General features: G+C 40.7%; 2 protein-coding genes and 1 long non-coding RNA gene across 6 annotated transcripts; 1 reads left to right on the top strand and 2 right to left on the bottom strand.

Moving 5' to 3' along the window:
* Nucleotides 1-14,090: 14,090 nt before the first annotated feature.
* On the bottom strand, nt 14,091-24,707 carry SLC30A10 (solute carrier family 30 member 10). The gene is made up of 4 exons (XM_045008401.1): nt 24,171-24,707; nt 23,327-23,410; nt 20,104-20,343; nt 14,091-19,255 (listed from the first exon to the last, which is right to left on the bottom strand). The coding sequence occupies exons 1-4, from the start codon at nt 24,700-24,702 to the stop codon at nt 18,783-18,785; spliced, it is 1,329 nt and encodes a 442-aa protein (XP_044864336.1). The 5' UTR covers nt 24,703-24,707; the 3' UTR covers nt 14,091-18,782.
* On the top strand, nt 24,209-32,685 carry LOC123365640. 2 transcript variants are annotated; one of them, XR_006577675.1, is made up of 3 exons: nt 24,209-24,612; nt 31,179-31,308; nt 32,495-32,685. It is a non-coding gene; the product is annotated as an uncharacterized LOC123365640 (long non-coding RNA). The 2 variants fall into 2 exon arrangements; XR_006577674.1 differs by lacking the exon at nt 24,209-24,612 and adding an exon at nt 24,947-25,080 and having other exon boundaries at nt 32,498-32,685.
* An 18,113-nt stretch (nt 32,686-50,798) lies between these two features.
* EPRS1 (glutamyl-prolyl-tRNA synthetase 1) lies at nt 50,799-111,094 on the bottom strand. Of its 3 annotated transcripts, XM_045010691.1 has the most exons (34): nt 110,949-111,094; nt 106,764-106,848; nt 98,208-98,307; nt 94,456-94,612; nt 93,318-93,457; nt 92,561-92,655; nt 91,231-91,357; nt 89,376-89,568; nt 88,785-88,956; nt 87,443-87,676; nt 84,980-85,064; nt 84,504-84,563; nt 81,963-82,073; nt 79,738-79,874; nt 77,773-77,980; nt 76,314-76,426; nt 75,146-75,263; nt 74,670-75,050; nt 73,385-73,594; nt 72,180-72,434; nt 71,118-71,351; nt 69,875-70,140; nt 68,819-68,870; nt 67,529-67,738; nt 67,006-67,078; nt 66,015-66,094; nt 65,463-65,564; nt 62,757-62,912; nt 62,421-62,618; nt 61,747-61,920; nt 57,548-57,708; nt 56,107-56,185; nt 51,931-51,995; nt 50,799-51,169 (listed from the first exon to the last, which is right to left on the bottom strand). In XM_045010691.1, the coding sequence occupies exons 1-34, from the start codon at nt 110,989-110,991 to the stop codon at nt 51,019-51,021; spliced, it is 5,025 nt and encodes a 1,674-aa protein (XP_044866626.1). In that variant the 5' UTR covers nt 110,992-111,094; the 3' UTR covers nt 50,799-51,018. The 3 variants fall into 3 exon arrangements, with proteins under 3 accessions (XP_044866626.1, XP_044866627.1, XP_044866628.1); XM_045010692.1 differs by lacking the exon at nt 72,180-72,434 and having other exon boundaries at nt 110,949-111,093; XM_045010693.1 differs by lacking the exons at nt 72,180-72,434; nt 73,385-73,594 and having other exon boundaries at nt 110,949-111,092.
* Between the last annotated feature and the right edge of the window lie 1,247 nt (nt 111,095-112,341).

Genomic DNA, 112,341 nt, shown 5'->3' with positions numbered 1-112,341 from the left:
AAAATTGTCTTTTTTTAGTTAACTAGAGTTGAAGGTTAAGAGTATGGAATCCCTGATATATACACTTTTTCAGAAATATAGCAGCAATTGAATTAGCCATGGTGGTTTAATCATTCATAAAAGAAAAGTTTCCTATCTCAACACAAATGCTCTTGTAATCACTTTGGTAAATAATCTTGAGACAGTTGTATTACACGTTATGGGATAATGGGTTCAAAGTTGTAAACGCTAGAAATCTTTCACCATATAAGATGCTGTTATGAGCATTAACTTGTAATGTGTGTTTGCTGTCATGAGTCCAGAAAGTTTGCAAGACAAAGCTGTGACGTGTACCTTAAAGGTGACACATACCAAAGAGTTTGTGTCAAGGACTACAGTACTTGAACCTAAAACACCTACATTCATCCCCCAACCAAAGGTAAAAGCGACACCTACACACAGTCTTAGTTTTATATTCATCACAGACTTAGTAAAATGCCTTTGAAATATTAGACAAATTAGAAGGACGTTTTACGTTTCTTACAATGTTTCTGCAGTTTTGGGGGTGGTATGGTTTGGAGAATAGAGCGGGTGTTGAGCAGACAGAACTCTAGAATTCTGTTAGTGGGTCTGTCGCTAATTTGCTGTGTAACCTTGGGGAAGTTATTTAACCTTCCTGAGACTCAATTTACTCCTCTGCAAATTAAGATACCATTGAAACTTTATACAGATGTGTTGTGAGGCTTAATTCATTAATTTTTTTTGTTCTTTAAGACCCTCAGATAAAAGAGGCTTCATACAGCAATTCCAAAGTATGAATAGCATGAAGAAGCTAATACTTGTTCATAGATTTTTTTTTTAAGGCTTATCATTAAAAAGCTCTGATGGATGCTTGGTGATCTTCAAAATCTAACAGAAGTCAATAGTCTCCTGCTCTTAGAAACTTACACCCTGGAATCATAAATATCAGGGTTGGAAGGGACCTCAGGAGGTCATCTAGTCCAACCCCCTGCTCAAATCATCCCAGCCAGGGCTTTGTCAAGCCTGACCTTAAAAACCTCTAAGGAAGGAGATCCCACCACCTCCCTAGGTAACCTATTCCAGTGCTTCACCACCCTCCTAGTGAGAGAGTTTTTCCTAATATCCAACCTAAACCTCCCCCACTGCAACTTGAGACCATTACTCCTTGTTCTGTCTCAAAAGAACAGTCTAGATCCATCCTCTTTGGAACCCCCTTTCAGGTAGTTGAAAACAGCTATCAAATCCCCCCTCATTCTTCTCTTCTGCAGACTAAACAATCCCAGTTCCCTCAGCCTCTCCTCATAAGTCACGTGCTCCAGCCCCCTAATAATTTTTGTTGCACTCCGCTGGACTCTTTCCAATTTTTCCACATCCTTCTTGTAGTGTGGGGCCCAAAACTGGACACACTACTCCAAATGAGGCCCCACCAATGTTGAATAGAGGGGAATGATCACGTCCCTTGATCTGCTGGCAATGCCCCTACTTATACAGCCCAAAATGCTGTTAGCCTCCTTGGCAACAAAGGCACACTGTTGACTCATATCCAGCTTCTCGTCCACTGTAACCCCTAGGTCCTTTTCTGCAGAACTGCTCCCTAGCCATTCGGTCCCTAGTCTGTAACAGTGAATGGGATTCTTCTGTCCTAAGTGCAGGACTCTGCACTTGTCCTTGTTGAACCTCATCAGATTTCTTTTGGCCCAGTCCTCTAATTTGTCTAGGTCCCTCTGTATCCTATCCCTATCCTCCAGCGTATCTACCACTCCTCCCAGTTTAGTGTCATCTGCAAACTTGCTGTGAGTGCAGTCCACTCCATCCTTCAGATCATTAATGAAGATATTGAACAAAACTGGCCCCAGGACCGCTTGAAACCGGCTGCCAACTAGACATGGAGCCATTGATCACTACCCGTTGAGCCTGACGATCTAGCCAGCTTTCTATCCATCTTGTAGTCCATTCATCCAGCCCATACTTCTTTAACTTGCTGGCAAAAATACTGTGGGAGACCGTACCAAAAACTTTGCTAAAGTCAAGGAATAACACATCCACTGCTTTCCCCTCATCCACAGACCCAGTTATAGAAGGCCATTAGGTTAGTCAGGCATGACTTGCCCTTGGTGAATGCATGCTGACTGTTCCTGATCACTTTCTTCTGCTCTAAGTGCTTCAGAATTGATTCCTGGAGGACCTGCTCCATGATTTTTCCAGGGACTGAGGTGAGGCTGACTGGCCTGTAGTTCCCTGGATCCTCCTTCTTCCCTTTTTTAAAGATGGGCACAACAGTAGCCTTTTTCCAGTCATCCGGGACCTCCCCCGTTCGCCATGAGTTTTCAAAGATAATGACCAATGGCTCTGCAATCATATCCACCAACTCCTTTCGCACCCTTGGATGCAGCACATCTGGCCCCATAGACTTGTGCTTGTCCAGTTTTTCTAAATAGTCCCGAACCACTTTTCTCCACAAAGGGCTGGTCACCCTCTCCCCATACTGTGCTGTCCAGTGCAGCAGTCTGGGAGCTGATCTTGTTTGTGAAGACAGAGGCAAAAAAAAATCATTGAGTACATTAGCTTTTTCCACATCTGTCACTAGGTTGCCTCCCTCATTCAGTAAGGGGCCCACACTTTCTTTGATTTTCTTCTTGTTGCTAACATACCTGAAGAAACCCTTCTTGTTACTCTTAACATCTCTTGCTAGCTGCAACTCCAAGTGTGATTTGGCTTTCCTGATTTCACTCCTGCATGCCTGGACAATATTTTTAAACTCCTCCCTGGTCATTTGTCCAATCTTCCACTTCTTGTAAGCTTCTTTCTTGCGTTTAAGATCAGCAAGGATTTCACTGTTAAGCCAAGCTGGTCGCCTGCCATATTTACTATTCTTTCTACACATCAGATGGCTTTTTCCTGCAACCTCAATAAGGATTCTTTAAAATACAGCAACCTCTCCTGGACTCCTTTCCCCCTCATGTTATTTTCCCAGTGGATCCTGCCCATCAGTTCCCTGAGGGAGTCAAAGTCTGCTTTTCTGAAGTCCAGGGTCTGTAGTCTGCTACTCTCCTTTCTTCTTTGTGTCAGGATACTGAACTCGACCATCTCACGGTCACTGCCTCCCAGATTCCCATCCACTTTTACTTCCCCTACTAACTCTTCTCTGTTTGTGAGCAGCAGGTCAAGAAGAGCTCTGTCCCTAGTTGGTTCCTCCAGCACTTGGACCAGGAAATTGTCCCCTACACTTTCCAAAAACTTCCTGGACAGAGTATGCTGTATAAATCACCCTGTAAAACACAGCTTGGTATGAAGGGAAATTAAAGATAAAGGCCAGTGTTTTATTTGCTTCTGACATGTTGATGTGGCATTCTCACTTCCCGCCCCCTAGATTAAGATGGAGGTACTATGGGCATATGTTCTGTGTCTCAGCTCCTGGAGTCACATTGCCTCAGCTTTCATGTAAAAAAAGATATTGTTTCTAGCCTTCATGATTGCAAAGAGAACCTTCAAAATATGAAATCTGCCTGAATCTGCAGACGGCATGAAACACTACATGCACAGAGCTGTTCACACACTGCTCGCATCTTACTTAGAGACCATTGCTCTGGCAGCTCACTGTCACTTCTCTAGCAAGGGACTCTATGTAGTGGTGGCCCTTGCTGCAGACAGCTCACTGTGTTGGGGTGGTATTGGGAAAGGGTGCTGACTGTTGAGAGCCTCAGGTGAGGGGATGCAAATTACTTCTCCCAAATGACAGATCGCAGCCAAGGAATGTGGTCTGAGGAGTCCCAGCTTGCCCAAAGGGGAGTGGGGGCATCTTCTCCACAAGCCCAGCAGTTGAGTCTTGTGTGGGTAGTGCCCACTCCTGCCACCTCAAGGAGCGGTAGAGCCAGGGTGGGGGTATGGCCAAAACACAGGGATGGGGCTAAGGGGTTCCCTATGGGGATTTGCCCGGCCCAGACTGCCTTAATTCAGCCCTGCCCAGATCTACTGAGTAGACCAGTTTGGCAGAGAGTCTCCAGCATGTAGCTGATACAGATTTAGGGTCAGTCTCAGCTCACCCCCTTTTCTATGTATGATACATCAAGCTTGCCTTCAAGCAGGCAGAAAGTGCAGTTAAGGAAGAAAGTTGTTTGTCAATGATCTCTTGTATCTATCTGTTTAATGGGAAAATGCTCTGAATACCCTTGAGATGACTGTAGGCTTCGCCAGTCTAACCAGTGAGAGTCAGCAGCAGGAGAGAAAATTGAGGAAACAGTGTCAAGGTGAAAAAAGCAAATGACTCTGAATGAGGCTGGGGGGAATTGTCCAGAAGAACTCCGCTAGACCCCAAAATTAACCTAATTCTCTATTAATATCTGCAGAGTCTGCAAATACCTGCTAGTCAAATGGCTTTCTGCATTTCCAGTTGGTATAATAGGCTATATCCCCTGTTGTCATGGCCTATTTTTCAGTGACCCACTTCTGAGAACTGCTTTGAAACAAACCATCCTGATTTTTTTTCTTTTCTTTAAATGTATCCAAATAATGAATAATTACCAAAAGGCCACAATGTCAATCCACACTCAAGCCTCTCTTATATTATTGTATAATAGCCATATTGTGTGATTTCATAGGCTTCCAGTAAAAAGATAAAAACCAATAATTGGCAGCCTGTATATTTTCAGCTTCCAAGATTAGACATGAAACTGGAGATCAGAGGCCAAAGCGTAACAAGTTTGTAAAGTTAGTGAGCTTTCAAATAGGTTTCTCCTAGGCTCTTAACTTGTAGCCTTTCCAGTCAACTCCTCTGCATTCCTGTGTGCTCATCTGCTGCTCTTTGGATTTTCACGCTTATACTAAACAGAGTCCTACAAAAGACACGCGATAGCTGAAGAAAGGAGATTAGGAGGCCCCCAGGGGAGAGTTCAGGTACTTGCAGAGAGTAGATTGGCAGCCTAGAGATAACTGGAGGAGGAAAAGAGGAGATTAGTGAGGCCCAAGGTAGCTAGAGACCAGCAATTGGAGGACAGTGGCTGAGTAAACTAACCAAAAGCTGCAAAGCAGCTGGATGTTCAGAGCCCTCAGGGCTGGGCACTAGCCCTAATGTGGTTGCAAAGGGGAGATAAGAGGCGTGGAGATCGTTTGCTGTGGCACTGCTGAAGAACTCAAAATACATCGCAGCAGCTATCCACTGAATTCAACAGCAGTTCATCACTTTCCCCAAAGGATCAGTAGTAATTGTGTGGGTATTTTGCCAGAAGTACAGTAACCATGTTCAATGCTCTTTTCTTTTTTCCCCAAGCATCTGTCTAGAGAGCTGTTAAAATACAGAAAACAGAGGTGCTGGTTTAGCAGTGGGTTAGTTCTGTAGTCTTGCCTGTGGAGACCTAGGTTCAGATCAAGTTTAGGAGGATGTAAGTGAAATGGGCATGGAGGTGTTAAAGCCATCAAAGAGGGCCACATTCCCTCTTCCCACACATCAAAGTGGACTTGTGCCTCCCATTCAAGTTAATGAGACTGGAGCTTAGGTATCAGTGTGAAGGCAGACCTTGGAGTTGATTGAATAATGAGCCTCTCATTCTATATGGATAGTAGGCTACCAGGCTGTTGCTAGTGCTTGTTGTATTTCATGTTCGTAGTCCTTAATTACAAGCAACACTGATTCAAAAATAATGAAAAGTGAGCATGTGCTATGGTCTTTATATAAATATATGGCTTTCACTCTGACACCCATCTGCCCAGCTTAGTCAGACAAGTAAAAATAAATGTATAGCAGGGCCTTGTGGGTCTGATGACAGTGGTACCACCTATTGTGTGTTTGCACTACAACATTAAGAGTAGGAGGAAATCACATTGACACAATTGCACTCCAAATAACTGTTTATACATCATTAATAAACATTCAATGCCTAACTACATACATCTCTACACTTCTCTGGCAGTATTCTGATGGCTTCTGCAACTGAAGATCAGGAGGCCTGCTAGTGGGCCCACAAACTATTTAAAGGGACACTACCCAACTCCTGTACACCACCCCACTTCTCAAGGGACAGGTTAGAGGGATGTATGAGATGGGGAAGATGTAGCTGGACGTGACACCACAGTGAAAAGTGACCAATATTTGTATTTTTCATTGAGATTGGAGTAACAGCTCTCAGCTGCTGAATGCAATATAAGGCATTTCTCTGTTCTGCTGCCTCTCTTTCAGTCAATGGAGTTACTGTTGGCAATAACAGTGGAAACTACTTCCACTTTGCAAAAGGAACATGCTTTCATTCTTCCCTTTTTAATGGCGTGTTATCCAGAAGCCACGTTTAGCTAGGCTATTCTTTGTCTTGTGTGTGTGTCGCATACAAAGAAGGCTCCCTCTGACCATGGAGTAATGAGCATGGAAATGTGCAAGAGAAGCTGGCTTGTAAGAAGCCACAGGAAAATGAACTACTACGTTGAAAGAGTTCTGTCAGATAGAATCCTTGTTGTTTCTCTTGGTCCCCTGCTGCTACTTGTCTCATATGATTATCTTTTGGCCAGTACAGAGTGCCTGAGAGTTCCATTATCAAAACTAAATATAACATAACTGCTACTTGTGGGTTGCAAACATAACGTGAGCACTAGAGACATTGAGCTCTGTAAGCAAGAGGTAGAACTTTGCCTTAATGCTCTACAGTCTTCTCATTGTGCCAGGACAACAAATTTTCACTTGCTAAGGGTGAGTGATGAACTACTGTATAGTTTCCATGGCAGGATTGCCAACTGTCCTAGTGGCAGCCCAATTCTGTGTCACACAGAGGAGATCAGAATTAAGAGCCAAATTCTCTGCTGGTGAAAATGGGCAAAAGTCAGTGCACAATCACACATTTCTACCAGAAGGGGATTCAGCCCTAAATTCTTGCACTCAGGACCTGAATTCCTTACTTCCTGGGCTAGTAAAGGCTGAAAGACTGAAGAGAGTCTGTTTAGTTTCTTGAGAATTATCCAAGGAACCTCCCCACATGTGACTGCTCTCTAGCTAACCCAAAATTTTCATGGACAGGCTTTGAAGGAGCTGTATCCTGCCCTTATGACAGGGAAATGGCATATCCATTCTATAGTTGTACAGGACTTCACAGTTGTCAGTAGGAAGATAAGGTAGGGCCTTCTACCCCAAAAACCCAGCCCCTGCTGCTTGTTCTAAAGGGGAACCTCTATTAGCTGTAGTGGTATTAGGGCTTACAACAGGCTCTAGAGGGGAACAAATCATATCACAACAACCTAATATTCTCCTTCTTTCATAAGGCTTTTGATACTGTCTCACATGGCCTTCTCATAAACTAGGGAAATACAGGCTCGATGAACCTACTATAAGATGTGTGCACAAGTGGTTGGAAAACTATACTCAGATAATTGTTCACACTCAAGCTGGAAGGGCATATTGAATGGGGTCCTGTGGATCTGGGTCTGGTTCTAATCAATATCTTCATAAATGATTATAAATATATTCTCTATGCCATTTCCCAAAGGTTGCAGATGATACCAATTTGGGGAGGGGGTGCAAGTGCTTTGGAGGACAGGATTAGAATTCAAAATGATCTTGACAAACTGGAGAAATGGTCTCCAATAAATAGGATGAATAAGGAATTCAGATAAGGACAAATGCAAAGTACTATAGTTTGGAAGAATAATCAATTGCTCACATGCAAAATGGGAAAGGACTGCCTAGGAAGAAGTACTGTAGAAAAGGATCTGGGGCTTATAGTGGATCATAAACTATATACAAGTCGAGTGTAATGTTGCCAAAAAAGCGATCATTCTGGGACGGATTAGCAGGAGAGTTGTAAGCCAGACACGAAGAGTAATTCTTCCTCTCTACTCAGCATAGATAAGGCCTCAAGTGGAGTATTGTGTCCAGTTCTGGGCACCACATGTTGGGAAAGATGTGGACAAATTAGAGAAAGTCCGGCAAAGAGCAACACAAATAATCAAAGGTCTAGAAAACATGACCTACAAGGAATGATTGAAACAATTGTTTGTTTAGTCTGGAGAAAAGAAGACTGGAGGGGGGAGGGTTGAGGGGCAATAACAGTCTTCAAGTATGATAGAGGAGGGTGACAAACTGTTATCCCTAACCGCTGAGGACAGGACAAGAAGTAATGAGCTTAAACTGCGGCAAGGGAGAGTTAGGTTAGACATTAGGAAAACTTCCTATCTGTCAGAGCAGTTAAGCACGAGACAGATTCCTTAAGTAGGTTGTAGAATCTCTATCACTGGAGGTTTTTAAGAACAGGTTAGACAAACACTTGTCAGGGATGATCTAGGTAATACCTGCCTCAGTGCAGGGGGCTGGACTAGATGAACTGTCAAGGTCCCTTCCACTCCTCCATTTCTATGACACAGACACTTCAGTAGATCTGATATTCCATCCAGCAGAGAGCAGAGTTCAGGTGGTACATAGACATGAGCCTGTCCAACCCAGGCTGGCCTTGTGAGGGGATGTAATAAAAAAAAATGAGGAGAAATCACAGAAAAGCTGCCAGCACCATAGCAAATCCCTGCAAAAGACTGCTGAGCATCCATGTTATTAATTTGAGTGAGAGTGCACATCACTACTAGCGTGATGAGATGTCCCAATTTTATTGGGGCAATCCTGATATTTGGGGCTTTGTCTTGTATAGGCGCCTATTACCCCACTCGATTTTTCACACTTGCTGCCAGGTCACCCTGACCACTGCACACTCCTGAATACAATCTTAACTGTTGAACTGAGAGGCACAGGGTCTATTCTGCTAAGAATCATTGTCCTTTAGCTCGAAGGAGGGGAGATGACTATGGCTAGATCTTCACTGACAAGAAGGGTGTGTTTTTACAGTGGAATAACTAACACATGCTAGCTATCTTGCTGTAAAACCATAATGGAGAGAAAGCCCTATAGTTTTAGTACAAGATAAACTAGGTGAGGTCAACCACCGGCACAGCTGGGGTGTGATAATGCTAACCTTGCCTAGCTACTTTGCAGTAAATACCACAAGTGCCTTGTCTCAACTTATGATTTTACAACAAGCTATAACTATTGCATGTTTGTTACCTTGCTGGGGGGGAGGACCACCTTTGTGTCAGTGAAGACAAAGCCCTATGTAGCTGAAGAGGTCAGCATTACAGGTTTACTCCAGCAGCTGGCTGGCTTGGTCTCCTCCAGCCATTAATCATATGGCTCCCATGTCTGCAAATTCACAGGCTGCATCCTGCCGTAAATAACACAGGACTTTAATGTCATGTCAAACATCCTGATCTGCAGAAAGAATAGCAAATATGGCAGGCAACCAGCTTGGCTTAACAGTGAAATCTTTGGTGAGCTTAAACTCAAAAAGGAAGCTTACAAGAAGTGGAAATTTGGACAGATGACTAGGGAGGAGTAGCAAAATATTGCTCAAGCATGCAGGGGTGTAATCAGGAAGGCCAAAGCACACTTGGAATTGCAGCTAGCAAGGAATGTGAAAGGTAACGAAGGGTTTCTACAGGTATGTTAGCAACAAGAAGAAAGTCAAGGAAAGTGTGGGCCCCTTACTGAAGGGGGGAGGCAACCTAGTGACACATGATGTGGAAAAAGCTGAAGTACTCAATGCTTTTTTTTTTTTTTTTTTTTACTCGATCTTCACAGACAAGGTCAGCTCCCAAACTGCTGCACTGGGCAACACAGTATGGGAAGGAGGTGAGCAGCTCTTAGTGGTGAAAGAACAGGTTAAGGACTATTTAGAAAAGCTGGACATGCATAAGTACATGGGCCCAGATCTAATGCATCTGAGGGTGTTGAGGGAGTTGGCTGAGAACTTTGAAAATTCGTGGTGATTGGGGGAGGTCCTGGACAATTGGAAAAAGGCAAATATAGTGCCCATATTTAAAAAAGGAAAGAGAGAGAACCCGGGGAACTAGAGACTAGTCAGCCTCACTTCAGTCCCCGGCAAAATCATGGAGCAGATCCCCAAGGAATCCATTTTGAAGCACATAGAGGAGAGGAAGGTGATCAGAAACACTCAACATGGATACACCAAGGGCAAGTCATGCCTGACCAACCTGATTACCTTCTATGATGAGATAACTGGCTCTGTGGATATGAGGAAAGCGGTGGATGTCCTATATCTTGACTCTAGCAAAACTTTTGATACAATCTCCCACAGTATTCTTGCCAGCAAGTTAAAGAAGTATGGATTGGATGAATGGACTATAAGGTGGATAGGAAGCTGGCTAGATTGTCGGGCTCAATGGGTAGTGATCAACGGCTCAATCTCTAGTTGGCAGCTGGTATCAAGTGGAGTGCCCCAAGGTTCAGTCCTGGGACTGGTTTTGTTCAACATCTTTATTAATGAACTGGATCAGGGATTGGCAACCTTTGGCATGCAGCACGCCAGGGAAACCCCCTGGTGGTCTGGGCCGGTTTGTTTACCTGCCACGTCTGCAGGTTCAGCCAATCGCACTCCCACTGGCCGCTGTTTGCCATCCCAGGCCAATGGGGGCTGTGGGAAGGGCAGCCAGCACATCCCTCAACCCACGCCATTTCCCGCAGCCCCCATTGGCCTGGAGTGATGAACTGCAGCCAGTGGGAGCTGCGATTGACTGAACCTGCAGACGTGGCAGGTAAACAAACTGGCCCAGCCCACCGGGGGTTTCCCTAGCAGGCTGCATGCCAAAGGTTGCTGGTCCCTGATCTGGATGATGGGATGAATTGCACCCTCAGCAAGTTCACAGATGACCCTAAACTGGGGGGAGAGGTAGATACACTGGAGGGTAGGGATAGGGTCCAGAGTAACCTAGACAAATTGGAGGATTGGGCCAAAAGAAATCTGATGAGGTTTAACAAGGACAAGTGTGGAGTCCTGCACTTCAGAAGGAAGAATCCCATGTGCCGCTACAGGCTGGGGACTGACTGGCTAAGCAGCAGTTCTGCAGAAAAGGACCTGGGGATTACAGTGGACGAGAAGCTGGATATGAGTCAGCAGTGTGCCTTTGTTGCCAAGAAGGCCAATGGCATATTGGGCTGTATTAGTAGGAGCATTGCCAGCAGATCGAAGGAAGTGATTATTCCCCTCTGTTCGGCATTGGTGAGGCCACATCTGGAGTATTGTGTCCAGTTTTGGTCCCCCCCCTACTACAGAATGGATGTGGACAAATTGGAGAGAGTCCAGCGGAGGGCAACGAAAATGATTAAGGGGGCTGGGGTACATGACTTACGAGAAGAGGCTGAAGGAACTGGGGTTATTTACTCTGCAGAAGAGAAGAGGGGGGATTTGATAGCAGCCTTCAACTACCTGAAGGGGGGTTCCAAAGAGGATGGAGCTAGGCTGTTCTCAGTGGTCGCAGCTGACAGAACAAGAAGCAGTGGTGTCAAGCTGCAGTGGGGAAGGTCTAGGCTGAATATTAGGAAACACTATTTCACTAGGAGGGTGATGAAGCACTGGAATGGGTTACCGAGGGAGGTGGTGGAATCTCCATCCTTAGAAGTTTTAAAGGCCTGGCTTGACAAAGCCCTGACTGGGATGATTTAGTTGGTGTTGGCCCTGCTTTGAGCAGGGGATTGGTCTAGATGACCTCCTGAGGTCTCTTCCAACCCTAATCTTCGATGATTCTATGTTATAGCTGAACAGTGTGTTCCATGTGATCCTTCAGAAGCTACCATTGGCTATTCTGATTTCCAGTTCCACACCCCATGCTAATCCTTGGAGCAGAACATCAACAACTCACAAATAATGTCTCATCAATACACTACTATTCTTGGGCAACATTTCATAAGAGCCTCCTGAACAGGGCCGCCCAGAGGGGGGGGCAAAAGGGGCAATTTGCCCCGGGCCCCGGGCTCCGCAGGGGCCCCCAAGAGAAGAGCGGAGGCTCCCGCCTCCGCCCCTCTCCTGGAGCCTCAGCGCATCAAGCGCCGAGTCTCCGGCCGAGCCCCTGAGCCCCGCCCCGCTCAGAGCCGCGTGGTCAGGGGGCGGGGCTGGGAGCTCCAACGGGGCCTGAGCCCCACCCCGCTCAGAGCGGCGTGGGGAGGGGGCGGGGCTGCGAGCTCCGGGCTCAGCTCCCAGCCCCGCCCCCTCCCCACGCAGCTCTGAGCGGGACGGAGCTTTGGCCCCGCCGGAGACGCGCTCGGGTAAGAGGCTGGGGCCGGGGCGGGGGGGAAGCGGGACCCGCCGCCGACGCCGAAGCGCAGCCCGGTCTTCGGCGGCGGGGGGCCCCTTCTGTTCCGGGACCCGCCACCGAAGTGCCCCCAAGGCCCGCAGCGGGGACACCCCCCCCCCGCCACCGAATTACCGCCGAAGACCGGGCTGCGCTTCGGCGGCGGGTCCCGCTTCGGCGGTAATTTGGCGGCGGGGGGCCCCCGCCGCGGGTCTTCGGGGCACTTTGGCAGCAGGTCCCGGAATGGAAGGGCCCCCCGCCGCCGAAGACCCCGGGCGGCCCTGCTCCTGAATTATACTCCCAAAATTCTCACATGTGCAAGCACAAAACACCTGTATTTGCACGTGCAAATTAGAATTTGCTAGACTAATTCATTTTGCCTATATAAATAGTGAGGTTTGCATTCACAAATCCAATTTTGTGGATGCTTTTTTTGGAAGCTGTTTTTAAAATGTGACCTTCTGCATCAGACCAAATTCTTTCCAATTGTTCTGTGGCTTCTTGGGAATAGGAAAAATACCTGGACAGTAACAACTTTTCTAGTGAGGAAATGCATTGAGGCATAAAGCTAAACAATGGCCTCTATATCTCCAAGGCTTTCAAATGGTTGATGTTAGCCTCTAAGCACGTTGCTATGTGCTGTTGGAAGAATACTATAGGCCTTTCAAATGTTGATAAGTTAAATGTGTCAGAGCTAAAGCTGGTACTAGCTCAAGGTTTCTATCCTTCCCTCGCTCCCCTTACTATAAAATATACCGATTTCCCACAAGTTTTTTATATGAACACTGGGAATGTAATTTGCATTAATGCTTTAGTTATTAGACATATTAATATTAATGTTGGCCTTCATTTATTATGGAGTGTTTCCATAATCTTTATTATATATAGTAATACTAAAGCCGTGCACAGTTAATACTGGTCTTGCTGAACATTGCTAATACAGATTTGTGCAAATCTGCCCTTGCTCTATGTAGTCACATGGGCATGAAGGGAAGCAGCGTGAATGCAGTAGGCTCCTGGTGGTGCCTGGTTCAGGTTAGCGGGATGGAGGTAGGAAAAAGAGGATGTATGGTTGGGCATACTTTACAACTTGCTCAAAAAGCGTGAGTGTGCGCGCGCACTCTTCCTACACATTGCAGCACACTGAGGGTGTCAGGGGCCTGCTTTGGAGATCTGGCCCACTAATGAGTACATTAGTGCCCAAAGGGGCACTAGCAGGGTATCCTGCCTTGCTCCTGCACCAGTTCACTAGCTGGGGTTCACAGGAAACAGGCTCTTTACCCTCTATTCCCAACTAATCCATCTGTGTTACACAGATTTGGCCCTTCGTTAGCATTTTTCCAGGTGGTAAACACCAAAAGCTTCATCCTGGGAGCTATATAGCACAGAGGATTAAAGCTCTAAGGATGACTTTCACAGGTGGAAATCTAGATTTAAATCCTGTTTAGTTCACATGCCCAAAATATATTTAGTAAGCTCTGCTTAGTCGACTCTGGTCCACACTGCAAAACCACAGCAGAAGTCACAAGCATTGCTCAGAAGCTGGCACTGGAATAGCAAACATGAATTGGCAGAGCTATGCGGTGACATTGAACACAGCATCTGCATTCTGTACACACTATGCCGGGCTGTAGCCACTACCCTTTCTTAGATCCTCAGTATCAAGAGCTCTAAATTCACTCCACCGTGTAACAAAAACTGTTTGAGTGGCTAAAGATAAACAAAGGGGGCTCATGTTTTCAACACCCAACAAGTCCCCCATTTCTTAATGAGAGCTGTGGGATGCTGCCCCATTCTCCTTTCACAGGCAAGATTCACAATGAAGTCAAGTAGTCAACAAGCTCTTGGCTCAGGATTGGTCCTTAACATTGTGGACATGTTAAATCAATTTCATATATTGACTTTAGGTCTCTGGTTTCTAATACACATCAAGCACAGGACAGCAAGTTTCCTTTAAAAATACATTTTATTTACAGCACCTCTGAACTTTCTTTACTTTGAAAATAATATAAATGTACATAACACATTAAGAAATCTCTTATTAACAGTTAATAAAATGACTGAAGTTTACAATTCAGGGATTTCAATGATCAAGGAAATTATATTGTGGCACATTATTCAAATCATATACTGTATAAAGGCAGAAAATGCAAGTTTTTAAGCAACATAACTCCAACCTTGTAACAAAACCTTACAGTGAAGTCCTCATAAGGTATCACAGTCCAAAATAAAGCATTTATCACTTGCAGGTGCATCCACCATACAGGACACATAATTCAGACTGCATAGTAAGCAGGTTCTATAGAAATCTTCATAACATTTTGATAAACACTTCTGCAACTTGTTTCTTTCACATGTGAAAAATCAGTGGTCAAACTCTTCCGTGAAGTAACCCCTGTGGAACCTTACTGATTTCATTTTATCCTCTCATGGTCACAAGACGGCCAATTTTTAAAAAATGGCTGGACTACTTGTGAAGAACTCAAATTATTCACAGCAGGGTGAAATTCATCCCTGTGCAGAAGGCCAACACAAGGCTGCCCCCAGCGTCCACATGGTGGATGATCAGATGATAGCAGCCTAAAAAAACAACAAAGACCACTGTTGCTTAGTCTTGTCATTAGAAAGGACAAAAATAAGGCTGAATTCCAGGGAAAAAATTTTTTGGAAGACACTGGAATGTTGAGAAAGGGAATGGTGTAATCAAATAGGAAAGGGCAGAAATACAAAAGATCCTGACAGCAGACAAAATTTAAAATGTTCAAAGATTAATTTGCAACGGTTTTGTATCATCTAGCAACAAACACAAAGGAGGAGATGGCAAGAAAAGGTCACTCTGAATGAGTGAGGAGTGCAAAAGTTAAATCAGGGAATGAAAGAGGCACGTGCAAGTTGTAAGACAGGTACAGAAGAAGAACTAGACAGCTACCAAAAAAAAAGGGTTGTGTGTAAGGAAATACAGACCATAAAGAATGAACTATCAAAGCCAAAGAGAATGAAAAATGGCTGCACAAGAGATCAAGTATCTTCCTAGAGAAAATAAAGAGCAAGAGATCAGTTGAAAATTCAGTAACAGGAGGGAGGCACTGCTAAGAATAAGTTAACTGAATTCCCTCTCTTACTCTTTACAAAGAAAAATGGGAGCAAGATGACAAACAAGTATAGAAAAATTATTGTGAGAAAGAAAAAAAATACAAATGTAATCAGTATGGCTGTGATCAGAAAGACAGAAGACTGAGAACTTGAATTCACTTAGACTTTTGGGCCAGATCCTCAGCTAGGAAATCTGAGCATAGTTCCATTGAAGTCAATGGAGTTATACTAATTTACTCCAGTTGAAGATCTGGCCCCAAAAGACGGATCTGCAAATCCAATGAATAAATATGGCACCAGGGTGAGCTGGGTAAGGGGATAAAGAACTAGCTTATCTATCAAATGCAAAGAGTGCTTTATAAGTTGAAAACAGTTCAGGAAGAAGGAGATGGATGACTAGTTGAATGCCATCTGTATTTTAATCAGATGTCATTCACTACAGGCAACTATGACAAACTGAAAGGAGGAATATTGAGAGGGGTTCTGAGGAGGCCAGTCTGGTGTGGGAAGGGCTGAGCATAGCACCCACAATCAGATGGGCCTGGAAGAACAGGCAGATAGGAGGTTTAGGTTACTGAATGCAGAAAAATGTAACGGAATTAAAGAAATCGGAATGGAATGTATGCCAAAACGCGCTAAGCTACAATCTATGACTCAGAACAAAGGTCTGTGGATAAGGATGAATAAAATACTGAAACAAACAATGGGGTAAGCAAATGTCAAGAGAGTTAAGAGACACCATGGGAATTCAAGGGAAATCTCTTCACGTCAAATAACTAACGGGTAGAATGAAGTATCTCAGAAAGAGGAGCAACACGAGCAACCAGTATAACTAGTTTTGTAATGGACTTAAGAAAAGTATTTTGAGGAAGAAAGTGTTGTGTAGCACAATCCTAAATAAAGGCAGAGACTTGATCCTACCAGGTTTCCTGTCCTGTTACTATCCTGAAAGTGCTCATCATCCCTACAGAGAGAAGGCAAGGCCCATCTTCATAATTCAATGCTTTTAAGTAATGTAAACAGATTTAGTACAATGAAGCAAAGTCTGAAGCTATTTGATTTCTGTACCTGAAGATTTCTATAGTCCCTGCTATTTGCTTATCTATTCATAGGTCACAGATAAAGTATATTAATATTAACAGGTAAGCATACAAGTAGAAGAGAATTACTTCACTATACATTCAGGTTACAATACTTTAAAGAACCTGAGAAGTAGGTAACCACCACTTTATCAAACATTGGAGAGGGGAAAAGAGAAAGAAGATGGTCTATATAAGCAAACATCAAGGCATTACATACATTCGTTTTTTTTAATTCCAGAGTAATAAACAATACTGACAACTAATCTTTCAAACTTAATACAAAACATGGTAACCTGATTTAAGATGTATGTACCCAAATGTGAAGGTGAGATTTTTTTTATAAAGTTTCATCATACTAATACTTATGATTTTAGGGGAAAGATTTTGCCATTTCTTCTTTCATTCTCAAAAGAAAATATAAATAAGTTAGATACAAAGGAAACTACATTTAAATAACACCATAGTTATATACCAACCCAACAGAAGCAAGGGCGGTCTTAAGCTCATACCATATTCTTTTAAAAGGCAGAGCAGTATAAAAAGATGTTGGTTTCCTGACTTGTCACTTTGGGCAACACCCTTACAGCATGACTCTGCAGTCCTTACACCCAAATCTCCAATTGATGTCAATGGGATGACTGGGTCAAAAAGACTGCAATATCGACATGCAATTTAATCTATATAATAAATAGATCTATTTACCCAAGAGATAAAACCTGCTTAAAGAGGATAAATATAGATCTTAAATGGGTAGTACTTGCTATGTTGATTTCAATGGCTCCTTCGGAAAATGGAAGTTCTCAAGCAATGAGAAACCGGGCTGTATGCTTTATTAAGTCTTGCCTTTAAGATTATTTTAAGAGGATGTAATTGGCTGTACAAAACATGGCTGTGCTACTTTCAAACCAGCCTAACCTATGGGTCCTGGAAATTTACCAGCCTAGGCACAGAATCTCTTTGCCCATCCTCACAAGGTGATGCTGAATTATGGGCCACCAGATAAACAGGGAGCGTACCCTGGGTGAGTAAGATATTGAAAGGCTGTTTTTGACAATGAACACATTCTGAAGGTTCTGATTGTGAGCACTGGTAGAGCTGAGCTGCCTAACAAGGCGAGGTCAAGTGGTTCTCAGCCAGGCTACGTAGGTTCTAGTGTTCCCTCTTGGAAAAGTAGACTCAGCCCAGGCCTAAGCCCAACCCTGGTACTAGGGTGAGGTGTCTTGTTTTTCCTCAAAGCACCTGAGAATGGATTCTAAAAACATAACTAGGAGGCTACATTTCCTAGTGGTAGTGGAATTTGTGCACATAATATAATGTTTTGAAATATAGCTCTGTGGAGGAGGGTGGGAAACTTAAAACCTTTAAAATGAACCCAAAGAAGCTACCGTGATAAAATCAAGGCAATAAACTGGCATAGTTTTTAAAAAGTTCCCTTTTAAGCATAAAAATTATATCAAATTTTAAGGAACTTTCTTAATAAACAAAAGATGAACTGTGTCTTACTGAAAAGAATGGAATTGCAGAATCAAAGCTATTCATGAATAGGTAACACTAGCTTATTTATTCATTATGAATGACAACTAAGATATGGTATGTTAAGGAAATCACAGTAATTCCCACCAAACTTGACACATTGGACCCAGTTGTAGTTATTATAATTACTTTGGTAAGCAAAACAAATTGAATTTTACAATCAAAATGGTGAACAAACACAGAATTAATTGGATGAGTGTCTACATTTCCATTTACTAGAGTAGATACAATCCTCATACAAAATTAATTATCAAATATTCCTGTGCTTTAATGTCGGCAAGTGCATTCTTTACACTAATCAGAAATAAATATATTACTATATAATATAATATACTATTATTAGAGAAGAAATCCACTTCTGCTCCATCCCCTCAAAACAAGAGGCAGTCCAGAAAATAATAAGTCAAACATTCCTGTGTGTGTTTTCCAGCTATCAGACACTTTGATTTCATTCACAAGCTCACAGTTCAGAAGCACAAGAGTTATGGGTACAACTGAACATTCCTGACTATGTAAACTGAGTTTAAGGATTAGAGAAAAACATATCTACTAAATTCCTTAATGATACAATAGTTCAATCCAGTAGAATCATCAACGCACTACAGGGCTTTCATTAAGCAGCCATTTCAGTAAAAAGACCAGAGTTTAATTCCCAGTGCTATTGGCCATAAACTGTGAGCATCAATCTACACTGCAATACACCTGCTATACTCTAAAAATAAAAATTCCCATCTAGTTAGCTCAAGAAATTAGTGTTAAATTGCATTATAACTATTTTAAGTGAATGCAAAAAATTAAGATGATGATAATCCTTATTTCAGATAACAGGTTTTTACATATGTTTTGGTTTATAGCTACAACAGAGATGGCTTTTCCAATGTGCACTTCAGCTCCAACCAATGGCCTCTGACTTTTTTGGCCATTAGGCTTTGTTCTATACAGAGACTATGAAGTGTAAAATTAACTGTTTTAAAAGTGTGTACTGTGTAGATATGATTTGTCATCTGATTTTTTACAATTGTCTGTATTTTTAATTACAGCCCCTGCCAATGTATGCTCAATAGGAATTTCAACAGCATTTTTATTTAAACTATTGTTTTTACGCAGTGTCAGGGAAAGGCCATTTTTCTCAAGATAACCATTATCATGAGTAAGTGCAACTTCCTGCTGAGGGCAACATAACTGAGACGCACAAGCTTTTGAGATACAGGGTGAGCTGCATATTAGCTCAGAGGTCTTGTGGTCAATGTACTCCGGCTGGATGGTTACAGAATGGATCCCTGCTTCGTGGAAAACCTCCCGCATTTTATAAGAGGCATCTTGGTAATCAGAAGTGGTTTGGCACTTGACATGAAGGGTAGCAATATTCTTTCCACCTGCCAGTTCCCAGACATGCACCTCATGAAGGCTGCTAACCCCTGGCACATCAGTTAGTCTTTCCGCTAGAAAACATAAGAGGAAAATAATTTAAGAGGGTTGCTCGGGGGGCCAATTTCAAGTTTCTGGTTATTATGAGGAACAGTGTTTAAAAGCCCCAGCCATGAAGAAAGACACCTATCATTGCTCATCTACCTAAGCTATAAGTATGGGACTTTTTAAAAGTAGTTGTATGTAACATAACACCTACACCCGCTGCAAACTTCACTTTCTCCTAGTCATCCAGGGTCTGAACTAAGTTGTTTAACTTGGGGATCAATCCTTTGGACATGCCTTTAACACTTATTGGCTTCAAACAAAGCTGAGGGTACTCAGCCCCTCATGTTAGGCACTCAGCACTTTGTAGGATCAATGCTAGACTGTAATCTCCTTGGGGCAGAGACCATATCTTCCCTGTTCTGCTCAGCTCAGAGCCTGATGGAATTCAAAAAAAACCAAAGTAATCTCTTAAGTAAGTGTGCATTTATAAAGTTACAAAATTAACCAAAAATGCTACTATTGATTAACATTTCTAAAGTGCTTTGAGATCCTTGGACAGAAGGCACTAGGAAGTACTATTATAATTCAGTGTTATTCCACTAATAATGTTTTGTGTGGGTTGTTTGATAACAGCTCAAGGTCTGGTATTTTTATGTATTGTTGGAGTACCACATTCTCAAAATGCATGCTTTAACTAATCCACAGAGATTTGAATCATGTTGCTAGGACACAAACATGTGACTCCATTTCTCACAGTTCTTGAGAATTTCGAGCTGCTATGAGTATATAATCCAAACATGTCATTCCAGAAATAACACTAGCACTAAAGTATGTTGCTATAGTTAATAAAAACTCAGTAACAAATTTGACTTACTCAGTCCTTGCATATTAACACCTTTGGGAACCATCTGCAGTAAAATGGTTGCGGTCTCTTTGATAAGTGGGAAGGCAGAGGACAAAATGATGACCACCATAATTAATGTCAGGCTTGGATCAATGTAACATTGCCAGTTACACGGAGTATTGGCATCCAGGGGAAGTGCATAGAATATTGCAGCAGCAACTACCACAACTACAGATCCAAGTGCATCTCCCATCACATGTAAAAGAACACCTGAAATAAATGACATAATACCATTTTGCATTAGCCTTAATGGGGGGGGGCAGGAATCCAGATGAACTATTACAGACTTTTGAATTTATTTTGTTCAGCATGAAACTACAGCATTTAGGAAATCAGTACCATGATCAGATATAAAGCTTGCAACAGCTGAGAATAAAACAACTGGGGTGGGTGGGACGAGCCTGAACAACTATATGGTTACATAAGTTTGGTGGGTTATTAAACTAAACTAAATTTAAACACAACAGATGCATAGAAGTTAGCACTGAATAGCATGCCAACATACAATGTTTTTAATCAAACTGTTGGAGCTTACTAAGAGCTGGGCACACCTATAACGGGCAGTGATCAATTCATATATCATGATTACGGATGATCAAATAACCGAGCTGCTAAAAGAGGCACATAGTCCACTTCTCTCCTAAGTAGATCAATTATTCTCCTTTGATAGCAGTTTTATGACTTTGCTGACTTCTGAAATAACAGCAGAAATATAGCTAAACACTCACTTTGGAGGGAGGGGTAAATGTCTAAGTACACGATACAGAGATGGGCCTGAACCGAAAGCACAAATCCAAACACTGGACAATTGGATCCTGATCTGAGCTTCATAACTCAACTAGCATTATATAGGCCAAATTAACACACACACACCCAATTCACTTGCCCTCAGACTTTGAGAATAACTCAGTTTGGGTCCAAAATTTTCAGCTTGGTTTCATCTCTTTTAGTGTAAGTATTTGTACTATTGCAAGTTCAGAAAACACTGTATACAGCTCTTCTTACTTCCACGGGCACAGAAGGAAAAAAGGAATGAGAAAAGTGTATGCATTTTAAGAGATGCCTCTAATACCTCTCTAGGCCAGCCCTGTGCATTACATTAAGTAAGATAATGTGCTTTCTACACATTCACAATAATCTTAGAATCTTCTGTTTCCTTCTTTCAAGATTATGTATCTTTCCCTGGCTGTGCTTTCTAACAACCTCCCCCATCCAAACTTGCATTTTAATGTAACTCATGTTAGATTGTAATGCTCTACTTTTATAAGACTAACTTGCCATTACTTTTTATTTTTGGGTGGCAAGGGGATAAGCAGAGTTGCCACCTCTGAAAACTTCCATTTACACCCACTCTTAAAAACTTCACTCCTACATAATCTCGCTCAACTAAGATGGCTGCATATAGCTCCTTCTTAAACTTATCAATGCTCAGCTGTGAGTTTTCATTTTGTGAGATGCTAAACTCCCTAAGGCTGAGAACACTGTCTTTGCTACTGCTCCTTGCCAGTTTGGGACCCAAATGCTGATCCTCCACATGGGAAGGGAAGGCAGTATATCACTAGCCTGCCTTGAATCACTCATTAAGAACCAAGTACTCATTAAGTACTAACTTCCAGCTGAAATAAGTTTCTTCCTAGTAAGGTTAAGAAAACTCTCCCTTTTGGTTTTCCAGAGCAATCTGCTGCCTAGAGGTCACAAGGATCCTGAGTGCAGTTTTAGCTGATGTAATGGTGGAAGCCTCACTGCTTTCCATTTAAAATTTAATTGGACTTGAGTACTGCAGAGTTTACTTCTGCACTGACAAGAGGGATGGACAAGATGCAACATCCCTATAATTCTAGGATGCTAACTGTGGATGTCTACGCTAGACAAATCTTAAAATGTCCCATCATTGCTAATATTGATTCAGCTCCACTGGTATTAGCAATATTGGTAGCCCTAATGAGAATGTGCTGCTCAGTGCAGCTCATGTTTTCAGCACCAAGTAAATTAGATCTACTCTGAGCAGAGTTAGAAGATACAGTGCTTAAAATGCACACCTTAGTGTGCCAAATACACTAGCATGTAGTATTTTGAGGATATCACATCCACCATGAAGGTCTGCTGATGCAGACCTCTAGGAGTTCAAGTAAGTGCCACTGTTTTAGCATATGGTGTGGTTTTGCAGAATACTTTTTTCCATTAGTATAATAAAGAAAACTTTGCAAATCTTTACCATATACTAAAAATAGACACCTCACCTGACCACCCCCTTATATGGGATTCACTTGGCACTACCTGCATAATGGATGTGGGAACATCACTCTGGTGCAAGAGATGGTGATCTGTGACCAAGAAAAAACTGAACAAAATATTTGCTTAACATTTTGAACAGTGTTTTGCTGAAATAAAACGCTAAGTATTATTGGTGGGGCTTTTTTGTTTTTAAATAAAAAGTATTTAAAATCAGTTATGCTTTGGACGCATTTGAGGCATTCAGGACATAAACAAAACTAACTAGATATGTGGATGTTTATTTTAAGGGCATGCAGGTTACCTTCAAGAATAGTTTAATTCGCATATTTCATTCTGCAGATATTCAGAGCTCTGTGGAGTCCTTTCTAGTGTTGGGCAGAAAGAAGTATTTTGAGAAACAAATGTGAGGAGTGGGCTGCTTGGAGGAGAGGTGGTCCGTAAGAGGGTCTCTGTCAGGAAACAGTCCACAGAACAACAGGGCTGCAGAACCACTATGCTGTTCTTCAGCACTCCTTACCCAACTGACTATGGGGCATCATTGATACCAGTCTTTAAGAAAACTGTGCTCCAGCAATTCAACTAAAAATACTGAAATACTATGGTAATGATGCTCAAGAAACAGACCGAAAAGAAGAGCATGGGGATTTCAATCAGTTAAAATTAGTGGAAGAGACTGAAGATAAAGCTGTTTAAAAGGGTGCACTCAAAAATAAAAATGTGAACACACACAAAGGGCCAGATCCTCAAATGCTCCATTGACTCATTGAAGTAATCATTGCCAATTCAAACCATTTGTGGACCTGGCCTAAGAATGTAAAAAAAAATGGAATTGGTCAAAAATTGTGAAAATTATCATTTTTATTTTCATTGGAATTCTGAAAACAAATCAAAATTGAAATTTGGAAAATTTTGACCAGCTCTAGTTGAAAAGTCTTTAAAAAAAAACAAAACACTGTACCTCTGATGTTCAAAGCTTCAGATTTTTTCTCTTTTTTCTGTACTGTCTGCTCTTCAGGCCTTTTCTGAGTGTTCAGGGAATCACCTGCATTCAAAGAAGAAACCCTGTGTTGTGTATAAATTCTACAAACAGAAAAAAAAACACCAATCTTCTCAACACCAACTTATTTTAAAGAGAAACAAACATCAATTCAAGAAAAAGTCAGTCTCTGGCCAACATCTCTTTAATCAACTACCCTTCTCCCCCTACCTATTTCAAACAATACAGTATAGGATACATACAAGCGTGAAATATGTAGTATGTTTGCATGGAGTTTGTTCACTCTGCGGTTACCATTAAAGCAAACTTTGGAGGAGATTCCACCACAAACAATAGACAAGAGGATGTTTCCTTTTATGTTAAGGTTGTCTTTCCCTCTGCCCCCCAAAGGAAGAGCCACAACCACTAACAAGGTCATTAGGGTATCACAATAGCAACAAAGCTATAGAAACGGGGAACATGAAATAACAGAGGCGGAAGAAGGGGATGATTGATAGATTCCAAGGCCAGAAAGGACCTCTGTGACTAGTCTGACCTGGCTAGAAAAGGCCATACAACTCCCTGGAACAATTCCTAGAGCAAGGCTTTTAGAAAAGCATCCAGTCTTGATTTAAAGATGAAAAGGGGAGAGGATGGGGGGAAGGGGAGAGGAAGGGAGGCAGGATGGAGGGCTGGAAGGGGGGCAAGAGAGAGACAGAAGGAGAAAGGAAAGGGCAGAATGGGAGAAGGGAAAGGAAAGGGAAGAAAGAAGGCAGGAAGGGGGAGGGGAGGAGCGGGAACAAGTTAGGATGCAACTGAAAGGCACCTGCTTCAACAGCCTCCTGACACTCCACCACGGCCGCCTCCTCCCGCCCGGGGCCGGGCACCGCCTGGAGCTGCTCCGGGGCTGCGGCGGCGCGGGGCTGCAGGCGGCTGCAGCAGGAGCCCCAGTCCTGGAAGATGAGCAGCCCCACCAGGTTGACGGCCAGGCCCAGCGCCCCTACGATGAGCACCAGCTCGGGGCCGTCGATGCGCTCGGGCCGGGCCAGGCGCAGCACCGCCTCCACCAGGATGGTGAAGCAGAGGGCGGTGAGGAAGACGGCGTTGCTCAGCGCCCCCACCGCCTCGGCGCGGCCGTAGCCGTAGGTGGCGCTGGGGCCCCGGCGGGCGCGGCGGGAGATGCGCCCGGTGGCGATGCCCACGCACAGCGAGATGAGGTCCGAGAGCATGTTGAACGAGTCCGACACCAGCGCGATGGAGTTGCCCAGGTAGCCGGACACCAGCTCGGCCACGAAGAAGCCGGCGGTCAGCACCAGCATGAAGATCAGGCGGCAGGTCTTGCCCGAGTAGCGCCCCATCCCGGCAGCTGGCCCCGGACCGGGAGCGAACGCGGCCGCCGCGCCACTGAGCTGCCAGCGCCGAGCCCCGCCGGCTGCAAGCCCCTCCCTGCGCCCTGCCCCTGGACCTAGCCCTGGCCGGGCCTCCGCGCCTCGCTTATATGCAGCGCCGCCGCGCAGCCCGCCCCCGCCGCGCCAAAGGGTGGCACTTGCCCGGCGGGGGGGCCGGGGCGTTACCCGCTCCCCGCCCTCCTATGCTGCGGGAGGCTCGTCCTCCTGGCGGCGCGGCGCGGCGCGGCGCTCACGGCCCCGGGGAAGGAAAGCGGCTTGGTGCCGCCTGGGAATTCTCTGGTCTGATAAAACCCTCGCCTGTTTCCAGCCCCTGGTCGGGGGGTGAGGGTGAGAGGTGCCGCTCACGGGGCGGTGTTTGTAATGGAGGAGGGTGAGAGGGTAGATGATGCAGAGATGCCGTAGATGGCACCCTCGCCTTTGGTTGCGTGAGGGCTCACAGCGCAGCGCGGTGCTAGGGGCGCGGCGTGCCTGTCCCAGCCCTGAAGAAGAGCTCGGTGTGGCTCAAACGCTTGTCTGCCTCATTCACCTTGGCCCTCCAGATCACAGCCCGCTCGAGGTTTTTTGCCACCTCAAACAAAAAAAAATTTGGCTGCCCCCCAGCCCAGCCCTGGGCTCTCTTCCCACCCCCCCCCCGCACCCCCTGCCACCACAGCCCTTGGCTCCCCTCACCAGTGCTGACTCCACCCGCTCCCCCCTCGCCTCCAGCCGGTCCGGTGGTGGCAGGGCCGGGGTAAGCAGCGGGGCTACCGGGCCACGCCTCAGCCCAGAGTCCCCTCCAGCCAGGGCTCCCGCCTCCAGGACCGGCTGTGACCCAGGAGGGCAGAACCGAGGGACCGGCCTGGCAGGGGGCTGAGGAGCCAGGGCAGGGTAGCCCCAGAGGGAACGGAGCCCTGGAGAGCAGGATGTGGACCCCCATTGGCAGTGTCCCACCCTCTATGGCCCCTCTGCTGCTGCTTCTGGCTGCCCTGCTGCAGTCCCTGGGCGGCTCAGGCCACTTCGCCCAGCCCTGGCTGCGGCGATGGGGGGCAGCCGCCCTGTGGCACCTGCAGGCGGCTCCATGTGCCCTGTGGGGCAGCCGGGCCCCCAGCCTGAGTGTGCCCTGCTAGGAGCCTGCCCGGCCCAGCCACAAGGTGCGGTGCTGCTCCCCCACAGCACGAACCGCAGCAGTCCCAGGGTGCCCCCTACGCACAACATGCTGCTGCTGCCAGGGCGGGCTCTAGGCTTTTGCCGCCAGGAGCAAAAAAAAAAAATGGACAGAATGCTGCCCTTGAAAATGTGCTGCCCCAAGAACGTGCTTGGTTTGCTGGTGCCAGAGCCGGCCCTGGCCCCAAGAAGGGCACATAAGGGGCCTTCTGAAGAGGCAGAGAGAGAGGCTTCAGCTACTGGAGATGGTACAGAACTACTGAGATGTCCCTTAGCCCCTGCCTCTACATGCCCAACTATGGTACCACACAGGAGAAATCCAGGACTGTTGGTGGAGGAGACTGCTTGGAGAGGGGTAGTTTTCCAGGCCCGTTTTGGGGAGGGACACTTTACGGAGTTAGGAGAGCTCATCCAAAGAATAAGCAAATGAATACTGGCTGGTTAGCTGAACTGTCATAGGTTTGCCCCTCACTAAACTCCAGAGGCAGGATCTCACTGCTCAGCTCAATCCAGAAATAGGAGAGTGCTTGCTCTTCCCTCAGACACACCCACCCATTTTTTTGGTTTAAAATAAGGTACGCAGGGAATGCCAGTCTATGACAGAAAAGTCTTGAATGCATAAAGCCCTCCCTCCTCACATCAGCAAAGGACTGAGTGCACTGAGGAAATACACCTTTGAGAAGGGTTATGTCGCTTATTCCCTCTGCTGGATGTTTAGGGTACTCATCTAATTAAGCAAAACAGAATTGGAAGGATTATGCTAGCCCAATTATGCTTGCTGCCAGAATCTTCTTAAAAGCCACATGATGGAATAAAAATAGGCTCTGTGAAGCAATTGTTATTAGATAGCCCCTTTCAGAAGCCCCTTTACAGAAATAAAAGTTATAGATCGTGACCTCTTGATTTCACCCCCTACAAAGCTGTTTCTAAGGTGGGGGTGCAAGAGTAATTAAAATGACACAAGTAGCCTGAACAAGATGAAGTAAAATCTGGGCCAAATCTTTTAACAGGAGCACAAAAGCACACCGCGCATTTGAAAATGCAGGCCCTCAAAGTGACAGGGGAATTTGTGCAGGTAGAATATAGCTATTTGAGGTAGAATCTGTCCAGGACACTGGGGTAAACATCCTTATTGGATTTTTAGTGCAAAATTGTCACCTATCTAAAAGATAGCACTTCCAGTAACACAGTGGTCCCTTGGTACCATACAGGGGCACCGAGTCCTCCTTGAATCAAAGGATAGAGTGCCAGCTAATGATTCTACAAATCCTAATCTGCCAACATCCTCCAATAAAGAACAGCGTATCAAGAAAGTACATACATACTTTCATCATAAACCTAGACAGAGAGAGATAACTGTGTGTATTTATGTCACATCTAGAGTGTTCTGTGTCATGTAAATACATAAACTAAATAAGTTCACTTCCATGCCAGTATTGTTCCTATTCTCTTTTTTTTCGTGATATATCCTAAGAAGAATTGTGTGCATGTGTGTAAGCAGGGAAAGGAGAGAATGTGTCTGTTAATACCACCCTTACCTGGTCACATAGTCCTCAAAATTTCAAAAAGAGATGCAGTAAATTAAGCCATTTTCAAACAACTCTCTACTAGGTTCTTAGAAGAAGTATTAATGACACTGGAATTCCAGGGGTCCAAAAAATGAACTTCCATTTTTCCTTTGCAAAATGTTTGTTCTCTGATCTCTAATAATAAACCAAAAATTCTGAGGTAGCTTCTAGAAGATCAAACTTGAATGTGATGAAATTAGAAATCTGAGACTAGATGACAGTTAAAAGAAAGAAAAAATATTTCTTTAGAATTATATCTTGTAAGATAGCCTTTAAATTGAAAGAAACATTTTAGTGTTGAGACTACTTCTTACCACACACAATTCACCCTAAAATTTCACAATAATCCCACAGCACGTATCCCTGAGCCTAGCCTCAAGAAAACCAGCAGAATGACTGAATCTCCCTATTAAAAAAGACCAAAATATACAGGCTACCGTGGGAAACAGTAGACTTGTTAGGTCTGTCAGTTTCCTAGAGCACCTAGGTTTGTTCCTAGAAGTCTTCCCATCCAATTTTTAAAGAACATCAACCCTATTGAGCTAGAGAGATCTGATGAAATCACAGTCAGTGGTATTATGGCTTAAAATATGTAATGGAGTCCAAATAACCTTTGTGAACAGAAAAACATACATGTAAGAAAAGAATATATGGCAATGTTTGTAACAAGATTTTAAAATTCTTCCACAAGCTAATGTGGAGCCGAAAGTGGCAAAAGGTTGGCAAACTCAAACCAATCAAATTCTGTTGTATTCAACACAGATTCTTCTACATAGTCCTCCTTAAAGCCTGAAAAACAAGTAGCATTGGAATGACAAATAAGTCTCCTATTGAGCTCAAAACCAACAAGATTTCCCTAGAAATCACTAAAAAGTTTTCAATCAATACAAGAGATATGTTTGCATAAAAAAGTTCCTCATCTTTTCACATCAAGTTCATCTTTAAGAGCCATATGATTTAAAGCAAGTTCTGGGAGATCTAGGATGCTAGAAAGATGTTGAGTTCCAGGTGTATATCAGGTAGACCTAGGCAAAATATTTCCGCTCTAACTTTTTTTTGTTGGTGAAAAATGCAGCTTAAGTAAATTTGTGTTGGTCTGCTCTTTTTCATGTTGAAAAAATTCTGACAGAGTCTGTTTTGTTTTGACATGTTTGAAACAAAACATTTTAATTTTTTGACTGAAAACAGCTTTTTCTTTTGAAATTTCCTTCGATTCTGTCTTTAAAAATTAAAAACCTTTAGACCAATCAAAATTTAAACAAAACATTTCATTTGGGGTCAAACAAATCATTTTGTTTGACCTTAATTTTTGTGGGGGTATGCGTGTTGTTTTGTTTTTTGTTTTTATTTGCTGAAATTTCAAAACAATTTGGTTTTGGGTCAACCCAAAAGGAATTCTTTTTCAGAATCTCCAGCAAACCAAAAAATCAATTATTCTCACAGTTCTAATTTCAACTGGTTGAGTGAAAACTAGGCAGCCATTGAGAGGATAATCTCCCACTGATTCACAGGAATTTACAAATTAAACTTCCATGTTATTTGGGTATTTTTGTATATATCCCTCACACACTCCTCATGTAATAAACCACCCTCCAACCATTAAAAATGTACAGATGCATATAAATTAATTGATATAAAATTGTATTGAAAGCACACTTTAAAAAGGAGTCTCACCATAAAGACTAGCACAACAGTGGGAGAGGATAACATCATTAAAAATAATTCACAATTCAATAATTTTAATCTACAATTGACAAATGTATGATAAAAGAAATCTTAAGTAATGGTATAAAATCAAATACGGGGCAAATTTTCTAAAAATTAATAAAAAATGGTCAGGCAATAGAATACCTTTTATAAGAATTAAATTATCAGATGCCCCAAATAGAGAGTTAGATAAAAAACTAAAAAACAAGACAATGGATCTTTAGTAAAATAATACAATGCATAATACCAATTGCTGCCATCAGTCACTGGCACTCTGTCTGCAATCCACAAATTAATTGGGGCCTGACAATTGGCAGGACTGGGCCATAGCTGTTTAAAGTTACCACGAAGGCTCAATGGATTTTGTTTTAGGAACATGTACAATATTGTATCTGGAACTCGCTAATGCTAGGTAAAATATGCATTAATTCTCTTTGGAAAAAAAATGGACATATAAATCAGTTCTGAACACACTTCAAAAATCTTATAAAAACACCACAGTAACTATTTTGAAGAAATAGCACTAAAAATATTTTCAAACACCTCAGCAGCCTGTGACTAACTCATCTTATATCTAATACAATTCAAGATGACTCACTACAAAACTCAGAAGAAATACATATTCACTTTCTCAGCTCTGAACTTTTTTCAAATTCACCCACTCAGTGCCCACTGGCTCCTACTTGCCCTACATGTCAATGTCAGACTTCTTGTTCTAACTTTCTAGACCTTAAACCTCTCTGAATTTCATGCTCCCAGCTTTGTCAGCGGCAGTAGCCTTCATGCTTCTTTTGTTTCTTTCTCCCTGTTCTGCTTCCATGCTTTTTCCCTTGCCAGCTTTCCCAATTGCTCCTCACCAAACCACATACTCTCCTCAGCTAAATCACTCCTCAAAACCCACCTCTCCCTATTCCCTACAAAAAGTGACTTAATTTACCAAACAAACAAGAATTATTAATTTAATTGAACCTTCAGGATAAGCACATGCCTAAACTTATTGTGTGACAGTTCTGTAACCCTTGTCCCATTATGTTCTCTCTCTGTATTCTTTGTTAGCTTCACTCGTTGCATCCAAAATTAGGCTCTAATCCTGCAATGGAGACTGTGTGGGCAAACCCTTCTGCTACCAGAGACTCCCACTGACTTCACTTGGTTTCTGCCCATGTGAACATACAGTTCTGCCTGCACCAATCAATTGCAGAATCAGAACCTTCGCTTGTAAGTTCTTTTGGGCAGGAACCATGTCTTTTCAATTGCTTTGTAAAGTTCTTAGCACACTGTGTATACATTTAATTAAACAATGGTGTAATAAGTTAACTGGCTAACGTTAGTTTTAGTTACTTATCCAATATCTGGACTAGTTAAACCATTTACATGAAAAGCAAGAGCCAACTAAAACCTTCACCCAAAACTTGAACCTAATCAAACTTTTTTAAGAGGTTCAGAAAAGTTCAGCTTTTTGGTTTTCTAACTTATTAGTCCTTGGTTTCAGTTAAAATACTGCTAGAAAGGCTGCTGTTGCAGGTCCTCCATCCTAGTCAGAAGCAAAAATTGTTAGATGTCTTATGAGCAAGACTATTCTCCTATTCAGTTCTGAATACCAAAAATACTTGGATAAGCATCCAAACTCTTGGGTATCTACCTTGTAAGGTTTGCCCAGCACTAATTTTAAACACTTTAAACGTAGGAACTCTGTCCCAAATTTAGCATCACTTTGTAATAGTGATGTACTTCCAACTACTCAACTGAAGAGGTATTAGAAGCTCACTTGTATATTACTGCCATCAAAGGCATAGGGCTGAGTGTGTTGATTTGAGTAGCATTGCTCAGAGAAGTTACAAAATAGCAAGAGATTCAAAGGTAATTACAGATGTGGCAATACAGAGAGCAATTTTCAATCAGTTTATAAGAAGTGCTTATCCTGGAATAATTCCTTTATCCGGTGAGAGTTGGTATGAGAGTATTGTTCATAACTTTTTGTTTCTGGTTCTGTTCTCTACTCCGTAGTTCTACCTTTAATACTACTCAAAATAACACCTGTCAAATTGATGGAGAAAGAGCTACATCCTAGGGGACTGCTGAGGGTTTGCAGGCCTTGGAGGACTGGCAATGGGATACAAAGCTTTAAGCTCATCAGGTCAGTAGTAGCTTAAAATCATCATCATCAGACAGCAACTCAGTGGCTTTGGTGAAACACGTGTACAGTATCAGCCCCCATTTTCACTGTTCAAGGACCCACTTCACAAAAACCATCAGTACTCTTGGTGCCCTTGGGGTATGTCTTCACTGCAGAGTTAGGCTGGGCTCCAGCATGGGCATTGCCCCTTCCATGCACACAGAAAAATTTGTAACCTAGGTAACATCAGATTAGGCCTGAATAAAGACTGAGAGTGTTTGGGTCATTACAAAACCTAAACCTAATTCTCCCCTACTGTTACTCACACTGTCATTACCACTGGGCCACTCTCATTACCACTTCAAAAGTTATTTTTCCTCCCTTGGTATCCTGTTAATTGAATTGTCTCGTTAGACTGACCTCACACTTGGTAAAACCACTCCCATCTTTTTATGTATTTATACCTGCTCCTGTATTTTCCACTCCATGCATCTGATGAAGTGGGTTCTAGCCCACAAAAGCTTATGCCCAAATAAATGTGTTAGTCTCTAAGGTGCCACAAAGACTCCTCGTTGTTTTTGCTGATACAGACTAACACGGCTACCACACTGAAATCTCTCAGCCTAGAAGTGCCCCCTTCAGAACTGGGCTGAGAAATGTTGGTGGGTCACCCTGAACTGACACATGGAAGGATTTGATTCATAGCCTTAAAGTGGGTTTTACCTTTAAAAGATGCTAAAGCCTTAAAGACCTTTCAGGACCTCCTCCCTTCCCACCAACTCACCCTACACCTAATATCCAACCTAAAAATGCCCTTAAATTTATCTAAATCACATAAATTATCTGCCCTTCTGACATCTGAGCAATCCTTTTCTGATCACTTCAGGTACTTAGGAAGTCATTTCTTTTTCAGGTTAAAGATGGTTAGTCATTTTTTAGTTTTTCACTGAAAATTATACTAAATCAGATTATCAGAACTTAATGTTGTCACTTAGCAGCACTTCTAGACTGAGGTTCAATAACAAACCCTGTGCATACATTGAGCTTCTGTGCAGCATTACTTGACCAGTAAAAGAATGACAATGAAAGAACTGAGATGAGTTTAAACAGCACCTCAGCCTTGAAATTCTCTAATCTACTGTATTTACAATATTAAAGTTTTTTATGATCATATCTTAAAGACTTTTTATTTCCTCACTGTTGACAGCAGATGCTGTGACGTAATTCTGAAAGTTTGCCTGTACCTTGAATATGAACCCTGTCACCCAAAATTAGATGATACAAACAGCTTTGGAATCAAAGGTCACGAGACAGTCCTTTTTAACTTTACTACTGTAAACTGCTCTATGCAGTGCTCTGAATGCTTTACTTTCTGTACTTGTAAACTTTAAGTTTTGCATAGGAACTTTTTTAAACAAAAAATAAAATGCCTTTTTAATCAAAATGAAAATTTGTGTGGAAAAAATTCATTTTGATTTTGGTGCGGGTGTGTGTGTTTGTGAAAGGCACCCACCCTTTTTAAAATAAAAGTTTCCAAAAGAAAAAAGTGTAGAAAAAGTTTTAAAAAAAAAAAAGTAAATGAGAGTGGGTTTTTCCCCCCATAAAAATTAAACTTTTTGAAATTTTGAATATTTTGAAGAACAAAAAATTCACAGAATATTGAAAATGAAACAAAAACACCCTTTGTTTTAAACATTTTCATGAAGTATACTTACCTTTTTTTGACCAGCTTTACTTATGAGTGGTTGACAGGCTCTTCAAAATCCATCTTGTCTGCCTTAAAGATTCAGGGTCAGATCTGCAGTTGGTGTAAATCAGCATGGTTGCATTGCCATCACTGGAGCTTCACCAGTTTACCTCAACTGAGGATCTGGCCTTGTTTCTGGATAACTATTTACATGAAAAACTCATCTCAACTCATGGGCTTTGGAAGAATTTGCTGAGGACTGTTTGGCATATTATTTCAGATAAAGGAACTGATTAAAGTGCCTCTGAAAGACGTAAAATTCAGCAGTGATAACTGATAAGCACCAAATGTTGCTTTCAAGACTTATCTTTTCTCTCTTTTTAAATTTTATTATTCTTGTAATTATCTTAAACCAATAAAAATCTATGACAGCAAATCTGAATATAACTGTGCATTTTAACCTAGATTGGGCTGACTCTCAGTTATATGCATGCACATTTCCCTAGGATTGCATAGGAGCAATTGAAAGCAGAATATGGCCTTTCGTTAATAATTACTTCTGTTGGCAAACGTCTAGCTAGGGACTGAACAGTATTATGCACAATCCTTAGTACAGTGCACAAGGATCCATGAGGGACGGTTGGCCAGTGAACTCAGACATTTTATTGTTGACAACCATCTGTCTACAGAGAAATTTAATCAGGGCATTTGGTATATTCATCATTTACTATCTTTGAAGTGGTTAGCACTTCTTGGAAAAAATAGTTAATAGCCATCCACGTAGTGAGCACATCTATAAAATGAGGATAAGGAAGCTGACCTCTTTTATAAAGCACTTTAAGACTTATGGAGTATATAAGAGCTAAGTATGATTGATTATTATTCTATTTCAGAGTGGGGGGTAGGGGGTTGAGAAAAATAGCTGTCATCAGCTCATGTATACAATTATGGTTAACTATATTTTAGGACCCTGCCAATGGCACATTGAGACTACATCAAATGGATGGGCCAGTCTTGCCCCATCACTCCAAAAATGGGCCCTAATTTTTGAGGGGAAAGGCAGGATTTTTGCCCCCTTCAGAAAGCATACAGAGCTTTTCAGCTCTGTTTTTCAGAATTGGAGAGCTACTTTTTGAGGAGAACAAACGAAATATTTCACTGTAAGTACTCTGGACTCTAGGTTAAGGCTGAGGAGCTTTCAAATTACTCTAGAAAAAGATTGGAAGCACTGATAGCATGAAAAATGTGATGATGAATGCAGAAAAAAGCTGATGCGAAAGAAATGGAAACTATTTTGTCCATATACAGCAATCTAGAAATATGAGAGTTTGGGGTCCCCCTTTTAAAAACAAAAACATCTAGGCCATATTTGGCCTTAATTGCATCCTCAACTACAATTATAAGGTGTGAAATGCCACAGGAAAACAATGTATTGGTTTATCAGTCCATTTTGATTAGTCTTTGTGACTATTAATAGCTCTGTGCCATTTATCTTGTATATGTTATTTATTGGTACACTGGCTGACTTGTTAAGTAATATGGATTTGGGTCAGACTTTAGGTTTTTCTTTCATCATACTCTCAAGGCAATTGAGAGAAATTGACATGGAGGCTTTCCTTGGCCTCTATAATTTCCTTCTTTCATAATACCTGATCTAAAAATTGTCTGCATGATCTGTTCTCCCCTTGATAAGCATGTGTAAACACCCTACCCAATAGTGTTAATAGAAATTACATATGTATATCAAAAGCCAGGAATAGACACTTTAATCATCAAGTCTCACACACTGTCAAATCTCAACTTTAACAAATTGAGAGTACAAACAGCACCTTGTTTTTAATTGCATCTTCTGAGAGCTACTGTGGTACAAATAATAAAAAACAAAGAATAAGAGAGAGCATGCATCCGACGAAGTGGATATTCACCCACGAAAGCTCATGCTCCAATACGTCTGTTAGTCTATAAGGTGCCACAGGACTCTTTGCTGCTTTTAGAGAGCAGCTAGTGTTTCTCCAGGCCCACATGGTTGTTCTATTTTGCTTGTAACAGTTAGAAATATCTGTAGTGATTATAGAATTGCTGCTGTAATGCACGATTGCTACAGCTGTTATAGCTGGTGGTCTTTTACACTCACTAAAAATTTCTCCAGGCCATCAAGCTGGTCCAAGTGTGTTTGTAAGCCAGTGAGTACACACAATGGACATTTTCCCCTTTTTTAAATATAGATTAATTTAGTGCTCGTGAAAATCTCTGTATTAACAATCCTACAGTCTGAAAGCCTCCCTAGTCACTGAACAGATACAAGAACAGTCAGTGGCAGTACAAGTTCTGCACACTGTCTTCTTAATATGCTTCGACTCTGACCTGGAAAGTAACAGCCTTGCTGCTGAGACCACCACAAAGGATGCAGATTAGTGCCAGTTGTGTTGTGGATACCAGGCAGGTAGGTACCAGAGAGAGATACCAAACAGCTACTACATCACTGAAAGCTCTTTGGGGAAGGTTCTGTGTTTTTATGACAAGTGTGGAATGTGACTAGTCTAATGGGGCCCGACGACTAATTTGGTTCTCTAAGGTACTACTACAATACAAATTATTAATTATTAATTTGGGCTTCATTTTTGAGCTAGAAGTGAGAGGTTCTCTACTTGCTGTGTGACTTCAGGCATGTCAATTTCCCTGGGCCAGTTTCCGCATCTGGAAAACATTGGGAAAATGAGTACCTGTTTTATGAAGTACTTTGAGCTCTATGGATGAAATGGCTTTGTAAGTGCATGGTATGATAACTTAATACCCTGATTCAGTTAGTCTCCCTCAAAGATTTTTCTTCTCAAATACCAAACCTTACAGAAAATCCTGGTTCCACTAAAGTCAGTGGGAATTTTCCAAAAATTAAACTCAGCAGCAGGTCCACTTGCTCTAGCAATTGTTTTTCTACAACTGTTAAGTTGTGTAGGTGTGATCTCAAATGGGATACCACGCAGCATTGGAATGTGTGTCAGCCATGTAGTTACTTTTTGATTTAAAAATGTCCCAGTCATGGCAGAAGCAATATGTAATAAAAAACATTAATCTGCTCTGAATTATTTGTATCAATCATAAAACCTTCCCACCTACCCAACCCGTTAGAGCTAATGACACCGCGCCTTAGCCTATTAGCATATCCCTCAGCTTAACCTCCTCTGCAAAAGCCTGGAAAAATAAGTAAGCCTTGCAGTATGCCTTAAATTCAACAAACTCAGGTTCTGTTGGCCAAGGAAAAGCACAGTATGTATTCCATTTGGCCTCTGGCTCGCATGCCATCTCCTATCTCATATGGAGGTTTCTAGTGCATTGTGAGTGTTCTCCATAATCTGAGAAGTGTACACACAGCACCAAAGCTGCTGAAGTGTATGGGCCCACCACTACATCGCTGTAACTACAGAATGTATATTTTCATATTCTAGTTAATGAATTGTTGTTCATTCTAAGGTGGTCATAACATCCATCCGCTAATTAGATTTGCCCCTTCAATCCCAGCCATTTTATAAACAAATCTATATCAGATTTTGTTTCCACCAAAACAAAAAAAAACAGCCAAAGTACATGAAGGAAGACAGGAAAAATACTTTCTCCAATTCAATAGTTATTGCTTTTCTTGAGTCATACATAGTGGGACACAGTAATTCCCTGTATCACAGTGTGTCCACCAAGTGAGCTCCAATGCATTGGTTGTCCAGGGAAAGCTACTTAGTCACATAGAAGTAAACAGTTACATATATCTTGCTAGACACACAAGAATAATCTGAAAAAATTGTGCAATAAAGCTCCTATATTATTAAATATTATAGGCTGGTCGGATAATACTGCCTATTAAGGTTCCCTGACACTTCCCACTATAAGTTACTGTTTTCAGTTGCTTATGACTTTGCCTTTTCAAAGGCTCATAACTTGGCCAAATATGGGCAGATTTTCATGGGAATGGCAAAAGACACATCACTGAAGCCCCTAGAGGTGTTTGTGAAGCATTCAGATATTGTAGTGATGAACCCCATAGGAATGCCAATGAGGACATTAATAATTCTGCCTTCCAAGCATGGTTTGAATAGTATGCAGTAAATAAAGTTTGGGACCACGCATTGAACAATGAGGATAAAAATGCACTGAGCACTGTCCATCCTGTGCGTTGAATGAGGCAGGGGTCCGTTGGATAAAATGGAATGTGGACCATGTAATTAAAGACTATCATAATACATCTCCACAAGGAGGCCAAATTAAGGTTGCCCCTGCAACCTTACTATTGGTATTCCCTAACTTTTGAGTGCTTGACTTCACAATCTTAATGTTCCTTTAACATACCGTTCAAACACATGCAGAAATATGGGCCTGCACAAAAGAGCTTACAAACCTAGACTCAACGCTTTTTTCCCCTTAAAAACACATCATACTTTACAGTATATATTATAGAAGCCATAGGTGTTTATACAATATGCCTCTTACTCCTTTAACATGGCCACAATTTCAGGTTTTTCATAGAATATGAAGCATACATACACGGGAACCATGCAAACATTTGCTTATCAGCGCATAAGAGATGTACGTGCTTGATCACTCATGTTAGATCATGTTAGATCACTTGTTAGGGTTGACAGGTGTCTGGTTTTCGACTGGTTCTGGTCAAAAAGGGACCCTGCGGGCTCCAGTCAGCATCACTGACCAAGCTATTAAAAGTCCAGTTAGCAGGACTGGCAGGCTTCCTACTCTGCTCTGCGCAGTTCCTGGAAGCGGCAACACGTCCCTGAGGCGCTGAGGCACAGGGGCGGCAAGGGTGGCTCTGCGCACTGCCTCTGCCCCATGCTCCGCTTAGCTGTCTATGACTAGGAGCCAGGGGACATGTCACCGCTTCCAGGGAACCCCCCGCCGAAGTAAGCACCATCCAGAACCCACTCCCCAACCCTCAGCCCCAGCCCTGAGCACCCTCCCACACCCAAACTCCCTGCTGGAGGCCACACCCCAACCCCATGCCCCAGTCTGGAGCCCCCTCCCACACCCTGCACCCCGCACCGCCACTTAAGCCCCATCCCCAACCCCCTGCCCCAGCCAAGAGCCCCATCCTGCACCTGAACCCCTCATTTCTGGCCCCACCCTAGAACCCACACCCCCAGCCCAGAGCCCATACCCCTTCTCACACCCCAACCCCCTGCCTCAGCCTAGAGCCCCCTCTCATACCTGAACCCCTCACCTCGAGCCCCCTTCTGCACCCAAAACCCCTCATCCCTGGCCCCACCCCAGAGCCCATGCCCTCACCCCCTCCCGCACCCCAACCCCCTGCCCCAGCCTGGTGAAAATGAGTGAGGGAGGGTGGGGGAGAAAAAACAACAGAGGGAAGGGGGGATGGAGTGAGCGGGGGAAGGGCTTCAGCCTCAGAGAAGGGACGGGGGGCGGGGAAAAGGTGTTCAGTTTTGTGCAAGTAGAAAGTTGGCAACCCTATCACTTAGACTTGGCTGAGGTACATCAAGGTAAGAAAAAAATCTCTTCCTTGAACACCAGACCCACAACTGACCAAAGTAACAGTTAATTTTGGAGGTTCAGAACCATTGCACCATTTTTACATGCTTAGGCCTCTCCTAGAACAGCAGAAAGCAGAGGCTATGCGTGAACATTCAAGACAGAAGATCAGAAGGATGTTGGCCTGTGATAAATGTCTTCTATTGTTACTGTGAGAGAATTTACCAGCAATATTATTTTGTTTTGAGTCTCAATGGACTTGATCTTGCAAGTAAGCTCTTTCATGGCATTTTTGCCAGGTACGGACTGAAGGATCAGGCTTATTATATAAAGTACATATATATATTTTGACAGCTGAATCTCTAAAATATTTGTGCATAGCTGATTTACCCACCACTGCATTTATATTTCTTACTAAAAGCAGCACGGTTACTAATTGATAAAAGCCCAACTAGTCAGTGCAATAAATGGTGAGTACCCCCTTCCTAGATAAAGAGTTTTAAATGGTTTTTAAAAATTCATTTTTTATTAAGAGATGATGGTGTAATCTAAAAATGAAAACCTAATGAACTGAAACATATTTTGTGGTTCAGCCTCATTCAGTAACACTATAGCTTATTACCACAGAAGCCATTGTGCTGTAAAAGAAGACAACCACCCTGGATTATGGTATTGCCATCCACCTTCAGAGCTACAAATATAAATATAAACTAACCTAAATCTAACATAGCAAGTTCTGGGAATCAGCCAACTATATTCAACACAACACAGAAATATAGGTCTTATTCCAATACTGACTGGTCCATGAACAAACTCCCATGTACTTTAGTGAGAGTTCAGCAAGTGGAACAATGGTAGGACTGGGTAACCAGCAATGTTACAATATAACAAATGCTGTAAAAGGATTTGAGGAAACTACCAAGTCTATTTTTGTATGTTTGAGATCAGCAGGGGCTTCTTAAAGTGCAGATCTACTCTGAAAAGTGACTATATAACAATGGCACCTTTCCATAACCGAGTTGTTCCTTAGTCTATTCAGAATCAGATTTAGTGGTGGTTTTTTCAATGTATGTTAGGCCTGCAGAGCAAAGCCAGCTAAGAGAGAAAGCTGGATACTATTCCTTTGTGCCTCAACAGGATTGTACATGACATTCCATTCAGTATTTGTCAGTACTCAGACAGGGGTGCTGGAACAATTTGTATAATGGGGTACTGAAAGCCATTGAACCAAACTGTAAACCCTGTATAAGATGAAAACCACTTCAAAGCAGGGGGTGCAGCAGCACCCCCAGCACCTATGTTCATTGACATAAATGAATTGCACAGGTGTTAGGGTATAATATGAAGACATATGGGTAGCATAAGCATAACTCAAGGGCCTTATTTGTCCAACAGAATCTCTATTACACAAGAAAGTCTATCTTCTACTTGTAAAATGACCACATTTAAAATAGAAAACTATCAAGAGAGATATGGAACTCCCATGTATTCATTATATATATATAAAATTAGATTTTATACATATACACTGGCACTTTTTAGAGTAGAACTCCATTTATAAATAGGCATATTTAATTTTTAGCTTAATCAAAATAGGATCCTATGTATTTATTCTTAGAGAAAATAAGTTTGAATTTTTCAGCGAGGCTATAAACCTGCAAAAGGCAGAAGAAAAGGGATGAAAGATAAGACTCAGTGGTTCTCACTATAAATTGTAACATTTTATCATCTTGTTTTTGAAAAAGATTTGCATCTGTGTTATCCCAAGTATTAAAGAACCACTGCCACCTTATAGAAAACAGAAAAACGAAAACAGACCATTTACAAATTTTGCCTACAGTACATGGATCAAATTCAGACCCAGCTTAAGCCACTGAAATCCCATTGAAGTCAATGGAAGTTGCACTGTATTTCCCAGAGTTGAATTTAGCCCTATGTTTTTATTTGAAGGAATGGCGAGCAGTGGATTGTCTTTTCCAATTTAAGCATTTTATAAAAACCAGTGTCTTTGACTGAGATTTCCAAAAAGTTGACCTGGGGGATTTAGCCACAGAGCTCCCTTTAATTTCAATGTGAAGCCAAATCCCCTACTTCTTTTTGAAAATATCTGCCTTTAATTTTAATCACTTATCTGATGCTCATTGTTCACCTGAAGTCATTGTGCTGTGCTTGGGATGACAGCCATTCCCGTAACAAACTGTTATGCCATCACAAATTTAGGACTAGAATTTCTGGTGCAGAACAAGCAGAGGAATCTGATGAAGCCCTAAAGTAAGAAAGCTGGTGTTAAATATCCCTGCTAATTCAAATTAAGCATGTATGGAGACTATTTGGCTAGCAGAGGCTCAAATTGTCATAATTGTGAATGCAAATGAATAATTCGGCACCAGTAAGTGTTTGCAGAATTTGAGAGATTTGGGCCAGAATTCTTTTCCAAAAGTGACTAGGAGACATTAGTGGGTCTTTAACTATGAACAGAAATGACGTACATATCAACTGGAAACACACAAAAGATTAAGAATGCAAATATAGGATAGAAAACATCATAATAATGGTGTTAGCTGAAACCTTTGAGCCAAATTCAGTCTTTAACTATCCCTTTAATGTTTAGAGCCTGCACTTTTAGACGAATGTGTCTGTTGATCATTTATATGCAGAGAGGGATGCATAATAAGTCTTTGTCTACACTAGGAAAAACTGTTAGAATCCCAATCTATAACCATGATACTATAACAGTTGTAGACAAACCATGCTAGAAACAAGAGTTATTCTTGCATTTGTAGACAGAAATAACATATGTTAGAGAAATCATGCTTTGGTTTATATTTAGACAAGTTTAAAACATCTCTCCCTTGCATGATTTTGGATCCCCCCCGCCAATCCATAGAGCCAGCTATGATTTTAGCCACAACCATGTTACAGAACTGTTTTCACAAGGTTTTTTGGGTAGGAGGGGATAAGAGGTGACAGTATAGATGGGACCTTATAATGAGATTTCAACATCATTTGTCAGTTTCTTTAGAGCCAACATCTTACCTCATGTAGAACATGGTTTATAAAACCAGTTGCTTTATCCCACTGTGTGTTTCAGCTTTCTCCCCAAGATGCATTTGATAGAAATTCTGCATCAATCAGTATGTTCCCCTTTCCCCTGCTCATTTTAATAATTTTATTTTTAAAGGGGGATCTTGCCACCTTTGGACAAATAGAATAGAATAGACTCTAAAAAATTAAGAGCAAATGAGGGGAAATTCTCTCTTTTAAACATTAAAAAAATCTCCTAAGAAAATACATGAAAATACGGTAGCGCCTCAGTACAACTTAGTCAAAAATATCTTCTGTAAGTTCTTTGCCGACTGCGGTGAATGGTTTGCGCCAGGTGTGCTGAGACTGCTATTTATCATGCTGACCAACATTGTCTCATTGTTTCTTTTCACTCTGTCTGTATTGATCTGTTTTCTCTTCTCTTATACTAAGATTGTAAGCTCTTTGGAGCAGGAACAGTTGTTTCTTTCTATGTTTGCGCAGCACCTAGGACTCCATGGTAATACTCTTGGTAATCACAATATAAACAGAATTTTCATTGGGAGGAGAGAGATTTAAATAGAAAATCCATATTTCTCTCCCAATTTGTAAATCATACATCTTACTAGCTCTTTGAGTCTCCTAAACCCACTACATCTGCTGTAACAAACAGCACCTCTGAAATAAGCTCTGGTAAAAACAAATTGCAGACTTTTAAAAAACATCTTTCTTTAAACTATTTAATAAATTGGTAGGCTTAGAATTCTCCTCTTGCCATTAATCAGTCCTTTATCTTGACATACAAACCCTAAACACTTCTCAGATGTGCCTTGGACAAAAACTAGTATAGCTTTGTTGCAGTATTTACAATTATCCCTGCTTACTCACCTGTGATAACCTCAGAGATGCTGAGCATTCAGAGTTCTCAATTAAGCCAGTGGGTGATCAGCATCTCTCAGGCTCATGCACTGACTTTCTGATAAATCTGGACAATTCATCTCTCAACAGGACAATGATAGACCCTGATTCCAATTTGGCAACACAGAAAAAACAATTTTCCCCACTCGCTCATTGCTTAATGGCTTACCAAAAGTCAAGTACATCATTAGGACACCATTTACTTGAGACATGTATTAGGAAACAGATGTGGTGATAGAAGCCTTGTAAAATAAGCATGAATATTTATCAGCTCAGGCACACAATCTACTCCCCACCATTACCAAAATTATGGTGAAAAAAATTAATATTTTACTTGCTCATCACAAAAAAAAAATGGCAAGTGGTCACCAGGCTAATTGTCAAATAGCGCTTTGGAAGGCTGGTTTTGGACAATCTAGAAAGTGCATTAGCTTATTTACCTGTTTCAGTGTCTTCTTGGACAACGGATGCCTCACAGTAACAGCAGTCCATAAAGACAACATAGTTAAGCACATTGAAGAATAGACCTACAAGTCCAACAATGAGGACAATCAGTGCCTCTTCGGTCTTCTGTGGATTCAGATACCTCTTAATTGCCTCAATCAGGATGCTGAACATCAGAGCAGTGGCAAAGATGGAATTGCCAAAGGCACCTACCACATCTGCCCGGGGGAAGCCAAATGTGCTCTTCTTGTGCCACCTAATGCGGCTGAACCGGACGCCGACTAAACCAATAACCATGGAGATAAAGTGAGATAGGACGGCAAAAGCATCAGAAGCTAGAGACAGGGAATTACCAATGTACGCTACTGACATCTCCACCACAAAAAGCACAAGGCTCACAATGCACATTAAGATGAGCCGGCTGCTTCTTCCTGAGTAACGTCCCATTTCTGTACTCTCTCTTATCCTGGGGTTACTCTTGTCTCTACAAGAAGGAGCGGGAGAGTTAGCGGCTACAGCACTGCAACTTCTCCTTTTACCTCAGTGCTACTCACGTTTGGAAGTCACTTTTATAAGATGCCATAAAACAATAAAATCAGTTTAAAGGGCAGTTTAGCAACAGCTAATCACATGACGGCTGCTGCAATGCTCTATCTCCACTCCTCTAATATGCCACTCTATGGGGATTGTTTTCATTTATTACAAATAAAATGAGGGGAAAGAGGCACACAAGACTGAACCCCAATACCAAGAGCATCTTTAGCTAGCTGCCACCACCAGTATCATAGCTTTCAAGCACAAGGGAGGACCAAATATAGGACCACAAGAACCTTTGATGGAGCAGAAAGCTTTAAATGATGAGATGAACTTTTATTAGAAAGGTGATAAAAAATTTTGTTTATTATTAAGCCATTCCTGTTACCAACCATTTATAGTATTATCTATGTGTCTGTGGAATACAGGTAATTTGAGGTCTGTAGTATGGGACAGCTAAATGCAGTTTGTTATGAACAGAGTGAATATGCCAGGCCAGAGGGCTGTTAGAGATGAAGACAATCTCCAAAAGCCAAGTTTTCACAAAGGACTTAGTTGAGCCCCGATTTCTGCATACACACATTTCAAGGATTAACACCTGCATGTGCAGATGGGAAATTCTAACAATTACATGCACAGGTATTAATCCTCAAAAACTGTGTACTTGGAGGCCACTTCCTACAGGTTTGGCCCCCAAATATGCAAGCTGAGTATTAATAGAAACCAGAATTATACACACTGGGAGTTATTTTCTGCTTATAAACCTCTCACCAACTAGAAGAGAAGGGATGTAGGAATCCTGGGATTAACCCAAATTCTAAATCAAAATAACCTGTGCCTGCATAGCTAGGAGAACGGGAAGCCTTTCAACGGGTCCCCCTTTTGAATTCTCATTGCAAATGCATGTTCCTTTATGCACTCAGCTCAGTGATTCCTGTAAAGAAAATAAAGTAGCCAGAAGTATGCTAAGTGATAGACATAAAAGACGACAACATGCCTGCCCTGAAGATTTTATAATCCTTTTTTTTTTAAAACTTAAATTGACCATCTGTGTACATATGAGTTTAGTCATGAGATAAGGGAGGAAGAGAACAGCATGCAGTACAGTCAAATACGGTTCAGACAACAGTAATGTTGGATGGTTAATAACCAGGGTGTGCCATTGCAGGCATGCATTTTGACTGAGGTGAATTATCTTGCGGTCAGAAAGTTCATCTCCAGTTCCCATCTATCATTTTCTGCCCATGTTGAGGGATTTGTGAAATATCTATTTTGTTTAACCCCAATGTTTGCAAGTATTTAACAGAACCCACCACCAGGATTAACATTTCTTGCTGATCGTTCCACCACTGAATCATTGTGCCAACCTCTGGCTTTTGCTGTTCACCCGTCACTCTGTTCCAGGGTCTATGGTGCATTTAATTTTCCTCCACTTCCTAAAGTTCTCATCAACCCTTTGGACAGTTACCCTGGTGTTCTGTGCACCTGAAAATAATGTTTATATTGCTGTTCATTGGTTGATCCATTCACATTTCAGTTCCCTCAGTTACAAAGATTAATTCATATTTACATTCCAGTCGGTACATTTCCATCTAGAGCTGGTTCATTACAAGTACTACCCTGTACCCTGCTCAGTATCTGGTTAAACTAATTATGAAACTGATACTTGTGATTAATTACTGCTAAAGTTTGTTTTACCATCATCTGTTTCCAAACATTACTTCTCGCGTTCTAGCTGTATTCGCAGTATGCTGTTTCTTCCTGTAAAGCACAATAATGCTTTACTACACAGAAGAAATTTCATAGTGGGATTTTGAAAAAGTGCTCAGCTTGATTTCCTTGGGAGCAGAATTAGGCCAAAGCTGAGTGCTTTAGAAAAATCCCACCCTGAGGTGTCAGTAGTTAGCAATGGACCTAAAGCAAGACCTGGATTTGAACAGATCATTCACCTGAAATCTCTAAATACAACTGAACCTGCTATCAAAATAGTTACTTCCTTTCTCTAATACTGGGCATTTGGTCACTTTAGCAGTGAGAGACTGAGGGACAGCTGATCTTAAAGTGATTGCTATATTTATCTGGAAAGTATTGGATAAGAGGAAAAAACCCTAAAAGTTATTTTTTTTTTTGCAAAGATATAATCTGTTTTGGAATTTGTGCAAAATACTGTAAGTGAAGTTTCCAAACAGTGAGACAAAGTGAGAGAATATTCATGCTACAATGTTCACAGCATCTCCATGTTCATCTCCTAAGAGTCTAGACACTGGTTTGATGGCACTTTCTGAATTAGGCAGAAGTCCTACAGCTTTATTAAAAGAAAACAAATCTATACCACATAACTGAACTGAGCAGAGAAACGCTAAAGTCATTTGGACCCCCCAAAAAGAGGGAGAAGTTATGGAATGGGAAACTAGCACCCTTCTAACATGCTCACTCTCTTACTGGGATAAGCAATTACTGTTGAATACAGTGTGTAAGCTATAAGGGAGTGCTTGTAGCTGACCTACAACTAGTTCTGAACTTGGCTGCTGTCCCAGCCATCCTCTCTCTAAGAGGCTTTGGCTCACTACAGTGAGTACACTGAAATTTGTTTCTCCATTGTTTTCTTTTCCCTGTGGTTCGTTATTATATGATATTGGGCAATGTGAAAGTGTATTTCACTCTACAACCTCAGAAATCTACATTTAATTTTCTTTGGTATTCATCAGAACGGATAAAGACAGACACAGGGCATCCAGGTTTGGATAGTCAGAGCAGAGGAAAGAGTTAGGTATTTAATACAGAATGGCATGGTGTTTCTGGGAGAACTTTCAGGAGAGAAAGACACACAACACAACTCCGCTTGCAGGAGGCTTCCCTTTAACTTAAGGGGTTTTCACTGCAGGAGACGCAAGGCGAGCTCAGCAAGAGGGAAGTGGGGACACCATTAATCAACCAGTGAAGGTTGGACTCCAAACACAAGAATTTGCATCAGTCACCCATTGCCAGGAGACTATAATCTACTTGCCTCACATTTCCATTATCTGTTCCTTTCATGGAGTTGATATTTGTGATGTATAATTCATAAGCATGATCACCTCATTGCTGAAGGGTTTACGTGCGAGACTCTTTCACAATGAATCTCCATGTCCTTTCCAAAAATAGGTATTATTCCCATTCAAGTACAGAAAAGCCAAGTTACTCTGAACCAAAAAAGAAAGCCTGCAACAAGATGAAGACTACTTTGAGTGAGGATCCACCATGTTCTATGAAAAACCTTTTAGCTAATGCCCTAACTGACCCTATGCTTTTTGTTTTGCCTTCAGGTGCCAGGGAGCTGGAACACTTCTAGAAGTTTGAATCATTGCAGCAATCTGTGCATCATGGACAGATAGTTTACCAGGGGCCCAACTTCCTGAATTAAAGCTGATGTTGGTGTAATTGATCATGTTTCATGCTTAATTAGTTTGATTTACCATGTTTCATTAAGGATTCTCTCAGGGAATGAACTGATTTTACAGTCATTATGTTGCACAACAGAATATGTTATAGCAACAAGTCAGGATAGGACTCAGATCGACCTACACCAGAAGCAGCCCCTTGAATTAAAGGCATCTCTCCAGCCGCAGATAGCAAATTAGATCCTATGACAACCAAGTTTTCTGATTCTGTCCAGTAGGTGATGGGTGATACACAGACATTACAATGCATCATCAACCCACCACCGTATTTTACTCAGATTGTCTATGGTTAAGGTTGCTTCAGTTTTCTTAAGTGATCAGAAATTCCATTATAATGGAAGACAATGTCATTTCATCAGCCTTAGTGGGATCTCTTGTTTCTGGTTATTCTTTACAATGTGTCCAGATTTACCATTTTTAAAGGTAAAAGAGTTTGCAGATTTGCATGCCAGTAGAGTGTCAAATTCATACTAACAGGATGGGAATGGTCTCTCTATAAAGTGTTACAGAACAGCTCAAGTGGTGCTTCCACATGTGCTTTCTGCAGTACGGAAAAAACCTCTCCCCCTCCGTCAGTGACAAGCACTGCAGAGAAGTCATCACTTCAAATGCTGCTATAATTGGGAAGAAAGAAGTGCATGAGAACCTACTCTTGTGAAAAAGACTGGGCTCTTCCTGACTCGTTAGGTTTTCATAGCAAACCTATGGCAGATTGAGAGCAGCTCAGCTCTAAGAACAATGCTTTCAATGTATTTTGTTTATTCTCATCTCTGATCAAAATAACTGAATGCATGCTGCCCCTTTAATCAAAATAATTGATAAATTGTGTCATTTATGAGATCACTAAAAACAGTGGGCAGAACCAAGGAAAGACAACCTGGATGCAGCTTCCATATTTTAGAACATCTAACATTTGAACCAATCTTTAGGGCCGATACCCTGGGGCACTTCAGCAGGAGATGAAGATGTTCAGCAACTTGCTGGTACGCGCCCTTACTAATGTAACTTTTGCTATATTTGATCTTCCCTGTGTTGTTCTTCTGTCTCACTTGTCACCTCATGGTTATGGGCAGCTGTGCTTCTCAATCTCTGCAAGATTGTGCACTTTGGTTCCACTGCTAACATGCCCTTCTAATCCCCATCCCCACCTCTGGCAACCCCCTACAACCGGGATTTCTGAAAGTCCTTGAAAGACAAACTGTAGCTTCTTCCACTGTTCCTATATTGGGGGGATTCTCCAGTACTTTTAGAGCCCAGCCCTTTATGCTGCTTCAGCACCTTTACCCAGCATAGAGTGGCCAGAGTGGGGATAAGAATTTCACCCCTGGTATCAAATTGATGGGAGGATTAGAAAAAGTTAATTCGCTAGGGCATCTAAGGACACCTATAGTGCAAAAAACTCAACCTCAGCAGAGGAGTCATTACTAGTGTCTCCATAGCAACCAGTCTAACAAGTTAAACAACTAGTTTAACAGAAAAGGTTGGACATAAAGAGGATTTATCCCCAGAAATCTTTGATGCCAGGAGGAATAAAAGGTGCTACCATGGATGATTCTTCTCTGTTACTATGCCACATTGATCAAGTCGCAAAAGAGAAATTGCTTTGATCTCAGCTAAAAAATTCTATGCTTTGTGAATAGGTTTCAATTGCCAATAAGTATTGTCATATATTGCTGTCTGATGTGATACCTGATCCTCTTCTTTTCTGTATTTGAAAAGATAGTATCTTCTCTCCCACTAATCCCATGTATATCAATTTTATATTCTGCTACTAGGCACTTTATTTTCATGCTATTCAAAAAATTGGCAGAACCTCAGCCTGTCTAAGCTCCACCAGAGACTGATAGTTCAAAGCAGGAACAGTGCTAACCAGACAAGCTATTAATGGATGTATAACAGAGTATTTCGAATTTGATCTAAAATTCCAGTTTCCATATACATTAGTTTGAGTCCAGTATCATAATCAAATAGCAAGTTTTAAAACAAATATAATTAGAGCTTTATGAGGCAGGCACTATGTCCTCGTATGCATCTATTCTATAAGAGTGGGAACTTCCCGATTCAAATTGGAGCCTCTGGGCACTACTGCAATAAATATTATATCTTACTGGGTAGATTCCTGCAAGGGCAACATAGATATGAATTGTTGCATATGTCAAGATCAAATGTAACTTTAAAAGTGATTCAACATAGGGTTTTGTTTTGTTTTTTTGCAGAGGGGGAGGGATTTTGGAAATGGGATAGATACAAACACTTCAAAGAGCATAAGACAACCATTGACTGACAGGGATGAGGAAGAAACTTTGTTCTGAGCAGTTTACTCTGCAATTGTCCACATTAAAAAAAAACCAACCCCAAACAACAAACTTGCCCTGAAACCTGGTGCTGACCACTATCAGAGACAATAGTACACTAGATGTACCACTGATTTGATCTAATGTTGCAATTACTATGTTCACTTGAAAACTACTTACTCTCTCTCTCTATATATACATATTTATTTATTTCTAGCTGATCCATTTTTAAGTTGAAACACAAATAGTACCCCATATCCCACTGATGCATGAAGCAGCACATGCCGTGACCATCTCCTGATTGCTATAATTCTGCAAAAACCAAAACCATGGGACTTGATTTCAAAGTTTTATCAGCACAATTTTCTCTTGAGCTGAGAACTTGTCAGATGTACTTGAAAGAGAGTTTTCCCACTGTTTGAAATAGTATGGAAGAAACAGTAATTGGTACATACATGTGCTTCTAGGAGGTTCAATAATACAGTGAGAAACCTGGCTAGTCTCCCATTAAAAAAGCCATTGTATTGTACTTATTCATTCTGAATAAGAAAGACTAAATCACGGACTCACATGAAGTGAAAATAGCATTTCACTACCTTTTGAAAAGCTGAGAAGACTATAAAAGTTTGGGGATAAGGCTCTAAGTGAGTTTTGCATCTAAGATTGCCAGAGTTCACATTTTTGTGCATGAGAAATAACCCCAATCAATTTGGAACCCAGGAGACACACGCAGGAGACAAGCCTGTGGGAGGGTAAAACTCCACTTCAAGTTTGCTGAGTTTCTGTCTGATTCTCTCTCCAGGATGCTGGGTTTGGAAGGAATGCAATGGACAAGCCCACTGAGCCTGTGCCATCTGAACTGCACTCCTAGCCATTGGCTAATTCCTCCCTCCCTCAGATATATCAGAGCCCTATGGTGAAGGGAAAGTGCACAGGAAACTGGTGCGAGAAGCAGTAAATGCCAAGTGGATTTTCATTCAGAGGTGTCAGAGCAGGGAGCATCTTGCTGGCTCCACTCACTCTTCACACCAAAGGACTGAACTCCAACCAACTTAAGACTGGAGACATGGCTTTCATGATCTCCAGAGCAACACGCTGTGGAGGTGAGGCTCATCCTATTACTCTGGTTTGGGGGCTTTGCTGACCCATGTTACTCCCTCTCTGCTTCATTCAAAGGACTTATACATGGGAGAGAGGAATGGAGGTAAAAACAGGATATTTGTGAGGGAACTTGCCAAAATATAAAACATGACAAAATATTCAACACTCAATACCATTGCATCTTCAAAGCACTTTACAAGGGTTAACATTCATCAACCCTTGCAATATCAATGAGAGACAAGTAAACATCTCCAGTTTAGAGATTGAGTAACAGAAATTAAGTGTCTTGTTCAAAGCCAGGCACCTAGTAAATTAGCGGCAAGTATGGTTTAGAATTCTTAGCTGCCAGCCCTTTGCTATAACTAAACCGTTATCACTGTAAAATATACAAACACTCCATGGTGCAGAATAGTTTAACCATTACCCTTGTTTAGTTACATCATCTACAACACTTCAGGTTTTTCGTCACAACTCTGTGTTTTGTGTACATGAAAGCGCACACACCGTCCACAACCAAAAGAGAAACCAAGCAAAGAAAACCCAAATCTTTCCACTAAACACAAAAATAAAGATAGAACCATGTTATAGCTCACAATACGTATTTATTATTAGAGATGTTTACAGAAAATTCTGAGCAATACTGCTAGTCTAAGACTGACGACTGGGGTTTTTTACGGTTTCTTATGGCTTTGTTTTTTGAATTATTTAAAAAGTCACAAAACTGATAAGATCTGGGGAGATTTCAGTCTTATTAAAAAAAGTTGAGTTCAGAGATAAGGAACAAGGTGTTTTCGCTAGTAACTTAGTAACTACGACCAAAGAGGGTGTAGAACTTGGCGGGGTTCTTGCCACAGACACATTTTGCTCCATGCTTCAGCTCGCAGAGAGGTTTGAAGGGGATGCAGAGACTTTTTGCTCCCATGGACGGGGCACCAGGCTCAAGATCTTGATCCCTGAAATAGAAAGCAAATTTAATATTCTTAATTCCCAAAAGATTTACAAGAAAGAAATCTCACACACAGTAAGTACTTCATTGAGTAAAAACTTTGAGGCTAAGGGAGTAATAATGCTCTGTCTTGGAGTACAAGACCCGACCCAAAAGTGAGAATCCTATGAGGAGGGTCTCTTTAAAGCAGTGATACTCAGACTGAGGCTCGTGAGCCGCAAGTGGGTCTTAAATGTGCTTCCTGTGGGTCTTTGCAGCACATGATATTAAAACATTGTGTGATTTAATTAACAACCAATCAGGATATTTTTACTACATTATTAACCAGGCTGTCCCTAGCCTCTGTTTGCCAGAAGCTGGGAATGGGCGACAGAGGATGGATCACTTGATGATTACCTGTTCTGTTCATTTGCTCTGGGGCACCTGGCATTGGCCACTCTTGGAAGACAGGATATTGGGCTAGATGGACCTTTAGTCTGACCCAGTATGGCTGTTCTTATATTCTAACCAACTGTAGTTGATAAAACAACAATATTCTGTCAGCCATTTTGCTGTGAGAATAATTTACAGTAATATAATAAATGAAACTATGAATTCAAACTATTGTGGCTCTTTTGGATAATGAAGATTGGTAATGTTGCTCCTGAACCACTGAGGTCTGAGTATCACTGCTCTAAAGAAATGTTACTTTCATGTTGTTTTATACTCAGATACCCAACTTGAAAGTTAAATATAAGTTCTCTTAAATTCAACAGTTACATAGTTTACCTGGCAGTAGTTTTCTTGATCCAGTCCTCACACTCCATTTCCCCACAAAAGGGAATCTGCACAATCTGAAATGAAAGAAAGATGCAGAGTTTATACAGTGAAAGCAAAACAGGCATTATTTTAGGAGAGACTCCCAAACCCTACCATTATAGGTCTAACACTTCAGACATTGAAGACCAGATTTTTGATAGTGCTCAGCACCCCAACAGGAATCAAATTTTCAAAAGAGCACAGTGGGAGTGGTTGAATGCGGAGCACTTTTGACAATCTGGCTGCATAATCATGCCTAAATGAGCTGGTAGGTGGAAAGCTCTTCTGAAAGTCGGACATCCTTTTATTGTAAAGCAGAATAGTTTACCTGCAGTCCAAAAACTCAGTTGACAAAGTTAGCTCATAGAATCAAAGAAATGTAGGGCTGCAAAGGACCTGAAGAGGTTATGTAGTCCGGCCCTCTGCCCCATTCTAAACCGGAAAGGTTCAGCTTAATGATAACCACAATCAAAAGGTCAAATTAATACAGCTCAAAAGGGTTTTTATAGCCTTTTCATCCTGAAAATATATAGTGACAGTTGCCCCTTTGTAGTGAAATGCAGTAGAACTCTAGCGTAAACTCACACCAGAATTTGAAGAGTGATGGTTGCTAGCTTATTAGAAATTTAGCAACAGGATATTTTAACATCTATGAAAAGGTGTCAAAAAAAAATCTCTCTCTCCTTGCTCTGGATATGTAGGGTATTTTTTTTAAAAGAAAAAAAAAATCTCGATTCCCGTATCTCTATTGGATTACAGAGGAACATCTATTTACGTACATTAAAGAAATGCTTTCCCAATGAAGTTTCCCATTATAATTTTTAGGATCAGTGCTATACATTCCTATTTTCTGAGGAATAACATTATGAAGAGACTTATTTCAGTATTTTCATTAAGGTAAAGAGAACTGTCACCAGCATATTTTCTTCTTACCTAAACACTAAGAATGAACATCGGATATACAAGACAAGATATTAAGCACTTAGGCAATACAAGATACAGTAAGCATATTGTTAAATCATCTTTAACCACTTCAGCCCACTTAAATTGTTCAGTATTTTTAAACTTAACCGGGGAGCAAATTTCTGTTTCAGAGGTATAACTTCTAGGTTTTCCAGGGATGTTTCACTTAATTTTTTCACTTCATGTACTTTAACAGAAGAAGTTAGGAAGTGTTACTGTAAAGCCAAGAAGATATTTTTAAAAGATTATGGAAAACCGAGGCAAAGGCAACAGCTGAAAGTGAGTTGCTAAAATGCCAAAAAGTCTTAAGTGCACATTTGCTCCATATACTCCTGTTCTCTTCTCTCCCCCACCCCCCACCCCCCCCAAGCCTAAATAAATTTGTTGGGCTGTGTTATGCAACAAACTTTCCTCTTTTGACAAAAGTCCCATTTAGTCTTTGGGGAAATATAGATTTTTATTAGCTTTTTTCATTTTATGCAATTTGGAGGAGGGACTAGTAAGTGTCTAATGTTAGTGCCTAATATTCTGTGCTTGTATTGATCTTTCTAGTTTGCTAAATGTGGGTTTTGTTTAAGTGCTGTTGTAGATCATTCATGCAGCTTTCATTAAACATTGCATGTAGTTATTACTTAAGACACAAAAGCAAAGAAGTCCACATCTCAAAGATTTTATGGTCTAAGGGGTTAATCACACCAAATACAGGAAGACATGGGAAATTAGCTTGGGAAAATCAGCTTGGGAAATCTCCTTTTAGACTGTGGTCAATACAACATAGTGAAGTTTTAATTAAGAGAGATTTGAAATAGAGGGTTTCCATGAAAAATTACTACTTTTATATACATTACCTGCTTTGTACAACAACATACAAAAAAAGGACACAAACGTTAATATATACGTGAGATGAAGTGCCTCAAACTTTTAATTCTTCAGATCCAGGTACTCAGATAAGAGCTTGTAACTTCAGAGGTGGAACGTTTCCTTTTCCAAATCAAAGATGTTCACTATACTGTTTATTTTCCATGTCATAAAGTGTAACTAGTTTAGCTGTTTTATTTACAAGTTTGAAATCTATGATCTAGTACTATCCCACATGCAGAGCTAGCTAGGTTAGTAATTTCTCATGGTGCTCTCCAGCATCTGCTTCTGAATAAGAGAAGGGAAGTGGGGTGTTCAAGGTTGGACATTACTCCCTTCCCAGCTCATCTTCACAGAAGTAAGAGTTATTGTGATTTGGGGCTTTGATGTGGAAGGAAATGTCAGGAGATCCTGGTAAGCCTCTAATCCATAATGAGAGTTTGCTCACAATACAATTACGTTTTTTATATATTTACTTTAAGCTGCATTTTTGCTTTTTATAGATTTTTTCCTTAGCTTATTTTGTAACTAAGGCTATGTCTGTACTGCCGCCTGTGTCGTCAAAACTTATGTCACTCAAGGATCTGAATATTCCATCTCTCTAAGCAACAGAAATTACACCAACATAAGCATTCGTGTGCACAGTGCTGTGTCGGCGGGAGAGCTTCTCCTGTAGACATAGCTACTGCCTCTCACGGAGGTGGGTTTTTTTTTTGTTTTTTTTCCAATGCTGACGGGAGAGCTCTCTCCTGTCAGCATAGTGTGTCTTCACCAGACGTGCTGCAGCTGTATTGGACACCTCTGCCGCTGCAGGGCTGCACATTAGACATATCCTAAATTTCCCACATCTTCCAACATTTTGGGAAAGCCTGCATTTTTCACGTCTCTCCTTTGTTCTGTAGGCCACCAGAGGCCGAGGGTGGTTTTTAAAAGCATAAATTGATGTTGCTTCAATATATAATAAAATGGTTGTGATTATTTGTGGGAGGTCTTTATACCTAACATCAGGTAGGCCAAGCCGGCTTTGGAAAGGGTTTGCATTAGTGAAATGTTACTTCAGAACTAGCTGGCTGAACGCAAAAATCTTTTTGAGAAGGTCCAAAATAGCGATGTATATTTAGCTTCTGGGGTGATGGCAAGTCAGATTTTTTTTTTTTTTAAACCACCATATTTTGAGGGCAGAAATATATCCCAATCAAGGTCAGGGTCTCTATAGCGCTAGTTGCTGTACTGACACACAGAGTCAGACTCTTTGAAGAGTTTACAATCTAATTTAAGACAATATGCCAATGAGTTTGAGACACACAAATTACAGGAAAAAAGAATAAGGGGGTGGATGGTGGTAAAAGTAATGCATGAGTTAGCTAATAATTTTGTTTTTTTTCTATTCAACATAAATCCCACTGGCCCTGTACCAATCCCTTAAAGAACATGTTCAGCAAGAGTGTATGGTCATTTTAAGAGTAGAGCCAACTTGACACCCCACATTTTTTTAACAACCTTTTTTTCTTTTGTATTATTTCTCAGTTGAAGTCTTTCACCAACAGGGAATCTTAGTTGTTAACTAGATGGAGTCTTCAAGAACTTTTATTCAAATGTTTTCACATGCTGGGAGATCTGGGTAATAGAACTTCAGGAATAGGATCTCATTAAGTCAATCAATGGTAGTTCAATGTGCACCTCAAGGGAAGAATAAAATATTTCTTAAGTATTAGAAATACAGTCTTAATCGCTGATCTAAACTTCAGTTGCTCCACCAAAACTACAATTTTTCATAAGTTGCTAGTGCCCTTACAAGGGAATTTAATATGACTCAGTCCTGTTATATTATCAATTATTCTGATGATCAGTCTTAATTTCTTGATGCCCAGCACCTGTCAATGCACTCAATGGCTTCTGTTCATGTTAGAAAGGCCAATTTTCATTGATGCAAGTAGTACGTACTTTGGACTTTTTTTTTTAAACTATTTGTAGGGGAATAATTATAGTATTTTATCTTAATCCGAATAAAATATATTTGTATTAAGATCTGCTAAGGTCACTGCTTGCTGAAAAAGCAGTACACTCATTTTAAATAAATGATGTCATTTGACAACAGGTATGTAAAGTTGCTCTAATGCCTGAACATAATATTTTAAAGACTAGTAGTGTGGAAAATTTTAATCAAAACTGTGCTCTAATATGCAGATAGCAACCAGAACTCCTGTAGCATTTGGGAAAGTCACAGTTTGTTGGCAACCTCTACATGAAAAGTTCTTCATGTATGAGCAAATTTGATTAAAACTTATACTTATTCAGATTTCAGTATATTCAGAACGTCCTTACCTTTCCTGCTTCAAGTTGTTTTTGAAAGTCTTCCATATTATTGGCCACCACCATATGATTCGTTAGGTCTTCAAAAGCTCTAAGACAAGAAAATAAATTTAGTAAAGACAGACATGAGTATTCATCTTCTAAATGAAGTCACCATCTGAACCAAACTGTGCCGAGCCACCAAACACCAAATTACAAGAGAAAAAAGTACAAATACGGAAGAAACTTCTTAATCAGGATATTCTTCTACAGCTTTTGTTCCTCAAAGAAGAAATTCTGATGAATTAAAAGACAACTCTCTCTTCAGGCTGTTGCAGTTCCATCACACTATTAGATAAGCCCAAAGGGTTGGGAGATGGCACTACTATTTGGTTTGCAACTGAGGTTAGTGTCTGAGTGAGTACAGCAGGGGCAGCTGCAATATGCTCAGCCTATACAGCTGGTGTGAAAAGAACAAAATACTAGCCAAGAACAGGCAGGACGGCATGTCATATGTTTTCAGCATGTACCACGGTGTGAAGGGACTGAAAACTCTGGCAGAATCAGCAGGAGATGAAGCCACAGAAAAGTTAAGCATCACCACCAGATCACCTCCGAGATGTGCCAGTGAAGTTGATTTCCTGGTTAAGACTGCTGTAATTGAGTGGAGGGTACTATAATAATGCTTGAAAGCTAAATCTAACTCTCAGGAATATCAAATCTCATTTACCTCTTTGAGAAGATAATTTTCTGACATTCAAACACCTTAGTCAATTGATACTCCAAATATAAACAGGTTTATATCATGGATGACCTTATAATGTCTTCAAATCAGAATAGCAGGACTGTCTTTACCACACTTGACAACCCTGCACCTCACATATACAGACCTCAAGAATATGAAAATCATATTCTTATGCATCACCTTATTACAGAGATTTTCCATATGTAGTAACTACAGATACAATTTTCAAAAGGGCCTAAGTGAGTTAAGAGCCTATGTACCAGTGAAAGTCAATATGATGTAGGTGCCAAAGTGTCACTCATTTTTGAAAATGGAACTTGGGTGCTTTTGAAAATTTTACCTTAGAGCTAGACGTAAGCACCAATATTATCGAAGAATTTTGGTTTTTTTGAACAGATTCTAAAAGTCTTCCAGCACTACAATTCTGCATAGTATTACTGCATCAAAAAAGTACAGGGGGCTCATTTTTAGATGTCAGTATCATATCATAAGATCTGAACTTGAAGGGTTGCTAACATTTGAAAATTCTATTTCACAGGCACATTTGGGAAACTTTTTGAGACCATCAGAATGAGCTTCTCAAACTGAAAAATGAAACCGTGCACAAAGACGACTTGTCTTGATGACTTTCTCTCCAGTTAAATCTGAATATGAAGAAATCTCTTCTACAGTTAAAATAAAGTCATTTCAGTCACAGATGCCATATGATTTATTCCCTTGTAGACTAACTTGTTATAAAGGTTAGCATGGATCTCCTCCAAAACGTGTCTGAGTTTATCCTCTGCCTCATGTTCAGCGAAGGTCAACTTCTGTCCTGTGTCTCTTCTGACAGCTACAAACTGACCGTTCTTCATATCTCGTGGTCCCACTTCAAGCCTGATGGGAACACCCTACAAGCAAAAATAATGCAATACAAAATTAGTGTAAGCTGCAACCAGTCAGTCATTCTCAAAAGAGTATAGTTCATCCACTAGGATGCTTTTTTCAGTATGGAGTCACTTGACACATGATTTTTATTTCTCTTTGTCTCGCTCTCATACAATCATATGATTAACAAGAGAATTGTTTTGCTGTCTTAATACCTGAAAAAATTCAGGATTGGGGCAAACCTAAAGCTGTACTGATTGTTTCGCCTTACCACAATACTACTGCAAGGTTTTTATGAACTCGAATTACGCTCATTTTATACTCCTCTGATAGTGTTTGAAACAGTAAACTTCTTTCATTTGGATGATTCCTTTCCAGATGACGCTATACATGTGAATAAAAGATGGCTACCTATGGGGAGTTCCCTAGAAAAGCTCCCAATCTTTTGCACGTCTCCTGGACTTAAGGTATTTAATTTTACTTATGTGTTTAAGCACACTGTTCTTCTATGGACTGTTGAAATGGAAGTTACAAAGGACCTGTTATAGCATATTGCAGTATTGTACAGTGCAGTATAATAAATAAAAGGTCAAATTAAGAGTCCTTTTCCTTAAACAAAAAATAAAAACAAAACAAAATGCTTTCAGTATGCTAAAATACATACAATATCCCTCCCAGCTAAGATCCCAAAACAATCTATTTAGATTTACATTTTCAGCAGCCAATCAAGAGGGAATAATTTTTGTGGATGTGGCTGTTTACTTAGCTAGCCCAGGTGTTAGGCCTTTTCCTTTCTGAAAGAAATATAGATTCTCCCACAGCAAACAGAATTTTATTGTGTTCAAACAATGTTGTCATGATCAATAATGCAGTGGAATCACCACTTTGTTTTCAATTGCTGGAAGTTTGACCTCCTTGAGGGTAAAAGAAACTGAAAGAAAAGATGAGGATTAGAAAAACCTTTGCATACCCATGCCCAGACTGGGCTACCAGTGATGGTGGTGGGAAAGAGAATCTTGAAAAGAACTTTGTATATACTTGTTTATCCAAGCTCCTCTTTCACATGCAACCATCCTTACCCGTGTGCTGCACCTAATGATTATTTTTTCAGGTGGTTGTTGATTTAAGTGTTTGTTATGTACACTGGCATGTCAACCATATTTAGACACTATTCTAACATAGCTAGAATACAATTGACCTAATTACAGAGGATTGTTAAAATTACAATTAAATATAGGTTTACTAATTTATACCAAATATAACTCTTCAATAAATGATTTATTCTAATATTGGCCTGGCACAGAGTTTTAAAAAAGGTTCTTGAAAACAGCTTCACTAAATGTTAATACTGATGGTGGCGGAACACTTGAAGGCCTAAGAGAAGTTAATTACGTAATATTTCCATTGCTTCTTAAACCTTATGACAAAGGGCCTGTGACTTCTCATCTCCTTATACACACAGGGAAATGTTTACTTCTATTCCAAGCCAGATGTCAAGGTACCAAAATGCTATCAGCACCTGGCATCATATAAACTTGTAACAATAATATTGTTTTTTCATCTACAAAATGCCATTTGAGATTCTGGGAGAATACCCAGTATCTCCACCTCTTTGCTCTCAGGCTGGTCTACACTACATACTTACTTCCATATACCTGCATTGCTCAGGTGTGTAAAAAATCCACACTCCTGAGTTATGTAATTATACCGAACTTAACCCCACATGTAGACAGCACTATGTTGGTGAGAGAGCTTCTCCCAACGACATAGCTACCGCCTCTTGCGGAGGTGGAGTTAAGCTGAAGGGAGAGCTCTCTCCCGTCGCCTTTGAGCATCTTCACCTGACGCGCTGCAGCTGCGCCGATGTAAATTTGTAGTGTAGCTCTGCCTTAAGACTGATGCACCTCATTAGTAAGAGGCATGGAAATGGTCACATGCAGAGTCTGACTTAATGAAGAGCAGTGCTCAGCAAGTGGACGCTGCAAAGGGATTGAAGAAGCCACCATAGAAGCTACCTGCGACCTTCTCGCAGACTGAAGTCTCTTTGCGGGAGTCTCTCACACAGCTATTGTCAAAAAACTTTTCAGACTGTAAGGTCTTTAAGGCAGGAACGGTCTCCAAAAGTCTATAGGTGTCCAGTGCAACAGAGCAGCAAAGACACTTAGCACCTCTGGACACTACGTAATTATACAATATTAAACAAGTCAGCAAGTTGGCATCCTCCAGAACCTCAGAAGTCTCACTTGGAATTTAAAACTAAATATAAACCCTGCCCTCTCCCCGAAAAAAAATACACGTTTCCTTTCTAGTTTGTTCATGGTGAAAAGCACTTCTTACCCTGTGAACTTAGTGGGGTTAAGCAAAATAGGTGCTGTTTTCCTGTAAATCACAGCCTTAACATCATACCATTTTCATATTGTAATATATTCTGACAAAAAAGTTCTCTCTAGGATAGCAAGCTAATGCACTGGGCTGTCTTCTCTGGATACTGAGGTTGAAATTCTATCATACTTTGCAAACGAAAAGAAAGAGAGACTATCACCAAACAATTTGGTATAAGTAGCAGATCTCTGTTTAAGAGGTGTCAGACTGGAATGGCATAAGTTTTGTAGAAGTCAAAAGAGGTCTATAAACAAAGTTGTGTGTGAAAGCTCACACAGTGCCTGCCTATATCACACCAGGCTCAAGTCAGCACAAATTCCCCTCAATTTTGTGAGCAAAAAATTCAAACACTTAAAAATAGAAGTATTTATGAATCTTGTTTCATTACTGCAACTATAAGAGAGGGGGAAATGGATTCCATACTGGGAGCACAAACACTCAAATATTAAGTCTCTTACTTCTCAAAATGGCTCTGGAGTCACATTTTTCATGACATTTTTGGTTGCACTTATGAATCATTTATAAAGGATTTATAAACAGATTTTTAAGCATATCAGAAGGTATTATAATAGATGATTGTAAGCTAAGGTAGTAATCAACCTATTGCCTCTGTTGGACTCTCTCTAACAATTAACTGTTTATTATAACCCTAATCTATTAACCTTTAACACACTAAGAAATGGAGCTTTAGGATAAAGTGTGACATTTTCACTCTTTAGGTGCAATGCGAGATTTTTTTCAAGACTCTTTGGACTGCACAGGAGGTTTCTACATCATCTTATACTGAAGTTTGGCATTTGAACATTTACACAAACATCCAACTCTAATGCCATAGAGCCCCATTTTGTCTTATTGTAATTTCTCATCACTTTCTGTATAGTGTAATGTACATTTTATTTAATCGCGTTCTTGATACTTGGTCTGCTTTATTCTCTTCGCTTTTCAGATATCTTGTTTTATATGCAGTTTCTCTGTTTTCCTGAGGACTGAAGCTACTTTTAACCATAGTATTTGAGTGATGAAGTAGTTGCCTTTCTGATAAATAAAAAGTGTTCTTTATTTAGTGGTACCATGCAAGGCCATCTTGTATTTTCCATTCTGCTCAACTAGGATATCAGTAGCTAGTGTTACTCTTGGTGGAATTTTACAAATGTGCAATGCAGAGTTTTACAGAAATTAATGTTTTTTGCACAGAATTTCCTTTCCCCCCACAGAAATGGGCTGCAGTGCTGCTGGCCGCAACTAGGGACCGCTGGACCCAGCAAAGCCCAGGTCACACATAGAAGAGAGTGCCAGAGGGAGAAGGAGATAGCTAGAGTGTTCAACAGCTGCAGTCCCCCTCACACCCTTAAGGAAGGAGGTGGCAGTGCAAAACAAACTCTGTGCAAGCCTGGAACCCAGCATCAGGCTGTTTCTCCCTCTGGATCCTGGGCTCTGAGGGGTAGGGGAGCAGGTGTCTGGGCTGGCAGGGCCCATGGATGGGCTCAGGGAGGGGACGGGTGTCTGGGATAGAGGACGCCCTGGGGCTGGTTTTGGTGGGGGAGGGGTGGTGGTGATTCATGCTGTATCAACAACAATTGACCATTTTTCAATGGACTTTAGACAGAAGATATTTGCCTGCAGAGAATACAAAAAAGTCCACATGAACATACATTAAGATCTACTGAAAAGAAATTTACCTTAAGCTCCCAGTGATTGAACTTCCAACCAGGTGAATAGTTGTCTCTTAAGTCAGCACGAACGCGGACATTGACACAGAGCAGCCTTTTAAGATATTCATTACATTTCTTCATCAGTGCCTCTTTGTCCTCTTCAGAAAGAGAATTTGTGATGCCACAAGGAATAATTACAACCTGTGACATGACACAAGTAAAAAGAAAGAGATACATACAGTAATGGAAAAAGTTGTTCCCAATTATTGTAATGTACCATACCAAAAATACCAAAAGAATCAACCTTAAAGTGTTGAGTTGAGGATGTGGAATGTTTAAGGAAATAGTGTTGTGGTGCTAAATCTGGTTAACGTCTTTCAAAACCCCTATTTAAGAAACTTTTTCACCAAGTATTACAAATAATCTAATTTTGGGTAGCTAGACAAGCTATAGCTTCTAAATTTTCTATCACAAGTAATATAACTCGAGAACCAACCTGATAACTCTTACTGATTGCATACAGAATGCTCTACAAGTATTATTTTCAGTACCCCTACATTAAAAAGAGTTCTTTTCATCAGGCATCCAATAGAAAATATTGATTAATCCCATTGCAAGACAGGAAAGGAAAAGAGGTGAGGTTGTTTGATTGAGGTAAAGTTACGCCATCTGAACCAATTAGACAAGTCATTTTTACACACCTGAACACAAGCTACCCGAGGTGGTAGCACCAAGCCCATATTATCTCCATGGATCAACGTCATCACACCAATGGTCCGAGTTGAAATGCCCCAAGAGTTTTGATAGGCGAACTGTTTTTCTCCTGGTATCTTGGGATCTTCAAATACGATCTCAAACATTTTTGAAAAATTCTGCCCCAGATGGTGCGATGTTGCTCCCTGAAACAGACACATATAGAAGAAGTCTCTGCTCAATAGAAATTTACACTGACTGCTAAGTGTAAGGTCAGCAACAACCCTTTTTGCTGTCCTTTCTTTCAAAAATAGTAAAAAAAAATTTTATGTATTAATATATACCTGGATAGCTCTTCCACTGGCAGATACATATGCTTCCACAGTGGTTGTATAGTCTCCACCTGCAAACTTCTCTTTTTCAGTTTTTCTTCCTTTCACAATAGGTATTGCCAGGAGTTCTTCATACACCCGAGCATAGAGATTAAGAATCTGCAATACCTATGATTAAAACCTTTAAGTTACTTCAGTGATCTGGATTTACTGAGTTACTCTTCAAATATTTTCTAAATCCAAAATATTGCTGAATGGCGTGACTGGCCTACACCTGAACATAAAAACCTGAACATCTTACTTGTCTTTTCTCTTCAAATAAAACTAAAGAGCAATGTTATTTTTTACTCATTTTGAGGTTTTGTAGATGTTTTCTGTAAAACAAATATTTAAGCCTAGAAACCATTAAACAAAAAGGGTCATTATTACACAGGTGTCAGTCGGACTCCATATGTGATTAAGTGCAAAACAGAAATCAAAACAGGGATTCAAACCTTGTTATATTTGAAGATACGGCATATCATCCCTGTTTGTGCACGCAATGTATATTGAAAACTGAAAAGTCAATCTATTAACTAGTTTGTCAGTTATAATTCATTATAAGTTGATCCTTTAAGAAAGTGAGAATCCTGTGTCACCTCTTCTTTAAATACACCTCTACCCCGATATAACGCGACCTGATATAACATGAATTTGGATATAACACCGTAAAGCAGCACTCCGGGGGGTGGGGTGGGGCTGCACACTCCAGAAGATCAAAGCAAGTTCAATATAACGCAGTTTCACCAATAATGCGGTAAGATTTTTTGGCTCCCAAGGACAGCATTATATCGGGGTAGAGGTGTACTAACTTCAGACACTTCAAACTTTCCAGGTAGTTGAACTGCACTGAGAAGTCATGCATATGATATACTTGAAGAAATAAAGTTGTGTAGGCCAGGAAGGATTGATTTAAAATCAACAATTCCAATCATTACTTAAATCAGCAAGCAGGAAATCTTGATTAAAATCATAAATCTTAATTATTTTAGATTTGTACTTTTTAGTAATTTTTCTAAAGAAAGATTGATAACCATTTAAAACATGTTGATTTAAAACTATACATAGCCTTTACACTAAATTTGGTACTACTTTTTGCTAACCAGGAGTATATACTGTATCAATAATATTTAGGCAATTATATAGCCTAACTTTTTTCTAGATTAAAATTTTTAAGTCATTTGTGTCCAGACCAATTTGAATGGAAATTCAAATTCCATTAAAATGTACTAAAATACATTAAGGTTTTTTTATTAAATAAAACTACCTTAAATAAGCTAGATACATAAAAAAAAGTTTATCAACTGATAATATATCTGCCTTTGTTTAATAAATCAGTTCTGTAGTTAGTGATCTGAATTATTATTTCTCGTCACCCAGTTCAAGATTCTATAAACAAGTAGATTGAAGCCTCTTACACATCGTTTTCATGCGTAGAAAGGAAGAGGAAAACAAGCTTTTCTGCTTTTTCAACTCCCAACCAATTTCTTAACTTTGAATGAACAAGTCATTGAACTGAACAGTTGCAGGAGAAGCTATTGCTTTCAAAAGCTGGGTAGCGCTTCAACACACTGGTTCTGGTGCTTAGCCAGAAAATTTTTACTAGCTTAATGTTTTATGTTGAATTTAAATTAGTTCAATAGATTATAACACAGCAGAACCTCAGAGTTACAAACACCTGGGGAATGGAGGTTGTTTATAACTCTGAGATGTTTGCAATTCTGAACAAAATGTTATGGTTACTCTTTCAAAAGTTCATGACAGAACATTGACTTAATATAACTTTGAAACTTTACTATGCAGAAGAAAAATGTAAACTGCTAAAAAATAATTTAACATAATACTGTACTGTATTTGCCTTTTGTGTGTGTGTGTGTGGGGGGGGGGCATAGCTTGCTGTTGCCTGATTATGTATATCCGGTTCCAAATGAGGTATCTGGTTGACTGGTCAGGTCACAACTCTGGTGTTCGTAACTCCAAGGTTCTACTCAGAGTTTAGGCTTTAACATAGGTTGCCATTTTCAAATTTAATAAAAACTATTTAATTTAAATAAAAACCCCCAAATTAAAAAAGTCCAATTTTTTTAAGTTAAAAAAAAGCTAGGACTTCAGGACAGCAATCATGGGAACAGCAGGCGGCTAACAAACCATGCTGGGTATAAAAGATCTGTTGTCATCATTCTGAAGGAAATAGCGGAACTCGCTGTGAGTCTGTCCAGGCAGAGGCTAGGAAAGGGCAGGAGACTTCATGATGTCAAAAGGTAAGGGCATCAGGATGAAGCCTGCAAAAGAAGCTTGGGAGGACATATGCAGAGGATCTGACCAAAGGACTGTTTGGGAGCTTTACAGGAGGGGCAAATTTGGGATATAAGGGATGAGAAATCCACTCTGTTTCCAATGATGTCATAGTGGGGGAGAAACAAATAGACACGATACTAATTTTTCTCTTGTAGCAAAGTGCATTCCTGGTACAAGCAGACACTTTGGGGTGGTGGGCAGTAAAAATGAGTGGCAAACTAACTCAAGTACATCAGGAAGTAGTGACCATTGGTCAGCTAAAGATATTATCTCACCCACCTTGTCTCTCTTTCATAAGTATAAATACTGTACTGTTACAGAGTCAGGTCACTTTCTGAAAGCAAAGATCTGTAATAGTTAAAAACATTCATTGCTTTGTACCTCTTCTGCTGCGTCTTCATACGTAGCAAATGCTGTGTGTCCTTCTTGCCAAAGGAACTCACGAGTGCGCAGGAAAGGCTGAGGATGTTTGAACTCCCAACGCTGCCAAGAAAAGGAACTTTTTTTAAAAAAAAAAATTCAAATTCAGTAGTATAACCGTGAACTACTTAGATTAAGTTTTTTAAAAAGCTATTTCTTTGGAATTGATGAAAACTCAATTTTTCACTTGTATGCCACTCTGCAAATCCCAAATTTGGGGATTAAAAAAGAAGTTTGGATTTTTTTAAATAAAGGAGTTGAACATACTTTCACAATGTGATCCTTTTAAACTAATATTTTATTTAATTATTAATCAAGCATATACCTTTGCCCACATGCCAAAACACATTACATAATGAAAATATTAATTGTTTATATTTTGATTAATATTGGTATGATGCCATCTCTTATGGAACAATTGTCCTAATAAATTTAGAAAAGATTTTAAGCATACCAAATTCTTTGCAATGTGTTTCACTTTTAAAAAATAAATGGTTGACTAAATGCACCTACCACTACGTTGCACCACTGATTAAGCTTGATAGGAAGATCTCTGTGTGACTGCACCCATTTTGCAAAGGCAGGATACATTACTGCAAAAGAAAAGAACCAAAAAAAATTTTTTTTTAAATTATCTGAGGAACATGTCTCAACTATAATATACATACTTTGTGCTCCATTGTGAGGATTTCTCTTTTCACATCTTCTGTCTAACTCAAGTGAAATTCTGCAGTGGACACACAACCTTAATGAAAGGAATATTTTTGCTTCGCTCCAACTCCTCAGGTAAATATGTGGCTTGCTGCTGGTCTGAAGCGAAGTGGTTTCACACTTACCTCAGAACTCAAAACACATCTACTTTAGTGACTCTTTATGAAGGTGAAGGGGAAACCTAGCTACTTTTTACATGCAGTTAGTTTTCATATTATTAAATCATTGTCCTTCATTAAGACTAGAATATTTAGATGCATCTAGATTCATACATACACTCTATCAGCTAATTAAGAAAAATTCATGATAGCACACAGTCATTACAATTTAGTATACTGTATCTGATTTAACTGAGTTGCTCCACTTTTGTATCTTAGTTATATTTAATGACTTTACAATCTATGAAAAAGAGAGGTTCATAAGGTAAAATACAACATGAACATTAAAAATGACATTTTTTTTCTTAAAAGCAAAATTGAATAAAACCTTTCATCCCCAAAACTTCAAAATATTAAAGAAAATTCCAAAGAGCTTTCTATAGTATTAAATAAGAAAACTTTAAATAATTTGCAATTTGTGTGTAAATGAAACTTCTTATAGCTAGTTTACTGGAAAAAATTAGCAATGTTTCAAGTTGTGATGAAAATTTAATTTTTTTCCTGTAAGATTTTACCAATGTTCAACATAGTGTCTTACCTATTAGACCACCAACTGGTCTCAAAACCACAACAGGATTCTCCTGTATCACTTACTCATTCTGAAACTGCTGATTACTTGCAAGTTAGTTTCTTACCTGTTTCACTTGTAGGACGTACAGCAATTGGTTCAGCCAGCTCGGTTTTACCAGATCTCGTAACCCAAGCAACCTAAACATTTAAAATATTAAGTTTCCTTCAACTTGATTTATTCTGATTTAAAATAAAAATAGATCTTAAAGTTCTAGGTTCCCTACCACCTTCATTAACTAACAATATAATCAAATCTAAGCAATATTGAAATAATCGTTCCAACAAGAACTGACAGACACCTGCATAGATTCCTTTCCTTCTTTGTAATGGAAAGTAGACCCCCAAGCCCCTTCCAAAAACAATATCAAAGAAGGGTTTACAAACTTAACTGTTTCATATTTGACATCATTGCCTACAGGACTAGGAGCAGCAGCAGCAGAAGTTGTTTGCACAGCTTCTGGTTGTAAGAATATAAAAATATCTGCCTACATCATTTATCTGAGCACTGTCCTTAGTTTTTAAAAAGAAACAGTTTAGCTAAAGTTAGCTGTAGTACATGAGTGCAGTAAACAGAATTCTGATGTGTACCTCAGGGGCAAAGTCAGCAATATGAGTCTTCTCTGTCTCCAGAGCTGCCTGGGACACAAACATGGGAAAGTAGCAGTTTTCTACACCAAGTTTCTTGATCTCACTATCGAAAAAATCCTTGATGGTTTCCCAAATGAAAAAAGTCCATGGACGAAGAATGTAGCAGCCACTCACATCGTAGTATTCAATCATCTCTGATTTTGTGATCACCTGTCAAGAAGATATTTTTTAAGATATTAAAGTTCTATTTGCATGCACAAAAAAGCACTATAATAATTCAAACCTAATGGCACCCGCTCACAATAAGTTGATCAATCAGCAGTTTAAAATGGCTGTAATTTAAAGTCAAAAAAGCCAAAGAGAGTTTGTAAGCAAAGATTTAAACAATTATATTTAATAATTTCCTCCCAAGAAATGAAGAGGTTGGTGCAGAAAAGGTAGAGGCTCGGATACTACAGGGAAAAGTGCATATTTTCTGGCATCACTTACAGATCACCTCTATGACCAATTATGGAGTGGTAATAATTGGTTCTGCAAGGATTTTGATACAGTTCCTTTATCCAAAAAGATAAAGAGTGTCAACACAGGACCTTGAAGGTGAATAATAAGGTGGGAAACGTAAGGGGTCCTTAGATCTTAATGAGGGAATGCAGGTGGTCAATCACTCCCTCACCCTAAGAAAAAACAAGCATAGGCCATTTTAATGGTCAGTGTTCGTCACTCACTACAAAAGGCCACCAAACACATTATTCATTAATCGTGGCAAATGTCAGTGTTGGTGAAACATGCCAGTTTGACAGTGGTGGAGACAGTCTATTTATCCAGAAATCCGGTACTGTAAGCTTCCCTCCATGCCCCATCAGTGTGCCTCTAACACTGCCCTGCCAGGACTACCTGAGGCACTGTATTAAAGTCAAACTCATTTCGCACTGACCACCCATAAAAAATGGTAGTAACTTTTGGTTACAAACCATTCTGAGCTAAACTCAGACTGCTAACTAACATCCATTAAATACTTATCAAGATCCTTAGTGTTTCACTGCCAGAACGTATTTAATGAATAACGTTGTTTTTTTAAAAGCAGGTGACCATTATATAACTTATACAGCTTCACAAGGTTACACAGCACTTGGAAACAGATGTCCAGAAATTAAAGAAAAATGCTGGTAGCAACTTAAGGAACAGGAGTTATATTACCAAAAAAAATAAAGGAGTGGCCAAAAAAGATCCATATTTTTGTGAAATATGTGAAGTGAAACTCCTCCTTAATTCAAAGTGATGGACACTTACCTGAGAAAACCAATCAGAAAGATTTTCTTCTTTTTTAGCTTCTAGACCGAGCCTATGGAATTTTAAAAAGAACAGAACCCTGTAGTTTAGGTCACTGCCAAGTGGTGAAGGTAGCAATAAAGCTGCATGCTTTCATGTTTTTGGGGGGAAAAGTCCCTTTTAATGTAATTAAAAATCTTTGGTTAAATGTTAAAGCATATTTACTTCAGTGATCTGCAATCACCCTTTTTACCCTATCCTTCCAAAACCTACCCCTCCCAAATTTAAACTTGTTTCAGATCACAATGCTCCCTCTCTAACAGGACAAGAGGAGCATTCATACAAATCTCAGCTGTTCCTGTTTAGATCCCCCCTGCACCACAGTTACATGCCTCAATGCATCAAACTGTGAAATTAAAACTTCCAAATAAAAGTCTGATTAGAGCATAAGGCTGATCCAGACACATAAGTTTGTTTTTTTTAAACCCTAAGTTTTATAGCTCCACTAATGCTATTGTTTGGCTAGAGAGTTTTGTGAAGCTGTTAAGATAGCCTTCTGAGAGCAAGCAAGTTAGTTTTTTGCCTCAGAAAAAATATTAGTTTGTTTTATTTCAAATGAAAGATTAATCCTACCACCTCAACCAAAATAAACCATACTAGCAATAATAGCAAGATCTTGCAAGAAGCTGAGCTCCATCAACTCCTAGCAAAGTCAATGACAGTAGATCATGTATTAGGTGCTCAGATCAGGTTTAAGACTGCAGAATCCAGTTTTCTTGCATAGTTTCTCTGATCCTCCACCATCTCTGCCAATAATACTTAATATTTGTAATGAATATTGTGCTTATTTTATAGTATGCAATTTACAGTACAAGGATTTTACTCCCTCCTTATATTAACTATAAATTAGAAATGAACATGATGTAAAAACGTATTAATGGAACGTGGCATTATTTCTTTTTTGTGTATTCCCACACTACCAACTGATACTAAAAATTTAAAAATATTGCTCTTGATTTAGCTCTGTTCAGCCCTCCCAATTTAGATTTCCTGCAAATGGATCGCTAATTTCTTTACCTGGTCTGTTTCTTAGGCCCTTGACCTTCTCCTGGACCATCTGAGGAGAGGCCATTACCACCTTGGTCTTTCTGATAGTCTTTCTTCTGAGTATCACTCTGTTTCTGTTGCTTATTCTGCTTTTCAGACTTGTTCTCCTTCTCTTTTTTTTTCTTGTCTTTATCCTCAACCCCAGTGGCAGAGACAGGTTTATAGTCTACTCCTGCAAGAGACTTGTACTGGGCCTTCAGTTGAAGCAGTTCTTGCACTGCTGTATCTATTTTATCCTTTGGTTTGAAGTCATTCCCATGGAAGAACAAGCAAATAAAGAGAAATCAATATGAATCACAGGTGTAAATGGACCTACAGATGTAGCACGTGTGTGTATATATAGAACATCTTCTATTCCTGGGGAAATTCTGCGACAAAAAAATTAAATTCTGCATAAAGTATGCAGAATTTTTAAAATATCGTATTTGTCAAAATAACGCAACATAATCACACAGTTTCAATTATTTTGGTAATTTATTTAAACTACAATACAATGGAGGGAGAATGGTAGTGGGGAGCACTGGAAAAAATCCCCAAACCTCCTTTGTCTTAGTAATGTAGCTAGGTTTGACCCTTTATTTCTAGTTATTAGTCAACAAATATATGCAGCCATATGCTCATTATTACATCATAGGCAACTGAAGTGCAAGTGAGGGCTAGGGAATCAAACTCACAATTTATATTGGCTACTGACCATCTCCAGAAAGGTCATTAGTAAACAGTTCATGGAGCACATTTTGATAGGAGAATTTTTCAGTTCAAAATTTAGACCAGTTCTAATCACTAAAGCACCCTAAGTATTTATAAGGCCATACTGTTATTTACAATAAGGCTCCTTTATACCACTCTGGCAATGTAAAGGAGCCCTAAAACTTTTATACCTATTTTACTTTTACTGTTTTACTTTTACACTCTTGGGGGGAAATCCACTCAGAACGGGAACAATCCACTAAGCAAGCAGGCCGCTACATTCTGCTCTGCCCGAGGGGACAAAGCCTGCCCCACACCTACCTCCTCAGAAACACTGGAAGCCCTGCCCCTCCATGCCAGGCATGCTGAATAGCGAGCAAGAGGGACAGAGTCATTTGCTCACACTCCCAACCCCAGCGGTAACTGACATCTCCCCACGCACACATCACTAGCCCTGCTCTAACATCAACTAAGATGTCTTCTAAGGTTATTTTTAAGAAAGTTGTGTTTTTAAAAAGTTTACCTTTTCTGCTTTTCCTGCTTTTAGTTTACGGACCTCTTCTCCTTGACAAGCCACCTTGTTAAACAAAGCTTTAGCTTCTGGTGTGTCTGGGCCACTGATTTCTGTGCTTGTTGTTTGGGGTGAAGCAGATATCTGAGTTGCTGACACGTGTCCTGGCTTGTAGTCCTGCCCAGTCTTTTCTTTATACTCTGCTTTCAGAGAAAGGAGGAGTTTCACTGCTTCATCTACTTTATCCTACAGGGAAGACAAAAAATTCAATCGTCACTGGAGAGGATTCAAAAGTAGGTTAAGAAAAATCTTTTTTCTCTACTAAGAAAAGGCAACAAATAAAACTGGGCAGGCAGCAGAATCCAATCTGTATCTGGCCATAAGCAAAAGGTGTGTGGTGGTTACAGAATGCAAAGAACAGCCATCACACAGTGTTGAGTGCTACCAGGATTGAAGCAGAATGGAGCTCTCTGATCATCTTGTTAACAGCAATCTATTAACAAGGGTTATAGCAGAACACTGAAGAATGTGAAAAAGCCTTTCCTCCTTCAGGAGGAAATATAAGATCAAGGAGGGTATTTACAGAGACCAGCAACTTCTGAGAGCAGATGAATTTTGCTCTCTTGCTCCTTCTTGGCGCTATCACTCAAGGAAACAGATTTTTCTTTTAAATTCATTCTGTGGCTGGGGAAAGCCTCATTACTTTGAACTAACAGGCACTTTTGTTCTCCCACACCACACCACACCATGTTTTAAAATTAACAGTGCTCAAATTCCATCCTGGTCATACAGATTCCTCTGTCTACCTGCCAGTCCGACTTTTCACAAATAGTGGGACTGTGATGGGAAGAGAAGAATTTCAGATATGCATGTCTCAGGAGTCAGAAATCCAAACCTCTTCTGAGATACAGGAATACTTCACTGGATTGAACACAGGATTGGTGGTTTAGCTGCCAGAGGCAGAACAACAATTTAGGAGAATCAGTTCAGGGTTACTTGGTGGAACACTTCCACCCAGTGGTAAAATGTGGAAGAGTTATAATTGAAGAAACTCTATATTTACCACTATTATACCTTTGAAGCTTTCTCTGCTTTGAGTTTGCGAACCACCTCCCCTTGTTCAGCTACATTATCATAAAGATTTTTGCTGTCTATTGAGCTAGAGGGTGTCAAATTACTGCAGGATACAGGAGAAGGAAGAGTAGCAGCAGAAGAGTATGTAAAAAGAGGAGCTGTAGGTGGATTTCCAGGTTTGTATTCTTGACCTGTCTTTTGTTTATATTCTGCCTTTAGTGTTAAAAGCACTTTCACAGCAGCATCTATTTGATCCTGAAGCAAGAAGAGAACACAAGATGTACGTAAAGGTAGAAACAAAATAATGGAAAAGATAACACAATCTTTACTAGAGTAGCACTACAACATTGGTTCTCAAACTTTTGTACTGGTGACCCTTCACATAAAAAGCCTCTGAGTGCGACACCTCCCCTGCCCACTTATCAATTAAACACTTAATATATTTAACAGCGTTATAAATGGTGGAGGCTGACTGCTCGCGACCCCCCATAATAACCCCGTGACCCCCAGAGGGGTTCCAACCCCCAGTGCGAGAGCCCCTGCACTACAATAACTGCTGTAATACACTACTTTAGGGCCAAATTCTGTTTGCCTGACTCTCGCAAGCAGACCCCAGGAACGAACAAGTCTCTAATAAGGGGAGTAGGATTTGGCTCTTCGTAATTTTACTTTGTATTGCAACAAGTCACACACCAAGGATCCAATCATACAGCAGTCACACATTCATGGCTCCCCAGTGAAGTCAACCTGGCCCCAGGTGGGCACAGCAGTCCAGCCACGTTCAGTCCATGGCAGGATTGGGGGCCAAGTAGGTTAGATTATGAATTGAAAAATATTAAATGGGGACTGTCAAAAAATCAGTAACAAAATTTCGGTTATTCACCCCACTCTAGATTAGTTTAAAAGCTACAGCTTGCTTTTCATCATTTATGTCTATGTTATGGAGTTCATTCAGCTTGCACAATAAAAATCATCTGGTTAGTTTCCTTTCTGGTTCTCATGCACTAGCACAAGACTGTTGTGAAGCCAAATACAACAATTTAGAAGAATTAAAGATAACCTAATTGAAAATTTAAAAAAATAAAAATGAAAATACAGAACCTAATGGGAACAGAATCAAGTTTTACAAAACCTACAGTTAGGGCTTAAACTAAGCTGAATGTCTCTTTCCATTAAGAAGCCTTTAGTATTCAGTGTCATTATACCTTTGAAGCTTTCTCTGATTTAAGTCTGCGAACCACTTCCCCTTGTTCAGCTACTTTACTGTATAGAAATGTGCTGTCTATTGGACAAGTAGGAACAGGAGAAGGAATGAGCACAGCAGGTGGGTTTCCAGGTTGGTATTCCTGGCCTGTCTGTTGTTTATAGTCTGCTTTTAGCATTAGAAGCACTTTCACAGCAGCACCTATCTGATCCTGAAGCAGGAAGAGAAAGGGGAAAAAAGAAAGTTGTAGAAAGACAGAAAGAATAAGATAAGTTGTACTGAACAACAGATCCTTTTTTTATAAAAAGTAATACCAAGTTTACAAAACCTTGAGTATTGTATTTTCATAGGCTACTTATAACTAATAGTTCACTACAATTTGAGTAGCTCTGGTAAAGAAAACATTTACCTTTGAAAGTAAACCCTCAGATATTATTTATTTGTATTGTTGTAGAACTTAGGAACCCCAGTCATGGACCAGAGCTCCACTATGCAAGGCAAACGAATGCCTATTAGAAATACTTCGCTTCGTACATTTGCAACAGTCCTCTACAATACAGTACCACTACAGCTACAATATGTAGATATGTGCCTTCATTTAGATTCTATAATGCCACAAAGAAAGCCTAATTGCCAAAATATTTAATCATTAAGCAGGAAATGTCAAAAAAGTTTTCCTTCTTTTTGTGATCGGCTTTGTTGTTGTTGTTCAAAATAGTTCCATATACTCACCAAAAACTGCAGTCAAAAGAGAAAAATCAGCAAGTACTTGACAGTTTTTACATTTATTTATTTATGAACAATTTTAAGCAGGGAAACTACTTCTTGAACTGTTAGCTTTCAAATGGTTGACCTAATTCAATCACTTCTTTTGAAAAATGTTGTGGAGAAAGAGGGAAACAGACTATGATTGAAAACTTTTGCCAGGGACCAGTTTGACATTCCGTATTTGGTTTGGGTAGGAAGACGTGTTTGGGCCAGTTTCTGAGAAGAACAAAGATCTGAAAAATGTAACAGTCCTGCTCACATCTAAGGGACCTAATTAACATTCCTGAAATATTATTGGGACAGAATTAATCATATCAGTGCTACTTGGAGAACAACACTTGAGAAGAAAGGTCCTAGAGGAACCCAACCCAAGTGAACTTACTGAAAGCAAGGGAGGAAAACATAGGTTCACTTTCATCCTGGGAAAGCACATTAAACTATACAAATATTCATGAAATACTGGTCTCTTCACTAATTTCTTTAAAAGAAAACCACACACACACACAAAAAACCCTTACCTTCAGTGCTTTCTCAGCTTTCAGTTTTCTGACCATCTCCCCTTGCTCAGCTACTTTATGATAAAGAGCTTTGCTGTCCAGATTGCTGGAGGTCTGAGGTGTCGAAGAAACATTTGGTACTGCTACAGCTGCTGCAGGAGGATTTCCAGGCTTATACTCCTGACCTGTCTTCTCCTTGTATTCCACCTTCAAGGCCAATAGCTGTTTCACAGCTGCGTCAATATCTTCCTTTGCAGCCTTTTTACCTTTCAAATCACGAACTACATCACCCTGAGCAGACACTCTGTTGTAAAAGACCAGGGGGTCCTCAGATGGAGCAGAGGCTGGAATACAGGTATCAGCAACAAGTGGAGCAGACTTTCCCTTTGAAGCTGAACTAGCCTTTGAAAACAGAAGCAAGTTCTCAGTGTTTCCTTTTTAAAAAAAATATAATAGTAATGTTATTTATGAAAGCCTTTCCTAAAAACCTCATTTACCTCTTTCTTTGCAGTTTCTGCTTTTGTCTTCTCTTTTGAGCCAGATGTTGGCATTTCCTTTGTGTGTCCATCAGGGATATAAATCAAAACACATGGGGCTTCTTTACAGCTATATGGGCTACAGAAAGAGATTAAAAGAATTAATGTTTTATACACTATCACTATAGGGCCACTGCACCAATAGGAAAGACTACAAGCAGCATGCCTACCAAAACTTGTTTGGGGGGGAAAAAAAGAGAAAAGATATTCAAAACCACTTCTTACCCTACACTCTCATTACATACACTATTGCAAAAGCAATGGCATTTCTGATTGCAACTACTTAATGTTGTCAGTTCACATTCTGTATTGATCAGTGTACTGTGTAATGGATGTTTCTTTCTCACACAATTTCTCCATCTCACAGCTCCCTCTCTTGGGGGGATCTAATTCTCATCTCATTTAGTTGAAATAGCAGCTGAATGCAGCTTTCCCATCTCTTCTGCATAAAAATCCAGATTTGGCCATCTGGATCTTTTTTTTTACAGCGCATTCTAAAGACTTTTAGGCTTTGCAGCCAGCATATTCTGTAGATGGGAAACAAATCAAGTGTTTGAAAGTGGATGGGATCGTAAGGGAATCTTATATACACTGATAATGAAAAACTATTCAGTGTTTCACTTTATTAGGTATATACCTAATATAAAACATGCTTTTCTCTAATCAGGCAATCACCTATTTTATTCCATCTCTGGGATTCTTGATTTACATATTCATAATGAATACAAGGAAAATTGATTCCCTCATTATTTCAGAGTTTCCTTGTGTCATAGAAAATGTTACCTGGATGACAGTGCACGTATACATGGAGGCTTAACATAAACACAGGCCTAAAATGACATTAAGATTTTGTTTTTTAAATTATATTTGACATTTGTATATAGTGCCATAGTTGTGCAACTAGTTTAATTGCAAATGTTATACTTAGCACAATGCAAGATATAGAAATTGGTGTGTATATTAGAATGTTTTTAATTTTTGCTGGTCAAGAAAAAAAATAAATTTCTTCCCTGGGATTCAGTATTTGTGCGTGAATTTATTAAAAACAAAAATGCATTAAAACAGATGTTACAGATCTATAATGGCAATTCTCAGACTATATATGGAGTTTATTTACAAAGCTGCTTACCTCACTGGTTCGTAGGGTTGATCACAAATAAAAAATCCTCTTCTCTGAAGTTGTATAATGTCTCCTTTTTTCAACTCCTTAAGGCAAGGATCACCTAACATCAGGTCTTCTTGCTGTAACAGTTAAAAGCAAATTAAGACCATTTCTTATGAGCATTGTTTAAAATAATGCTAAAAATTATTGTAGCTGCATTGAAGGATTCCAGAGATGTTTCAAATTCACAACTGCTGAAGTGTCAATTAATTGCAATGCGAATGGATAAGATGCTCTCAAGGAGATGTGCTAGCCTGAGAATATGCTAGGGTGAAAGAGCTTCCAAACCATCAGTGCCAGAGGGCTAGAGAGTCATACATATGGTGAGAAGTCAGTGTAAGTTACACTGAGAAAAGTTAATACAGTATTTAGTTCTTATGATTTAAAAACAAACAAACTCAGTCTTCTTGAGGTAGAAAAACAAATAGGAACAAGTACTGGAATATATTTAAAGATTTTCCCCCTCTCCTGAAGCATGAAAACAAAAACAAAAAAATCAGTTAACTATGCAATAAGAATGTGAACAAAATACTGTCTCAAAACATTCATTCACACATTACTTTTCTGCTACTGTCATCAACAGACCCAACTCAGAGTGTCTACGCATTCCCTCCCTTATTGAAGAGCCTCAGTTTAGATCCCATAGTATCATCTGGGGACATACAGTTGGAAGAAAAAGTGACAACTGGAAGAAACTCCACAAAACAGTGCCACATAGTTTAAAGTGTCTTGCACAGAGATAGCGAGACAAAACCGAGTGACTGCAACAACTATAAACCCTTTCTGTGACAAAAAGAAAATGTTACAAGTTTTATCAAAAGAGCCAATGAAGCAAAGTCTTCCTAAAAACTATACAATTTCAACTTTTATTCTATTTGCTAGACAAGTAGTTTTCAACCTGTGGTCTATGGACCCCTGGGGGTCCACAGACTATGTCTAAGATTTCCAAAGGGTCTGTTCCTCCAGCCAAATTTTTTTTGAGATCTGCAAATCATAAAGGTTGAAAACCGCTGTACTAGACAATGAAACTCTGCTAAACACACTGATCTGCTACCAGGTTGCAGCTTCTGTTAACTTCCAATTTGTTGTGCAACATAAAAAGTTTATCTATTTCAAAACAGTGCTACATGTAAAGACTCTTCACTAATATCAAAATGCCAACTATGAGCCAGATCCTCTGATAACATAAATCTTCATTGAAGATCTGACCCCACAAACATTTTTGTAGACCAGAAGAGTATATCTACATTTATAATATAGATTGATGGAATCTAGCTTAAGTTAGAACTACTCAAACTGCTTTCAAATGCAACTTGAACACTTGGGAAAAGGGACCTTTAAAAAACAAAACAAAACTGGTGCTGATGGTTTAAAGAGAAAAAGTAAGCAAAAGCTGTGTAGATGAAGAGGGGAATACATGAGTTACCTTACTATTTCGGTTGACATATTGCTTGAAATCTTCATCTTTACCTAGGACAGGTTTGGTGATCAGATGGTCATAGTTAACACAGACAGCTGGAATGAGAGGTGCATGTGGGGTCTCTGCAAGCCAAGTGATCTTAGTTGTTTTTTTGTAGTCCTTGTTCTCCATGTTCAGCTTGGCATCAATGGACACAATTTTCCTGCTTGAGTTTCTACAGAAGAAACAGAAAAATGTGATGAAACAACATTTTTACACAACAATTATGGTATATATTTGAATTTCTCTTAAGACAATATCAAAAATATGGAAATTGAGATAAAAAAAGTTCATGACAAAAATAGCCTTAGAATGTATTGTGCATGAACTAGAAAGAAGATATTTTCTAGGACAGAGTTTCGTAACTCACTAGCCATCAGAACTCTCCAGGGACAGATACAAAAAAGATCTAGTACAGATTCTTGTACAAGATATTTTTGTTTTTTTTAAAAAAACATACTAGTGATCAAGTACGTGACCGATTAATTTAAAGTCATTGTGCATTTCAATTTATTTTTAAAATGCCATTTAGTTTCAGAGGAAAAGGGAGAGAATTTCATTGTTAGCTATCAATCGGCACTATTCACATGAGTCTGAAAGGCTCTCTTGATTAAAAAAACTGAGAAGCACATTAATGACTTAGAAAAGAGCACTCTCTTATCACTACAGGCCATATTCAAAAGGCTAATCCAGGGGTAGGCAACCTATGGCACCTGTGCCAAAGGCGGCATGCGAACTGATTTTCAGTGGCACTCACATTGCCCCTGTCCTGGTCACCGGTCCAGGGGGCTCTGCATTTTAATTTAATTTTAAAAAAAGCTTCTTAAACATTTTAAAAACCTTATTTACTTTACATACAACAATAGTTTAGTTATATATTATAGACTTATAGAAAGAGACCTTCTAAAAATGTTAGAATGTATTACTGGCACGCGAAACCTTAAATTAGAGTGAATAAATGAAGACTCGGCACACAAGTTCTGAAAGGTAGCCGACCCCTGGGCTAATCTGTTCTCCACCTCCCAATTCACTTTTATTCCAAGTAAAATATTTTGGATCAGATTAGGATTTATGTCAAAAACATAGCAAATTAATTATTGTGGTAACGTCTGAATCAGTACTTTGCTATGAAGAGATAGCAAAGGGGATAAGCAGATGAAGTCTTCCTCTATACTAGGATAGATGTACTTTAGATTTACATCTGTGATTGGTATATTGGTGCCATCAAGCAGAATCTTGGGATGCTTTTTAATACCTCTCTATACTATAGATCAAGCGGTTATATGTAGAAGTATTCAAAGCTCTGGAAAAATCACCACAGAGCAGGCACTTCTGAAGTATTTCCATTGTTTTAATTTATTAAAAATAAATAGCAAAATGTTGTACAAGGCATAAAAAAAAGCCTTACATGTTTCCATAAACCTTCTGTCTTTCTAAGCTTTCAGCACAACGATTTTGAAGTTAGTTACATCACATTTTAATTTCACTTTTTTTTTTTCCAACCTTGTAATTTAAATTGAAAAACAAAATCTGTTTGGCTATCTGCAAGAGCATACGTTCACTTTTAGGATGAGAGCTCTTATACCAAGTATCAGTCACAGAGCAGATCTGCAGGCTGTTATAAGGTGACCTGGGCATGTTTTGTTTTTTTTTATAAATTCATACTGTAAGAACTAAGAGACAGTAACATCTACAGAAGTGCTTCAGTGAACTGAAGAACAAGAATTTTTATGCAATATCTGGCCTCACTGGTGATTTCAGACCCAGAACTACAGTAAGATGTACTATTTAATAAACAGGCAGCTTTGTGATTAATTTTAAAACGATTATCCGTGCTATCTTTTAATATTTCAAGATGCAAGAAGGCTATTCTTGTCAATGAAAAACTGAGGTGCCGAAACCTCTAACTTGGAACTACCTTACACTTGTTACCTGTGTATTTTAGTGATGATAATGTTGCCCCAATTTATGAATGTAACAGTCTCTCCCTCAGTCAAAGTCTCTGCATCTGCACCGTCAATCAGCACTTTGGAACTGTACCACACAGGCTTCAAGCCAACATCAGCATTCTGTGTATTAAGAAAAATTAAAAGTTGGTTATCATACAAGTTGACTGGCTTAGCTAACCGAGCTGAGTCCTGATACACTCATATAGAGCAGTGTATACAGAAAAGAATTATAATACATATATACTTAAAGAAAATCATCATAACTAAAAAAGGGAAAAGTTATCTCCACAGGGCAAAAGGAGGGATGGGTCTGAGCAGTGTTGCCACTTTTACACAAGTCATAATATTTCATGCTTTTCTTAAATCCCCAGCTCCCAGAGTCATGTGATTGCAGGAGACTCTTGGCTTTTGTTAATAAAATGTGTTTCTAATCTTTGGGGTTGCAAAGAAAAGCTTGAAAATGTAACCCCAATGCATCCTGAAAGCTCCAAAGTCAAACAACATAACTCAAATGCAATATAGTCTTAAAAAAATAAACAAAAGGTCACCCGATTTTTAAGCCACTCTTTATATTTTGCGGCCTGTCAGGATTTTTTTTTTAGAGTTTGGGGTTTGCAATACTGTCAACAAAAGTTTTATTTGTTCCTTTCCCAAGACATGCAGTCTGCAAGGACGGAGATAAGCAGATGAAATGTGGTAGTGAACATTTCAATCTCCTGAGATCTGGCTCCATCTCTGGTCACAAGCGAAATGGGTTTAGGAGTCTAGATCGGGGTGGGCAAACTGTGTGGCCTGAGGGCCACACCTGGGTGGGGAAATTGCCTGCAGGGCCATGAATGTAGGGCTGGGGCAGGGGATTGGGGCGTGGGAGGGAGCTCAGGGTGTGGGATTGGGGTGCAGGGAGTGCGGAGCGTGCGAGGGGGCTCAGGAGATTGGGGTGCAGGGAGTGCGGAGCGTGCGAGGGGGCTCAGGGCAGGGGCACAGAAGGAGGTGCGGAGCGTGCGGGAGGGACTCAGGGCAGGGGCACAGAAGGAGGTGCGGAGCGTGCGAGGGGGCTCAGGGCAGGGGCACAGAAGGAGGTGCGGCGTGCGGGAGGGACTCAGGGCAGGGGCACAGAAGGAGGTGCGGCGTGCGGGAGGGACTCAGGGCAGGGGCCCAGAAGGAGGTGCGGAGCGTGCGGGAGGGACTCAGGGCAGGGGCACAGAAGGAGGTGCGGCGTGCGGGAGGGACTCAGGGCAGGGGGTTGGGATGCGGGGTGCAGGAGGGGTTTGGGGTGCGGGCTCCGGCCCAGTGCCGCTTACCTGGTGGACATCCAGGGTGGCAGCGGTGCGCAGTGGGGCTAAGACAGGCTTCCTGCCTGCCTTGCCCCATGCCGTGCTGCTCCCAGAAGCAGCCAGCACCACGTCCCTGTGGCCCCTGGGGGAGGGGGAACAGAGGGCTCTGGGCACTGCCCTCCCCTGCAGATACCTCCCCTGAAGCTCCCATTGGCCGCGGATCCCCGTTTCTGGCCAATGGGAGCTGTGGGGGGTGGTGCCTGGAGGCGAGGGCAGTGCACAGAGCCTCTGTCCCCCCTCCCCCAGGGGCCGCAGGGACATGGTGCTGGCCACTTCCAGCAGTGGTGCGGGGCCCACGGCGCCACAGGGGTGGCAATCTTGCAGGCCAGATCCAGCCCGTGGGCCGTAGTTTGCCCACCCCGGTCTAGATCAGGGATCAGCAATGTTTGGCACACGGCCCGCCAGGGTAAGCACCCTGGTGAGGCGGGCCAGACCAGTTTGTTTACCTGCCGTGTCTGCAGGTTCGGCCGATTGCAGCTCCCACTGGCCATGGTTTGCCGTCCCAGGGGCTGTGGGAAGCGGCGCGGGCCGAGGGATGGTCTAGATCATCTCCTGGTGGACACGTCATTAGCAATTTTTAAATTAAGACTGAATTACATTTTCTTTCTAGAAGATATGATCTAAAAGAAGTTAATTCAGAGAAATATTATACAGGAGGTCAGAATAGATCACAATGGTCCCCTCTAGCCTTATAATGTATGAAAAGCACAGAGATGTCAAAGTCCCTAGCTTGAGCTCATATTTTTAGTGCTAAATTGTAACACTAGACACTCCCTCCCGGGTCCCAGTTGATTGCTCTAACCTATGGCTAGCATCAGTCTTCATGATCAGTACCATACAGTAGTTATTAAAAGACGACAAATTAATGCACAACCTTTGGATGTTTGGCCACTTCTTTCATCTCCTCTAGGGCTTCAGGAACGTTCACAGTGACCACTTCATCCTTCAGTAACGCAGTATACCGCGGTGCCACTGGGTCTATGACCTGCAGGAAACAGAAAGAAAATAATCATGACTATTGGGCAGTGTCAGAGCAAAAGATCACATGAAACAAAGTAAAGTGAAAATATAGGACTATTAAGTGGTATTCTTTGTGTTACTGCACTTGTTTGCCTTTTAATGCTACTTTTATTGTAAGTTATAATAGCAAGACAAACAAGAAAATATATAGTCAAAAATGAGCAATCCTTGAGCAATTTTTCCAGACCTTCCACAAAAAGGTCTATATTTAAAGAGGCAAAGTTGTTGATAGCAAACAGAAGCTGCAAATCTGATACTATCATACGACAAGTAAACAAGTAAAACAAGTAGAGCTATATTGGTGTAGTTATACTCTGTATATAACTGTACTAAATCTGCCTGCTGGACCATTTTCTTTCTAGATAAATCCATTTTAAAACAACATGTTGGATACCATATTTTTGCTACCAGACTCTGATCCTATGTTCATTTCTCACAGACTAAGAGATAGCTTTGCCTGTGTAAGGAGTACCGGTTGGGTCTATAATATTAAGAAACACCATTTTAATACAGCAGCATTAGATCACTATAATAAGGCAATACCATAGTATTAAACTCATAAGTTCCCCACCATAGTGTCTTCTTGCCAAACTAATTACCACCGCAGCCTCTCCCTATATTTTTTTTATAAAGTCTATTTTCACCTCCCAGCACCACCTTTCACAGGGCCTCTTGAATCTCTTACAAATTACTTTCATAAAACATTTGGAGGTGCTTAGAACAGTACAGTACACACAAAGGGCAGTGGAGGGCTAGCAGGAAACAGCGGTAGATTAACTGGCAGGTGAGTTGAGTGCTAAACTGAATGAGTGCAAGGAAATATTTTTATGTTTATCCTTTCACTGCAACAGGAATGCACAACTAAACAGCAATTTTATGTCAGTTTGTATTTTATACCCAAATTGCTCGGCACTAGCAAGTATGAGTGTGCTTTGTATTCAGAAGTCATACATTTATCAGTGAGTCAGTATATGTGGAAGCCAAGCTAAGGTGTTTCAGACAGATGTAATAGGAAATGGCTTATTAAGGTACCTCAACATCTAGAGGACTTATATCCTCCTGTATGATTTAATAACTAATACACATAATTTTACAATTCAGGTTATAATTTGTTTTCATTGTTATAACCATGTCCTTTGTTTTAATAATTCAGAACAATACTTCCCCAGGTGACTGTCTTTACAATGTAACAGCATAAAAAGAGCTCTCTGCCTGCAGAGATCTTTTATATCAGACTGGGAAATGTATAGGAACAATTTCTGCCCTTATTTACATTATTGACTCCAATCCAATTGCACAGGTAGACGACGACCGAATTTGGCTGATAAATATGGTGCTACCCAAGGAGCAGGAGTTTCAAGATACTTAATTAAAAACAGTTTAAAATATATTATCAATTTCCCCATATTTTTAAAATCTGCTACTCAAAAAAAGTAATTAGTATTTATGCAGCAACAGAAAGAACCAATTGATAATCCTTTATATAACACCAAATGGACCAAATACAAAAGGTAGGAAGGGATACAAGACACATGCCAGACAAGCAACTACTACTTAAATGAACAGATCTGCAGTAAGGCCTCAGCAAAAACAAGCAGGAATCCCAGTGCAAGAGTTACAGGCATTCACACAAGTTATACAGCCAGCATTCTAATGATTCGCCTTATTATAGTGTCCAAGCATTCACTGCCAAGAAGCAACTAACCATATTAAGATGCAGTATTCCTTATTTGACACTCAGCTAAGGAACATCAAAAAGGGCTATCTAATATATGACTATATTCATTCAGGCACAGGAAATACACAAAAGCCCTCAGTATTTTCACTCCAGAAAGGAAAACTGGATAACATGAATTGACTGGAATAGAGTTTCCATCTACTTTGACAAATAAGTCAAAACAGAACTGGGCAGCATTTTAAAAACAGGAATAATGCATTTTAAATGGATTTGTGCAGCTCTTATTACCTAAGCAAGTGTGATTGTGCTATGAAGCTGCATAACGATGGCTTATGCTATGTATGCTTACGGTACTGTAAGCCATGTGCTAAGGTAAAAGAAGCATTAAGTAATACCTTCTTACAGATAGCTCGCAGCTTGAAAGCAGAAAAATGAAATGCAGAGTTTTCAGATCAGATTCACAAAAAGTATCATTACCTTTCTGCATAGTTCTAAGTAAAACAACTCAATATTGGTTTGGCAAGTCAATATGATTAGTGCTAGCTCATGTTAGAAAGAGGAGACATTCCATTTTCCTGAAAATGTGCCAGATGATGCAATATATTTTTAAAATTGCTATTCTTTATGATGAGCACTCCAGTGAACAGTGGATTCACTACATAACCCAGGGAAGAGGATACCAAGAAAAAATGGCATCAAACTAATACAAGCATGTACCTTTTTGTTAAATGACCAAATTTTATCCCATTCCATGTTGACAACAGATCGGGAGGAGCCCTGGAAGGCAAGATTAACAAACAAATAATCTTGAATATTATTCTTAATGTCTGTAGAATCACGATACAAATGCTAAGCATGTTTACCAAATGGAACAATGTGTATTTTTCAGCTTAATCCTGAAAAAGGGCCCATTGCTGCCACAATCTCGATCCAAACTTCCATTGATATCAATGGGAGTTCAACACACTACAGGCTCAAAATCTTGCAGACCTATACAATTTTACACAAGGGGCTGCTCACATGCATAAATGTAAGCAGGACTGGGACCTAAGCCATGACAGGAATGAGTCTTCAAAAGGAGAAAATCTTGGCAGAGTGGCATTAAATATGGTGAGCTTTCAGTTGAAGCATTTGTTCCCAAGTTTACAATCAGACTCCAAGAATAAGAGGAAGAAGGGAAAGACAATACTCACCTGTGCAGCAATAAACTGTTTTAGTCCTTCAACAGTCATACCTCTTCTCAGCACACCACGCACAGTGGGAAATCTTGGATCATCCCTGGCAGAAAGAGGAAAGAAGTTGAGAGGTTCATTCAGTATCTACTGTTATGCACTAAATTCTATTTATTAGCAGGCGATAAAGTACTGATATGTCTGTCAAGAATTGAAGAGGTACCAGTTACGTGTCTCCATCGCAAGTCAATACTATGTATTGGGGAGTAAGATGTGCTATCCTGCCCCCTTCTTCCCTTTTGCTCTAAAACCGTTCTTTGCCCCTCCTATGCCAAAGTTTGCAACTTCCAGCTTTTTTCCTGCATCTTATTTAAGTTTCAAATGGGGGGGAGAGGGGGAGAGGAGAGAGAGAGAGAGCTGGTAGTACTCTAAACTCCCCCTATAAAATAAATTCTGCCCATGTGAGTCACCAAAATGAGACACTGCTCACAGCATATTGTGCAGATGTTCAAAATACTCTCTGAGCTCTCCACTGGGCTTCCTTGAGTGTGGCTCCCTCTTGATGTGACTTAAATATGTCCATGGACTCTACTACAGTTCTTTGGATTTGGCTCTTCCTTGATGGGAGGAGGGGAAAAGTGGCGGTCTCTCCTAAATGTCACCCACTTCTGGCATCAAAAGTAAACTTAACTCATAGTAAGTTGTGCAGATCTGTGATTCTTACCACACCCCAAAACTCCATTTCCCCTCCTTTTACATGAGGAATGAAACAGTCAATGTTTAGATTTAAAAATCATCCTAACTAGGCATCTAAGGGTACGTCTACATTATCTGCCGGATCAGAGGGTAGTGATCGATCTATCGGGAATTGATTTATTGCATCTAGTGTAGATGCAATAAATCGATCCCCAATTGCTCTGCCATTGACTCCTGTACTCCACCGCGGCGAGAGGTGGAAGCGGAGTCGACGGGGTAGCGGCAGCAGTTGACCCTGCGCCATGAGGACACGAGGTAAGTCGACCTAAGACACATCGACTTCAACTACGCTATTCTCGTAGCTGAAGTTGCAAGGTCGATTTCCCCCCCCCGACAATGTAGACCAGGCCAAAGTTAACACCTCATCAAGATGAATGGGGCAGTTCAGATCTCAGATATTGCTCAGGCTCAAACATCTCTGCATCAGTTAACACCAAAAACAAACTGTTTCTTCATAGATTCTGGAGAACAAGATATCAGCTTCAGAGAGGTATTAGTACATTGTCAAGCACCAGCGTTGTTGTCATCCACTTTCCTAAGTTCAAACACATAGGTCTGAACAGTGTTAGGCTTGGAAGGGCACCAGAAACAATGGAACCAACCCAACTGGTACTACAGTCTTAATAATTAATATTTTGCACTCCTATATCACATTTTATCTGTAAGTTAATACAAACAAAGAAACTGCCACATTTGAGCAGCAAACCAGTGTCTATGTAGTTCAATCTCCAGTCTCCAACAGTGGCTAGCATCAGATGCTTCGGAAGACATAACCCTGCAGTAGGCAGTTAGGGGATAACCTGACACTCCCCCACACCCAGGAAAAAAAAAGTTTCCTCCCTTCATTATTAGGAGGAAAATTACCTCCTAACAGTTGATGCACTTCCTTCCAAAACTAGTGTGGTTTTTTTTTAATATTTACTATTCATTTAAATATACTTGTTATCCATATAATTATTTAATCCTTTTTTCAACCCTGTTATCCTCGGGGGCTCAAAGATGTCTTGTGGCAACAAGATCAGGTCTAATTGTCCGCTGTCTGACAGTATTTTCTTCTATCAGTTTTTCTACCTTGCAAGTCCACTGCTCACCTGTACTTCTATGGGAAAGGGGGAATAAAAGTTCCCAATCTACCTTCTTTGTACCATTCATTATGCATTTATTATATTCCGCTCTCTTATTTTTCTCTTCTCTAAAATAAACAAGTTTGGAAGACTCGGCACTTCCCACTAAATCAAAAGGTACTCCACATTCTCTCAGTCAGGGCATTTTAATGTCTGAGTCTCTATTAAGAAGTCTAACTTTAGGTACCCGTTTTTGAAAATTTTGACCTGTGCGCTTTACGGGGGTAGAAAAAAGTGTCCCGATTTTATAACAGTAGAAACTGAAGCAGAGCAAGGCAATACTAGTATGTTTCTTGTCCTGGAAACACAAGCATGGTTAACTTGTAAACCCCAACAAAATTCCCCTCTTCCCCCCATTTAGCTTGCTTCATAGAAGACTGAAAAAAAGGAGGAAATCTGCGATAGGCATTTATGAGACACCTACACACTTGACATTTAAGTGCCAAGACTAAGAGAAGAGAACCTGCAGGCGATAGGTGAAAAAAGTTTGTATTTCTTTTACCAAAGAAAAGTGGATGCATGCATTCTATGATTTCCTTTATGAATAGCATACATGTGTGATTGCATTTCTGCTATAGCAGCAATTGTATGTATACAAACGTACCATCCATCTACCAGCCCTTCATTGACAAACCAGGTGAGCTTTCTTTTAGATAGCACAGTGTTGTTGAGGTTTAGACGACTATACTCCCAGATGTATGGCTTCCTTATGCCCAAGGCTTCAATGATCCAGTAGAACTGCTCATCTCTGTCATGGTATTCTGTTGTTCTTAATGCATGTGTGACACCTTCAATACTGTCAACAATGGGGCAGGCAAAGTCATATGTAGGATAAACACTAAAAAGAAAGAAGAGCTTAAATTAATAAGCCAGGAAAAGAATATACATAGTTTAACTGCATCTGAAAACCATATCCATAAAACTAAATACTTTTCCGTATTTTATAATCACTCAAAAATCCTTAAAATGGTCACCAGAACTCCATCAAGAATTAGTTAAAACAGCACATCTGATACTGAGCTCGTCTATAAAAAAGACCCACACAAATTAAAATATATTAAATGACATTTTATAAGCAAAGTCAAAACTATCAAATAATTCAATCCCTCAATATTTAAAAAAAAAAAAAATTCAACACCTACATTTTCCCCTACACCTTGTACCAACATGTATCATAAGAAAGATATCCATGTTCAGGCCATAGTTTAAACTTCAACAATCAGAGATTACTACAACAGAGGCAGTGATTTGTCAATTACAAGTGTGTAGATCATGCCTCTGTTTTAAATGCGTTTTTACCAAGAGCCAAACCCACCATTTTAGTTCAACATCCATATCAAGTCAACATTTGCCATCTGTTGAAGCTATAGCAGTGGGAAGAGCAGGTGGAAACAGGTGTTTCAAATAAGGAATAAAACTAGTGTTCTGCAAATAGTCTTAGTTCAATGCACATGAAGTAACTCTTCATAGTGAATGAAAAGAATAGTTGCTATGAATGCGCAGCTGCCACTCAGCTAAATAGGTCAAGGACACCACTTCACACTAAAGTGTAACCTTCAAAGTTCTTTAAATTAAGAGATTACGTAAAAACAAAATCCAATTGTTTGGCTGCTTGTAATACAGGCAGTCAAAGTGGTTTGCCAAGATTTGTTAAGAAAAATGGTATTCATCACATGTGGAGAAATTTTTTTTTTAATGGCCCAGCTTACAGAGAAATGAGAATAGGGACCTGTTATAGAATTTTCATCAGTGGGTACTGTTATGAAATGCTGGCAAGAGCTCACGTTTTAAATATCTTCTGAAGAAGTTTTATCGTTTCTACAAGGAGATTAGCTACACATTCTGGTTGAGAAAATGCAAGCAACTCCCAGGTAGTTAAAAAAGAAACCTGCTGAAGAGTAGAAAAGAAGCATACCATGGTCAATATTAATAGAAAGTGAACATACTTGTAGCTACTTGCCGTGCGTGGGTGTGGTTGGTTTTTGCAACGATAAAGGGTTGGGTCTCTCATACATCCATTGTTACTATTCATGTCTATTTTTGCTCGTAGACAACACATTTGTCCACATTCTGTTCCTTTTTTCATTTCTTCCCACATTTGTAGATTCTTCTCAACAGCTACCAAACAAAAAAATGTAATACTTTAAGTTACCTAAGGTATTTCTGACCAGTCTCCAGCACCATATTTTGTTATTGACATTGTCAAACATCAAAGTTATTGATGAATGTGTTTAGATCCAATATCAAACAGTCCAGCATTCCTCACACACTCGTAGGTGAGAGTAAGATTGTACAGTACATATGCATTGTGAACATACAGAGATGTAATAAACTGGTGTGTAACAAGAAGTTTCTTGAGTCTTTTAGTCTTGACGGGCACGGCACTGAGGACCTCAGTGTTCCTACTGGCTTGTTATGTATTCACAGTATACAATTAAAACTAAAGATATGTGGGAAGATTAACAATAGAATGAAACAAGATTATATTCCACTGACAAAGATAACAGGGCCAGGAGAAGAGCCATAAAGCATCTTACAGTTATTTCTGTGTTTAGATTCTATTCTCTGCTCACGCTCCATTTTCATTTGTTCTGCAGGAGTATCATCCACATACGCCTTCCCTTCTTGAATAAGCTTCTCAGCATATTTCATTATAGTTTCAAAATGATCTGAGGTATATGTAAATTGATCTGGTTTGATGTGCAGCATTGCAACGTCTTCCAGGATAACCTGTAAAGAGCTATACTGTAATATTCATACATGCAGAGAAGCTTTCTAACTCTATGCCAAGTTCCTGAGTTGTAACGTCTCCATTTGCCAAAGGCAGCAGTAAAAACCATTAACACACAATGGCACACATGAAAATCAACTGGCTCATTAATTCACAGTACTGAAGTTATCAAAGGGATACATGGGTAGTGATTGCTATCGGGCAGGAGAATGAGATCAGCTCCTCCAGGGGAGGGTGGGACAAGAAAGTGAGAGAAAAAACTGGCAACAAGTTCTTCTTGCTGTACATTTAATAGACCGGGGTGGAGAACCCTTTTTCTATCAGGGGCCACTGACTCTCAAGGGGGGGGAAAAAAAATAAATAAATAAAAGGCAGTCATGGGCCACAGACAGCCCCATGATGGGGTGCAGAGGCTCGGGGTTCCCCCCCTGCAGCAGGGCGAGCCAGAACTCACTGCTCCAGCCCTGCAAGGGGGCAAGGATGGAGGCGGCTTCCCCTAGATTCCTGGGTGGGGCCAGAAATGAGAGGTTTAGGGTGCAGGAGGGGCTCTGAACTGGGGCTGGGGGTTGGGGTGCAGGAGGGGGGTTCTGATCTGGGCTGGGGGGTCGGGATGCGAGCTCCAGCCTGGCGGCGTTCACCCCAGTTGGCAGTGCAACAGGGCTAAAGCAGGCTCCCTACCTACCCTGGCTCCACACTGCTCCCAGAAAGGAGGAACTAGGACGCTCTGCGCAGTGCACGATGCCCACAGGTGCTGCCCCCACAGCTCCCATTGGCTGGGAATCACAGCCAATGAGAGCTGCGGAGCTGGCCTTGGGGGCAGTGTGAGGAGTTTCCCTGATCGCCACTGCTCCTAGGGGCCACAGGGACATGCCAGTCACTTCCAGGAGCTCGTGGAGCAAACTGGACTTTTAACGGCCTGGCAACCCCAGCTTCCCCTTGCATGGGGGCGGAGAGGGTGCCAAGGCTTAAGGCTTCCAGCCCACGGCACGGAGACTTGCCACGAGCCGGATGAAATGAAGCAGTGGGCCAGATCTGGCCTGCAGACGATAGGTTCCCCACCCCTGTAATAGACTGAGAATAGTGCAAGCCTCCTATATGATGATGAATCCTGAGACTGGAAGTGGCAGGAAATCATACAGATTCCTCTCTTTCTTTCACCTCATGGATGCCACAAAATACTGAAAAGGTGGCAGCAAGAATAAATTATTAAAAAGGTTTAAACCGCTTCAATAGTCTTGGACACCAAGGAAATTTCTTAGTGTGGATTTGGGATTTTTGTTACAGAAAAGTTACTGTCACTGAAGCCATTGTATTTAAGATTACAAAAGCTTTTAAAGTAGTACCATGATTGCCATTTGTGATTAGGTCAAGTAACATAGCAAAGTCTATAAACCGACTGACAACAGATTTACGTGGATTTAATACAGATTATAAATACTAGGGGAGGGGCAAGAAAGAATGGGGAAATCATAGAATAATTAGGCTACTGGACCAAAAACTCTTTGGTTTTTAAGGCAACTATGGGATGGCTTGGAAGAGTTTTCATGCAAAGTTAAATACTACTGTTCTACAGAGCCACCCCTGAAGTAGCAAGCCTGCCTATCGTTCTAATTTTGAATTGATTTTTCCAATGAATGGTTTCCACTGTTCTCTTACTGTACCTTTTCAAAGTCTTCTTTTTCTTTTTCAGGATTTGTGTCATCAAACCTCATGATGAGTTTTCCTTTAAAGTTAACCTGGTAATGCTGATTTAGCAGAGCAGCTTTTGCATGACCAATATGTAAGTAACTAAAAATAAAGACATTTCAGAAAACAAGGTCAACGTGGCAGCAGATTAATTTACATTTCTTTTGTAGGATATAGTCTGTTGGGATCTAAGGGGGAAAATGGAGAATAGGTTAAAACTTAAAACAAAATTAATCACCAAAAGCTATTTTATATTTATTGAAATACTGAACATTTATTAAAGCAATTTAATATTACATATAGATATAGATAGCTAGATAGTATATACCATCTGTCAGATTTTATATCTCAAAGCTAGGACTTCATAATGCACCTGAAGATATGACTAAAACTACTCTTTGCAACATTATAAACTGTTTTAGCATTAGTGTACACTGAATTTGATTTTAAGTTGAATGATAAAAAAACTAATCTTTTTAAAATTGACATTTTAAAGAGTTCATAACATTCTGAAACACTTGCACTGAGTAACTGTCAGAACACTGGGGAATTCAGATGGGTTAGTGAATTCCATCATACGGTAGCAGAGGTATTCAAGAACTTGGATAAATCCAAATCCTCAAAAGTATATGAAATGTTACTTCTACAGATTATTTCATTTTTCCGGAAGTTTACACATGGCAGTGGGAATCTCCCCCTCAGAATACCCTATAGATTCCAAAAACCAAACTATTTTCTTGTATGGTTCTCTCATGCACACCATTTGTAAAATTACATGCATATACAATATTAGTAGTACTCAAATAGCAAGATTTATATCTGATCATCAGAATGAGAAACAGTACTGCAAAGTCTAAAACAAGTCATAAGATGCTGGCTAACCAGCCTACAGAAAAAATGCATTGAACAGCAATTTTAAACTTTATCAAATCCATCTAAGAGAAAACGGGACATAGAAAGTAACTGGAAAACAACATTTTATGGAGTTGGTGATGGTACTTTTAGTGCTCTTTTTACTGTTATTTATGGGGTGAGGTTCTAAGTAAAGGACAGCTTTGGTAAGAGTAAACCTTTGCTAGTGAAAACATTTTAGAAAACATCTGTAACTGACTTTGAAAATTCTCTTTTGTTATGGAAATCACCTCTAAGACACTGTTCATCCTTGACTAAACACATGACCAGGAGAGAGCCTTGAATTCAGTTATTAAAACACACTAATCTGGTAACTATTTCCAAGATAAAACAAAATCCCTCTCCTGTCTTACAGTTTTTGAAAGGAATGTGGGTTAAAACAGGTCATCTTACCCACTGGCTTCAGGAGGAAACCGAACAATGACCTTCCCCATCTCTGCACCTGGGAGTTCCACAAATTTCCCAACATCTTGTTTCTTTTCTGTTGCCTTAAAAATTAAGGATTACCTCATTAAATATCTTACACAAGCTGTACGATACACACACTTAAAGCATGTTTCTTCTCTGAAAGGAGACTGAAAAATGGCAACCTGGGGTCCCTTGCTCAGATGACTTGCATATCATGCTTGCTCAGTTTCAAAGTTAGAAGGTGAGATCTGCAAGTTTGACCTGGGATTAGAAAGTCCAAATGGATTTTCTGTTTCTGTTCCTCACTACAAGTAAGAAAATTTCCGAAAGCCAAATTTCATGCTCAGTTATCCCACTGCCTTCAAATGGAACTTGGTTAACAACTCTGTTGATCTCATTCTACCATAGATAGCTTTGCAGTACAAACAAAAATTGTAAAAACACTTGTTACTAAAGCAAGCAGACTGAACTCTGAATACAAATATGAAGTATCTGAATAACAGATGCCATTTTTACACAGTCGCTTTTCCAGAACTGACCCACCCTATCAGTATTCATGCACATTTGGGGATGAAATTACTAAGGTAACTGTTTTTTAAAAATCCTTATAAGTCTTTGGTTTACAGTATAAATAATTCCCTTTAGCATACTTTCTAAAGTGAGCTACCGGAAGAAGATACAAACTTACTATAGTTCACAAACAGAACAGCCACCTTCACTGTATAATTAGAACAAAGCTTACCTCTTTGGTCTTTGATGCAACTGCAGCCCACTTGGTACCCACTGATTGAAAGGCACACTGTGCCTCAAGAAAGCCATACCAGCGCTTCGTATGGACTGGAGCCTTGTTTTGCTGCAACTGTTCTTGCCATGCACTACTGCCTGTTGGGAAACAAATTTTGGTTTTAAAATTGTAACCTTATAACTAGAATAGCTGGACTTCTAGTAACATTCATTTTTAAAATGACAATGTGGATTAAAAATAGGCTGCACCATTTTCACATCTCAACCAGTTGTGAAAAAATGATACTTCTTTAGCATAGATAAACTGGGTAAAAACAATGCATTTACTTTAGAAGACTCTGCAATCTTTCCTAATGTCTCCAGAGGAAAAAAGATGTGAACCTCTTTGTATTTCACCTACATCCATATTAGAGCTAATTATAGAAACTAAAGCTATTGGTGATATGGCCATGCCTCCCCCATGAATACAATAGTTAAAAAAAAGTTAGATGGTTAAAAACATAGCAGCAGCCATTCTCCAACTGGATGTCGAACTTACGCAATGAAAGCACACAAAAGGATAGCTCAGTGGTTTGAGCATTGGCCTGCTAAACCCAGGGTTGTGAGTTCAATCCTTGAGGGGGCCACTTAGGGATCTGGGGCAAAAATTAGTCCTGCTAGTGAAGGCAGGGGGCTGGACTCGATGACCTTTCGAGGTCCCTTCCAGTTCTAGGAGATTGGTATATCTCCAATTACCTTTAAACCGAGCAAAATTAGATTGCTCCCTCTAATAATAACAACGCAGTCTAAAACATTTTTGTACGAGATTTGAGGGATAATTTACACCCTGGTTAGAGTCAGGTGCAAAATGTTAGCCCAGAATATATTTTCATATCTGAGAAGAAAAAACCCATGAAAAACTGATATTTTAATAGAAAAAGACCAAAGACACTCAAATTTATGGTGTGATGATTTATCATTAAATTTCTTAAACATCAGTTATCATCAAGACACGTAAAACCCTCATGATTACCAGATCTTACTCTTACAAAATTCTCCTTATTAAAAATAGTTGCAGAAACTGGAAACTAAAAGGAAACAGATTTTAGCATTGTATCACATTTGCAAACCTGTGAGAACAACTGTAGAATTAATACCTTTTAGTACAGCCCAGACACACAAATCTGCCAGACTCAGGGAGTTTCCAACCAAGTAGGTCCTCAGAGACAGACAGTGATTAAGCTCAAGGAGTGCTGAACCAAACTGGGCACTGGTAGATAACTTTGTCGCGCTGAATTCCAGCCAATGGTCAATCTAATTTTAAGGAGCAAAGAGGTCAACATCATATTTAACACAAAAAACCCTTTAAAGTAATACAAATTCTTGCCGGTCAAAAAACCACATCCAAGTCTATCATTCACAGAAAGTGGGCAGTAGTATTAAATACATGGCTCTGAATATAAAATCATAGAATCACAGAAGTGTAGGACTGGAAGGGACCTCAAGAGGTCATCTAGTCCAGTCTCCTGCACTAAAGGCAGGACTGCATAATATACTCCTGGGGGAATTCTGTGCCACTGTGCATGCGCAGAATTCACGTGTCCTGCAGATTTTTTTTTCCTTTGCAGAAAATACATGTGCCAGAATGGCTCTGCAGTTACAGGTTTCACCCAGCAGGGGTGCTGTGGCACCAGAACAGAGGCAGCAGGCTCACCGGCCATAGCAGTCAGCACCCAAAAGGGAGAGAGCAGAGGCTGTGTTCCTCACAGTGCCCTACCTGCAGGATGAGGTGAGGAAGCATGGGATATGGGAGAGGGGGACAGAGAGGAGGGCACAGAAGGCTGCTGGGGTGTGTGTGTGTCAGACTAGGTTCAGAAGGGCTAGTGGGGGGAATAGACTGGAGCAGAGGCTGAATAGGAGTGGGGGTGCAGGGCCACATGGGGATGGGAAGTGCAGAGCCATATGGGGATGGGTGGCTGAGTGGGGGTGTAGGGCCACAGGGGGACGGGGTAGGAGGGATGTTGAGTGACTGGGAGAGGCTAGTGGTCAGCCAGGGTCTGCAGGGGGGAGGCTCCTCAACTCCCCCTCTCACCCCCCCCCAAAAAAAAACCAACCCCAAACTTGTTCCATACTTCTCCCATACACAAAATAAACCTTCAGGTTCACTCCTACACTCTTTCCCAGCAATTACTTCCCTCTCCATCAGCTCCTCCATTACCCCTGACTTCTCCCCAAGCCTTTGTACTGCTTCTGAGGGGTGTGAGAAATATTTCTGTATTGTAGTTTAAATGAATTATTACTCAAAGTTCTGTTAATATACCTAGTAAGGAATCTATTTGTCAAAAAACATTTCCTGAATCTTTTTTGTTGTCTGTATTGTTACAGACATACTTGTTGACAGGTATTTTGAAATAAATTATCAAAAGAATTGAAACTGGTATGATTATATTTTGTTACCTTGGCAAATAAAATATGCAGAATTTTAAAATATTGTGTGCAGAATTTTTAATTTTTTGGAACAGAATTCCCCCAGGAATACACCAGTCTAAATGTTGTTGGTAACTCCATTGACTACTATGGAATTACTTCAGATTGACACAAGTGCAATGGATAGAATCTAGCCACTGATGTCCAGCAGTCTGAGATTTTGCCTTGGTCTAAAACATGAAGTGACTTTCATGCTTTTGACTATGTTTTTAGATTGCACGTTACAAAAAAAGCCACTATCTTCTTCAAACACTGCTGATACTTAAAGATTAATAAAGAGAATTCAAATTTTTCCATGTACTGTCGTGAATCTAGAGCTGGGGTGGGCAAACTACAGCCCGTGGGCCAACTACAGCCCGTGGGCCGAGTCATTTTAAGCCTGCCTGGAGGGCCGCACCATGCGGCTCGACCACTCTCCAGCTCCTATGCACTCCAGTGCGCGCTGCAGGGGTGGAGCCTGCAGATGAGGCAGTGCGCAGAGCTGCCTGGCCACGCCTCTGCGTAGGAGCCGGAGAAGGGACATGCCACTGTTTCTAAGAGCTGCTTGAGGTAAGCGCCGCTCAGAGTCTGCACCCCCTGAGCCTCTCCTCACACCCCCACCCTCATCCCCCTCCTCCTCAATCCCAGCCTGGAGCATGCTCCTGCACCCCAAATCTTTCATCCCCAGCCCCACCCCAGAGCCCACCCCCCAACCCCAATTTTGTGAGCATTCATGGCCCACCATACAATTTCTGTTCCCTGATGTGGCCCTTGGGCCAAAAAGTTTGCCCACCCCAATCTAGAGTTATTCCTTAATGTTAAGCGACAGTATTCCTGTTCCATTTGATTCCATTCATTCTTCCTGGCTGTATATTAGTGACATTATGCACCATCCCTCATCTTTCACTTAAAAAAAAAAACAAAAACAAAAAACTACCACCAGTTTTTCCACTGTATTCCCAACCTCCTCCTCCTCTCCTACCCCCACAAAAATTTTACTCCAAGAAGGAAATAAAGATGTCCAAATTTAAAAATCTATAATCAAGCAGTACGGGCCAGATCCTCAAGTGGTATAAATGGACAACTCCACTGACTTCAGTGGAGCCATGCCCATTTACACCAGCTGAGGATCTGGCTCTAGCATACAAACTTGATACCTCAGTTGCAAAGTATCTCTTAAAATCCTTCTAAATCCATTCCATATGTACTCTGCAGTAGGAATTCTTCCAACAGCCAAGCTGACGTGGCAGACAGATGTCACAGGACTATAAAATTCAACTCTCTCATTTACAGTTGCGTTCTAAGATATTCCCACCACAAATGCAGCTGTCTTAACATTTCTCAAAGCCTAATTTTATAGTTGGGAATTAAATGTATTGTATCAAAGTTACTGACCTTGCAAATGTGTTTTTGAACACTTAAGTCTTGCACATATTCACAGTTCAAGTTCTATGGGTTAGGAAGTTAATTTATTTAACCACAAAAAGCTATAAACGATTAAAAATTCATAAGCAATGTAACAAAGCAGCACTTTTCTCTTACACGAAAAGTAGGCAATTGCCAGGGTTGAAGATTGATCTCCATAGCCTTAAAATAATATTGTAGGGTAGGTGTGAGTCAAACCCCTAATAACCCTACACTAACTCAGTCAAAATGATTCTGTTACCACTATCAATCTCAGGCACCTAGTTTAAAATTCAACATATGGCTCTTCTGGGCTGAAGCCAGGAAAAATTCCTCCTCAATTCCATATCATACCAAGTCCTGATAACTGTAATAACTTCATTTTGTTCATTTATATGAACAAAGATAACTAAGAAGGATCTCTTTGGGTTATGAAAACTTTAGATTCATCTCTAGGTTTAATTTTGAAGAAATTCTGGAAAATTTAGGACTCCAGGGGAGGGAATCCTGACAACTTGGCAAATGTCCACAGAGTCCCAGACCAGAATGCAGGCTGCCTGGCTACAGTGTGGAGACTGGGAATCATAAGCAATTTTTAGCCTAGAGCTCCATGAGGCAAAAAAGAAACAGTGTAGTGGTTGGGGTAAGAATCTGTGAGATCTCCACACCGGAACATATTTTATTTGTGCATAATTCACCCAGCAGTTCTGATGGAGGCCACAAGCAACAGCTCTGTTAGAAAAACAAATGGTACACAGAGGAAGTGATGGTATCAAAACTGAAGAGATGGAGAGAAAGAAATGTACACCCTGTCAGAGACCAGCATAGTTAGGAGCCATTGTGAATAATTCTCCCATGTTTAGATCCATCGATGTGTGTAGTCGGAGGCAGTTTCACAAAAACATAGCTTCAGCGGCCCAAGTAGTTGCACCATTTTTCTGTATGAGGGTCCATCATTCAAGGGTTACGTAGGTAAGTCCCCAAATGAGCAAAAATGCAACCGCATGAAAAGAATCAAATATGAATGGCTGCTTCTCACCTCAGTGTGCTCCAGAAGATTAGAACCATACAGCCCTGCGGAAGTGGCAACTCTAGCCAGATAGCGAACTATGGAATTCACATCAGTGAACACAGCATGGCTATAAAAACAGAAAATTCAAGATGAAGTAACTTATTACTAGCAGTCTGAGTGTCATTATACATAAATAGTTCTAAAGAGTCACATGACCTGCAACACATTTCTAGGTGAAGCAGTGGGCACAAAGCTACCAGAACAATAAGACACCTATCAAAGGGACATGTGTCATCCTCCCCTCCCAGCTGGTCACACTATAAACCACTAAGGAAACCATTAACATAGATCAAAAATTTTATTGGGGGAGGGAAGGACAGTGGAGGGAGAGAAGGGGAGAAAAAATAATTTATTCAACTCACAATGAAATACTAGGTAACGTTCTTCCCAGCTGTCCCCCCTCCCCCAAATCAGAGTGCAGAGGTACTGCCTAGTCTCAAGCACCTAAGGCGTTAAATCAAGTTTTGCTTTCCCAAGTTCCTTCCTTGGACACCTGTGCAAAGAGGACTTTAAAAAGGGCTGCTGGAGAGACAAAAGAAGAGCATCTGGACATATGCAGTGGTCCCTGCCCAGGCTTGTCTGTTACTCATTTTGCTTCTGTCACATGGCTACATGTATAAAGATTCACTCCTGCTGAACAGACTTTACTGCCCATGACTGTATTTTTGTTTCTACTCAGTTTTCCCATCAGCTTACATCAAATTCCGACAGAATTTTGCCATTCCTACATTTGTTACATGCTGTCCGTACTGGGAGTAGAACTGTATAAGCTAGGGTTTATTTATTTTTTATTTCTATTACAATAGTGTCTAGAGATCCTAACTGAATTATGGCACCATAGCACCAGGCCCTGTATACACATGGATTGAGAAAGTCCTTCCCACAATTACAATCTAAATAGCAAAGAGGCACAAAATGATTATGTGAATTGCCCAAGCTCATGCAGCAGGTTTGTGGCTGCCTTTAAACACAGTTGGCACTAGCTTGTTTGAGATCCCAGCGTAGATGACTCCTCTCTCCTTCTACTGATGGGACTATTATGAAACTCCAGTACAGGGAGGCCATTTGTTTCAATGGTTTATCCTCCCCACTTACAAATCATTGGACATTGCCCATTGTCCAGTTTTTAGGGCTTCTTGCGCCAAAACTAACACATTTTGATTTTAACTGTAAAGAACATTTTCATTAATATTCACAGAGCAGCTCTGGAAGTTATTATCCTCCCCTAAGAAGCATAACAATCATCAGTCCTTTCCTATACTCCACAATTCTGATTTCCACAATCTTGTAAATTAGTCATTTTCATTATCAAAGCTACCATTTTTTCTAAACGTGTATTAAATGATACAGGACAACACTTTAATGTTTTATTTTACTGGTTATCAGTGCTTTACTTATCTACTGTGTTCACACTGCTGACTCAGTAATGTTTGGTATAGATGAAGACTTTTAAAAAATAGATGTTGGATTATTGCCCAGATGCTTCCTCAGTTCGGAGCGGGGAGCCCAGAGGGCAGCAGGCTCTAGCTGGAGCCCTCCACATGCCCCAGGCTGACAGCCCAAGCTGCGAGCCTGGCTTTCTTATCAATTTCATGGCTCCAGCAGGCCAGCCAACAGTCCACGTAAGTAACCCACAGTGTCTACACTGACACTGCGTCACCCTAACTACATCAACCTAAGCACATTATGTCCACATGGTATGGCACTTACATCGGCGGGAGCAAGGCTGTAGTGTAGACACTGACCTAAGTAAGCAGCCTTATGTCAACCTGACTCTGTAGTGTAGACCAAGCCTTAGTGAGCTTGACCTTCATTCCTTGTACACGCCAAACTCCCACTCATGTCAGTGACAGTTTTGAGTGCCCAAAGAATATATGATTGAACCCACAGAGACAAATACCAACGGAGGAAAAGAGGCACACTGTAAGTGTCTCGGATGTCTTTGTATTTCTAGATGTACTTGCAAACAGAGATCGATCCCAGAGAAGTACCTTTATACATCCTGCTATGAGAGAGGTTTGTAGAAGACATGCAAAGTATTGCTGATTTGATATTTTGGTTTCTGCTTAAGGGCACTGCAATTTTACATCTTCCTGTCTAAACTGTAGACTGGATCCAGGCTATTTAAATAATTTATAAGAAAAATATAACAGCGGTCAGATTGATTAATCCCTATAACAGTCCCCCACATATCAGAACTGAAGATTCAAATCCTGATATCTGATCTGGCGATCTTCTTGATTTATTAGCCATGGTAACCAGTCTTTAAAACAGGTTACTCCACTGTTCAGTCTCATGAGATTTATAATATTAAAACTGACAATGAAATATCTGATTTCAAGGTTTGGTAACTCTCCCCTCCAGAACTTCTAGGCTCCGGGATATGGAAGATCAATTTGTGCATGATCAAAAGCAAATTATAGAATCTACGAATGTGCAATAAATCCTGTTGCTATATCATACTAGGGTCAGTTTCTTAAACAGAACTTTTCAACTGAGATTGACAAGTACATATGCATGCACAATATGCTTTCTCCAACAGCAAGTCTGCCTGAAATAAAAGCAGTAAAAATGTTTGCTGCTGCTTTGCAACAGTCTGTAGTAACAGTCTACTTTGATTAGTAAGACTAGTGAACAGAATTCTGAACTGATATGGGGAAAGAATCCTGACATGTCCTGACCATGGTTGCAACATTTTCAAGTAACAAGAATTTTTTGGTTTTTTTTAGAAAACAATTAATACTTTTAGGATCAGACCTCTTCAATTTCCCTTCCTTTGGAGAAAGAAACCATGAATTTAGATTGTTCTTTCCAACTGGTTGGCAGGTAGCTCTGGAAGTGTCAGCCTATCAATAGGATACAGAAGACCACGTCCATGCTGATGTTATTAGCAAAAGCAATGGGAAGGAATTCTATGGAAAATGACATGAACTGATACAGCAGCAAAGCCAAAAATCCTTGAGGGAAAGTGGGGGGCAAGGATTTGTGGCAATGTTATAAACAATTACACGTCATTTGTACAAAAAGTTGCAAAACCATTCTGTGCAGAGGGAATACAACAAATATCAGTCTCTCCCCCTCAAAGAATATCAAACAGAAATTCAAATGCTAGACTGACTACATTTTGCTACCTATGAGAAAAACCTGGGCTCTTAAAACACTATGCAAAGTCATCAAGGTTTAATAAAATAAATATCTTATTTTCAAACTGAATCCAGCTGGTAACCTTACTCATCAAAACACTATTTTACATCTTAAGTTACTTGATACTGTTCAGCTTATTGGTTGAAAAATTAGTTATCAGATTTTAACTGCACTTCAAAACATTCCTCTTAAGAAAAAGCAAGCTTAAAATGCAACCTGTTCTTGAAGGAAGGAAGCTGCTAGTACCAATGATTTCCTGAAAATCAAAGTCTGAGATGTCCTTCAAGTTGTGCCAAGACAAAGTAGTCCCTGCTCCTCAATGTAATGGAATCCATTGACCAAGAGCATTAGTCCAAAAATCAGTTTAGCTGATGCTTTTCAGACTACAATTATCATTTTAAGAGAGACCCATTACAGGAAATAAATTGTAAAGATGACTCTATACAGATGGACAGAGATGAAGGTTAATGCAATCCTGACAGATGAAATGATTCCTCAAGCAAGAATAATAGGAAATAGCAACCATTAGAAGGCTTGGAAGAATGTATTTTTGCATAATTTTTACAAATATTGATGTTTATTTTAAGATTTCTTAAAATGTGTATCAATTTAAATATTCACACTTGGAATGGGTTTTTAGCAATTTTTCTGTTTTTGTTGATTTAAATTTTCAGAGTTACAGGAAATTATGGGGGAGAGTCAGACAACAGTTATTTAATAGACACAGATTCTAAAAGTGTACACTGTATATCCATTAAAACACAAATTGTCAACATCGTGTCTAAATATACAAAGTAAATATCCTTAAATCAAACTAAAGTTCTCAAGCAGCATTTTTCTTACTTTGCCTATCTGCACATTTTGATTGTTCATGGAAATATTTTTTCATTGTGCGTGTGAACAGTGAAATCAACCTTTACTGATAAAAATTTAATCCTTCCAAGCCTACCCATAACCTGTTTGCTTGTACAAATTTAAAAATGTATTTAACACCCCATCTCTCCTGGGGGTGGGTGGAGGAAGAAATCAGAGTTTGAGTCCTGATCTGTGTCAGGAGTGCAGAGGAGGAAAAGGAAGAGCCCTTTGCTTCACACTCTAGCCAATCCTTCACCGATGAAGCGAGGCCTGCTGCAATGCAAGGCCTTGCTGGGTGGGGACAGAGGAATATAAAGTTGCTTTAATTTTTTACATAAAATCAGAAATAAAGAAGGTTACTACAAAGGTGCAGGAATAAATTCAGGCAATTTCAGATTTATTATTCCCACATGTGATGCACTGTGTGGGTAAATACATTATCCAAAAATCAAAAAGTTAGTTAATAGCTGGTTATGGTTGCTTAAGGGGAACATCCACGCATACAAATGCTTAGGACAAAAGAAATATTTTTTTTCAAGTTGTACAGAAAAGTACAACTTATCCCTCCCCAATAACATTGTTATGCACACTAGTGTGTAGGAGAGTAATTCTGAAGGACAGATACATGCAGAAAGTCAAGTGAACATATTTATTTTGTAATTATGTACAAATGAGAAAAATAAGTAAGAAAAAAATAGAGGCCCAACTTCAATGTATACCCCAAAATAAGAAACATAGTAAAAGAACTAAAAAAGAGCCACCGTGGATTAACAACCATGTAAAAGAAGCAGTGAGAGATAAAAAGACTTCCTTTAAAAAGTGGAAGTCAAATCCTAGTGAGGCAAATAGAAAGGAGCATAAACACTGCCAAATTAAGTGCAAGAGGGTAATAAGAAAAGCCAAAGAGGAGTTTGAAGAACGGCTAGCCAAAAACTCCAAATGTAATAACAAAATGTTTTTTAAGTACATCAGAAGCAGGAAGCCTGCTAAACAACCAGTGGGGCCCCTGGATGATAGAGATACAAAAGGAGCGCTTAAAGACGATCAAGTCATTGCGGAGAAACTAAATAGATTCTTTGCTTCAGTCTTCACGGCTGAGGATGTTAGAGAGATTCCCAAACCTGAGCTGGCTTTTGTAGGTGACAAATCTGAGGAACTGTCACAGATTGAAGTGTCACTAGAGGAGGTTTTGGAATTAATTGATAAACTCAACATTAACAAGTCACTGGGACTAGATGGCATTCACCCAAGAGTTCTGAAACAACTCAAATGTGAAGTTGAGGAACTATTAACTAAGGTTTGTAACCTGTCCTTTAAATCGGCTTCTGTACCCAATGACTGGAAGTTAGCTAATGTAACACCAATATTTAAAAAGGGCTCTAGGGGTGATCCCGGCAATTACAGACCGGTAAGTCTAACACCGGTACCGGGCAAATTAGTCAAAACAATAGTTAAGAATAAAATTGTCAGACACATAGAAAAACAAACTCTTGAGCAATAGTCAACATGGTTTCTATAAAGGGAAAACGTGTCTTACTAATCTATTAGAATTTTTTGAAGGGGTCAACAAACATGTGGACAAGGGGGATCCAGTGGACATAGTGTTCTTAGATTTCCAGAAAGCCTTTGACAAGGTCCCTCACCAAAGGCTCTTACGTAAGTTAAGCTGTCATGGGATAAAAGGGAAGGTCCTTTCATGGATTGAGAACTGGTTAAAAGAAAGGGAACAAAGGGTAGGAATTAATAGTAAATTCTCAGAATGGAGAGGGGTAACTAGTGGTGTTCCCCAACGGTCAGTCCTAGGACCAATCCTATTCAATTTATTCATAAATGATCTGGAGAAAGGGGTAAACAGTGAGGCTGCAAAGTCTGCAGATGATACTTAACTGCTCAAGATAGTTAAGACCAAAGCAGACTGTGAAGAACTTCAAAAAGATCTCACAAAACTAAGTGATTGGGCAACAAAATGGCAAATGAAATTTAATGTGGATAAATGTAAAGTAATGCACATTGGAAAAAATAACCCCAACTATACATACAATACGATGGGGGCTAATTTAGCTACAACGAGTCAGGAAAAAGATCTTGGAGTCATCGTGGATAGTTCTCTGAAGATGTCCACGCAGTGTGCAGAGGCGGTCAAAAAAGCAAACAGGATGTTAGGAATCATTAAAAAGGGAATAGAGAATAAGACGGAGAATATATTATTGCTCTTATATAAATCCATGGTACGCCCACATCTCAAATACTGCGTACAGATGTGGTCTCCTCACCTCAAAAAAAAGATATACTGGCACTAGAAAAGGTTCAGAAAAGGGCAACTAAAATGATTAGGGGTTTGGAGAAGGTCCCATATGAGGAGAGATTAAAGAGGCTAGGACTTTTCAGCTTGGAAAAGAGGAGACTAAGGTGGGATATGATAGAGGTATATAAAATCATGAGTGATGTGGAGAAAGTGAATAAGGAAAAGTTATTTACTTATTCCCATAATATAAGAACTAGGGGTCACCAAATGAAATTAAAAGGCAGCAGGTTTAACACAAATACAAGGAAGTTCTTCTTCACACAGCGCACAGTCAACTTGTGGAACTCCTTACCTGAGGAGGTTGTGAAGGCTAGGACTATAACAGCGTTTAAAAGAGAACTGGATAAATTCATGGTGGTTAAGTCCATAAATGGCTATTAGCCAGGATGGGTAAGAAATGGTGTCCCTAGCCTCTGTTTGTCAGAGGATGGAGATGGATGGCAAGAGAGAGATCACTTGATCATTGCCTGCTAGGTTCATTTCCTCTGGGGCAACTGGTATTGGCCACTGTCGGTTGACAGATATTGGGCTAGATGGACCTTTGGTCTGACCCGGTACGGCCATTCTTATGTTCTTAAAAGTAAGAGGGGGAAATACCGCATATGGTTGAAAAGATCAGACTCTGAATAAGTATGCATCAAGGACTTCAAAAATGCATAGCAAAGGACTGAAAAGAATTGCCACACAATTTCATCATGCAGTACGGTATAATAGTCAAAATGAGAATTACTGTGTGTTGTGTAATTATTTATAATTTTAGTTTACAGTTGATTTTTAGAAGACAAATACAGCAAACTGAAAAGCTTAATTAGTGGCCACCTCTAAAGCCTTAGGTTTAAATTACTTGTTCAGTGTGACATAGGAAGCCAGAGGTACAGAAAGATCCCTCTCTTCTCGGGTCCAAGGCCAGTTCTTTAAGCACAAGACCATCCTATAGAACATGCACTATGCGATCACTGTAACTGAAGGCTTTATCACTCATCTGTTTGTCTCAGTTGTTCTTAGTAGAGGTTGGTATTGATGAACAGCCCCTTTGTAAAGATCCTTTAAGGCAAAACTTAACTATGGTGCCACTCTAGTGCATCCATAATTTCATGCCTACATATGGCATATTTCTCCAACCATCAGATAACCTACATTTATGTTGCACCTTTGACCTCAGATGCACTCTGGTCTAGAGTCTCAACTGAAGCACCTCAAACTTCCAGTCTGTCAACAGTTTGTCACAGCTGCACTAATATGATCAGATAAAAATAGGGATTGAAAATTTAATCTCAGCATAGTAAGTAATGGATTAGTGACGGTTTTAAAGTCCAATATTGTGTTAACTTTTAAAACCAGAAGCATGCTTGTCCCACAAAAGACCTACATTTCTACAGGTACAATTGTCTATGATGTCAGTGATGTACACAGACTAGATGGTGCAGCTCGACTTAAGTCAATGGAGTTGTGTCTGCAGGACATGTAGCTCTGTGTTTCTACCCTTGGCGGGTCATGAGATATTAATTCTTAAAATCCTTAACTTTACAATTTAAAGGAAACCAGTTTGAAAAATATTTAGAATTTATTGGTATTATTTTTTCCTGTTACTCCAAGGAAACAAAAATAGCATATTGTTTAGAAGGGGAAATAGCTAAAATAGCTTCTTTCTAGAAGATGTGGCATAAACAAAATATGGGATGACACGCTTTCGAGTTAATCGGCACTTTTTTGGGATGACACTGTGGCTTCCCTTCTCATGCGTGATGTGGTCAACCCAAACTAATATCAATAAAATCCTTTACACACCATCACATGCACATACACACATGCTCGTACTGTATATACATTTATACAGACACTTGTTTATCACAAGATGGCTACCACTATGAGAATCCACAGCACATGGAGGAGGTGAATGCTTTAGATAATAAAGTGATAGGCACCATATAAGGAGCTAGAGTGCATAGACTAAATATTATTTAAAGTATGTGTACATCACAAGCAGCAAAGGTCTCTCAACCTTTCTTTAAATGTTTTCCCACTCTCTAATTTTTCCATTAGAAGATGAAAACTACTAAACAAAATGTAAAAATTGCAACTGTTTGCAAAAAATATACAGTGCAATAATAATTTCAGTATTGCTCTTTTTCTCTCCCTGAAAAAGATTACTGTCATCATTACATCAATTTTAAAAAACGCTGACCCAATGCTGATAGCAGAGATGCAAAGTCACTTACTCAGATACACGGAGGATGGTCTCTTTGCCTTCTTCAACCGAAATTTTGACATCATTTTTCACATGCTCTACAGTTAGCAAAGCTCCTAAAAAAAAAGAGAAGATAAAATATAGCTGATCTTTCTCCTAAGTAAAGACTATTTCATAGGTTACAATTACATTTTTTTTATTCACACACACCATGTGTCTTAACTGGTGCCTTCAGACTGAAAGGCACAGGAGGCGACGGGAAGGAATCAATGTTTTAGTCTAGAAACAGGCAGCTTTCTCCTGGCAGTCCTTATGGTCTAAGAGGAAGGGATAAAAGCTGGCGTGCAGTAATCTGCAGTGATCTCAGAACAGGATGGTTTTAATGTTATTTTGCTTCCCCAGGATACTTTGAAAATTCATCCCATCCCACACCAACCTAGAGAAGAGACTCGCTCAAATTGTTTGACATGAATATTGCTGTCATCTACTCCGCAGCACAGGCCTGCCACATGCTCTTTGTAAGAGGCCTAAAGCAGCATTAGCATCTAAACACATCACTTAAAAATAGTCATGACCCAAATGCCACTAAAGAGACTACACTCTGGAGAAAAACCATCTTGGACAAATGCCTTCACACAGTAAGGCTGTGCCACATCAACATTTTAAGTCTGTCCAATACTGTGCACCTCAGCTACTACCACTGGGGGCATATGGAAAGAAGAGACAAAAGGTCAGGTTCATTTTTTTTAAAGTAGATTTAATGCTTGTGAAAGGATTAACCACCCTAAAGACTGAAATCATCTTTTTATCCATAGGAGTACAGAAAGCATCCACACAATGTACTGTCAATTTATGTGGGCCCTGACCGTCTGGTGACGATGCCCTTGGCCTCTCCTCTCTGACCAAGAGATCCCTGTGTGAAATCAACAGGCCTCCACACATGCACAAGGGGCAGCCTGCGCAGATCCAATTGCAGGATCAGAGCCTTACACTGTAAAGCCCATTACAGCTCTTCGTTATGCACTCCACTTTGTCTGTATTTTAAGTTACAAAGGGTAGTATTAATAAATTAGCCTCAACAGAGTACTAGGAGCAAGGAACTCCCAAACTCTGATCCCAGTTGTCAGACTCCCTCTATGGCACTAATCTTGACACTTAATGACCCTCATCTCAGTTCTCCATCTGTAAAAATGGGGTACTATTACTTGCAGTATCTTTGTGAGACAGGCAAGAATTAATTAATGTTTGCACAATGCTTTGAAGATTAAAAGAACTACATAGGTGCTGAACTGTGTAATTAACATAAATTACATTCATAGTTAGTACTTTTTTCCCCTACTTCACAAGAACTATTATTAATATGAACTAGGAAAAAGTTAGGATAAAAAAGTGTTTTTTTATAAAACAATTATTTTTCCTTAAATAAAAATGTTATATTTGTAATGTTCACTGTGTTTCAATGTTATCCATAAGTCCTCGTCTATACTTAAAATGCTGCAGCAGCACTGTAGCACTTCAGCATACACAATACCTATGCCAATGGGAGGGGTTCTCCTGTCAGCATAGATAATCCACTTCTCTAGGAGGCAGTACCTAGTACTGTCCACACAAGGGGTTAGGTCAATTTAACTTCATCGCTCTGGGGTATGAATTTTTCACACCTCTGAGTGACGTAGTTACTCTGATCTAATTTCCTAGTGTACACCAGGCCTAAGAATCCTTTAATCTAAAGTCCATACTCTAAGTACAAGTCAGTAAGAGCTGTCAAATACAAAGTAAGTCCTCAACTAATTACAATTTTGTATGATGTCTTTCATAATAATAATACCACCACCTAACTCTTCATAGCAGTGGTTTTCAACGCAGTGCAGACCCCTTTGGAAATCTTAGACATGTCTGCGGACCCCCAGGGATCCATGGACCACATGCTGAAAACCACTGTTTTAGAGCACTTTTCATCAGCACATCTCAACGTGCTTTACAAAAGAGATCAGTATCATTATCCCCATTTTGCATATGTGGAAACTGAAGCACAGAGAGGTGATGCAATATGCCCAAGGTCACCCAGCAGGCCTGAACCAGGAATAGAACTCAGCTCTCCTGTGCAAGTACTCTACCTACTAGACCACATTGCCTCTCTTATCAGACGTTATTAGAAAATGCTTGTAGAGTGAAAGTTTCTAAACTTTATATTTTATTCCGCAGGATTTTGTTTAAATATACAGCCATGTATATTTTAAATCGTCTCATACAAACTGCATCCCAAAATGCTTTCTAGAGTTGAACAATGCAATTTACAAAAGCATAAAGAAAGAAAAATTAAGGCACAGAGGCAAGGCAAGAATGTGCATCTTCGGCAGTGATTTGCAATGAGATGGAGAATCAGTGTGGCAGAAGGGTGGAAGGCTGTTTCCAGATAGCAGCAGTTGCAGAGAAGGTTTTTGCACCCACATGGTAAGACAGTGTACAGCAGTGGTGCCCAACCTTTTTCGTCTGGTGGGCACCAGAGGATGAGCCACGGATGACCGTGGCGGCAGATGACCATCCACCGAAATGCCGCCGACAAGTAGCCGCCAAAATACCACTGAAAATCAGTGGCATTTCGGCAGCAACACCTCTGGAAGCATTTTGGCAGATGCTCATCCACTGGCCAGTACGTGGGCACACTTAGATGCCATGGCGCCTCCGGGCACCACACTGGGGACCCCTGGTGTATAAGGACAAAGAGAAGCCTTGGCTAGATGAATAACTGGAGCAGGAAAGAGAGCAAAGAGAATGTGCCATCCAATGTTGAACTAGATCTTGAAGTGAACAGCCAGTAGAGAGAGAATGTGGATGAGGTAAGATATTTTACTGGACCAACTTCTGTCGGCAAGAAAAATAAGCTTTCAAGCTTATACAGGACTCTTCTTCAGGTCTGCGAAAAGTTCTCAGTGTCATCATCAAATACAAGATGAAACGGATTGCTGAGTACATCTACCGAACCTGAAGAAGAGCTCTCTGTAAGCTCCAAAGCTTGTCTCTCTCAGCAACAGAATTTGATCCAATAAAAGATATTACCTCAGTCACCTTGTCACGCTAATATGCTGGGACCAACACAGCTACAACACCACTGTATACAGGAAGCCATTAGACATGCAATGAATTTTGCAAAAGCAGTCTCTAGTTTTGCACATACAATTATATGTATACAGAAAAAGGCATCTGTGTATGAAACAATTAGCAAATAAATCAAAAGCTGGATTGAGGCCACTTCAAAAATTTGGTCTACAACCTGTGAAGTAACTTAAGAAACCCGATTATAAATAGAACCTCTAAGTAAGTCACTAAATGCATCAACATCTCCATTAAATATTAAAAACAGCAACAGAGCCAGCAGTCTATTGGAGAGAAGCCACCTCAAGAGAGGTTCAGCACTGCAATAGCCAGGCTGTTGCAAGTCAGGGATGAATTACGTTAGTGAAAGTGGGGGAGCATCTCCCTAGCTCATTATGGTTGCGCGCATTTAGTCTGTCGTTCTCCGTTATCAATAAAATACCACATTTGAACAAGACCATAATTCAATCTATAATTTGCTCCCAGTTTATTTTCTCAGGTCGCTGTTTACTACATCCAGCTTTCTATTACTACAAAGTTACCCACGGCAAGCCATGCACATGACGTGCCGTTTCAGAAAGCTGGTAGTATTTCTGTCACTTTCTCCGCAGGCAGGTGACAAGACCCACTTACGATGCTGAGCCCCCAGTGACAGAGCACAAACCTCTTCAGCGCCGCGCCCCGAACAGGGCAGACTGAGCCGCTGGGGGGGGGGGGGAAGAAACACCCTGCAGGCAGCTTCGGCCGAAGGATCCTGCCTGCCAAAGAGACATCAGCAGCCCCCCCCCCCCCTCTCCCCGGCCCCCAGGTCAGCCCCGCCCCGCGAGTGCGGGGGGAGCCAGGCACAGGGGCTCAGCCCGGGCAGAATGAATCAGGCGGGGGGGGGAGGGGCTGAGCCCCACGGGGCCCAGGAACCTCCTAGCTCCGCAGACCCCAAAGGGTCAGGCTGCCTCTCCCACGCCCGCCCGCCTGTCTCTCCGCCCCCGCAGGGCCGCGGGGATGAATGGAGGAGCCGGCGCCCAGCGCCGCATGATGCAACATGGCAGCAACCCGGCGGGTGCGGCCCCCGAGGGCAGCGGGCCGGGGGTCCCGGGTCAGGGCCGGGCCGGGCCGCGCTTACCGAGCGGGGGAAGCTCCGCGTTCACCGTCAGGCTCAGCACCATCGCTGCGCTGCCACCGCGACCGGCTCCCTGGGCAGCCAGAAAAGGAAGTGGGGCTGGGGGGGGCAGGACGCGCCGAAGCTCAGCGAAGCTGAAACGGCTCCGCCCCCTTCCAGGGCCGCCCTATTCCTGCAGGGGCTGCTGCCACGGGGCTGGGCACCGCCTCCCTTCGTCACTTCCGGCGGCGGGCAGCGATTCGGCCCGCACATCTCCGGTTGGTGTTACATCCACAAGGTTCCCCGCGGAAACTGGTTCACAGGGAGGGAGGGGTTTTGCGCTCCTCCAAGGCCCCTGGGGGCGGCGCTGCTCGCCCAAGTTTGTCCTCGTGCCTGTGCGGGTTCCGCCAGGCGGAAGCGAGGCCCAGTGTTGCCATCGCTACGGCTGGATTTTTCAGAGCCGGAGAGCCGTTGCTATGGCAACGTACGTTCCCAGGGAGCAGGCCAGGGCCTAGGCCGCAGCATACAGGGGCCCGGGGAGGCGTCGCCACAGCTGTGACCTGGCCTGGAGCTGGCCGGGGCCGGGGAAAGGAGAAGGCTGGAGCCTTTCGGGGGTGGGGACGCATTTTTGAGTCTTTCTGGGCAAGCGGAGCCCAGTGTGATCAGAGGGGGGCGAGAGCGTCGCCCGGACTCCAGGAGCTGGGGCTTTACGAAACGTGGTGTCAGACTCGTCCCCAGGCAGGAGTTTGCCTCACCTGGGGGGTTGAGCTGCTGCCAGTGGTTTAAATATAAAAATGAAAGTAAATTTTCCTTTGCTGCTGAGCCTGTTCTAGCTACTGCTGAAGTCCATAAAGAGCCTCCCACTAACCCCCAGCCAGCCAGTGGTTGTAGGGAGGGGTGAGCAAGTGCAGATGGTGTCTCATGTGCTGGACATAGACTCGTGTGGGAGCAACAGCATCCACTACCAGAGCATTACATTACATTACATTCCCCTCTAATCCTTAGGCAACACTTAAAACATAGGTTATCCTACCTACATTGCTTGGCACTGTGAAAAATTTCACATCTTGTGCAATGTAACATAAGAAAGGCCATACCGGGTCAGACCAAAGGTCCATCTAGCCCAGTATCTGTCTACCGACAGTGGCCAACGCCAGGTGCCCCAGAGGGAATGAAACTAACAGGCAATGATCAAGTGATCTCTCTCCTGCCATCCATCTCCATCCTCTGACGAACAGAGGCTAGGGACACCATTCTTACCCATCCTAGCTAATAGCCATTTATGGACTTAGCCACCATTAATTTATCCAGTCCCCTTTTAAACATTGTTATAGTCCTAGCCTTCACAACCTCCTCAGGTAAGGAGTTCCACAAGTTGACTGTGCGCTGCGTGAAGAAGAACTTCCTTTTATTTGTT

This window comes from Mauremys mutica, chromosome 3, assembly GCF_020497125.1.
Source record: "Mauremys mutica isolate MM-2020 ecotype Southern chromosome 3, ASM2049712v1, whole genome shotgun sequence".
NCBI classification, from domain to species: Eukaryota; Metazoa; Chordata; order Testudines; family Geoemydidae; genus Mauremys; species Mauremys mutica.
The sequence above is the reverse complement of the archived record's forward strand: the minus strand, read 5'-3'. Positions and strand labels throughout refer to the sequence as shown.

Excerpts from the sequence above, each read along its gene's own strand:
- SLC30A10 (XM_045008401.1), bottom strand. The coding sequence starts at position 24,702 with ATGGGGCGCTACTCGGGCAAGACCTGCCGCCTGATCTTCATGCTGGTG. Across the intron at positions 20,344-23,326 it reads TGAAGCTTTGAACATCAGAG|GTGTTCTTTTACATGTGATG; the intron begins GTACAGTGTTTT and ends CATTTATTTCAG. Across the intron at positions 19,256-20,103 it reads TGTTAATATGCAAGGACTGA|CGGAAAGACTAACTGATGTG; the intron begins GTAAGTCAAATT and ends TATGTTTTCTAG.
- EPRS1 (XM_045010691.1), bottom strand. The coding sequence starts at position 110,991 with ATGGTGCTGAGCCTGACGGTGAACGCGGAGCTTCCCCCGCTCG. Across the intron at positions 87,677-88,784 it reads CGCACGGCAAGTAGCTACAA|TGTTTATCCTACATATGACT; the intron begins GTATGTTCACTT and ends CTTTCTTTTTAG. Across the intron at positions 62,913-65,462 it reads ATGAAGACGCAGCAGAAGAG|GTATTGCAGATTCTTAATCT; the intron begins GTACAAAGCAAT and ends TTTTAATCATAG.